The sequence below is a fragment of the Astatotilapia calliptera genome, chromosome 18 (assembly GCF_900246225.1).
Source record: "Astatotilapia calliptera chromosome 18, fAstCal1.2, whole genome shotgun sequence".
Classification (NCBI taxonomy): Eukaryota; Metazoa; Chordata; class Actinopteri; order Cichliformes; family Cichlidae; genus Astatotilapia; species Astatotilapia calliptera.
In genome coordinates this window covers 8,068,674-8,212,852 of record NC_039319.1, presented here as the reverse complement: position 1 = coordinate 8,212,852, position 144,179 = coordinate 8,068,674, and the positions used below count along the sequence as shown (strand labels likewise).

General features: G+C 39.5%; 7 protein-coding genes across 7 annotated transcripts in view; 2 read left to right on the top strand and 5 right to left on the bottom strand.

Moving 5' to 3' along the window:
- lig1 (ligase I, DNA, ATP-dependent) overlaps nt 1–63,027 on the bottom strand; it is a 63,361-nt gene extending 334 nt beyond the window's left edge. The window contains exons 1-26 of the mRNA XM_026148925.1: nt 62,830–63,027; nt 62,205–62,267; nt 58,976–59,156; nt 54,737–54,902; nt 53,028–53,165; nt 49,845–50,228; nt 49,584–49,692; nt 46,456–46,542; nt 44,954–45,010; nt 43,847–43,905; nt 41,602–41,715; nt 41,281–41,447; nt 40,813–40,889; nt 39,718–39,809; nt 37,321–37,420; nt 37,011–37,096; nt 36,020–36,135; nt 32,457–32,552; nt 26,654–26,764; nt 23,936–24,007; nt 20,509–20,653; nt 19,846–19,928; nt 17,880–18,032; nt 9,604–9,657; nt 3,834–3,977; nt 2,489–2,581 (exon numbers count right to left, since the gene is read on the bottom strand). Coding sequence (XP_026004710.1) covers nt 2,489–2,581; nt 3,834–3,977; nt 9,604–9,657; nt 17,880–18,032; nt 19,846–19,928; nt 20,509–20,653; nt 23,936–24,007; nt 26,654–26,764; nt 32,457–32,552; nt 36,020–36,135; nt 37,011–37,096; nt 37,321–37,420; nt 39,718–39,809; nt 40,813–40,889; nt 41,281–41,447; nt 41,602–41,715; nt 43,847–43,905; nt 44,954–45,010; nt 46,456–46,542; nt 49,584–49,692; nt 49,845–50,228; nt 53,028–53,165; nt 54,737–54,902; nt 58,976–59,156; nt 62,205–62,267; nt 62,830–62,846 — 2,964 coding nt within the window. The 5' untranslated portion in view covers nt 62,847–63,027. The remainder of the gene's footprint in view (nt 1–2,488; nt 2,582–3,833; nt 3,978–9,603; nt 9,658–17,879; nt 18,033–19,845; nt 19,929–20,508; nt 20,654–23,935; nt 24,008–26,653; nt 26,765–32,456; nt 32,553–36,019; nt 36,136–37,010; nt 37,097–37,320; nt 37,421–39,717; nt 39,810–40,812; nt 40,890–41,280; nt 41,448–41,601; nt 41,716–43,846; nt 43,906–44,953; nt 45,011–46,455; nt 46,543–49,583; nt 49,693–49,844; nt 50,229–53,027; nt 53,166–54,736; nt 54,903–58,975; nt 59,157–62,204; nt 62,268–62,829) is intronic.
- A 1,959-nt stretch (nt 63,028–64,986) lies between these two features.
- LOC113010763 (uncharacterized) lies at nt 64,987–72,188 on the bottom strand. Its single transcript, XM_026149970.1, has 5 exons — nt 72,107–72,188; nt 69,277–69,508; nt 68,681–68,822; nt 67,766–67,856; nt 64,987–65,598 (listed from the first exon to the last, which is right to left on the bottom strand). The coding sequence occupies exons 1-5, from the start codon at nt 72,186–72,188 to the stop codon at nt 65,318–65,320; spliced, it is 828 nt and encodes a 275-aa protein (XP_026005755.1). The 3' UTR covers nt 64,987–65,317.
- A 14,642-nt stretch (nt 72,189–86,830) lies between these two features.
- pip4p1a (phosphatidylinositol-4,5-bisphosphate 4-phosphatase 1a) lies at nt 86,831–113,922 on the bottom strand. The gene is made up of 7 exons (XM_026149887.1): nt 113,634–113,922; nt 112,558–112,751; nt 103,944–104,050; nt 101,439–101,544; nt 95,036–95,088; nt 92,974–93,064; nt 86,831–89,640 (listed from the first exon to the last, which is right to left on the bottom strand). Exons 1-7 carry the CDS (start codon nt 113,749–113,751, stop codon nt 89,497–89,499), a joined length of 813 nt encoding a protein of 270 aa, XP_026005672.1. The 5' UTR covers nt 113,752–113,922; the 3' UTR covers nt 86,831–89,496.
- Nucleotides 113,923–115,019: 1,097 nt separating this feature from the next.
- On the bottom strand, nt 115,020–118,421 carry dnaaf6 (dynein axonemal assembly factor 6). Its single transcript, XM_026149113.1, has 7 exons — nt 118,359–118,421; nt 118,131–118,258; nt 117,705–117,771; nt 117,506–117,611; nt 117,194–117,290; nt 115,579–115,664; nt 115,020–115,338 (listed from the first exon to the last, which is right to left on the bottom strand). Exons 2-7 carry the CDS (start codon nt 118,224–118,226, stop codon nt 115,209–115,211), a joined length of 582 nt encoding a protein of 193 aa, XP_026004898.1. The 5' UTR covers nt 118,227–118,258; nt 118,359–118,421; the 3' UTR covers nt 115,020–115,208.
- A 1,055-nt stretch (nt 118,422–119,476) lies between these two features.
- Nucleotides 119,477–120,405, top strand: LOC113010175 (MICOS complex subunit MIC26-like). The gene has a single exon (XM_026149112.1). The coding sequence runs from the start codon at nt 119,541–119,543 to the stop codon at nt 120,186–120,188; it is 648 nt and encodes a 215-aa protein (XP_026004897.1). The 5' UTR covers nt 119,477–119,540; the 3' UTR covers nt 120,189–120,405.
- Nucleotides 120,406–121,530: 1,125 nt separating this feature from the next.
- Nucleotides 121,531–124,989, bottom strand: eif3f (eukaryotic translation initiation factor 3, subunit F). Its single transcript, XM_026149111.1, has 8 exons — nt 124,827–124,989; nt 124,353–124,423; nt 123,385–123,464; nt 123,163–123,300; nt 122,979–123,070; nt 122,677–122,813; nt 122,407–122,520; nt 121,531–121,803 (listed from the first exon to the last, which is right to left on the bottom strand). Exons 1-8 carry the CDS (start codon nt 124,936–124,938, stop codon nt 121,726–121,728), a joined length of 822 nt encoding a protein of 273 aa, XP_026004896.1. The 5' UTR covers nt 124,939–124,989; the 3' UTR covers nt 121,531–121,725.
- On the top strand, nt 124,976–143,414 carry kcnj9 (potassium inwardly rectifying channel subfamily J member 9). Its single transcript, XM_026149110.1, has 10 exons — nt 124,976–125,045; nt 125,347–125,928; nt 126,058–126,173; nt 126,764–127,201; nt 128,329–128,542; nt 131,711–131,912; nt 133,568–133,760; nt 134,006–134,203; nt 136,339–136,469; nt 142,111–143,414. Exons 4-10 carry the CDS (start codon nt 126,904–126,906, stop codon nt 142,375–142,377), a joined length of 1,503 nt encoding a protein of 500 aa, XP_026004895.1. The 5' UTR covers nt 124,976–125,045; nt 125,347–125,928; nt 126,058–126,173; nt 126,764–126,903; the 3' UTR covers nt 142,378–143,414.
- The last annotated feature ends 765 nt before the right edge of the window (nt 143,415–144,179 follow it).

The window sequence follows — 144,179 nt, the reverse complement described above, 5'->3', positions numbered from 1 at the left end:
GAGAAGCTAAAAATATCAGTTTGATTATTCATATGCTGGGCTTTGATGTTGGTGACTCCCAGCTGCTGAGTGCGAGACGGGGGCTGCGCTCACTTGGGCTCATCGGAGTTCGGGGGCGAGGGAGGAGGAAGGCGGGGCAATGAATAATGCGCGAACAGCAGGCCCACCCAGAATCAGCAGTATCAGTACCAGTACAGCAGGGTGGCACAGTGAGGATGGAAAACAATGAAACATCACATTATTTCTCCTCCGCAGGATCAAGGTAAAGCTTTGATTCTCAGCCCAAAAGTGGTTGCATCCAACATGTTCTGGCTGGTCTTCATGTTTTCTTAATTCCCTCCGACTCGAATGAGGTTAAGTTTTATTTAAACCGTGCGCTACGTCAGGCAACGTGAACCGATGTGCTGTGCTAATGAGCGTGTGTGCATCTTAACTGATGAAAACTGACAGAAGCATCATTTTAATGCGGCTGATGTTCTGACTTGACTCCCTGCCGTAAACGCCTATATCTACACTCTATAAGTAACAGATGGGCATTGATTCAACTCAGTGAATATTAACATTTTATTGTAGTTCAGTCTTTAGAAATGCTACACAAGTTTGGGCGCAGGTGGTGTTACACTACAATGAACCTGGCATGGATTTTCCCGGCGTTTCAGAGCTGGTGCATCTAAGGCGATGCATGATGCAAGAAATCATGTCGTAAAATGTTTAGCAGGGAATCAAACTTTAAAAATCTCGTTTCATTTTGTTGACTTGTTAGAGTCAAACGGTTTTGAACGTAGGGGATCTCTTTATATCATGCCGTGAATCAGAAAACACGGTCAACAGGAGGAGGACATAAAAAATATCAATGTTGTTTTCAGGTAAAAGATGCTCTATAAGTCAGGCTATGAATGATACATGAAAGCAACCTTCAGAAAACAAAACTTTGAGAATACAGAAAGAAATAAACATGGAGACTTCAGTACGAGTTTCAGACATCATAAAGACATTCTGGTGCATGTTAACACAGAAGTGGAGACTTCTGGTTTCAGACACATAGGCCCAACAGACAAGGTAGTAAATTAAACAAAAAACACCTTCATGTCTATTTTGATCTTTTCTACGTCGACATTGTAATTGAAGAACAGCTGAAAGTCTGAAAAGTGCATGAAATCACATCTTTGGTAAGTATCTTACCCTAATGTTTAGGTTAATTGACAAGAATTGGACACTTTATTTTATTTTGTGCATTTCACATTTTAAGGGTTCATTATTAAGCTCATTTCCACCTCCATATTTTTAATACTTTGACTCCATTAAGAGTAACTTTGTTTTATTCACATTCAAACCCATATTTGTATTACTGGAAAACAAACAGAAAACAAATGCAAGAGTAGAAAAAAAACTGTCTAAAACACAGTTTTTAGAAAAGCACTTTAGAGCTTTAAGCTGATTACTTGTATATACACTGGCACTATATAAGAGGGATTACTGGTGGTGGTCAGAGGGCCCGGTGGCGCCAGTGTCCGGCAGCCTCGCCTCTGTCAGTGCGCCCCAGGGCAGCTGTGGCTACAATGTAGCTTGCCGTCACCAGTGTGTGAATGTGTGTGTGAATGGGTGAATGACTGAATGTAGTGTAAAGCGCTTTGGGGTCCTTAGGGACTGAGTAAAGCGCTATACAAATGCAGGCCATTTACCATTTATTTACCATTACAGAAGAAATATTTGGCAGTTTTAGCCCCAAGACATAAAATAGTTAAGTACAAGTTGCAGTATTTTATGGTAATATTCCAATATATATCAATATTTACCATTATTTCACTAATAGTACAATCTAGGAGAAAAACCAAAACATAAAAATATTTGTATGTACATGACATTTACTGTATAAAGTATACAGTCCATATACAGTCCTGTAACTCAGGTCAGCATAGTGATAAGAATTTTATATGCTCATGGGTCAGCAGTCAGGTCATTCAGAGGCAGGCAGCAAACCGCTGAAAGTTGATTTGTGTTCTGGCAAAACTTTCTGCGAGTTATGTCAAACATAAATCCACCATTAGACTAAAACAACACAATTAATGGTTTGCGCTGGTGAGCTTGGTGTTGTCTACTTAAATTAGTTTTTCTGAACTGTCCTGTAGTTTGTACAGTACAAATCATGGTTGCTGCCTCACAATATATTTCTCCGAAACCAACACTGCTTTAACTGACTGTAATACAGCTCTGTTCGACATGCAGCAGGAGACCATTACATAAACCAATTCCTGTATATAAAAAAAAGACTGTCCTTGGAGTGCTATTCACCCATGACATTTTACAGGACAGCTCTTGTGAAGCGACCGTAGTGATGATGATGCTTTTCTATACAACACGGTCAAACAAGCGTATGACTGAATTTTACTAGGCCACGATCTTCCTTCTTTGACCTCATGATCCTTCATATTTTCTAGTCCTATAAGAGATCTGACATGGAGGGGGGACCAGTACTGATCTAATGTACCTGAGCTGCGGCCGTGGCGTCCTCGGGCTTCTTGTCGTCTCTAATCCTAAGGAAGCGAGGGAACCTCAGAGAAATGCCCTTCTCTGGATCCACCTGAAGAAAAGCAGATCACAAGAATTATAATTAAATCCAGCAAACGACCTGTGATACTGAGTTATCATTTGTTGCTACTTCTAACATACCCCACGTACTGGATATTTTGTTGACTAACATGCACTGAAAGATATTCAAGCCCTGCTAGCTCAAGGTTTGGAAACATCAACTCTTTTTACTCCGGTTCCAAAAACCTCTTTGAATTATTTGCCTTGTTTAGTATTTTACTGGCTTTAGAAATTGTACTGTACATTTTCAACCAAGGCTGCTTGACAATGCAGATATAGTGAATGTGAAGGGTGTGTTCAAAAATTTTCAGACCTGTACTTACAGTTTATCAAATGTGAAAGGGTTTTTATGTAAATTTGGGGGGTGAAATGGAACGAATAAGTATACAACATTGACAATAATCTGACCTATCAATTCAATCTTTAAAGCTTTTCGTACAATTTGCAGTAAGTACAGGCTATTTTTTTGCTGTGCCTTGAAACTTTGGCTTTTAAAAAGTTGGGAAACTGGCTTAGACCACCATAACAGCACATGAATTAGCGAGGGTCCCAGCAAAGCATGATGACCATTCTGTTCATAAGTACCTGAGCTGTTCACATGAGCTGCTTGAGCTTCACGTACACAGAGTGGATGAACATCATTAGCAAATCCACATAGCACTTTTAGTTACATCAAATTGCACTGCTCTAATATCTCAGAAAGTATACACTCTTTTTCAAGCTACTGACTATCGCAGAAAGTTGTAGCCACATTATGTGTGAAGCCTCAGGGTAATCTTACAAATTACCTGTCAAAACCATCCTGGGGATCACGGTATTAAAAGAACTGATACTGCTAATCCTCTTTTTGGTTACTCATCCAAACATCTGATATTCAACTGTTTAAAAAATACGATGTATAGAGAGAACGAACGCAACACCTGGCAAATTTCACACCAGATTTTTTTTAATTAATGGTAGCGTTTTATCCATCCCACTGTTGTTTTACTTTGCCTGCTGTTAAAACGGGAGCTATATTCTGGCAAACCTTTTTTATTTGCGCTGAGGGACTCTGCATCTAACATGCAGCCAAACCACGGGTAATAAACAAGTATCTGTTCTATTAAAACCGGACGCTTTTACAACATTTTTAATAACTCAATTAAGAGGCACTAATTATGACTTTTCACTGTAGGCAACAGAGCATAACAGGCAGAATTTATCAGTGGAAACACATGGAGGGCGGATTAAGACACTGAACTGACCATTCCCATTGCAGCTTTGTAGACCGGAGACAGTGAGAGGTCAGCGCACTTCACCTCCCAAACCTGCACAGCATCCAGCCACACGTCGGGCTCGGCTGATTGGTCAACGCGGTAGTAAGCACGGGGCTTGGGCAGGATGTGCTCCTAGAGAACATAAAATGAAAAATTAATGATTAAATCACTAAATTATCCAACTTAAGAATAAAACTTTAGATAAATGTTAGAAATATGTACCCAGAATTAATGGTGACTTCTTCAAAAGAACTCAAATTTGTTCTTCTTACAGTACAATTATATAAACGTTTCAAACTCAAAACTCTTCAGATATGGACAGCTTGTGCAGGGCACTCGGTCACACATAAAATGTCGTGATTGGAATCCAAGTTGGATGAAATAACATTTTTACTTTTAGCACAGCATAAACTGAATGCATGTAGTCACATAATCAGACAGGCACTACCAGATTACTTTTAGCATCTGACTTTTTAACGCCACTCAGTACCAAGCCAGTTTGCATAAGACAATTTATATGCCCTCAGTTTGTGCATATACACCGAGTTAACTGGATTAGAGGTCAGTTAGTTCAGGTTTATTACATCCCTGCAGCATCAGACGGCAACAAAATCCATCAATAGAGCAGCGTCCACACAGGAAGAGACTAGCAGCAATAAGGCAACCAGCAAAGGAATGTCAATGTACTTCAGCAACATTTTGCAACAACTGTTACCAACAGGTGCTCAGTTGACCTTAAATGACAATATGAGTCCAGCAGTTGCATGAACTTATGCACAGGGCTGTCTAGAAAGGGAGCATTGGGTGGCACTGGCTGTTGTTTAAAAACAGCATAGAGTTCAATACGAGGTATATTCAAAAAGTCCTGGCTTTACACATAAATGTTTGCTTAGAGTTTTAGGTGCATAGTGGGATTTAAGGAAGCATCTAAAATGGCCCAAATAGCTGACCTTAAAAAGGAGTTTGGGCAAATTCAAGTCTGGTAAGTTTCTATTCGTGCCAATATTCTCCTTTCCATGTTTAAATATAGTAAGCAGCAACTCTTCTTATTAAAGCAGCTGTTGAAATATAGCAGCCATGACAATAAAACTTTGACCTCATGCATTGTTTGTCAACTGATATACTGTTAAAATCTCCTTCAGAGTACTTTATCCCACGCATGCACCCAATGCCGTGGGTGTCTGAAGGAAAGCATGAAAAAAGTGACTCATGCCGAAATGAAAGACTGCCATCATTTGAACAGACTGATGAAGCCAGCAGTGTTATGTATCCCACATCTGAAAACAACTAGAGTGTACGTACAGTGTACATGCAAATATGCACAGTGTAAAAATAGGCAATGCATGTACAGAGAACCTGGTAAAAAAGACAGTGATGGAGCGCTTCTGGTTGCCCTGCTGAATTGTGCCATGTCTCAAAAACCACATCCCAAGAGGCAGACACAGTCTGAGCACTCCCATATTTCTTGGTGGGGGCAACATGATTTCAAAGACACATTATCACACACCTACACGACAGATTTCATTTAGAAGCAGCCTGATATACTGCACTTTTTTTCTCCTTATTTTAAACTCGATATTTACCTCGCAGGCTTCACCGCCAAACTGTTTCTGTTCCCGCGAGGCGACCGAGAAAAATAAAAAGAGCCAACTTCTGCAATATTTAATAGTACCATTTTAACTTTGACACGAGCAATCATTCTGTCAGCGTAGGTGTCAGTCTTTTACAAAATGATACCCATCTTGTTTTGGCGTGAAACAGCCATTTCAGCGAATGTGCCTCTGAAACGGTTTAATGTTAACGAGACTGCTGCAGTGTCCACAGAACTGGGTCATAGTTAAATAATTCTGGGGGAAAGAAAGCTCCAGCTGTAGCGGTGCTGTTTCCCCGCACACATTATTTATACTGTGGGCATTCAAGTGACACTCCAATACAGAGTGAATTACAATGCATGAGCTGGTAGGCGTGTAGAGTCTTATAAAATATTGAGTTCTGTCGGAGCTCAAACCTGTGGCCTTTCAGTTATACTTGGGGATACACAGATACAGCTATATAATAGATAGAGTTATTATTGTAATCATTAGATGGGTCAAGTATTAGGTGGAGTTAATAAAACTGTAATATTGCAATTTTACACGCCTTCCAGAGCATCATAATTACACATCACACAAGCCTAAAAAGGTGTGTGAGCTATTTCAGTTACATGCAATTATTCATGTTGATTTAAATGTATTTACACCACCGAGGACCAAGTGAAGAACTCATCTTCGGGGCATGTAAAGTGACTTATTTAAGGTGGAGTGGCAATTATATAATCAAGTACAGTTGTTACTGCTGGGAAAACTGTGCAGTTTGTGCCTGCTGTGGAACATTTTGGCTTATATGATGTGAAACGGTAAGTTGAAAAAAAATAAAAGAAGTTCTACTTAAAAACATTTTAAGCACATGATCAGCAATGACGAGCAGAAGCTGCATTTAGGTATCAACTCTGTTCCAGGCTTATAATGTGAAATGTGTGATCAGAATACTAATAATAACATTTTATCAGTTCACTGAATGAGAAACTGAAATTCAATTGATGATTTCCAACTTTTGAAATGCTATATTTTAGTTATATATTTTAAACCGTATTTGTCCCTTGGTTGTACCTGAATCTATAACACATTGCTTCCACCAGAAGGTGACAATAAGGCATCAAAAGTCATTTTCCAAGTATTATTAAACAAGAAAAACACAAAGAATGCGTGATATTAATAATGATAAAAAAAAAGAGTGCTACAGGAATGTTTTTTGCAGGCCATCCTGTGAGTTAGGACTCCACCCTATGCCAGAATCACACTATCCATGAATATACTTTTAACTTGTTAAAAAAACCTGTCACATCATGATAATGACATAAAATGATAAAGTGACGCAACACACAACGATGACAACAAAGTCCAGGCATGTCTGAGAGCGAGAGCAGTGTCATTTTAGTACTTAAAAAGGGAGTTTCTTCAATGACATCCAATATAACATGATAACGCAATATGCAAGAAAAATGTTGCTGCTAACAATGGGAACAGTGAACTTGTTTCACCACTTGAGGCAAAAACACCACCGACTACTACAAGGCTACGAAGGCAGGTAAAGCGAAATAAGAGCAGTGACACAAAAGTAAACATTCACTCACCTGAGCATCGCTTGAGCACTCACTCCTTGCACTCTATATGGCAAGAAGAGCCAATGGTGGATGGAAATTACTAATGCGGTTACACAGCGGTAACGCAGGACTTTAAGCAACTGGTTAAACAGCTCAAATAAACCCAAGTTAAAACACCCTGGGTAAAAATTATTTTTAGATTTATACTTTATTATGTGATCATATTGTGCAGGCTCCTGTGGAATTACAAGGTTAAGTTGCTTTTCCGGTTAAACTGTGTTAAGCAGTTGCATTGTTCTTTTTTTTTTTTTTTTTTTTACTTAAAACTTCTGGAGAAAACACTGTCGAGACTACAATTGTACTTACAGTTGACTTATGCCATGTCAGTGGATATAAGGCTGTCTCACTGCTACATTAATGCTGTGAACGCTACACTTCAAATTAGGTAGTCCGTCATCAATGACAGTAACTCAATGGAAAAGGAGGATGGAAAATGCCCTTCATTTTGTTTGCACATAAAAGCTGCTGCCTGCGAGCTAAGATCACCAAAGAAATGTTAAATTCTTTCCTCTCTATTGTCATAAATATGGTTTTTGCAAATTTTCAAAATCTCATGATATAATTGGGCTTTACTGCCCACTACCATTTTGGATTAATGTAGAAAATATGTAGAAAATAAAAGTTCATGGTACTTACGTAGTTTGTTCCTCACAAATTGACACCACTTCTATGATTTTTGAAGCCTAAATGTAATTTTCAGTTAATAATAAGCTACGAACAACTGAATGTGAGTGTCACCACTGCTTAGCTGCTTTGTTCAGATCAATGACACCAAAGTTCTGGAGTCTCATTTAGCCATTTGTTACAAAATGCATCTTTCCTTCAAAAGTGCCAACTCATTCCCAAATCATTTCTGGGAGAGTTTATTTGAATGTCAAATTGTACTTTTGCTTAAAATCTATAACGAACGTGATTCTGCATCAGGCCCCCAAAACTCCACTATCAGTCAGCCTCTAACGTCTACTAACCTTAATCATTTTCAAGCATCAGAATAAAGATTAGACTGAAAAATGGGGGGAGCAGCTCCCGGTGTTACAGCACAGCAACTCGCCACCCAGGGGATTGTGAACCGAGCCAATCGTCTCCCCGTCTCGAGTCCCTTCGGCTTGCAGCACTGCTGCAACTAAAGCAACACGGCCACACCACTGGCCTTCCTTAATTCACCATCCATCACTTTCATTACAAAGCAGCACAGTGCAGGCTCTATTGGTCTCACAAAGAAAAAAAAGAAAAGAAAAAAGGTTACACCACCTTCTAAATCACTGCTTCACTGTAGTGATTCTACACTGTGCAGCAGTTTGTTACACCAAATTCAACCCCTTAATCTCTAAAAGAGATGTTTTAAAAAACCCCACGGTGTTCACCAGGTTTGCTCAGTCTGTATTAAATAACGATTACGTTGTTTTATAAATAGATGACTGTATTTTAAAAACCCCGTCTCTTTTATTCCTGTAAAAGAAGTAATAAATTTAGCTGATAAAGCCAGCAGAATACAAAAATGAATTCACACTCTCGTAACGGCTATCATTTTCAGAGAGCAGTTGTCAAGTTTCTTCAAATGCTTCTGCTGCTCTGCTGCTCTGGAGCAAACCTCTTCAAATATAAATTGAAAAAGAAATTCATTAACCAGCTTCAGAGCACGCCAACACAGTTTCACTAAACACATTTTATTTCATTGGTAAAACAGAAGTGATTCCTGGTGCCAGCCCAGCATTTCCTAAACACACCAAATGAACACCTCTGAAAGGCATGTGCAACTTATTTTAGGTAAGATGTAACACGTGTATAAGCCTAGAGGGTAGAAAACATCTGTAATCCCTGAGCTTATTCCTGTTACTTTTCTCCTTTTGGATAATTAAAGGTATCCTCGAGGTGCTGTTTACAAAATGAAGTTGTAACTTAGGAGTTTATCTGCACACTGGTCCTATTATTTTGATACTAAAATCTTGGTTCATATCTGAAGAGACTGAATGAACAGAGAATATAATCTATGAATGTATAGTTGTGGAATTTCACGGCTTCAACCCCCCAAATACCTCATTGTGGTTTTGATCTAAAATTCACTGCGTCTGTGTTTATGTTACCATCAAGTAAGTACTTATCAAACAATGAATTCAAGTAATCCTAAAGCTGAAGCTTCAGATGTCTTTACACAGTACTGTCATCTGTTATCTCTGAATGAAGTCTGTTAGATGGGATATATATATATACTTCGTATGGTCTCCTCAGGCACACAGCTCTGGCTTTGAGTGGAGAAGCCGGCCATTCAAACCTTATGTTTGCGAGGGACAGTCTATCAGAGCAAAGCTAGCTTCAAGGAAGCACTAAAAAAGCCAATTTGAAAAGACTGTACCAAGGCCCAGTATAAGACAAATAAAGATTGTTTTGAAATCACACAAAGCTAATCTTGTTGAGTCTACAGTTAAATATTTGGCTCCTGTACATTTGCGATTTAAAAAAGAGGAAGAAAGAAAAAAAAATCAAGACATCAATGTAAGGAAACAACAGTGTGGCTGTTTAAAGAGTAAGTGCAACAGCCTTGCTGTGACACTTTACCTTTAAGAACTTGTAATGCTGCTCCAGATCTTCATCCTTGAAGCCTGTCCCGATCTGGAAGAGACGAAAGGAGATAAGAGGCACGCACACATCTATATACACACACACACACACACACACACACACACACACACACACACACACACACACACACACACTCCGTCTTAGATGTGTGTGAGGCAGCAGACATTTGGCAGCACGCTGCAAAACAGAGAACAGCAAGAAAATCCCTCCCTACACCACGAGCATCTTGTCTGCCTACTTCACATTAAGCAACATGTCACCTCTCAAAAGACCTGAGCCTGCTGAGGCACAAGAATCACCCAATGAATAAGGGGGGAGGAAAACAGGCTGGTGTGTCATGCAAATATAGGATTTCCCAGCTTACAGATCTGCATGTATTCTGCAGATCTCCATGATAGGCTTCACTGTGTGTTTTATAGCATTCAAGAAGATTTGGAGGTTAATCCAAGCATGTGTTCATGCATTTGTTATCTGTGCTGGCCAAGTCTTCTACCAAGCCGACTGCAATGTATTTTTAAGAGCACCTGTTCCACATGAAGTAGAGGTAAGCTAATTACTGTACAACTAGTCTGTTTTGTGGATAATCAGAGTCTCCCAGCAGCTTAATCCAATCAATACAAGGGTTTGTGCGCAAGTTAACAAAAGCAAACAGCAATGCTCACAAACATTCACATTTTTTAACACAACAACAACAACGAAGCAAAATTAATTATTATATTTTGGTAGTTCTGGGCTGAGCTTCCTTTTCTTGATGACCACAGCCAGGTCCACATGTTTGATTTGCCCGATTGTTATGCTGGATGCCCTTCCTGTCACAGCCACAGAGGGATTTGTTTGTTAGATAAATATTTAAACCACTACATTATGCAAACACTCTTAATTTGATGATTTAATTCTTGGTTTTATAACTCAAAACACAGGGAGATCACTGTGAGCTTCATTGCAAGCCCACTGACTCACTATGTTGCAAATTTAAAAAATATATTTAATTAAAACATGACAAAAACCAAAGAAGATTAAAAAAATATCTTGACTTAGGTGGAAATGAAGTACATGAGCAGCAACATGGACAAGCACTTAGCACGGTCACAGCAAGAAAATTCCTGATTCAAACGACTGCTTGGGAATGCCCCATCCAATTGAGGGGAGTATGGAGCGCTCACTGTGGCTGAATGGGTTCCCTGTGGTTTCCTCCCACAAAGCCATGCTTGGAAAGTTAATATATCTTATGTGACCATCTGTGAGAATGTGGGTACATGTGGTTGTATCCACATTTGCCCTGTGATGGACTGAATAGCTCAGAGTTAATAGATGGAAATCTATGGGTTTTATTTAGTTTTCGCCTTGCCAAACATGCCCGAGGAGGCATCGGTTCATTGAGACCGACTGTATGTCAAATGCTTTTACAAAATGTTTGTATTTTTAATACATGGTCTAAATCCTGCCCCTGACAACTAGCCCTAATATTACTTTTAGTAACAAACAAACACTGAAACTAATAAAAATGGATCCAAAACTAAACATTGACAGCTGTGCGTCAATGTCCTCGTCTCTTGCACGCTCTGAATTCCTATTTTCTTTCTCCCGTATGTGGGAATTTTGCGTTTGTGAGGTGTGTGTTTTCAATTTCTTCATGGTGGAGAAAAGGTTGTGTGGCTCAGGTCCTATTTGTTTGGCAGCACTTTTCTTTTCCAATACGCTTTCTTATTTTTCTATTTTGACGAAAACCTCTCAGCTTGCTGCTCTGAGTCATTCCTGCCTGCCTAATATCAAGCTCCTGCCAAAGACTGCAAACTGTAAATACACTTCTAAGGTATTTTAATGGGCTCACAGAGACAGACTCAACAAACAATCATTTAATGAGATGCGTGTTGACATAACTACCAGTATTTGTTAGAAAAACCTAGCAGATTAAAGGCTACATTAATAAACTGTCGACATAAAGTGGAGAAGACTGATATTTAGATCTTGTTTTCCTCAATACTACAGTATTTCAGTACTGGTCATTAACAAATTACCACTGAGTCAGTCTTAACTGTGTATAAGTGCTGGTTTCTCATTGTGCACAATTTACTTTACAAGCACTTGTTTTAATCATTTAAATGACTGTAAATAGCTAAATGTATCTCTCAGCTGTCACCTTCCATTTCATTAGTGTCCCTTTTCTTCTCTGTGACAGCAGCCTGTGTGAACTGTGTGTCCACAGCAGCAGCACTGCTCCCAAATCTGCTGCTCACTCAAGGACACTTCACAGGACATACAGGTGAAATTACATTTGGGAGATGGAAATGTGGTTTAGATTCTGCTTTCGGCTACAGAGAGGGTTACTGAAGTGTACAATGTCAAAGACAAAACATTTATTCCTTTGTTGTTTAGCTGACACTGGAGAGCAAAAGGAAGATGAGTGCAGCACACAGGAGAAGTGGATGCTGCAGTCACATGGCACACACTGACAACTGCAGAAAAGATTAACGGCGTGTTTCCATGTGCTCACTCATCTCGTACACATGTGAAAAAGTATGTACACTCCAACTTTACTGAACATAGCTGTCCACGTGAGACGTTTAGACAGGAAACATGATCTGAAGTATTTTTTTTCTTTCATTGTACAAAAACAACTGCAGGAGTTGAGTGCTGCTCAAACTGAAATGCAAGTTCAACACGTTACATGACTTTCAGACCCATCTAATAATACGTTTCAATTAAGCCCAAACATTCAAAGCGAACTATCAGCTTAGCCTAGAGTTGGATGTCTCGAGACCGATGCCCTCTTGGTTTAGGCGGTCTTGACTACAAGTCTAGCTTAACCACAGTTAAAGTTGGTCATCTTAAACAACAAAAAGCCTTTGAAAGCTAAATGCCCTTTAAAGAAGTTGCAAATGAGTGGAAAAAGAAATCAGGAAAAATGTTAAGACTGTTTTACAGTTAGACACTTCGCTTAGAGCCGTGGGAAGGGCCTTGAAGGTGGGGGTGCTGTAGTGTGTTACAAAGGTTATCAGTCCTGCAAAACACCCAAAACTGAACTGAACCGCTCAGAACAGCCGAGAAAAAATACAGTGGCTTGCACACAACAGAACACTAAGTAAACTGCACACGACGGACACACACATCAGTCATACTATGAGGTTTGTTAAGACGAAGCAGTGAAGACATACAATAAAACTATTTGTGCACTGCTGACCAAAACCTATCAAAATATGGAGCCAAATTTATAAGTACCCTTTTGGTAACAAAGGCAGAACTGTGAAATTACTGCTTGATTACAATGTTAAACTGCACAGCGGCAGCTCATAAGCCAAAGTCTGACCTTCATCTGGGTGCAGGTTATAATACTCTAAATGTGACTTGGTGCTCAGAAGTTTAGGCAATAAATGTCGATGAGGACATTTAGCTAGTGAGAGGTACTGGCTGATAGCTAATTTTGAAAAATGCACCACTTCTAGGGATGTCCAGTAACGTCATTTAACCATGATGCTTTTATAAGGGGGAAACAAAAGGTACTTTTGTTTATTTTATTTTATTTATTTTACCCCCAGTTTTCCTTTTGCAATTGGAGGTGCTGCACCACTGGCAATACCCCCACTTCTCTTGGCGTTGGTTAGGCTGATATCAATGCATTTGTTCACCAAAGACAGTTAAATGAGTAATTTGATTGATTTGGTACTTTCCTTCTGAAGTGGAGCCTAAAAATAAGTCAACAATGCAGCTATATGTGATCTAATGTGTCCTTGAGGCAAGAATAGTGCCACTGAGTTGTGAAAATTCTCATGGTGACCTAAAAAATTTAAGACAGTTTAATAATCTTTAGGCCTTTTGATTACTTGTTAAAGTCATTTTAAGACTTTCTAAAGACCCTGTAAACACAGGTGACCTAAAGTAATGCCTGACTGCCTCAGTCAACTGAAGGGCCTCCTCTGTAAACATGGTTTAAATGACGCCCTTCGTCTTTGAGAACTTTTGCTGAAATTTACTGTTAATGAAAAAAAGGCATCTGTCCAGAAAACATTGGCTTTGTTAAGCCTTTACGTCTGTGAGAGTGTCAGCAACACTTACATCTTTCTTTCCCATGTTTTATGTGTCAACATGAATAAAAATGGAAAATGAATGACACTGCCTACAAAGTCCAAAATGTTTCCAAGCCTGATATATAACAAGTAGCCCAATAAGTGCCAAAACATCAGTCAGTCAGCTTGCAACTTAGTTATACAGTTTTTGGCTCTGGCTTTTGAAGACTGTCCCCGTGTATTTTTTAAAAATATTTTTAAAGTTACTGTGCATGGAGGAGGTGATGCTCCAACATGACTTTAGAAAAGCACAAAGTGTAACTGCCAAGTTGCATGTCAGAGAATTTAGTCAGTACAGCACATATTGTATGGGACATCACGCCCCGCCTACACATATACCCCATGTCATCACAGTCATCCCTCAGTTCTTATCCTCGTCATCTCGCTAAAAACATTTCTACTGAGTTGGGATAACTATCTACTCCTAGTTATCTCTGTTGTCTGACTGCTTTAAGTTAGTTTAACTAACCCTGTTGGTGTTAGCTTCCACCGCACAGTTGGTGTGTAGTTTGCCCGCAAGGCGCCAATTTAGAGTCTTCCTGTGCAGTGCTTTGCTTTGCGTTTTGGTATGGATGCTAAACAGAAGCAAGGAAAGCAGAAATCTACTGTTCGCTCCTGTCCTCTGAGACGCTGTTTCTCTATGCACAACAGTGATCATCACGGTCACTATGGACGATACATGGAGCCGTCCCTGGCTGCTTATCTGGCCCTGCCCCACGACCATGGTGCCGGTGGCCCTGCAACACTGCTGTCTAAGCACAACAGATTCTCCGCGTCACAGCTGGATTCATCGAGCTCATGCTTTGCGTATCTAGCCAGAGGTAGAGCTCTGTGTAAACAGAGGCTGTCCCACTGGATTACAGAAGCTCTCTCACCGGCATACAGCACCAAGGGTCTCGCTTCGCCCCAGGGTATAGGAGCTCATTCCACCAGGGCAAACTCCTAGGCTCTTTTTAAAGCTGTAACTGTAGGTGATATTTGTGCTGCAGCTAGTTGGGCATCACCGCACACTTTTGTTTGGTTTTATCGTTTGTACATTACAGCTCATGTTGTCCTTAAGATGCTGGTGCTCCAACTCCAGTTCAGTAGCTGCTCTGCAGGGCATGTATATATGTCCCATACTATATGTGTTGTACGGAGTGAATCAGCTGAAAGGGAACAGACAGTTACTTTTGTATCTTCTGTTCCCTGAAGGAGAGGAACGAGGTCCAACACAAGGTTCCTCCGCCCCGCAGCTTGGCTTGGTGAAGAGCAGCTATTGAACTGAGGGATGATTGACGAGAGGGGCTATACGAACGCATGTCATCACAGGTCAAAGGTGTGAATACAGGTTTCTTCAGCCAGGACACACAAGGGCATGATGTGTGTGTGTTGTACCTGTCCTTCTGAGAAGAGAAGCTATAGATGTAATTGTTTGTTCTTCACATAAATGAGCTCAAATAAAACGGGGGCAAGTGCAATACACAGTTGGAGATTTTATCTGATCTGAAATTAGCCAAACTCTGGACAAGTGAGAGTAAGAGTTGGGAGGATTAAAACATATGAGCAAGACTGGACGCTGCAGGCCAAGCTGACAGGATAGTTGTAAACCTGTCACCTCTGTGGCTCATTCAGCATTTTTGACATTTGGATCTTTGAACTGGAAAACTAAAACAAGGAATTACTGACAATGTACTGAAAAATTCTCCTAAAAATGAAGGATTTTCAAGCATCCATCCATCCATCCATCCATCCATCCATCCATCCATTCGCTTCCACTTATCCTTTTCAGGGTCGCGGGGGGCGCTGGAGCCTATCCCAGCTGTCATAGGGCGAAAGGCGGGGTACACCCTGGACAGGTCGCCAGTCTGTCGCAGGGCTAACACACAGGGACAGACAACCATTCACACTCACATTCACTCGCACATTCACACCTAGTGACAATTTGGATTAATCAATTAACCTATCCCCACAAGCTGCATGTCTTTGGACGGTGGGAGGAAGCCGGAGTACCCGGAGAGAACCCACGCAAACACGGGGAGAACATGAAAACATTTTCAAGCACTACAAATAAAATCAACACGAGCAAAAGAAAAGATAGAAAAATCAATGAAGAGCTAAAAACCAGACTTCTTCTACAATTTTCACTCCATCTTTTGTTATCCACAGCTTGGGAAATAATTATTTCACCCACTGCCGAATTTGGAACTGTTCAATTTACAAAGAAATGAATGGTCTTTAATTTTTATGGTAGTTTCATTTCAATAAATAGAGAGACCACCAACCAAAAATCTAGAAAATGAAACCCATTACATAAAAGTTATAAATTGATTTGCACATCACTGACTCAAATAAGCATTTGATTCCCAAACTAAACAGTACTTTTTGGAAAAAACCTTGTTGGAAAGCACAGCGAGGAAGCTGTTTCTTGCAGTTAGTCAGTGGGTTTACACACATCTGTGGAGGGATTTTGGCCCTTTCTTCTTTATAGAAAGTCTATAAATGTTTTAGGCTTCTTGGCTGTCGCTTGGCAAATAAAAGCCTCAGCTCTGTCCACAGATTCTCTATAGGATTGAGGTTTGCAGAGGTCACTCCATGACTTTAATGTGCTTCTTCTTCCTTTGCTGCCTTAGCAATATGTTAAGCGATATGCCGGTCATTGTTACACAACCCATTAAAGTGTTCTGGGTAAAGTAAAGATGTTCTCAGCCAAGATTTTCATGGCTCCGTCCAGTACCCTTATCAGAAAAACAGCCCCAAAGCATAACATTTCCACCTCCGTGCCTGTCTGTGAGGACAATCTTCATACTCAGGACCGTACTCACCATTTCTCTTCTTCCAAATACGGCAGAGTTTGATTTTGGTTTCATCTGACCACAGCACTTCCTCCCTCGCCTTCTCTGAATCAATTAGATTTTCACTGGCAAACACCAAGTACTAAATCATGTTTTGCTTGGGGACAAAATACCTATTTTACTCACTGACATGCAAATCAATTTATAACCTTTACGTGTTTTTTTTCTGGATTTTTGGTTGATGTTCTCGCCCCATTAAAATGAAACAACTACAAACATCACAAACTGTTCATTTCTTTTTAAGTGAGCAAACTTACAAATTTAGCAGTGGATCAAACAATTATTTCCCCCACTGTACATCTGCCTGGCTGTACTTACTCAGGATAGTGACCTCAAATATGAACTCCATTTACAGATGAAAAAGCTTGAAAAAGAGAAAACTACCAGCATTGCCCGAAAAGTTAACGTGGCTCTTTAACGGTCGCTTTAACCTCCATCGGCTCCACTGGAGCATCTCATGGGCCAAAAGCGTAAACGCTGCGGTTGTACCAATGAGCTCCCAGGTGTGAATGTGTGTAAGTAGATGTTGTAGAAAGAGTGTGTGTGTGTTCGCTGCTCTCTAAATCCCTTTTCTCCGGATAAAGACATAAAAGTTATAGAGACGAAAAAAAAAATGGAGATGAAAGGTTTTAGGAGGACAGAGGAGAGGCTGAATTTATGCTCTGTGCTGGAGTGATACTCTGACTTGTTCACACTGTCATTATCTCACACACGTACAAATACACACACTGAAGTGGTCACGCATGTTCCAATATATGCTTACACCTTATTCCAAGATGCATCCAGTCACACCTCCACACTTGTGGACACAACGATTTTCCTCTAACTCGGATTTGAGGGGAAGCACGACAGTTCAAAGCACGAAACAGACTCAAAAACACAGCTCCCACACACAAGAGGCAAAAGCAGCACACATACACACAGAAAAACCTTCGCACTTAATTAACACTCCACACTCTAGAGCACCTTAATACAAAGATGTGAAATATGCATTGCACAGAAGACAAACAATAAAATATGTCAAAATTAATTATCTTTAAGCAGAAAATTAGCTGCACTATTAAAGACCTTTTCTCACTATCCTCCCACACATCACACGTTTACATGCATCAAAAGCCACAGGTCAAAATTTAATTACACTGATTAACATTTTGAGTTGAAGGACTCAACAGCTGCCTGGAAATGTTGACACACTTGTTCTGGATGAAAATATTAAAATAGTGTCTCTGGAGACGTTTAATGTGGAACACCAGGAATGCAAGGCCATTCAAAGATGTTTATAGAGCGAAGATATTCCTTACAGGATGCCTATGTTTTTTTTTACATAGACATAAGACAAAAAACACACACACACCTTGCAGACGGACTGGAACTCTTCATTTTCTTCATCGTAACAAGCCAGCAGGAAGCCCCCATAGGTGCCTGTCCTTTTTCCTTTCCCCAGATAGGCCCCAATCACACACAGGTCCACTGTGTCTCCAACTCCCTCCAAGTAGTCCTTCTTCAACTGGGGGAGGATAACAGCAAGCGAGAAATACATTCATGTATAAATCACCCCAGGTTTTGGTCATTGTTCAACACAGGCAAATAAAATGTGCGACTTTAAATGTCTGCAATTTAAAAATATATATATTATAGTGTATGAACCGTCACAGTTTTTGAATGCTGCGTGAATTAGTTGAAAACCTGATAGTTTAAAAATGTCCTCCAGAAATTCAAACTCAGTTAGGATGAAACCGTTTTAAACAACAGTGTAATCAACTTTGGTGTGCAAAAAAAACCCCCCAAATTCAAAATCTGTTACACTTATCTGTGTTTATATTTCTGAGCAGAAACCTGAGAAAAAAAAATGTCTGTAATTAGAATACCAGGTACGGATAAAAAAAATCCTAGACTTTGATGCTGAAAATCGAAAACGTTATTTCGACTCGGCAGATATTCCCTTCAAGGCTGTCTCATCGTGCACCTCTGCACACCTTTGGTGTTAAAGGCATTTTGAGATCACCCTCTTTCAGTCCCGTTCCCTCCTCTTGTTCTTGCGCTTCTATGACGTATACTGGAACTTCTCCAGTGTGAAAAAATGGCGCTCGTTAAACTTGACCATCATTTTGGAGAAAAGGAAGTCTCAAATAGGTCTCAAGAAGGCAAATCTGGTGAGCGAAGGCTGTCTAGGTATGCTGAGTGCTTACAGATGCTGCTGCAAAGTTCATGTTTCTGATTAATCTTTTCACTTGAACAGAGCTAGGCATTGAAAATCTCACCATTAGAGATGAAGTCACAGTCCACATCCATGTGAATATCAAACTTATAAATCAGTGACATAGTAATTCATTTTCCTCATTAGCACCTCATGGAATTGGTCATTATTGGTATTAGTATAATAGTAAAAGTATAATTAGTAATATTAAGGTCTCAACCAACATGATCACCTCATCTATGATCATGCTCATCTCCATCTGTATGCAACATGTGCTAATAAATAATTTGGCATTTCTGTAAGTTTGTTGAATATGAAAAATCCAACAGAATCAAGCTATGTTAGCTTTATTAAATATTGTTAAAAAGATCAGGAGTAAGAATTTGGTAAAAGTGTAAATCGTGTGCATGAAGGTTATGTGAGGAAAGTGCCTGTAAAATGGCAAAAGTGATCTTGAGCACAGCTTGGACTCATTAGAAGATAATTGTTTTTGGATGAAGACCAATTAGGTGATCATTGTGTTTCCAGTTTAAGCAGCGATTCTTTTGAATTATAGAAAGACAGATGATGGCTGCTTCACGATGGCATAAGCAAATAAACAAAACAAAAATAAACAGCAAATATCAAATCAGCAAGCTTCTGATTGTACTCTACATCTGACATATTACCTGTGGGCTTGAAAAACTGCAGATTCCTCAAGTGGAAACCTTTAAAAATTGCTTGGGTTGTAGCCAGAGTCTTAGCTCTCATCGCCATTACTGATCCAACGACTGAAAGTCATGTCAGTTTGACAAAGAAGTTGTGAAAGTTGTTTGTTTTGGGCTTGTCTGCGGTTCAGGGTAAGAACGGGACTTCCGGGGAGTGCAAGATAAGATGACCTTGAAGGCTTTACCTTTAAATCAAGTACGATTTGGCATTTTACTTGGCAAATGTTGGGGCTTTCCAAGCATACCATGAAGCAAATAATGGTCTTTCTATAGTCACTCTATATATGTGTGTTTGTGTCATAACTTTATGATAGGGTAAGTGCACATCCACGTTGTTAGGCAGTGTGTGTGTAACGTGAATGTAAATGATTAATGGGTAACAAAACTGAAGCGCATGACCACACATAAACACACACCTTGAGCCAATTATGAGAGCGCTTGGCAATTTCATAGGTGGCATCCTTCTCTAGAGTCTTCACCATGAGGCCCTCGCAGGAGTCTAAACACACAAACAGATTAATACTCCAACTCACGAGTCCTGCTACGCAGAAAGGAAATTAAGAGATTATCTTTCAGATACATAAAAGGTCTTTGTTTTCTTTTGAAATACACAAAACAAAAGCAGGTTGAGGACACAAAGACAGCCAGTGGACAAGGACACTGGCGTATAACTCAAAGAGACGCACGGGAAACACAGCTCTATGTGCTTCCTCATAAACAGAGCCAGACAGACACAACGCAAGAAAATTCAATTACACAACTAACAAGTCCTGTCTCTCTTATGCAAACACACAACACAACAAACACACACGGCAAACAAAGGGACGGCATGCAGGGAAAGGACGACTACTACACACAAAGCCCTCGCACAAAATCACAAATGAAATGAATCTCTCGCACAGCACACCCACACACACACAAAAAGGTTCAAGATGCACAGGGACAGCAGGCGAGGAAAAAAAGTACACAGTCGGTGCACACACAAAAAAGTTATGAGACACAAAGAGACAGCAGGAAGGAAAACAAGTAAGAAAGCCTGTCTCCATCTAACCGGCACGCATACGCACACACACACACACCTCGGACAGATTGCTCCAGGAACTCGGCGATGGTGTCGGTGTTGTCGGAGTCGATGGATCGGGCAAACACAAACTCTCCCTCCACCTCTGAGAAGCTTTCTCTCAGTAGAGCCCGACGCCGACACAATGGCTGTCGCACCAGGGACTAAACACAACACACACAGAAACACATACACAATTACAAATGGCAAAACTGTATCATTACAACCATTTTCTCTCTATAGCTCGGAGCCTTGCGATGACAAGGATGAAATGCCATCTCAACCATCTACCCACTCATACACAAACACACAGTCTCAGAGTATACTCACAGACACACAGCCACGGCAGCTTTGGGCACACATACAAACACCCACACGTATACATGTGCACGCACAGCCACACACACGAGCAGCTTTAAATCTGCAGAACATGCAGTCATATGCACGATTTATACCCTTACTCGAAATGTATGCAGATAATGAGGCCGAAGCAGCCTGCAACGTTCTGCAATTACACCTTTGGTGATTGTTCTATGCTACAGTATTGACTTTCTTTTGCACTTACATATATATACTTTTCCACAATCAATGGCGATTGAAGCTTGTACGAGATAAACAGAGGCTTACTGCAATTTTTCCTCAACCTGTAAGGGAACTGGAGGGCCGCTGCCAGCGGGCTGCGGGAGGGGAAAATGTGGAGTGAAGTTGAACAACTATATTTTGTCGGGGGGAATTTCACTGATACTGAACTTTTATTTTAATTCATTTGACTGACAAAAAAACCCAAAAAACTGTGAGGTGACAGGTGTGAGCTTTATTTGAAAATCACTGCTTTTACTGAAATTACTGCAACTCGGAAAACAGAACCGTCTACGCACAGATTGGTGGAGCGCTGAAAACAAGGAAATGTCATACTGGCAGACCAAAAGGCTGCTGCTTTTGCATTAACAAAATAATTACAGCCTATTACATTTTACATTTTGTTTTACAAAAGTTGGTTCACAACATTTCTAGGTAGAGACACGTAACGAGTTTGGTGCAAGCTACGCTACGGCACAGCCAACCTTTCGTTCCACACGTTCTTTGTGAGGATGATTCTAACCATCTACTAGAGTTTAATTTATCCGTTAAAAATAACTGAAAAGGCCACATATTCTCCTAAATATCACAAGTCAGCCAACACTTGGCTAAAGCAGCAAAGCACCCACATACAGCATTGACAAGAGGACAATACATTAAAGGTCAACAGATGCAGGTTTCATCAATTAATGATGACACTGCAAGGTTTTTTTTTTTATGCTTCATTTTATTCAGCTTAGTCGCAGCACTGAAATGCTGCTGCAATTTCTGTCTGACCAGAAACCCCAAAAGCTTGTGGGAAGCTAATACCCTTAGGAGTTCAGATTTTGACTGGAATTACATTTTTTTAAACATCTTCACATTATGTCTACTTTTGACTTTTTGATTATAATTGAGGTAAATTTTACATCTATATTGTCATTTGACATGTGTCAATTGCCTGTAGTTGGCAGCACATGGATTTATACACTCTGACAGTAGCTTGGCACAACAGCTAGGCAATGCCAATCCTTAATGATGCTCTTGTCTTTATACATGTCATTGCTCTGAAATAGGACTTTGGCATATTGTCACATGGTGACATGCATTAATACAAAGCTGAAGTGTGCTATGGCATAGAGGTTGTTGGACATGCACCTGGTATTTTGCAAGAATATATAGCAGTATATAGCAGCGAGCACGAGGGGGGAGAAGACTTTAAAGGGCCAAGTTTGGTGCTACATTCACTATCATTTCATCATGTACACCAGGGGTTCTCAAACTTTTTCTAGCATGCCCAATTTCAGAAGGTGAAAGAAGTTCTAGCCCTCCAACATTCTTGAATTTTACTTAAATGCAAGTCAACACAATTCATCAGCAAATCGTAGATTATTACAGTTATTTTTTTTTTTACTTTTCAAATTTTAAGTGCCATGCCTGCAGTGCCCCACAGGGTTGTAAATGTTTTAATGTTTTACAGTAAGAGTGAACATACCCATCTGTAAATAAACAACATATTAATTCATATCCATTATTGCGAGAAGTTCTAGCCTAGTTGTCAACAGCTCCTTGACCTCTGCCAATCTGCCATATCTACAAAATTATCTACATTTATCTAAAGAGAGAATTTCTGTGACTCTTTACAAAGTTTATTTTTTTCCCCCCATTCTCTGTGCCGTTCTTCTGTCTCCTTTCTGCACAAGAGTTATGGAGGCTGTGTTGCCAGTGATAAATTGAAGTTTGGGAAGTATTTTGTGTTCAAACTCAGGAGGACTTGTGTCACTACATGGAATCAAGACCTATTTATAAAAAGAGCAAGTTCAAATCCACCAAAGGAGAGAAATCTCAAAGGATAATGAGACAGATGAAGCTGGACTTGAACTAGTAGTTTGCTGTACAGCTGCCAGCCAGTGCTCATAGAAAGCTTTGTATGAGTCATACAAATCCGTTTACCCCAGTGCGTTAAAACCACAAATTTATTTATTTTCCCTCCTTTTATATTCTTGCCTTAAAAATATGAACCCAACAAAATGAGCATATGCAGTGTATGTGTAATATTAGGTCCCTAAAGTAGATAAATAATTTAAAAAATAGCACCAAGGACATGACCTTGGTGTCCTGTGTGGTGGCGACTGCTGACTAATAGCTCTTGCTGGTTGGTCAGGCCTTAGCAGGGGAGGTAGCTGGTGTGAATAGCATTAAAAAACCCTCCCAGGACAACAACAGTGTTAGCAATGACAAGGACTATAGGGCAAAGGCAATTGGATGTTTCCAATTAATCGAGGAGAGAGATAAAGAAAAAAGAAATTAATAAATAAAGGGCAACAGCCATAAAGAAGACAAAGTATGCATATACAGAGAAAAAAATAATTCATCACATTTGCATAAATGCCATATTAGGAGGAAGTAGCAATGAAATGGCACAACTTAAGAAGACAGTATTGGTCTTTTAATTACATAATTTTGTTTCTGTCCACTTGGGAAAACTCACATGGCACCGGAAGATGGAAACAGTAATTAGGATTTTCTTTAGCAGTCTTAAGAAATGTGCTTAAAAACTAAGCTTTATTTGGATAGAAACATATACTCTATCCCACACTCAGTCACAGTTACCACCCACAACACATACACTCTCAGACAGACAGACACACACCTACCCACACACACGCACACACACCCCGTCGGAATTACAATGAGCATTACAATCATTATGTAGTTACGGCCTCCAGAAGCAGCATCATTGGCATTCAGGGACGACGCTGGCAACTTGGCGGGCGACGAGCACGCGGGTACTCACAAACAATAAACACGCGCAGCGGTTTAAAGAAAGAAAACAGGAGTGTTTTAAGAGATCTCTGGGAAACATTTTCATCATCACTAGGCCTTACCTCGCCATTGAGGTAGAGGAGGTCAAAGGCGTACACACACACTTGGACTTTGATCTCTGATGCATCCACATCCTGCAGGGAGACATCAACACACATGGATACATTTTAATATTTTTCCCTTTGACAAAAATATGCAAATAGACGCATCTTATTCACAAATCGCTACAACCAACCTTGGGACTTGTTACAAAGAGCTCTTTGATTTCTCTCCCCGTTCGTGTTGAAAGTTAACCACCCAGCCTTCCCGTCTTCCTCTTAACAGCGTCACACCTCCCTGTTGTGTTCGCCCTCTCTCAGCTTATTACTTCCTGCTCCTCTGCTCACTTCACTCACCTCTTCTGCTTCTCCTTCTCCCACTCTCACCTTTCTAGAACCTCATCCTGTTTATTCCACTCCTTCTTTACCCCTGCTGGTTTCTACTTTCCCAACTCGACCTTATTACTGGGTTTCCAGCACACCCCTGATGGAACCCAAGGAATGTTGAATTCCGGGGATAAGGCTCCACAAGCGATTTACAAATCCATTACTCTGTCTGTGAACCCATTCTTTATTAGATACTAGCTTGTTTCAAACTAGTGATGTATGAAATCAGGTTGCATCATTAAAATTTAAAAGGGTACTCCTGTGCAGTTTTTGACCACTAGTAGCACAATAAAGCAACTTTCCAGAGGAGATTTCAGGAGCATTTGTTTGCATGCAATCACAGCAATACACATTCTTAACTCCTGATTTCAAACAATCCCAGTTTTCTGCGATGGCAGTGACATGACAAGAAGTGCAATGTGGCACAGACTGACTCAGATGGCTACCATTAATGAATCTGCCAGTTGTGGACCTGTGAGGTGTCGGCTTCTGAGACTACAGACTCTTCCTCAGTTGTGCATTATGGTCTCCCAGTTCTCCTTCTATTCTGGTTAGACTGTGCGAATTTGAGAAGGGAGCAGTACCCATGGCAGCATGAAATCTTCAGGTTTTTGGCAGGCTTAAAACAAAATCACTGACCACTTTTATAAAAATATTCTTTTTTTGGACTGTAATTGAACCCACAGAGGCTGATGCACAACAGAAACGGTTTCAGCTGTGCTACCATACTTAGAAAAGGCTGATCAGTCAGCGTTGATAAAGATAATAAACTTCGCTTAACTAACAACTGGAACTCCACTGGGACTCAACTGATGGCTTCTGATAACAAGCCACAGTTTGCCTATTTGGGATACTTCATTAATAGTCATTATGTATTTCAGATGAATATAACCTTTCCAAGTAAATATTCTTAAGTCATCTCAAAATAAGGTTAAAAAGTTTAAAAACCACTGTTCAAATGTGTTTATATACGTGAAAAGAAAACATCAATACCACAGCTGATCATAAAGGCATCTGATTATTTTAAGTATGAAACACTCTTCAAACAAACTTTGCCTCCTAAGTTTATTCTCAAGCCAACTACTGTTGTTTTAAACAGATCATCATGATCATTAACATCAGTGTACTGAAAGCCTACTTGCCCACGTGGCCTAAATTACCCCCTCCAAGCCTAAGCATGGTGATTTTAAAGATTTATGGGGTTTTTTAAGGCATAGACTACAACAACTAACTATGTAACCCATCAACCTACCAATTTATGTCAGTACTAAAGTACAAACTGACACTAAATTAAATCTGTGCCAAATTCCAACTGCAACTAACTTTCATCCATCTGTCACCAACATACAAGAAGCTCATGATGAAATACATACTCAGCTTCATCAACATTTCCTTCAGGTAATTATTAGTTAGATAGATAAAATAGTCAGATTAGATAATTTTGTAAAGTGTGACTTGCAGGTTCAGTTCTCCAAACTTCTGTGAGTGATCTGATAAGGACTGGATGGAAGAATTAAACAGCAACGACTAAAAAAATAAAAATAAAAAAATTACAAAAAAAAAACACCGCAATCTTTAAACCTGAAGGATTTTTCTCTCTTTAATTCTTCTTTTCACACCCTCATTACTTTCCTCTCTGCTCATTAATAATGTTTAATTAGTGCATATCTGGTTTCATCTCCTCAGCAGAAATATTTCATTCAGGAAGCGTGCTAGTGGTATTGAAGCAGTTGAGATGTTACAGAATGCCAGAAGGGCAAAACAATCAGTATGTGCATCAAACCGTCATTACAAATAATCATAGTTTCATGGTGGCAGTAACAGTATCAAAAAAAGAAAAGAAAAAGAAAAAGTCATCAAGATAATCATTTTCAGCAATTTCCATCACCATGTTCTCTGTATTTTCCTCCTCATTTCTCTTTTCCTAATTTACAAGGATGGCATCATGCATACAAAGAGAAAGTAAAGAGAGCAGTTTCACTCTAATGTGATTGGTGTAGTGGAAAGAGGCCGTTAGTCTGATCAAAACTGAATAAACACCTTGCTGACATTTGCAATCTCAGCCACCACCACCACCCTTCTCGATCCATTTGACTCTTCCTTCTCCTACTTATCAGTCTCCCCCTCGTTCTGTCTGCTTTTCCTCCGTCCATCACCCTCAGTCTGCCGGATCATTTCACACTATTATCTCGCTCTACTCTACCTTCAAGTCTTTATCTCTGTCTTGTTTTCTCTCTTCAACCTTTTCACTCCTCCTCCTTTCTCCTCTCATTATCTCCTACTCTCTGCCTTTATGACACCACAGCCATTTTATTTCCCTTTCTTCTTCCCTATTACATCCCGCTCTGTCCATACCTTTCTCTTACGGGTGGTGAGGACCTGGAAGGGCTGGATCTGTTTCTTCTCGTGATCCCAGGCCACCGCCTCAGAGTCCAGGACACAAGATACAACAGAGTCCTTCTTCACCTGCGTGAAAAACCATGACAGAGCAACAAAGAAAAATAGATAAACAAAAAGATAAAAGATTGCGCTCAAGAGTGAGATGAGAAAGATGAGAAAGATTTTTTATAGATGAAGGGGGGAAAAAAGCCAGACTGCATATAGGCAACATCTGCTGTAGCAAACAGAAGACTGCTGGATTTACTTCAATGAGACTTTCAATCTTCTGACAAACTCAGAGATTCAAACTCTGTTCATGTCTTTGAAAAGCGCCAAGTTGAGTCTCATACAGAGGCAATCATACCGAAGACATGTTCAGGTCGTTTCAGGACCCGCAGCTGCCCCCAATTTGTTGCCAAATGCTTTGGAAGACAGCACATTAGCATTTTTTATGCCCTACATGTATTGCTATCTTGAGCAGTCATGTCTTATAACTGAAGTCTCTTCTTTTCAGACAGTTTCCAAACTGTTAAGCACGTCCCCTCTTTTGGTGGGACGCCCACGTCTGGTCAAAAGTTTCACCAGAAACATTCTGCAGTTTGTTGTTTATCATTTATGCATTAACTAAAGGCTTTGGCAGCTGATAGTTATTTCCCTGTGCAGGAAGACACTGATAGGGTTTAAGCTGCGGATAAACCGTCTAGCTCATGGGCAGATTATATTGACCATCACAGCCGAATCCCAAGATCAAACTGAGCAAACTGAGCGGCTGCTAATTAGCTGAGCCACCAAATCGTGTGTGAGGCTTTAATCCCTCACTTCCTGGTCAATTTGGGAACCTGTAGGATACCTCGAAATGTCTACATTTCTAATCTGAATCAGACTGGGAACTTATTAGCGAAGGAAATCTGAAAGGTAATCAGACACCTAATCAAAGCTAAGCGTAACAGACACTTTAGAGGTAACAGCTTGTTTGCAAACAGTCTGAAATATCAAACACAATCAGTTCTCCTCATAAGGTTATTAGGCTAAGTAATGAATTAATTACTAATTAATGCATCTGTATTAATATTAATGTATTAATATTAATTCATAATTTGAAACTTTAAGGCTCTGTGGTAGCCTGGGGAAAATTGGTTTTCCCTTATTAAAATGCAAAATAATGCAGCAAGGTGCTGTAAAATCTAATCAAACCATCTTCTCCATGCAGGCAACCTGAGTTAGTTTGAAGTTTAACTCAGTGTGCTCACCAAGTGTGTTGGCACACACAAACACACTGCCACGAAATCATAATGTCAAGATAGGCAATGTAAATGATTATCTAAGCATTTTCTTTAATTAACTGTCTGCCACATTAATGATCAGTAATCAATTTCTGAGACAAAAACTTCACATAACCAACATGAGCCATTTTCAAACCGCAAGAAATTCAGCATCTTAAATTATGAACCATTAACTTCACAAACCCATAAAAAGGAAAATTACTTCAAAAGATAGAAAGGCAATCTCATCTCTCAAATCTATCTCGAGGCATCCAAATAATCAAGCAAAGACGCCAAAATCTAACACTATGTCTGTTTCCTCTTGCAATTTAGGAGGTAATAATGGTGAGAAAGAAAGGTGACAGAGAAGGAGAAAAAGTCTGAAAATAATCCATGAAATGCTGGTAAGGGGAGTGCAAAGAGAACAAGGCGAAGGAAGAGGAGCAAGGGAGGAAGGAACCAAAAAAAAAAGTTAAAGAAAATGTTTTAAAAGTAAGGGAGAAAAAAATGGTGCGAAAGAAATTGTGAGAAGGGAGACAGGGATGAGAAGAAACCGAAGGCAAAAACAAAAAAGGTGAGAGAAGGCACCAGTCAGGATCGTCGGCAGGCGATGAAGAGAGAGCGAGAGCAAATACGTAAGAAGTGTAGAGGGAGTGAGAGGAGAAGGGTATAAGTGGCAGAGAGGCAGACCAGAAAGGTGAAATTGCAGACAGGTAGTATCAAAGCTTAAAAAAAGATGAGAGGAAGAGAGGCTGAATAAGACAAGAGTGGAGAAAGAGAGGTGGGGGGAAAAAAGAAGAGAGCGAGCTAGGAGTAGTGAAGAATTGAACAAGTATCATCAAGACGTAATGAAGAAGAAAGGCGGGGAATGATTAGACAGGCAGACATGAGGGAAGTGGACGGAGAGAGCAATAAGGTGAGTGTGAGAGACAAAGATCCGTGTAGCTTTTAAAGTTATTAAAAAAAAGGGAGGAAAATATCAGAAAGATGAAAGTCGGTGTGAGGGAAAGTTAGAGTGCAGATGTTATGAGAGAAGATGGGATACAGAGGTTAGATTGACTGAGGTGAGATATGAGCTATCATTTGAGTCATGTTGGCAAAAAGCTACTGTCCAGCAGGATGAGGAAAGAGATTTTACTTTCCTCCCATGTGGCAGAGTTTATGTGAACAAAATCTTAAAATCTAAAATCTTAAAACTAAACAAGGTCAAATAACTTTAATCTTATTTTGAAAAAAATCTTATTTTAAATAACAGAATTAATCCCTAAAGCTCTTTCACAGCAGTCTGCTAGCTTTTCTTTTTGGATTTTTTAGACTTTTTATAGATCTTTTTCATAGCTGACAATATAACATGTCAAAACAGGAAAACCACATAATAATATAATATATAATCGATAACATTAACGGTGGTTTTATGCCACTTAGATGAGCTGGGTCCGGGGTTTGTTACTGTACACCGACTGGAAAGGCTTCCTCGACTACTTAATGGACCAGAGCAGCCGTTAATGTTAGTTCCACCTAAGCGTTTCCTGCTTGATGAGTCAAACTGTCTGAAGTGAAAAGGGTCTCCTAGAAAACTGACAGTAAGGAGATATAAGGGAATGAAAGAGGAGAAAGATAGGAACATCATGCAAATGCTTCTCAGCCAGCTTTCAACCATTTGAATAGGGATGAAGTTAATCAGTTGTGACTTAAACCCACAAAGACGTGAGAGTTCCCCGTCGTTGGAAAGCATTGAATGTGAAAGAGGATATCAAGAAGTTATGTAAAGCAAGTTAGTGTAAATTAAGTGGTCTTAAGTGAAACATATAATACAAATATTGTTATTGTTTAACCCTTTACACCCCACAAGTTTCCTGTGTCCCAAGTTAGAACTACCTGTCAGTAAGTATAAGCACATCGACAATTTATCAACTGTTGGCAGACGCAGCCAGTGGGGAGACCCAAACAGACGTGGAGAAGATCTGTCGAGAGCAAAGTGAAGGCCGTCGGAATGACGTGGACCCAGCTAAAGAGAGCAGCCCAGAACAGAGTCCGTTGGCGTGGTGTTGTTGCAGACCTATGCTCCCCCAGGAGTCAACAGGAAAACTGATTTGGCAGACGCAGCCAACAGTCGATGGGAAAGAAGTATTGTAGAGATGAGAATCGAGAACTAGGAAACTGGTTCCAATCTGTCCAGTTCATCAAGCTCATATGCCTCCAAACTTGCTATTTCATTTAAACCAGAATTTTACATGGTTGTCTGAAGGCTGCACAAAGCTGAGCAATGTTGTCCAACTTGTGGAAGTGGAGGTTATGCACACCAGCTGTTTTCCTACACTGTGTTCAGACCAAAGACTGTGGAGGGTAAAGGCACTGTGACATCAGCCATTGGTTTTGGCTCAACATTCTCAAAACCTTAACTTTAGCATCGTACATGCTACATTTCTGGAGTCAGAAGCTGTATCCTGGGACCAGATGGGGACACCAGCCAGATATGTTAGCGAGCTTTTACCATGAAGTGCAGAAATGCAATGCAGACAAACATGTCTGCTTGTTAGACCTATGGAACAAACTACTAAGGAATTTGACTCCAGAAGCACAAACTTCTTCAATATTGTGGACAACAAAGCAAGTCATACTATTAGTCAGACAAACCACTGAAAATGTTTTAAGAAGCATAAACAGCATGAACGTAATGGAGATGGTCAAACTCAGTTACTCAAATGAGCTTAATTGAAGCTGAGCAACAATTTTATTACCCCACCGTATCAACTTCAAAAATACTAATGGCTGCTGGTGTTGACCCTCAGGCTCCTAGTAAATGCATCTATGATAGAAATGTGAAAAGCCTAAAAGTTTTTCTGAAAAGTTGCCCTCTGACCATGAAATTGAGGTCGAGGTCGCTGCGATTTGGGTAGATGGAACTATTGTATCAATTTTAAAATCCAACGTCACCTCATTCTTGAGTAATCATGATAACAAACTTGGGTGTCCACACCACCCACGAGGTGGAGTGATGATGAAATTCAGCCTTCTGTGGCTGAAGGGTTAAACACCTCTTTAGGTCCAGTTTTTTCTCCTCTAGAGAAAACAAATTTGGATTCTATCAGCAAAATAATAAAGAATAAGATATTATCATTGATAAATGTTATAAATATCTTCTTATAGATAAAATGTAGAAGTGAAACTAAACTCAAGCAGCACAGATTTAGTCGGTGATGAACTCAGAGAGGCATTTAAAAACAAAACACAGCCGCACATAAAGAGCCAATCAGTTTAACACAAGACACTGATTAGATTTGGGGGGGTGCTTATTCCCTGATGATATGTTCACAGGTTGGAACAATTAACGGCTGACTGTACTGACGTCCGGAGGGAACATGACCTCTGTGAACCATCATGAGTCATACACTGGAAAATTAGTTGCATGTTTGACCTGCAACTGCAACCTTCAGGTCTGCATCTTCGCATTCTCCCCTTGAAGTCAACAAAATACGTCTAGGATCTAATTAATGACAACCTTGACACCACAAAATACCTTGCAACATGAGGAAACAAAGTGTGAACTCTACAAAAGGTCAAGTCTGACCTGCAAACTAAAATACTTAAACTGAAATTTACCAAAATTATGACATGATGTGATTCTTTTGCTTTTTTTGCTACCGGTGTTGTGTTGCCATTTTTTTTCCTGAATTTGTTGTGAGAAACACCACCTGTTTCCACTAACAAGCTCTAGTAATTAATAACATCTTAATAAATTCTTGCACAGGAACCCATTAGAAATATTACACATCTATTCTGAGAATTCATCTGATTCGATAATCTGCTCTAATTAGCACAGACCAGATGGGAATTTATTTTAATGTCAATGACGTTTCAATAATAGCTGTGCATCCAACAAAAGGCTTGAAAACAAAATAAATGAGAGCAGAGTGCAAACTGATGTAGATTCATTTGGTACTTGACTGCAGTTCCTTACTACAGCAGAAAAACACACTCGGCAGGCACTGAAGCAGTGAGCACGCTCAGATAACCTCAGGCCAAGTGCCAAAGTTTCAGGTAGTGGTGCTCTTTTTCTCACTCCCCACTCAAGCAGATCCTCACTAATTTGGCAAGCCTTCCCACGGCTGAAATTTAAAGGTAAAACTGCAACAATGTGTGTTTTTGACATCTATTAGAGAGATGACAAGCTGGTTAAAATTCCCATCCTGAGTGGACAACTCAGTAGACTTAAAACAAAAAAAGAAATCTAATGGCCAGCAGCAGCTCTCGATGAGTGCAGGGAGAGTAAGGACAGGAAAGAACAAATAAACTGAACAGGGGTTTCCAACTGTGACAAATCTAAGGCAGAAAGGAGAAGTATGCACATGGAAACGAGACAGATGAGAGATAGGCGAGAAGAAGAACCAAAGTGACGAGGCAGTGAGCAGGATAAATGTGTTCAGCTGTTATCCGCTACGCTGTAAAAGGCCTCATTTGACAATCACACTCTCCTCTCTCCCAAAGGGCTGAGCTGCGGTGTCGAAGTGTTTTACCTTGGGAATGCGGGAGATGATATCTGGGTATTTGCTGGTGTTGTCTTCCTGGTTGCGGCTGAATATTCGAACCTCGCCACCCTCCAAAATGTGAATCTGTAGAGGAAAACAAAAAAAGTCGCAATAAAATAGATAAACACAAAACAGCATGATTTATGTGTTGGTTAAAACATGTAAAATTACAACAACAACAACAAAAAGAGACTTGATGTTGCATTCAGATACAGATGGATCGACTTGTAAAGAATTCATGGACCTCAAGGAGGAAGAACAACAGCTATTGTTATTAACAACTAACCACAGGAGATGCATGTGTAGGTGGAATTCATTACCGGCTCTTATTATGCCAAGATAACAGTATAATAGTTGAAGTGTCAGATAGGACAAACGTATTCGGGCAAATATAAAAGCATAACTTATGTTGTTTAACAGGATATTTAAAGGAAAACATTCAGTCTACACATGAGGTGCCTGCTACATTTATCCTTCTTTATGCAGAAGATACATTTAAAATCTCTTGTGCGAAAGTGTTCTGACTGGGACAGGCAGCTCACTAAATACACAAAGATAGACACGATAGCATTCACAGTCAGATTTTACCGATTCCAAATCATTTAAAATTACCTTCAATTCATTTAGTAAGACCAGCTCACCAAGCTTTAGTTGATATTACTTAAAATTCAAATGCTCCTTTTGCCCAATTAAGTGGGAGCTTTGGGGACAGAATGAAGAAATAAGTCCTGGGAATGAAGAGAGCAACTGCCCACACAGTAAGATTATGAAATCATGCAAGCATTATCAATACATACATGCACACAGGATGGATTCCTGACCAATTAGCACCAGTTTTCTGTCAATCTATTCCGGTAATCGGCTCAGTCTTCCAGACTAATGACTATCTTTATGTAAATATGTATTCTGAAGGAACATACAGCTGACAACATTTATGGTCACTCAGAGGAGAAGGTTTTTCCTACCTAGTGTAGGGGTGATCATTAAACTGAGGCTTCAACAATTAGTCTCCCAATTATTTTCTAGATTAATGGATTAACTGTCAGGTCACCGAAATGACCAAATGAGCAAGTAAATGGCAGAAAATCACAAGACAGCTACGCTGACACATAATGTGTTTCAGCAGTCCATCTCATGCAACAGGATAAACACCTTAGCTTAATCAATCCAGCTGTCTACATATGCAACATAATGGCTTGTGTTTTACTTTTACTATTGTGCTGTGCTTCATATACAAAACTACAGTAATTGTCTATTAGGCTCTTAATTCTTCCAATACACGGGTTATCTGCAGTTCACCGCATAATGTGCATAAACACATCTTATGTGGAAAATGTTAGCAGCTGCTCCTCTGCTAATGCAAGACAGTCTAGTTTGATTCAAGTGTCACGTAAAACAAAGAAAAAAAGATGATGCAGAGGAAATATATTAAGTTGTAGCTTTATATTTATATTTTACTGATTCAGTTCAAAATATTCTTCATTTATTTTATCCTTTGTTTAGGTGCAGCCGCTCAGTTAATCCAGCGTATGAAACAAGCCGTTTTAGCTCGTCTCCCTTTAAGCCAGCTTTCTTCTGGGGCTCCTGTACTCTCAGCTATAGCTGTGTGCCTGATATGAGATGTAGGGAGATCCACTAACATCAAACAGAGTCAAAAGTAGACTAAACTGTTTGAGATAGAGCATTTAGAAGAATCTGAAGCCTGGCTTTAGGCTCACAGGGATTACTTGTGCATACACTGAGCTCATTATTTGAAAATATGTCCATGTTTAACATGAAAATCTACCAGTGTAACAGTATGCATATTTCAGAAAATAAGGAAAAGCCTAATAGTTCCCCTTTAAGAAACTAATGCTACATTCCATTTGAAGTACAAAGTCATAAATTCTGACTTCCCAGTCAGACCTTTTAGCTGGAACGCTGGGTAAAGTTGGCCTTGAGGTGGCAGTAGCGTGCATAAACATGGAGTAAAACTGTAGAACATTTCATCTGTACTAGTACCGCTTTGTATTTGTGACTAAATAAGCCATACACAGAGTACAGACCAGGCTGTATCCATGAGTATACTGCTGCTGTGTTGTTAAACACGCCAAATAAAGATAAATAAAAAGCCTTTGTGTTGTACTGCTGGGCGACAGCTGAATGCCTCTAACATCCTAGGGAGCAAAACACTGCCTGTTTTTCCGACTGGTACTAGTACCAAGGGAAATGAACCACAGTGGGTTTACCATTTCAGCTGGAAAATCTGTTCTGGTAATAAACTTATTTTCACTGCATTTGCCAATCAGCTAACTGAGTTAGTCGAGTGACAGACAAGATCTTAACGCAGGTGAGAGACAAAGACTGATGCTCCTTATATCTTGAAGTTTCCCATACTGTGTCGAGTGCAATGACGACAAATAAGCCATTGTCTGTCTGTCTGTCACTCACTCACTCACTCACACACTCACACACTCACACACACACACACACACACTGACATTATGAGCTTTAGATAAATTTAGGGATTCAAACTCAAACTGATATTTCACAAACTAATTGAAACTGTTGCTCATTAATACTCAGAGATATGAACATTAGCACAACAACTGTCCACGTTTTTGCCCTCGTGACGTCTCTTCTATTCAGCTCATTTCTTTTCTAACCATTACCATGTGTTTAACCCCCAATTTTCAAATTAACTACCTAGGATATCTGCAGATTTTGTCTATTTTTTAACCTTCAGACAGGGACATCTAATTATTTTGCTCATTTACAGTTTTTTTTTTTCTTCAGCTGTCATACAGAGCAAAGCTGACTTTCTGTTGGCTGCGATATCTGACCACACAATCATTTGCATACACACAAACACACTCACACACACACAGAAGGTTGAGTAGTGAATCGTGAGTCCCCCTGCTGGCCGTTTAAGGTAAAGTCCACTGCAGTGAGGCCAGAGAGAAGAGGACGTCATACGGCTTGCTCGCCGGCTCGCTCCCTCTTCGCATCCAGTTCCTCTGTTTCTGTTTCTCCCTCTTGCTCTTCATCTTTCTTCTTCTCAATTCAACTCAGTTCAAAGGCACTTTATTGGCATGACTGTCCAAAATTAACAATACAGCTGGAGGGGTTTACATTACAATCTCTCTCTTGCTGCGTTTCTGTACGTCTCCCTCGAAATTTCCACATACCCTCTTTTCTCTCCTGTTGTGGTTTGGACTCCCTTTTTCTCTGATCTCTCTTGTCTTCTCTGTCTCTACCTTCTTGCCTCATGTCTCTTCATCTCCCCCCTTCCACCACCTCCTCCCCTCTAGCCCACAGTGGCAGAAGTAGCTCACTCTACCCACAGGCCCAAGGTATAAGCAGCACTACTATTTATCTTAAAAGAATAGGCACAGGCACACGTATACACACTGTCAAGTGAACAGGCAGTGAGAGTCACAGAACAGCAATACTTCATACTCAAAAGAACACAGCCAAAAGCTATATGCATGCAAAATTCAGCAGGCATATGTCTGGTGCCAAATACAAGAAAAACAAACAGTTGCACTCTGTCACTTTGCACAAACACAGACCTGTGCACGCTCCCCGTCGTATTTGTACTCGCAGGTGAACGCTGCCTCGTCAAACTTCTTCATCACTTCGCCAACACCCTTAGTTGGGTGAGCCAACATGGGTCTCAGTGGTACACCTGGAAGAAAAAGGGTGAATAGTGGGAGAACTGGAGTAAGTAAACGGCTAAAAAACAGCTTAAAAACAACCAGACGAAGACTATTCTTTCTGGTTCTTGTGTAGAGAAAGACTAACACTAGGAGGGCTAGTGCTAACAGAGCTTCTGGTTCCAAGAATCTCGTATCCTTTTGCAACAAAACATTTAAATAAAATAAACCAAGAAAATGTGAAACTGGCTTCAACAACACATTCCCACATGACACATCAGCATCACACCCACAACTGTTTCTGTGACAAAACCACAGTCGAAATTAGTTTGTTTGTACTCCCATTTGGCCTCAATATTAACGTTCTGACTCACATTCCCTTGGGCTGTGCTGCTAAGTTAAGCTTCAAAAGCAGCAGACATAGCATGATATAATGAAAATATACCAAACAAATTCCTTTAATTGCAGCTTACAGAGCAAGAAGCCCAATATGAAAGTACTGCAACATTTTGTCCAAATTGGCTGGTGTTATGCAAACACTCACCAGCTCCTTTAACTATCTCACATTTCAGAACAAAACAGGCCCCTGAAGAACAATTATTTACCTGCCAAAATAGCGGCTAGATTGCTCTAACTGACCAACAACGGCCAATTTAGTTTCCCAATTTAGTATCGTTCAGATGGTGGCTTGTATTAATTTCCTACGTTGGTGCCAAGTCTCCTTATCACAAATAGCCTGACAAGAGTATAATTGGGACCTAATCCTTAGTTTAGGGTATCTTCTATCTTTCTGTGATAAATGACTTAACTAAAATAACTGACTCACCTCCACTGAATTGATCAATAAACACACACCAATCACTGCTTTGGATCTTACAACCTTTCTGCCTCTTGACTGGTTGCTTACCTGGAGTGAGCTTGCAGTGATTGGGCAGCTGGTCTATGCCCTCTTTTAGCAAAACGGGGATCAGAACATCGTAATTGGGCATCTCGCTGTATGGGAGAGAGCAGGGCAGCGAGTTAGACATGAGACAGGGTGATTGGAAAGAATCCCCCACCTCACCTCCCAAAAAAAGAGAAGAAAAAAATCAATATGTTCAAAAAAGGAATGTGAGGGAGAATGAGGGACGGGACTTAAAGGGGGCGATGAGGCATTGTGGTGGTGCCGAGGAGAGAGTGCAAATTGAAACAAGGGTGTTTGTTGAGGCTTCAGTTACCAGTAAGTCTGTTTGAGAATGAGGCTCTTCTCTTCAATCCACGCCCGCCTGCTCTCAGCACTCATTCCCTTCCCTGCGTCGATCACAGTGGGAGGAAAACCTATAAGGAAAGAGGGGGGGGGGAAAATGCATTTCAAACAGATCTTTGCAAGTGTTTGAACATTTGTATGACCTAACATTTGTTGGATGAGAGTTCAGAAGCACTTCAAAGGCCAGGAAATATACAAGACTTGCAGCAATTACTTGAGTATTGCTGCACTTCACTTTTATTCATTTATTTATTTATTTAGCTCAACAATGAACAGTGAAGACTGGATTTAATTCCCACTGTGAAGTCCAAATTAATTATATTGTTTCCCAGTATAACATTAATAATTATGATACATTTAAACTATGACTGAATAATAATTTATTAAGTTAAATTATTCATCACCATGAGCCTCTTCAGCCCAAACAAATAATTTGCTCTGAGTTGACCTGCCTGATTAAATAATGGCTAAATAAATAAATAAAAATGTTAAGAAAAACATTTCCAGACCAGGCCACAGATCAATGCAAATTTCCCCTATGAGCCTCTGGTCTAATTGACTCTTATTAAAGCACGCCTCCAGTCGTGACTAAGCAACTCATTTTAATAAGTCTAGTGTTAGTAAGAGCGCTGAAAGTAGGTGGTAAAGTGAGGCTGTCAAAACTTTCTTCGTAAAGAGATGAATTTAGCAACAGATCAGGTCAGAAAACGTGTTAAATATTTCAAATCCATGGATGATGTACACTGCTCTTTCAAGCTGAAGCTGATCTATGACTGCTCTAATTCATGTGAAGAATATTTTAACGCTGATTTAATGACTAGCCTAAAAATAAAGCACATGATTACTTGCTCTAACACTCCACCTCCTCCTCCATCGTTGTCACCTCCAAGTTAGGATTCAGATTCAACTTTTACAAAGAATAATTGGATCATACCACCAGAAATCTAATTATTTTAACCATTTCAAGTATGCAAAGTTCACCGTGTGAGAAAATATATGAATTTGAAATATACATTGATCTGAAGTTCGCATGAGACTCAAACAATCAGAACTAAGCCCTTTTGCAAATTCCCAAAACTACCGGGCTAAAAGTTGGAATTGTGTACATCAGTGGCTTTAAGAAGCTACCACAACAAAAATATCAAATGATTTGCAGATTCAACCCCCAGAATCCGCCTGCCGTGATCTTCTTCCCACTAAAATCACTCAAGTTCTGCTGCATAATGCTATTTAACGACTGGTTCCCAAATCTGCCGAAATGTTGGCTGGTTCTTGAAAGGGACGGGAGAAATGGCTCAACAACAGCTTATCGTTGGTGGAAACATGTACTTGATCACAGTGTAAGACACATCTACCAATTTGATTGTGTTTTGATCCATCCATAATCTCCTCCTCCACCTCCCAATCTGTGTTTTGTTTTGTTTTTTCAGTGCAGAGAAGTTTATTATGAACTATGCCTAAAGCTTTCAAAATGCAAGTAAGGCACAGAGGGATGACATACTTCATATCTTATTCTTTCCCCCCCCCTAGTTTAGTAGCAATGCAACAACTCCCGAATCATTTGCTGCACAAACTGAAAAGCCTGCAGCTTGATACTGAACAATCTGACAAGGACTGGCAATCGGGATTCTATTAGCCCCAACAGTGTGGCACAGTAAACTCGTTTGGTTTCGCAAATCAAGTAGAAATCATTTCAATATTTAGTCCTTTCACTGTTAACCTCCCTTCTCTCCTTTTCTTGAGTTTGGTGTAACGCAAAGAGTGATGATTTACATCAGAAGGTACTCGGCTATGTAACAAATTCGTTTATAAATTAAACCAACCAGTTAACCAAAGCTCTGTACACATCATAGGGCAAGAAACCTCTGAATATATGTGCAACAGAGCAAGAAAAAATAGGATTTGAAAAACTCATATGACAAATTAGTAAAATTAAATAAAATTAAAATTTAATGCCAAATATTAGCATAACCCAGAACGAAAGTGAAACATGGATGTCTTTAAATTTTTATTAAGTGTCAATAGAAGGAAGTAAGGGAAGGACAGAGGGAGGGAAGGCACTGAATTGTAAAATGTCAGAGTATGCAAGCGATTTCAAGCCACCACCACACTGACTGTAAAACAGCTGGATTCAGGTGAGATGCAGAGACGGAGTAAAAGAAGTTCTGATTTTGAAAAGTCTGTACAAGATTTGGCAGCCACTTAAACCAAAAGTTCACTAGGAAAGGATCTTTTCATGGTGAGTGCTCACAGGAGGAATGATTGAAACAGAAAAAAAGCTTTCTTTCTTCTTCTTTCATATACTTATGGAAACCTGGCTGTTTAAAAAAAAACAAAACAAAAAAAAGAACTTTTCCTTTAAAATTACCTTGTCCAGGTGGGGTCAAGCAGACAGCTTGGCTCAGTGCAGAGAGCACACTTTGCTCAGCAAGACCAATCCTCAGCTTTCCAGCCAGAGACCTGTCCATCAGAACCAAAAGTTCAACAGCAGTCAGAAGACACATCTATTTGCACCAAGTCAAGTCAGTTATTTGTACCTAGCTACCTTGAACAACACCTGCAAGCAGAGATTGAAAATAAAACATAATAATAAAATATAAAGGATGCAGCCTTGACTTGAGTTTTTTCCCCTTTTTCTATTTTAACCAGACCTCAGGAGTTAGCAGTGAACCTGACTGAGAAAGCCAGGCGTAATGCAAACTTAATTATTTCAAATTATCAAAAAAAAAAAAAAGGCAGTTACAATTTTGTCTATTCACCTGGATCAAGAAACGCGTTGGTCAACAAACTCCACCTAGAAGAATCTTTCTGTAGGTGACCCAGTGGCAGGTTTCTCACCCGGTTGGCTTTTGGCAGCACACCACTAAGAGGTCACTTGATAGCCTACTCACCTTTGCCCTAACTGTGCTATCAAGTCCTCCCACCCCTACTCCTCTTTTTACTGTCTGCACATAAAGACATTGCAAGATGGAAGTTCCCAAGCCCCCATTTATTTTTCCTATGTGCATTATATTCAGTTATAACACTAAAGGATGTAATGTTAAAGGAAAATTCTTCTTTATGAATAATCAAGTTAAATAATCCAAGATTTCACTTAATAATAACACTAATGGACGTTGATTGTGATGTTTTTTTGCCATAATCATACAGTCACACTCTGCTTTACTGTAGACAGGATCTAGTGATTGAGAGAGAATTAGGGCAATATTGCTAAAAGCTCCTTTTTGCAACCATTAGAAAGAATGCAGGTCTAAAAGATTTCTGCTTCTGCAGTATTTTTCAGACTCCAAGGCTACATTCATCTTTTATATACATGGCTAAACACTTCCAACGTATATACAGAGGGTTATGGAGTTATTATGCATTTCTGCGTCTATAAATGTGCAGACGCCCATGTATGCCTGTGGTCACACGTGCAGCCAAGGCTGTGTGTGCATGTGTGTGAGAGAGAGTCTTATTTTACCTGACTATGTAGCGGGCCTCTGAAAAGCGGCATGCCACAAAGAGGCCTTTGATGATGTCGATTTTCTTATTCATGGCCTGAGGCAGGCGGGAGGAAATTGAGATTCACAGAAGAAGAGCGAGAAGAGACAGAATGCAAAAAGACTGAGGTCACCAGCGAGTACAAACTCCATGTTCAATACAGAGGAAAAAAATAAAAATAAAAAATGACCCAGCAGCAACCATGAAGGGAAAAGCAACTAATTGTACAAGAGAATCAAGGCAGGTAACAACTTATTCAAATGGTGGAAAATTAACCTTGCCCCTCTGAAGCAGACAAATAAACTATTAATTTCTTGTTCGATACGTCACATTAACATTTCCTTTCCTTTTTCCCGTCCATGACCTCAATACTGAGAGGCAAATAGAGCGAAAACAATATTTTCCCAAGACTGCTCTCCTCTAATGAAAATGTTATTCTGTGGCTCACCGAGTTCCCACTCATGCTGGCAATTTCCTTCAATTTCCTGAACACGCCCCCTGCTGTCAGACTGGCCGGCTGAAACATCATGCGCTGGTTGCTACGGGAGCTCTCGGCCACTAGGCCCAAATCTCCTTTCTCCTGTGCCTCTGCTTTGACTTTGTCCAATTGTCGCCCTGGAAACAAGAGTGAAACGGTAAATAGCAGCAGCCTCGCTGGCTGATGAGCTTCAGAGAAGGGTGGCATCAGCAGTTAGGCTGGGAATGCACAAGCAAGTGTTTGGGTGCAGCAGAGTGCTTCCACATGTTCGTGTGTGTGTGCGCTTATTACCAGTGGCTTGAGCAACAGCTTTCATCAGCACCGTCTCACCAACACCAAGCTCCATCCCTAGATAGGCAGGACCGAGTTGGTTCAGACACAGATACACGCAGCAGAGCAGGTCATCTAGGAAGGAGAACACATATGAAGGCTTTATTATACTCCAAACACAGCAGCGTACACACACACACACACACCTCCAGACAAGTCTGCAAAGAAAAGCACATACACACAAATAAAAACAGATACCACCAAAAACGGCACAGTAAACCCACATACAGACACACAAACTCAGGCACATGGATAGACACACTCAAGCAGCGACTCAAATACACAACCACACTCTGAGACAACAGCAGGCGGCACAAGTGTGGGCACTCAAAACTCTTGACGCACAAATGAACATCCACAAAATCACATTCAAATACATACAGACAGGCAACACAAGACTAAGGGGTTTCCACCAGAAAAGTTGTTGACTGTGGCAGCTTTGGCTTCAACCAGCAATCTTTCCTTCCTCCCCAGAGTCCCCTGTTCTGGGTGCTGGCTGGATTTGTTATAAAAATGTAGCAGGTATCTTTTATTTTTTAAGGATTGGCAAGTATGACAAATTCCCTGGATGGAGTTTCCACCAACTACTGGCATGACTAGACTGGATGTAGAATTTCTTGTGGTTCATTTATCGGGCATCAAACTTGGTAGAATTGCAGCTGAAAGTTTTTAGTAATATTAGCATCACTGATATGTGTAAGTGTTTTGCTTTTTTTTAAATTCTCTTATTTACAGTGTACATTATGTGGCAGAAAATCTGTCAATATTAAGAGTTTTTTAAGTCATTCTTGACAGAACAAGCCAAAGTTCTCTGAAATGTGTTTCGCCCACAAAGGCCAAAAGTCATGAATTTTTTAATATCTTTGTGGCTTTTACTGATTTAATTTGGCAAAAAAAGGATAAAATTTCCAGGTAGAAGTTTAAAACAACAGCTTAGGGCTTACGGGGTTAATATAGTGCACTCCACCAGTTGTAACCCTACTTTTCTGGGACAGACAACAGCAGAGCTACATACTGCAGATCTAGCTCTACACACACATAATGGATGAGAGAAAAGAGAGAGAGATGCTTTCAGGCTACACCACTGAATCACATTTAACAGGTTTTTTTCAGCATACAGGAATTTCTTGTTTACCAAATGGTCAAAAATAAAAGGAAAGTGCAGAGACTCACTGCTTTTACTTTATGTAATCATAAAGGCTCATTCATAGCCAAAAAAACCCTGGCATACAAGTATGACTAATTACGCCTACCATAACCACTAATGGCTCAGTCACACTAAAGTAAAAATATCTATGTATCTATCTATTCATATTTCTATATCTATCTATATTTCTCTCTCTCTATTTATCTATGAATCTCTCTTTTGCAGTTTAAATTTAACCAATTCCTAATAGTTGCAGTGACTAACTTCTAGCAAACCACTTTCAATTGCAATTGCTTGCCTGGTCAGAGGCCACCTGTTTCCAAACAACTGTAGTCCGACACAGACTGACGGCAATCGCTCACAGACAAACTGGTAAATGTTTGCAAATAACTGCGATCCCAATTTATAAATGCAGATAAATTGCCAATATATTCCAATGAATCTGAGCTTGTGCCAGTCAGCCCAACTCCTTCAGTAAGGAGCTTGACTCAACTGGTTGCCAACTAGTTGTACGCTGGTTATATCCCTACATTCTTAAAGCATCTCTATGTGGTGAGGAATTTCTGAATTTTTGTTTTAAATTTCTGAGGCTCTGGGTGGACTCTAAATATAAATTTCTTTGTACACAGACAGCAACAAATTTGTGATTTTCACCAACCTACAGCATTCAATTGCTAGTGTCATAAAAAGATTGCATGTAATCGCAAACTTTTCCCCATCTGAGCTCATTGAATTGTTTCTATTTGGACAAAAGCAGTCAGCATAACAGTAGGCTAATTAGCTACCTCAGCTCATTTAATGCCTGCAGCTTTTGTATTGCTGTATGACTGTATTGCTGAGGCCTGACACAAACACTATTATATACACAATGAAACACAGGCAGAACAACACACACAAACACCATCAGATTCCCACATTCTCATACACACATCGGCCAACGTCCTCCCACTTTTGTGTGCAAACTGGCGTCAACATCATCTCCTTGATAGAGCGGCTGGCAGCCAGCTGCCTGTATAGCTACATCAGGATGCATTATGGCAGAGATAAAATAGCATTTACCTGGGGAGAGCAGCAGCACAGAGCGAAACAGGTTTGACAGTGTCTCGATGTTTCTCAGCCTAGGAAATGACAACAGGATTGCTGTTAGACAGGGAAGACGAGTTAAACGAATTTTAAGGCCATCCCGTAAATACTGGTAGGTGGGAAATGAGATTAGTCTGCAGGTTTTAATCGGAAATAGGGGCTTGGGAGGCAGATGAAGAGTTCACTTATGAAACACTATACATCAGTTTCAGATAATAATATGTCATTCAATATCCTTCAAAGATAAAAATGTTTTCAACTAGCAAGATACAAAGGTTACAAACCATTATTTAAAATGTAGGATTTCTAAAAATAACATGAAATTTCTTGTTGGGGTTTTTTTTGTTTTAGCTGGTTTACACCAACCCAGGTTTACAAAACAAAAGATGGAAACTAAGGTGGGGAAACGTAGACTTATATTCTGTCAGGTATAGTTACAATACTGGCTTTCATATTAAACGCAACCACCCCTCTGAGCAGCCTGACGTCTAAAAACTGAGACTGTTTTTACCCCACTCTTGTATGACGGCCAATATGCTCACATCAGGCATGAGCACATAAGCTGCTAACCTGCTGTTCAAACCTTCTGTTTACAAGAATCCGCCAATTAAAAGAAACGAGGCTTAAATGAAGGGTGGCCTTTAAGAGAGGGGCTAAAATGCTCGTTTTAGACAGCGCAAACTGAGGAGCAGCACCGCAGCTCGTTATGAGGCAAATAAGAATTATTTTAACTACTTTAGTAAAACATAAGAATAAAAATATGCAGCTGGAAGTGAGCATAATAACTCCACATTACAATATATTTGAGCAATCCTAGAAGGTGACCCATTTTAAAAATTCTTCATGTTCCCAACACAACCAGTGAATTATTCAAATTTTTTCACTTTTCCTGACTGGCAAGCACTTAACTAATTTAGTTCCAGAAATTCCCAGCAGGAAACCTGAATGGTATTTTTATGAAAAAAAAGAGAAACTCTGCAATACGTGTGTGTGCTTTGAAAGACTTGCAATCATTTTCTTACTAATGATGTTCAACTCATTCTGGCATTTAAAAGAAAAATGTCCCCCATTGGGAGGTCTTACCTGCCAGAGTCCTCTTCAATCCTCTCAAAGGTGCGAGCCACTGCCAAGTAGGGCACTCTGGAGAGTGATGAACACGTAGTTAGCAGGCAAAGCATCAACACGGACAGATTTTCACACTCGCGGCGCTGAGCTGACTCGGCTATTCAGAGCGACTAGCAATTAATGCAACAGTAGAATAAGCTTTGATTCAAGGTTATCAAAAACCGCACAAAAATGACAGCAAGGAGGGCGAAGGTGACAACGGCATGTGGAGAAAAGTGTGTCGTTACAATTAGTTTGACAGAGAAATATGGTGGGAAGTGCAATTTAAAAAATATATATATATATAATTTTATCTTTATAATTTTTTGCATATATTCTGGATATAAAGCTACTATATCCTAATGTGTTTTTAATCCTTACTGCGAAGCTCTGACACTCAAACTGTTTATTCAATTTCAGAAAAGAACACAATTTAATTCAGAGGCTGATATTTAGCTTTAAGAAGCAGCAGACTTCACCTGCGCACGGCTTAAAGCAGGTTAAAACAATCTGTACAGGAGTCGATCCGAGAATAAGCCGAGCACATAAGCAGCATGCCTTACAGCGTGACCTTGATATAAAATTCCATGATTTCCCTGTGATTACCCATTACTAAGTCAGAGCACTTCCCTGGCCTGAAGGTTTTCATTCCTTAAGTTTTTTCCCCTTATAAATAACTCGCAGATCTTCACAAAAAAACAAACAGGCTGGTGTTCGCTTCAGTTTGGCTCAGAGGGAAGAAGGGAGAAAAAAAACAACAACCCCACCAACAGTGTGATGACTCTAATCGCTGTTGAGTGAAAACGTTGCATCCCAAATCTTGCCTGTTTAGTGAGTAGATTAGCTTTGTCTTTTATTTGACAGCCAGAAGTGGAGAGTAAAAGCAAATAATCAGCAGAGAAAGAGACAGGTGGACGTTCGACTATAGTTCCTGTCCACATTGCACTCCCAAGCTTTATTATTACCCTGCTTGGCATAATTCATGATAATCAATCTCAGGGCATCTTTTTAAATAGGTCTAGGCACATAGGCAGGCTGTGATTTCTGTATTTACTTTAGGATTACACAAATTCTCCAGTAAAGGGAAAAAATAGGCAGCTGCCTAGTTAAAATAACGGCTGTTTTTCCCAATGATCCTTCACATAAAATTCTCATAATTTCTGCCTTATGCAAAGCTAGTTGATCATCCCACATGCTCCCCTCCTCCTTCTGTCTTTCTTCTTTATATTTTACTGTCTGATGTCCAAGCGACTGGATTTGGTGGGTGGATAGAGAGGCTATCCACCCTGTGAAGAAATTATATTATTTTGGAGACATCTGGAAACAGGGAAAAGCAGTATACAGAAGCAGTGATAAAATATGTCTGAGAGGTGCCAGTAACTGATGCACGCTGGAAACAGTTAAAGATGCATATGAATTTCAATCAAGACATTCAATCAGAGAATTTGGGTTCCTATTTTTGCAGCAGATAGGTGACTTACTTCTGGCCCTGTTTCCAACAAGCGTTGTCCACGGGATGATAGTTTGGTCTCGATGGATCATAGTTTGTTTGTCCTGAGGTTGCCTCACTGAGGAAATAACACAAATTTTAAAAGATAAAATGAAAGAGCACATTTGTGTCCAACTAAATGACGGCAACAGCTGTTGCAGTCACTGGTGCCAACTCAGATTCCTTTGTAGGCAGAGAGTCACGCACACAATTATCATAACAATGAAACACTTTAAAAATGTGAAGAATATTTTGGAAGATATTCTAGTAGTTTTTCTGGTTAGCTCACAAAGAAAGAAGCTGAACTATCCGAACTGAACGTGCAAGTAGATATTTAAAAAACCCAGAAAAAGTTCTGCATATTAAATAGAAAAGTGTTTCCATTGTCAGCAGTTATTGCTTCCAAAAACCAAACTACTGGGATGGTTTACAAGTTTAAACCGTCTCTCTTTTACTGCAGTAACATACAAGATGTTGAGTTTCTTTTCCTCAAACAAAATATCATTGTCTGAATTCATTACACAGAGATAAACTAACGCTGTGAACTTTCTTTTGTGTGCAATACCTGTCATTCCCAGAGTGTCACACACAAGGTAGTGATAAAAAAATAAATAGTTAGGAAGATGAAAAATGCATTCCCTGCTTTCCACAGCCAAAAATAGTTTGGATCTTGAATAGTTAACATGACCTCAAAATGACAAGCTGGCTTATTTACATGTGGTAAATGCATTGCTTTCTGTAAGGGAGACTGAATAATTGCAAAAGCAATCATAATAAAGAGAAACCGATTGGTTTCCAGCAGCAGGGAGTGCATGCCTGAGCTGAGAATACAACAATCATCATATACGGTGTTTGCTCATTGTAGGTGGTGCAGGAAAAGGAGAAATTAGCACAACTGTAAAAGTTGTAAATAATAGCAGTATGGAGCAGCCTAATGACTCTCACACCGAGCTGAAATGAAACAAAGGCAAATAAATTAAACTAACGCCTGTGTTGGTCCTGTTGTCATGTATTATTACACTATACAAGATAGCGGTTTGGTAAATATGTATCTTGGGTATGTTTATTTGTCACATTTCATTTCACAAAAATAAGAAAACAATGTTCCAGTCTCGCCTGATGCTGTTTTACACATAAAGAAAGATTTCTGCTCTCTTAACTCCTGACAGTGCTTATTATTCAACACTGACACTGGATCAGAAATCAGAATGGGCAGATCCCAAAATCAAAGGCATCGGTATTGAGTCAGAAATGTAAAAGGCTGCTTTGAGTCCACCTTACTGACTGCTCACCAGCTTTATGGGCTTTGGTAAGGACGCATGGAGTATTGCTGGCTAATAAATCACATTCTTTGTAGGATAGAATAGAATAGCCCTTTATTGTCATTGTACATGTACAATGAAATTATGGGTGCTCCACACCAGGTATAAAATATAAATAGTAAGACAGCAGTAATAAATAAACAGGTGAAATATATATAGAATCACAAGGAATATATAGAAACAAGAGGAATAGACAGAAAATAAGAGAAAGGCAGTCACTGGAGAACAGTTATAGTTCTGGTAATGGAACATCAGGAAGAAATTACGTTAAATAATGCAGAGCACACACTGCATTAGGAACCCCATTTAAGCCCAGTCTCAATGATGAGTTTTGCTTCTCTTTTGCACTGTGTATCACTGTCTGTTTACATGAAGGAGGGGCACACACACACACACACACGTCGCAGCTGACTAACAGACTCTGGACTACAGTTTATTTGCGATGATGATGATAGTGTTCGTTATCCGTGTGTGCAACAAAATCTGCTCCCCTCTTCACCCCCAACACTTGTGTGCTCTACACTGAAGAGCTCTGCATAATTATAGTTGAGACCAAGTAGCTGCAACCAGCCAGGCCCTCCTCCTCTTCACAGCGAGCGAGTCTCTTTAAATCAGGAAGGAAGAGGAAAGAGGACAGCAGAACCTGATGACACAGCCCGTTTAATATTGACGAGGTGGTGCACTCCTAAGCATGTTTTTCAACTGTAGACTAAAAGGTACAACTGTAGTGTAATGAAACAACAGTGCTGGTATTAATATTCACTAGCAAATTTATATAAGTCAGCATTTCACAGACTGAAAATGGCTCAACACGACAGCAACTGTTTTAAATAATTGGGACTACTTAGATAAAACATTTATACGTATTTAAAGAAAAAGCTTGATAACGCCCACTCATCAACGCCTCCTGAGCCTTGAATAGAAATCTGTAGAATAGAAAGCGTACTCATTTATAAATATACACTGACAGATTTTAATCTATTTTGCTAATCCTATTACTCTTTTTATTTGTTTGTTATTTTTAGGACTAGAATAATCACCCAGTCAATCGCTGTTTTCCTTTTTTTTCCTCTCGCGTAATTGACACTTAATCATCAGGAACATTCCTAAACAAAACAAGCACATCGCTGTAGTGATGAGTGCAAGAGATAACCTTGGTTTCATTCACTTTTTAAGGTATCAATGTCATATACTATTGGATTTTTCGCATTTACTGCAGATCCCTATTAGTTAACGCCAACAAAATGTAATGACAGCATCATTTCACCTGTTTTGGCTACAAGTCTTGATAGAGACTGCTCAAAAGCAGACAGTATTTCTCATCCACCCACCCAGCTGTGCCTTCACAGCCATCTTTTCTCTACATTTATTCTTTCAAAGCTCAAAGTAACCATGCATTTTACTATATCTTTACAAAACTGATAAAGGAACTGAATTCAGTGTTTCTTTGCAGTGTGAGTGCCTAGTTTGAATCAATAAAATATAACCTCTCTGGCAGCAACCATCAATCAACATAATAAAATGATTAGGTAGTCACTGAAGAATATAATGGAAATAATTCTCAGTAGCTGCTCTCCGTCTGCTCTTCTACACCTTGTCACTAAATTTTGATCCTTCTTCTTTTCCCCACATGCACGTACAGTTTACACTTTAGTAAGAAGGGGTCAGGGGTGAAGCTCAGCTGAACAGGCCAACATCTGGATAAGTTTAGTGTTCCAGCAAGATAACAAACAGGCAAGCAAGGTGGCAGGCTTATCAAGCCTGAGCTATCTGTAACCTCCTGTTGCGACTGTCTTACCCTTTCGTGTCTTTACTCTCCTCCTCTGACCTCTTCCTCTCTGGACTCGTCTTTTTTTCCCCCTCATTCTTCTCCGGCTTCTCCGTCTTCACTGCTGCTTTTCTGGGAGCTATTGAAGGAAATAAATAAAAGACAAGGTGAGGGTGATGCAGGGGTTGAAGTGGAGACTTATTTTACCTTGTTCTCCAAACTGATAAAAGCACAGTACATTCACATGCTGTTTTTTTATGCAAGCAAAGAACTATGCAAATTCCTTCTCACCAAAGAAACTGCTGATGGGGGCTTTCCTGGTCGGCTCCTTATCTTTCTGCTCTTTTGCTTCTTTCTGCCTTTTCACCGTTTGACTTTTCGGGCTCTCTTCTGTGCCTCGCGTGTCCTTTTCAACCACCTCCGTTTTGGCTACGGCAGGCCCTTTCTCATCATCATCATCTGTCTTCGGCTTTGCTTCATTTTTCTTTTCCGCCTCCTCAGCTTTCTCCTCCTTCTCATCAGGGCTCTTTTTCTCCACCTGCTCCTCTTTTTCTACAGTTTCTTCCTCTTTGCTCTTGTTCTCCACCTCCTCGTCCCCTGGGTTGTTAGCCTCGGTCGCTGCCTTTTCCCCCCTTTCTTCCTTTGTGTCCTCCTCCATGGGTTCATCTGCGTTACCTACACAGGGGCAAGACAGAAAGGGAGTGGAGTCATTGAAGAGAAAAATGCCAGCAGGTTTACTGAGGGCAACCCAGTTTTTTTGTGAGCCCATGTTTGAAGACGTAAGAGCCTCTTTCAGTAAATGCCGCAGGTTTTATTTCTGAGGTTTCATTTTCACCTGAAGAAGGCAGCTAAGAGAAATTACTATTGACAAACTTGTAGCACCGACTCCCAGCAGTCAGAGCTGGGGTCATGATACTGGCTGGGTAAGGAGGGCGGCATGAAACTTTAATTTTCTCATTCAAACGTTAAAGTAAGTGGTGGAATGGACCGCTAAACCCAGTAGTCACAGCTGGTACTTTACTAGACAACTTTAGAAAGAGAAGGAGAGCCATTTCCCTGTCTGTGGAAAAAAAAGAGTGGGGGGGGCACCAGGCTGAGCTGCTGTCAATTTGGTTTTGTTTTTTCCCCCAAACACACTAAAGTGGTTTTCAAACACACTTCAGCTTTAACCTTGTTTAGCTCTTTCTCAATTGTCCAATACGAGCCTTTAACCTGCCATTTCCCAGATTTAAACTGCATGTGATGTGTGACTGACCACATGTGGATTCACGCTGAGAAAGTACAAGATGCTCTACCTATGCAGCAACCTAACCTAGACCAAATAGAGTATTTGCAGTAGTGAGAACACATGTGGAATGAACCGCTCTGAGACTGTTTCTAACCTTTTAGCTCTGGTGATGTGATTGGTTCAGTTTGTTTGCTCGTGTGTTAGGAGGACTACTCAAAAAGGTAACGGACAGACTCACTTAAAAATCTTGTGAGAAGCTGGATTTAGCACATCTAAGGATTAATTAGATCTGAACTCAGGGCCATTTAGAAGGACTGCTTATAATTGTGAGACAGGGCAAAACTGGACATTGCATCGTGTTTGAATAGCCTTCATCTTCTCAAGAAAATATCACAGACTAATATCAATTTATGCACGTTTTGGAGTGAATTTTCAGCCCTGGTGGAGGCTGCTACACTCTTGGGCTGCTCCATTTTCTTCATAATTCTGCCTTTATTGAGCGTCTGTGTCAAAACTTAGACAAACCGATTAAACAAAGCCAAACAGGCTCCGTGGATGGTGAATTTCTCAGTTTGCATCTCACAGATGGTAAAAATGAACTTTGCTTTATCACAGTGCAGAGCTCCTACAGTTGCAGTAACAGACTGAAATCATTACCCTTTATCCTCAATCCTTTGAATCTCAGGCTGTTTTTGTTGCCTTTCTCTCCATTTGCACTTCACTATAACAGTAGATTAGGACTGTCAAACATAAGGCTCAGGGGCCAGAATCGGCCCACCGAATAAGGAAAGGTAAAGGAGGGCATAATTTTTTTATTTTTAATTATATTTTCAAAAGTTTTTCAACTTTTATTTTTTTATTGATAAAGACTTCCCTCATGGTCATTCGTAATACATCTCTGTAATACAGTAAAGTAATAAATTAACAATTAAATGGCAACAAGTTCCTTTTTTTCATCATCTAAAAAAAAACATACATTTCTATAGTAAAGTCACTACGCAGTTGAACAAAAAGGACATTTTCTGTAAATTAACAAAAAGTTTCTGTTTTATAATCACGGGACAGTCTGGACAATGAGCTACCAAAACATTTTCTGTCATTTGAAATATTAATTTCTTACATAATCTTCTTAATTTCTTATTTATTTGAATCCAAAGAGATGTGCTGACAGATTTCTTTCATATGCTTCATAAGCATTTCTCAAAACTGAGACATACAGTTGAAATTGCACTTCTTTTTGTTATACTGAGATATCTCAGGGATTAAATGTGTAGTTAAACTACAACTAGTGGAGCTGTAAAATGAGTTTAACATGCTCGCAGTAGTCTGTACATAAAAGATGAACATATACGCTCCTATGTAATCCAGTTTTAGCACGAAGGCTGTTTCACTATTTTTCTTTAGCCCTTTATTTGCAGAAGAGAATTGAGCATTAAGTTATGAACTAACATTAGCTGGCCCGGATAGAAGTGGACATCCATAAACTGTGTGGGATCCTGTGGGGTGTGACTCGCTTTTGTCCTCAACCACAAGTCAAAACTAAAGGAAATACACTTCTGCATTGTTTGAGATTATCTGTCAGTATCAGAAATTGTCACTTCGTCACTGTACCAGAATTCTCTGAACAACATACATCTATAGGACTACAACTAGACATTACTTTGTTTGATTCAATAGGCTACATTTTTTTTGTTTTCCTCCACTCATCGTTAAGCTCAGAGAAAAAGGCCATGATGAAACAAAACACATGCCACAATTTACCAGAGCCCTGTGACAGCAGAGACAGCAATGAAAATGTTCAATCTTTCACTTCAAATCTTTCAAATTCATGATTCAATAAAGAGGAAACACTTATTTGCGGAGCTGGAACTGAAAAGTGCTTGCCTGGTGATTAATATCTAATTAATTATCCAAGTTGTTGCTCTTTATTATTGCAACCCAATCGGCCATAAAATTTCTGGAAACAAATGGCTGGATGAGACCATGTACAGCAGGAAAATAAGCTGTTTGGTAGTGTGACACTGCTAAACAAAAAGTATTGTTTATGTGTTTAGTCAGGATGCAATTGAGAGTTTCCAAAACTGCATTTTAGTAATGATAATGTGCGAGTTTGTTAATATAGCATGCTGATTTTTTTCTCCCTTATAGCCGATGTGTCTGTGCAACTTCCCCTCCCACGTGGACTTTCCAAACCTGTACAGGAGCCAAACTTGGTTATCAGACTCGCAGCAGAAGCGAAAGCATACCTTCACCGCTGGCACTGGTCTCCACACGTGGCCGTTTGTTTTGCTGACCCTGCTCCTCCTTGACCTCTGCCTCTTCTTTCTGACTGTCACTGCCACTCCCACTCTCGTTGAGCTTCCTCTTAGGGAACATCTTCCTTGCTGCACATATCAGGACAGACATTACATTAAAAGAACATGATTTAAAAAAAGAAAGGAAAAAAAAGTGGGAGGCATCCCAGCTGAAATCATGCCGGGATCAAACAGTAAGAGAATAAGGAGATGAAAACAGGACGAGTCTGCTCTCTTGCTGCAGATGTAGGGCAAGAAGAAGAAGGAGAAAAAAAAGGGAGAGAGAATCATAGATACATACTTTGCTAATGAAAACACTAATTCCATCCTGAAGAATATTATGCAGCACAGCAGCTTACGGTCCCAGTGTAAATTACCCTGCAATTTTATGCAGCAGTGGTGCTCGAGGGCAATTTCAGTTTTGGTAACACATCCGCCTCTGTTTTGGCCCTTGTTAGAGGTTCTAGCACAGGTAGCAGTGCTGATGTTTTTCTTCTGGATATTATAATGAAAGCATTAACCCAGGACATTAAGAATGCAATTTCTGGTCGAATTAGGGAGTTACTTTAATGTGATGTTTTCTCCAGCAGTGATGGTGGCGGGGCTCTTATTGTGGCAACGCACCACTGGTGAAAGCAAACACTGCAGTCATCAAAGACAAAGAGAACGGGACGATGAGAAGAGAACGAGACACTTTTACTGCTGCAAAAACTAGGATGAAGGAAACAAAGTGGGAGAGGAGGTGCTTCTCAAATGAAGACAAAGCTGGAATGCTAGAAAACTCTAAGCAGCTTAAATTCTCTGTTCAAACTCCAACGTATCTGGTGTTATATGGGAAAGACAGCAACGACAAAGAGTCATGTAAAAAAAATAAATAACTAGGCCATTCTGTTTCATTTTAAATGCAGATATTTACACATCATCTGATTAAGAATTTACAAACAAGAAACAGCAGCTCTCTTTCAGTTTTATCTTGCAGATGTGAAACATTCAAGCTGCTGTGTACCAACTGCGGCTATAAAATAATGATCACTACATATGTTTATGCTGTTTTTTTTTAAAAAAGCCCAAAGTTTCTAAAGCTTGCAAACCCAAGAAAGCACCCAAATAAACACTGACAATCAGCTGCAATAATAGGACGACATGCTCTGCTGGTTCGATTAACTCCCAGTCAGCACAAACGATGCACTGCTAAGACAACATAGCAGTAATAATATTATTATCACAGTGCAAAGACGTGCAGAAAAATAATGATATAGGCTCCAGGAGGGTGTACTCATGGTGCAGCAGATGATGATTAATGATAGCGCAATCACGGTCTAGTCTTGTGGTTGTCAATCTAAGGCAGTCCAGAGTGTGGAAAGACAAATGAAAGAAAAGGGTGAAAAATGAACTTCGCCGCTTCTGGTGAACAAACTTCTTATGCATTCAGTTCGAGATAAATTTCCTGTTTTCTCCCTCATTGTGAAATAATGAGTATTTGGAGCCATTAGGCGCCTGCTAACAAGTAATCAAATAAAACAGCTCGAGGCAGGAAAGCTATTAATCCTCTGCTGGTGTCAAAGTTCAAAATGGTGCAAGATTGGAAAACGAGCTGAAAAGCACAATTCTGAAACAGCTTAATTAAGACAAAGTTAATAAAAATCTGTTCAGATGCTGACCAGTCTTGCGTTTGACGATCCCAGTGGGGGAGACGGAATTGGGAGTGCTGGGGGTCCCCGGTGAAGCAGAGGTGGCTGGAGTGGCAGGGGTGGTCGGGGTTACAGGCGTGGCTGGGGTCGATGGTGGAGACAGGGGGGTGGGAACGGCTTTAAACGCATCATCCTTCTGAAAGACACAAGCACGAGTGATGGTAAGCATTATGACAAGAGGCGGCATGAACAACAGCTTGAACAGGCAAAATGACTGCAGATCATGGTTTGTTTGCATGGCCGCCATCACCCACAGATATTACTGAAAATGAAAAGGAAGTGACAGCAACAATTGTCCAGCTGTCTGCAACAATATCATTTGGATCGCTGTGGATTGTTTGTGTGGCTCATCCAAAATGTGGCCTGTTCTGCTGAGGAATACGAGTACTGTGTATTATTTAGTTTTTTATTGCTGAAATTGTTTATTGAATGTGAAATAAAGTAATTTGATGAAGACATGCAGTTTCTAATTTTTGAACTACGTTTTGGCAACCAATAACCTATGCTTTAAAAGTATCCTTAAATCCTTCAAGATTTTTTAGGACCCATCTTAGGACTTTTGTAAATCTTTATGATGAAGAATATTTTGACCTAGTAGCTCATAAAAATTAACACAGGTGCTCATTTAGACATGAAGCCAACATGTTTAGAAGGCACCAGACTTATGGTAAGAAGTGAATCTCTAAAAGGGGTTTAAACACCACTGTGATAATGGAAGGCATGGCTTGAGAATTAGAAGTTTTAGAAGTAAAAATGGTTATTCTGATCCAAGACAGGCTCTAAGGGCTCCAAATCAAGACTAGAGTGAAGGTTTGCAAGAGGGCAGCATGGACCGCTGTGGAAACTGGATCAGCTGAATCCAAAGCACGATCAGGCCGAGGAAAAGTGAGCGCACTGAGAGAAGATCAATACGAAAGGCTTTGTTCTCTGAGAAACAGAGAAGCAAAGTCACAGATAACAGAATTAGCTAAATAAAGAACACAAGACTCCCTCCAGCAACAGTCCTGTCAAGAGAAGGCCGTCTAGCAATAGTCTCAGAGGATGGAAGGGTCTCTAAATCACATCTTGTAGGGGGAAACAAGGTGAAATGGTTGGGGTAGGTTAAGAAAGAAAAAAAAACAAACAAACACAGTGAAAGATCGACCTCCCCCCTCCTCTCAAAAAAAAAAAAAAAGTACTGATGAATCTATGGCAGTAACATTAAAGTTTATTGATTGATTGATTTTTCTGAAAATCGACAGTGCCCCTTATAATCCTTTATGTGCCTTATGTATGAGTTCTGGTTGTGTTTACTGACCTCGAAACGATTTTATGTGGTACACGGCGAAAATCTGTCAAATGTTTTAGTACGACTTTGCTAAGCTACGAACCCGCACTGCTTGATGGATTGTCGGAGCATTACGGCTATCGTAGGCAGGCGCCTCGCGGAGTGATACGTACTGTGCTTCGACATAATATTACCGTATTGTGTGTGTATAACCTCTCTTTAAGTTTTGTGGATATTATACATGGTTATGCTGAGGATATGTCGGCCAATTTCCACTGGAAATGCCTTTTGGTTAAACTGTCAGCAAGGAATTTGCACTGTTACGTTTTTATATAACTTTAACACACATAAAAAACAGCTGCTTGTTTAAGTGAAAATACATTGATGGGGTTTTTTGCACTAATAAAGTTGTGGAGTTGTAAAGTATTTTGTCTAGTGTCAATTATATCGTCAGTTATGTCGTTATCGCAAATTTTCAAATGTATATCGTGATAAAATATTTTTGGTCATATTGCCCTGCTCTACCTAATACCTTCGTCTATATAGGGTACATTACATTCAAACAAACTCTATGAAATGAGGTGAACCAAGGTGAATAGATACCAGGTAAAGCTGACAGAGGAAATCAGAGTTTGCAGCAATTTAAACAGATGAAAAACTTCAGTGAAAATTTTGCTTCATGCTGTCACAAAGCACCCATCAGCGGGGATTCTCCTCACAACACTGACAATCAAAAATAGAGAACAAGCTTACTGATGCTATTTGAGGGCAGCTGTAGCTGTATGGTTCAGTTTCACTTTGATATAGCGCAAAGGAACAAAGAGAGGTTGGAGAAAAGTGAGAGAAATGTATTTACAGCTCTCATTTGAACTCCTCCTCATCCTGTTGGCTTCAATAGCATTATCCTTTAGTCTCAATGCTAATGGTTTAACTTCAGAGTCCCATTTACTTTGCAGGTCCAGTCACTTGACTTTCTATTGCCTCAGATGGCCCTTTATGCATGACGTTTTCTGTGCACTTTTTTGTCAACGCACCACTCCTGACTTGACAATAAGGTCCTTGTGAAATGGTGATAGCGAGGCTGAGGTAATCAGTTTTATGGATTAAGTGCTGCTGTCATTAAAGATAAGAGAAAGGCAAATACTATAGTTACTGACATTAATGAAATACATGGAGATTTCTGTTGAGATTCAAATTTTCCACTCCTTATTTTATGGAAATGTTCTGTATTACATTCAAAGGAGAGATATGTTTTATAAATATAATTATAGCACAGACGGTGAAAACGAAAGCTAAGAGCAAGAGATAAAAGCAAACCTGATCAATACTGAACATCAATTCGTTTGACAACAGCAAAAAAAATAATAATAATAATTACATGAATAAATACTGTCTAATCATTATAAGTAACAATGGTACTGGAGATATGCTTTAAAACTAGTTTACATCACGGAGGAGGGAATTTTTAAGTCTGGAGATGGACTGACTGAATTGGTCTCCCACCAACTTCCCTCAGAATAAAAACTCAAAAATAGAAGTCTTAAAAAGGAGTTGGAACGTTAGCAAAGAAATCAATACAAACAGATAAAAGCAAACCTGATCAATATTGAACATTAACCAGTCTGAACAGTTAAAAAGTCATAAACACGTGAATAACAGTGTTTAATTTCACATAACAATCACATTAAAATAAAAATCATTTGTTAAACTATTTTCATCCCCTTTCCCCAGCTGAAGGTTCCCTTCTTTATAAAGACACCAGCAGCTCACTGAATTGGTCACATCTCCCACCAACTGGCCTCAACAACATAAAAAAAATATAATAATAGTTGGAAAGAGCGAAGAAGTCAAAACAGAAAGCCAAGAGCAACACAAACAGCCAGCTTCTGCCACAGCAAGGGGTAGCTGTAGAAAGGCAAACCGGATCATTATTAAGCATCGACCATCAAGAGCTGGAACAGCAAAAACTACATTTAAATCAAGCAAACTAATGATGTTAAACATCTGGATTCAAATAAAACCATATCACTACAAATTAAGAAGGAAAGGTGGCGTTGACATGAAGGGTTTCCTGAGAAAACATGCTGTTTCTCCAACATTGCAGGCTATTTCTAATGTTCATGTACCCTAACAATAAGTAGTTCAATACCATACTGCACAGTGCAGAAAATGTATTATTTACCAAGTTATTATCAAGCAAACAAACAATTTGGCATCACAAGATTACTTAAGGTATTTTGACACTTCATTTACCATTTTATAGACTAATAACAAATCAGATTATTAATTACTGATGAAAGTGATCTTTAGTCGCTGCCCTGCATTTATCTGCGGGGGAGCTGCTCCACTGCCAAGAGTGCAAGAGTGGATATATTAGTACCTTGTCACAAAAAATTAATAATTACACCCATATGAAAGGGATGTGAGGTGAGGGCAGCCTGACAAACATCATGTATCATCATAATCACTTCCCTCAATCAACAAATAGTGAATAATTGCTAACATACAACAAACAAAATAAACAGGCTGGTTAAGTGAAGTGTTTATCAAACAACAGGTGGCTGAAAGACAGCCAAAGCTGATAATCAGGTCTTTTCATTACATGGCTTATTGACAAATGTATTCAACATTGTGATTCACCATACAATTACTAGGCTTTTGTGTAGCATTGTTTTTCCCCATAACCAAACCAACAATAGGCACTGATATGCCTACAGGAGCCCTAAGAGACTTCATTACACTCGTTCAGCATTTGATGGGTAACACACTGTTTAGTGTTTCTACAAAGCATGCCTGCTTTTTTCTTTAGCACCATGACATCCCATCAATCTGTCAGTCTTTTATTGGTGAAAACGTCACTCACAAATTGCAGCTGATGTGTTGAATGCAACAGATTAAATGAACTCTGACGTCCCAGTTATAAAACCACATGTCGCTTTTACCTTTTCTGTTTTACCAGGAGCTTCTTTGTCTCCTTGTCCCTTGCTGGGAACTTGTTCTTTAACGACTGGCGCCTCGTCATCATCGCTGTCCAGGATTTGACGGCAGCGTTTCACAACCTTCTTGATGGGCGACTCTGCTTCCTGAACACCGTTCTGCACCTTCAGTGGACTCTTGACAGGCCTGGAGATAAACCACAGAAACACACAACAGATATCACAAATTTTAAATAAAGCACTAAAGGGGACCTATTGGGCTTATTTCCATCTCAATACTTTTTATTCTGTGCTTTTACTTGAGTAGCTTTGCATGATTCACAGGTCAACATATTATATAGCCTATTATTTATAAATAATGAATCTACATTAACACGGCCGGTTTTTTTAATCAAAATAAATTTTATATTAAACGGTGCATGCCCTGCTCTACTGTCACTGTAATCCACTGTTAGGTGGTTGCCAGGCAACCTGCATAGCATCATGATATAATATGTATTGTGATAAATCAGATGTCACCATCACAGAATTAAAATGATGCTTTTATAAAGTGTTATAGATCAATTAAGCATTTTTGGTGGGTGGTTGCCAGACATCACGATGACAACATAGGATATGATATAGATGGAAACCTTTAGGGTCCTAAGATGCATCTGTGTACGAAGTCTGGATACTTAACTACTGCTTGTGTAGAAAGAATTCACAAACAAACAGAAAGAGACTTTATTTATTATAGTTAGAGATAATCTATATGCATAAAATAATCAGCAACTAAAACTTTAAAATTAATAAAGACTCTGCTGCTGGAATAACTGCTTCCAAGAGAGAGGGGACCAGCTGTGCGAGAGAAGCTGTGCAAACAGCTTGTTTGATGACTTTTATTTACATTTTAATGTGAAAACACTGAAAAAAACAAACAAAGAAAAATAAGTATTCGTCATTCAGGGTTTATTTTAGTCAGTGTGCTTTACAGCTGAACGCTGGACATGCCATCACTGACCCAAACAGGCCAGCATGTCTATATATATCTATATATCTTCTTTTTTTTTTTTTTTTTTTGGGGGGGGGGGGGGGGGGGTGTGCAGTATAGCACCAATTGGGTCATTGGTTACACTCGACCCCGTTTGTTTAGCTTCACCTGGACCTTGGAGCTCATCATCTGTCTGAAACAAGCTGTTTCAGGTCTCCCACTCCTTTTACATTTATTTATATATTTTTAAAGGTAAACTTTGCAATGAGCTTCTGCAAAGTTTAACTAAAGCTGTGACCACCAGGGGGCAGTATTTTTTGCTAACTTGTGTATTGTTTACAGATATGTGAAACTGTGATACTTCTTTTTTAAGCTACACTAATTTCCTCAACAGACTTGGTCTTTTGCTATGCTAAAAAACAAGCACTAATAACCTGCCTGACTGCTAAAGATACACTGAATACACAAACCTTTACAGAGTATTAGATAAAAGTACAGTGCAGCCCTTGTTCAACTTGAGCTAAAATATCTTCTCTCTGTAGATATTTAGGACATAAAGCCATTGTTTCTTCATATAATATTGACAAATTCATTTAAACTTGTTAAGTTTTAAACTGTTTTAAACTCGCAATATTTAAAAAGGCCACCTTTAGGAGACTTGATCGCCCATCACAAACAGAAGGCTTAAAGAGCCGGTTTACAGGAACTACTTACATGAACGCTGACTTTATTATTCAAAACTCTAATTGTATTTGATATAAACAGCCACCATTTTAACAGTATATTAATAACAGAAAACAAGGAAAAGCATAAAAGAACACTTTAAGGTTAATTCATGTGGTAATGTTGACCCACAAGGTGCGATATTAGGCATTTTTACAGGATCAAGTCAACAGTAAAATCTGTCATAAAAAGAAAACCTATAAAATCAAAGTAAGACTCGTAAAAAGAGGTCAAAGCAATGATGAGGCGATCATTACAGAAAGGAAAGTCAATTAAAGTGAGTTTTAAGACGTACTTAAAAGATTAAAGAGTCTAGAGATAATGAACATTTTATCACCAAAGCAGCTCGGAGATGAGAAACTGAAGTTCTCGTCTCTTCATCTTTTGATAGGAACAACTGGACACAACGTTTCACTCAGCAGCGAAGATAACTGCACATACGCCACGCGTGGGTGGGCTTTCAACACAAAAATATGTTTGAAAATGGTATCAGTATGCGCCGTATCAGCCACCTCGCTTTATGCTTCTGCCTGAATACAAATGCAGGTATTTTAACTGTATTATAGGCAGTAAAAATCTCCATCCTTCTGATAATATGACAGTTTTATTATGTGGTTTATTCCTTAAAATAGCCCTGTTTGTCCAAGTATAAGGAAATTTGCAGCCCAATTAAAAGTTTTAAGGGTTCAAAATTGGCCTTGATGCAGTGACTATGTTACGAATGAGTACATTAAACTCCACTAAAACAAAAGCCAACTCTTCTAAGTTCAGGCTATGTAACTATTATGAAAACAAGACATCTGAGACAATAACTATTAATAAAAAACACTAACAGTTATTACTTTTGCTCTGCAGTCCTTTTCCCAGTACAAGTGCCAGAAATAGGTGTGCATTTGCACCTCTATTAAAAATCAAAGACACTCAGCTGTGGCTTGAATTAAGATGAGAAACAAAGAGAAATCGGTGTAAATAACCACAGTAAAACTAACGAACAAAAGTCTAATTAGAAAAGATATACAAAAGGGTTTTTCTGAAGGTTTAACAAAAATGTATAATGTTTAAACAGTCGAGGTTTTACAGCAGCAGCCGCCAATGCAGAAGTTTTAACTGACTGCACCGTGATCACGTTATGCAAAGTCTGAATCTTCATTCTTTGAATAAGATGGGACTTTTTGGGCCAAGCAATTACTATGTAAGGTAAACCTGAGGTTTTAAACTGATCTATCCTCACAGAAGTAGCACGAGCATGTTCAAAGCTTAAAGAAAACAAAGAGGTGCAGGATTTTCATACATATACATCAAAGCTGACACCAGGATCATGATTTTTAACTCTTTTGTTTCCAGGTTTTAGGCTTTAGTTAAATAAGGTAACACCTACTCTTTGCCTGAACTATATACAGACCAGGCATGCTTACATGTGGAGTCAAACTATAATTTGTGTCTAGATTAATTCAATTGATCTGAGAGATTTAAAACACCCCAGTGTCAAAGCTAAATTAACAGTGATTCCAGGCAGCAGACTCTAGATAAGTCTTAACTCACTTTTTCACAGGCTCCTCTGCAGCTTTCTTCTGAATGTCCTTGCTCTTGGGCTGAAAGAAGGATCTGTAAAAAGACCACACAAGCATTCACTGGCTTGATACATGTTTATACCAACACGTGTCTGTATTTAGTGCATTAAAGTGTAATAAAAATCGGTAATAAGACCGCACTTTTACAATAATACAGAAAAAGGTTTGCCTGTTAATTAGAAACTTGCTGAATCACAGATTACCATCTTTGCTATCTAGTGTTAGAGCAATGTGGCTCCACTGATCACAGCCTCTATAAGGCAGGAAAATAACCTGCCTTTAAAGATCATTTATACTTATATAGCTATGATATCGTCTGTGTCTGTGCTGGAGATAAAACTACCCTATTTTCCAAACAAGTGACGCAGATAAAAACATGCTAAAGCTAGCTTACAGGTAGTCCGATTAACACCGAAACGGACATGTTTTTGTTTTTTTGTTTTTAGTGTAACCCCCTGTAAGTCACACATAACCCCCCGCCCGCCCGCCTGATCACCACTCATTACACAGCTAACTCTTCTAGTGCACAGACACAAGCATCGTCAAGCTAGCGCTAATTTCCACCAAGCTAACTGCAAACTTTGGCTTGCACTTACGCGATGCTCCGCTGCATGTTGTTTTTAAACTCTTCCTTCACCTGATACCCGGTTAAAACAAACGTTTAAATCGCAGCAAAACTCCAACATTCACACACACGAAAACACCAACTCCCGCGCTGCAGAGGGGCAAAATAATAACTTGGAATATTCGGCGCCAAAAGTTGTATCTCAGCCAAAGATTGTCAGAGGAGAAGATGACTCGCTACGGGAGCCCAAAGCGAGCGGTTTCCGCTCGGTACGCATGCGCACTCACGTACTTGGTTTACCCAAAGAAAAATATATTTTTACTGTAGCTACACAACATGTATTGAATAAAACTACTCTGTTGCTACTAATAAGATGTGACTGTGCTTAGTCAAAGCTTCTACGCTACTGTTAAGATAGTATACAACTCACTATGGAATGGACAAGATGAGTAAAATATAACAAAGCTAATGGTTTGCTATGTTCATGCAGGTATATAAAAAATAGTACTTTAAATTTTTTGTCAGACTTCTCTTGCAATGGCTGCATGTTTCCCGATGCAATCTGTATTAAATGGTACCTGAATTTAATTCCTGGTGTTTTTCAGTCTTCCCAGCAAGTACACATCAGAGGCCATGACTCATAATGAGGAGGAGAACATTTTGAAAAGCTAAAACACTTTTAAAGTCTGCAATTTACACTGCCAAAATGGTGCCAAGCAAGCTAAAAAGGCATGAGGGAACCAGGGTCAGTCTGATAAGGAGGTGAATGCCAGTTATATAAACTGGTAGAGCAACGCAGAGTAAAGGGGGCTTGATCTGACAGCAGAACCAGCAGAGATAGAGGCTATTTTTTTAGTGACATGAATATGAGCCTTGACATTTTGCCTCGACCTTTGGTGGATCTTGGGTAAAAAAGGTTTGAAAACCTACAGTCATTCCAAACCAGGGGTGTCGACCCCTCTTTAAAGATAGTATGAGCCCTCTGTATGGGGATCTGCACAGCCTTTTTAATCTCATTTCTGCAGATATTCAGAAAATATTTCTCAACTTATTACAATCCGTAATATTCAAAAGTAAAGCTTGGCTTTTATTGAAGGGCCAGAGTGTCCTGATGGTTAATGTGTCACCAAATTAACCACAAAGTTACAAGTGGACTACCACAAGTAAAAGAAATACACATAAAACTGTGAGAAAGTGGTGGAAAGTGAATGTCAAACAGCTTTCCCCAATTTTTGTCAGTCATTTTCTTTGTCATTTTTGAGTTTTACATGAAGAGTAGCTCAAAAAGTGATGTGATATTTGAGATATATAAAAAATGAGTTCATTCACACTGGACAAACCCATCGAGTGTGTCGTAATCTCCAACTACAAGACGCGCCAAGCAAAGACAGTACTCAGAGAATGTGCCATTTGTCAAATGCTTTCCACTGAAAGCCAAATAATAGACAAAACAGCATCTTAAAATTACAGTTAAGAAGAGTTTTAAAGGTTACAGGGCTAAAAGAGAACAAAAATGGCCCGAGTGTGTCTAAGCTTCTTTTTATTGTCATTGCAAGCTTTAGAAAGGGAACATCTCATCCAGCAGTTTTATGCCAAGCAGGCCAGATCAGTAATAGCACCATACCCATCCTTTAACATAAAGAAGTACAAGTGAATGCTCCAAGAAAAAAAATAACACATATAATAAACAAATGAATATATCTTGAAAAACAACACCTTAACTTAAATGCAACAAAATATAAGCAAAAAGTGACAAAATGCTTCAAATGTAGATTCCTCTGAAGGCTCCATAATGTTGCTTTAGAGCAATATTAACAACACCCCTTAAAAAATCTACAACTTAATATCAGGAAAAATAAATAGTAGCTCAAATATAACGCGTACTATCTTTACTGATCAGAGTGGCACCTCTGCTGTTTTACATCTCTCCGCTTAGGCGCTCTCCCGGGAAAATGGGGTGTAGTGAAAGGTTCAGTTGTCAAGGACGCTACTGCCCCCTGTTGTGTCGGGGTGGTAACTGCAACAACACCGGCTCCTGGAAATGACACTGCAAAGACTACACGAAAGCCCCCGTTTCAAGAGGATTTTCCCTGGGCCTGTTTGAATGCATCATTTATGGAGCTCGTATTATTTTCATGAAGCCTGGAGCAGGGGGCTGGTGAAATGCTAGACAAACAGCTAAATAATGCAAGCTGAGTGCACTGCTTTATTTACCCAAACACAAGTGTCATGTAGTTAATTGTTTACAAGTGCATTTCCCCTACTGTGGCGTGAAGTGCTGACAGAAGAAAAGCAGGATTCATAAATATTTCTATGCAAAATAAAAAATAAAAAAATGAAGAAGAAGAAGACAACATGGTCCAACTAAATAAATAGCCCACAAAGTCTGTGCATTTTAAACCACAGGTAGTGAATAATAAACTATTGTACAACAAGCTCAAACAACACACAAAAAAGCTTGTGTTTGAGAGATTTGAGGAGGGAAAGCAGTCCATCTGTTGCAGCTTGTTTTCTCTTTGTCACTCTAACCGTCTCCCTGCTGCCTTCTCCTCATCTCGAAGTTGGGTCTGCTTCGCTCCCTCATACAGGCTCCGACTGACGTAATGGTTCACATCCCACCCTGCGGGGCTCTTGTGCAGCCAGCGAGCGTTCAGGCTCAATTCCCCCAGCTCCCTCAGGTTGACTCCTGGCCGTGCAGGGGTGGAGATGACGGGGAAAGGGCCGTGGAGAGCCCGAGGCACGGGGAGCGGTTCAGGAAGGCAGCACGGGAGCAGGAAGGGGTGAGGCAGAGGCTGAGTCGCTGTCAGGAATCAGAGTGAGAGTCAAATCAATCAGAAAAGTAACCCCTGAGACACATGCAGAGCTCAAACACATAGTGATTTATTAATACCACTACTCTGATGCATTGAACGGGCTTTAAAGCCATTCAGGGGGAACCTAAAACTGGTTCTAAGTATTTAAACTAACTGTTTAAAGTGAATATTTTAAGTCTATAATAGATCAAACACAAAGAAGAACAGCAATCTTGAGTCTAAATCTTCATTAAAAATGTCAAATTATGAGCTATTTACTGATATTACAGTAAAACCGTAAGTTTCTGGATTTTTTTTTATTTTTATTTTTTTTGGGGGGGGGGGGGATGACGACATGTAAATGAACATTAAATTAACATCTTTCCCACATAAATTCAATCTTCTAGGAAACGTGCAGTATTAAAACTTCCAAGGTGCAAAGTACAGAGCATTTTTTAGCATTTACTTTCTTTCATGCGTGTTCAAGCTGAATGAATTTATTCACTCTGGAGGAAAAGTCTTCAAGGTCAGGATCGAACTCCTTCCTTGCATTATTTTCCATCACGTCACCCTGTTTCACCTTGAAATACATTAAATTACAGAAGAGGCAAGCCATCAAAATGACGTCTCATTGGAAATTGAACTAAATGCAGCTGAAGGAGTTTAAAAATCTGCAGTTTACAGCAACTGAATAGTGAGTTGTGTAATGTGAAAGTGAGTGAATATGAGGACAGTGGAAAGGCAAGGTAATGTCAGTCCAGCTAAAACTACAATTACAGCTTTCTTGATTACAATCAAGTGGAGAATTCTCAGTAAAGTCCATGAAACCTACGGTAGCAATCAACTGATCCTTTCGATGAGTGTGTCTGGGTCTCGAAAGCCTTTATTAGACTTCATTGAATCACATACAATTTTACCATTAAACACACCATCCTTCTCCTGCACTAGAGGAAAGAATAATTACAAAATAGTTATGAATATATAAGAACAAGAACATCAAATGTGTATTAATCCAGAGGTAGAAGTAGTCCCGAGTCAACTGAATTACATTATGTGGACAAAAGTACTGGCCTTCCTGCACATGATATGCTACGAAGCTCCCAGTGCACAGCTTTTGTACTGATGTTAATAAGAGAAGTGCTACAGTTATTGGGACAGCAGAGAGTTGATGAATTTTACACGTCTCATTAGTAGCTCCACAGAGCATTAGTTTGCACGTTCGCCTAGCAAATGTGTGCCTTTCAGGAGTCAAGCTACAGTGTTTTGGAGACAGGGTGATGCACGAATAAAGACTAAACAAAATGAAGCCATAAATTATTTTCTCAAAGTCAGTGAAGGAGAAAAAGAAACGAGCTCACACGATAACATTTATTTGTTTCTTTGCAAAAGGGTGTTTTAAAAAGGTCAAGATGACTGTTAAGGAAGGCGTGAAGGTTAGGGGCTCCAAAAAGTACCACTTTTTATTTTCGGCTCATACAGGTTAAAAAAGTTCAGTGTCATCCACAGTGTTATATCATCAAAGAGGTCCAAGAAGACCTTCAAGGGGGTTGTGGTTTACATTTCAAGGAGCAGATATGTTTGGGAATCATCTGCACAGCTGTGAAATTAAGTTCCATATTTTTTGAAAATTGATCCTAGCAGCAGCATAGAGAGTGAAATAAGTACTGGACTGGGAATGGACCCTTGGGGGATCCCACCTGTGAGGGAAGGTGATGATAGATAAATAAAAAAAACACCCAGCCTGCCTGTTAAATATGATTTAAACCATTCAAAAACAGCCTCTTTAACGCCCACACCATGATCCAAGGTTACCACTAAGGTCTAAATAAAAGATGATTAAAGACTTTTCAAAGTATTCTCTCACAGATTGCAATTTGGGACTCTTTGAGAGCCAGATTTCTCATATTATGTGTCTGTAATCACTTGGTGCCTCCAGTGGTATATTATTAGGTTGACACATTTGCTTTGTGAGTGAAAAGTTGCTGGTTAAATTTCAGCCAGCGACACAAATTCCCTTTGGGATTGTATTAGTAAGGGCATCCGGTGTAAAAACTCTGCCATATCAACCATGCAGAGCTACCCGCTGTAATGACCCCTTGTGGCAAGGGAGCAGTGAAAGACAGCTTTTTATGTCTTCATCTGTGTTAGCTGGACTCTGTAGACCTCGTGCCTTACCTCTGTCCATCACTGACCCTGCTCTTCCACAGAGAGGAAGGCCACTGTCAGCAGCGAGATGAGGGAATAGAAGAGAGCCGCTCTGGACGAGCTGGAGGGATGGAGGTATATGAAGAATGAGATGGAAGGATGGTTGAAATGCAAAGAGTGCAGACAGACAGAGAGTGCACAAAACATCAAGAACACCAGGTGAAGATTAATTTATTTTTAATGTACGGAGGATCAAAGCACCTGGAGCTGAAAGGAAAAAGGGACTTCAGATGATGAAGACATTAATCAAGTTAATTGAAGTATGGTGTTCCTGATATTTTGCACACATATCTGAAAAACTTAATTAGAATATATGACATTAAGAGTTTAATTCCAAAACAGGACTTTTTTTTAAATAGACTCTGCTCATGCAGCGCTTTTCTACCTCAGCAGACAAAGCGCCTCCCTACTAATCCCCACTCCTACAAAATGTATCAAATAATTAAACAAGGTCTGGTGCTTTTTTTAAAGGCTAGCAGGTAACCTAAGCCCTTGCGCTGCCCATGAACATGATATAACTTTAACACACTGACTCCCTTCTACTTTAGAGGACCAGTCAATTGCTTGGTTTTACATTAAATGATAAAATTTCACTAATGATTTTTATTCAAGTCAGCCAAACTCATATTAAATGATAAAGTTGAGGCAATTGTTTCTATTAGAGCTGGTTCATTTTTTATATATCAAATAAGGTAATTATTTTCTTTCAAAGTGCTGAGGAATGAAACTCTTCCTAAAGGACTCATTTTTTGGAAAACTGGCCAAATGACAGGTTCTATTCCACTCCACTGTATTTATAGTGTTATATAAAGTGTAAAATAACCCAGAAGCCAGTTTTCCACACAACAAAGTCCTTTAAGATGAAGTGAAGACGTGATGAATGACCTGATGGCTCGGTGCTGGTGGTGCTGGTGGTGCTGGCGGTGGGTATCCCGGATAGTTGACGAGGATGAGTTTACTGAAGTTGAACTTGTAGGTGAATCGTTTCCCTTTGGTCTTGTGCAGGATGCGTTTGTTGTAGTAGTATCTGGAAGTAAAATGTTTTCTCTGTCAAGACTACACTCTGAAGTGTGTGTCTAAGGTACGCTTTGCTGTTCCTGTAGGGCACTTTAGATTTCTTTGCTGCTTTCCAGGTGGCATGATTTGCATCTGTGGGCATTTTAGATTTGAAAATTTAATTTGACAACATGTGTTGGCGAGGAGCCTGAGGAGGAAGCTGCACGGAGAGAAAGGATTACTCATATTCACAGTTAAATATATATATATATATATGTATGTATATATATATATAGTCTGTTTGTATAACTTTTTTTATTTCAGTCTTTTTTTCTTCATTACAGGGAAAATTCAAATAAACTTAAATAAATTTCAGGAAAGTCAAAATCAAATTAAATGAGAAAATATGTATATTATAACATTACTTGTCTTAAATTCATTTTAAATCTTAAGTTTTCAGAATATGTTGATGCTAATTTACCCACCTGAGGGCCCGGCTGAGCTTGTCGTAGTTCATGTGCGGTTTGCCCTTCCTCTCGCCCCACAGCCTGGCCAACATCTCAGGGTCCCTAATGACAAACTCGCCCCACTCCCCTCCCCAGCCGATGGCCCCGCCCTCGCCTCGGCCAAGTAGCTCGAGGAGGAAGTGCCAAAGCTGGATCTGTCGGGAGCCGGGCGACCACGTGGGTTTGTAGGCCCAGTCAGGAAACAGCACTGCTGGAGAAGCAATTAGGAAACAAGGAAAGTCAGCAATCTAAAATTCAGTGGTGTGTGTTTGAGTCCCCATTAAGGTTGCTCATTCATTTTTCTCAGGAAGCTATATCACACTTTGATTTGCTGGGTTAATATCTTGCATTATTGGTTAAAGTTAGGTGAGAAGTAAGCAAACATGAGCTGTAAACTGTATATAAATGATGGGACGAGCTGAGCATTTAATTGACCATTATGATTTTATTTTTTAGAAGTCAGATGTTTTTCTAAACTAAGACATGGACGCGATCACCGGGCATGCATACTCTTAAATCATGCTCAGGTTTCTTGCCTAATTCCTCCATATGGGACCATAATTAGAAAAAAATAAACTGACATCAGATTTTATTAAATAAAACTTCAACCAGCATTTGAGACCATAAACTCACCAGGAATGTGTTTTTATAAATCAAGTTAAAAAAAAGGTTTTTATTTTTTGTTTCTCTACCGACTGAATACAATGAATGTATTTTTTCAACCACACACGTCGCCCCCTGTTGGCCATTACAAAGACTGCAAGTTTAATGCCAAATACACTATCATAATAACACATTACTGGTAAGTGGACTTTATCCAGTTAGATTCAGTGAGTGTGGCTGTTTCTTGTACTACCTTGAAAAAGACAGAAGACGTAATTATTGGAATGATTAATTATGAATATTTGTTATTTGATTCATATCTAGAAGGTAATGTGTCTCATGTTTTGTTCAGATTGGGGATTTTTTTTATTCTTTTAATCTTTGTGACAAGCTCAAAACTGCTATTAATGTAACAGAATAAAAACGCCACTGCATACGTTACATTACATGCTAATACGCTAATTTGCCATAAATCACCTCTCTGTCAGAGTTAAACAAACATATATGAAGTTTGCTGTGTGGAAGTTGTTGTTGTTTTTTGCTGAAACAAAAATTGCTGCACATCATGAAAAGAAGCTCCTAATATAACATCTTATTATCACCATATCAGATCGTGACTCCAATAGGCTTTGGTTTCTTTTTCTTTATTCCACAATGATTGTACGGATTTTTGCAAATGGGATTTTGGTCGTAGAGGAGTTTAACTGAATCTCTGTTTCATCCAGACATGTCATAAAAAAACACAGGCACAAACAATGAATATTTCTCATCATTTGTTTTGGTGGTCGTGAAGCTTTGTTGTTCTGTGAGCACAAACTAATAACTCTGCGACTATGAGAAAATAATTTCAAGCTTATTCAAGCTCAGCTCATTATTTTGGGTTCAGAAATATGCTCATCTGTTACAGAGGTTTCTTACTGCAAGCTGGTTATCTGTAAATTCTTCCACAAGGAAATAGATTGTCCTTGGATCTGTCTGAAGCTTTGCTATTTGAGACAAGACTGTAAACTTCAACAAAATTAATAAGGTGACGTGAATACATTAAAGCATAGATGGTTGTGTGTCTGTCTGTGTTAGCCCTGTGATAGACTGGCAGCCTATCCATGGTGTAAACTGCCTATCATCCTCTGGCAGCTGGGAAAGGCTCCATGACCCTGAACTTGATAGAAAGTGGAAGGATAAGATAAGATAAGATAAGATAAGATAAGATAAGATAAGATAAGATAAGATAAGATAAGATAAGATAAGAGAACCTTTATTAGTCCCACACGTGGGAAATTTGTTTTGTCCCAGCAGGAGTGGACAGTGCAAAAGTTATGAGGCAAAAATTAGAATACAATAAGAATAAATACAGTACACAACTGTACAGAATAGAATAAAATAAAATACTATATACAGTAGAATAAAATAAAATAAATATACAATAAGATAAAAATAGAATACAAATACAAATACTATATACATGCATGAATTGCTGTGTCTAACTTGTTGGCTGATAAAAAATGTCCCATTTACCAAATATGTTCGTAACTGATAATACGTAATATAGTTTATAAGCTGGTAAAAACTGAAGTGTTAAAAGTTAAGACCAAGTTTTTTGGGGGGGAGTTAGAAAATGGATTACTAGATGATCAAGTTGTAACATATTTTAATTTAACTGAGCAAATAAACTCTAAAATAACAGCTCTGATGTGTCACCTCTCTGGTGGGGATGGAGCTAGCGCTTGTGGCCAAGAAATGCCAGCTAGATATAGTCGGTCTTGCCTCAATGCACAGCCTGGGCTTTGGAGCCTGTAGAGGGGCTGGACTCCATACTACTCTAGAGTTGCTCCTGTTGAGAGGCAGCGAGCAGTGTTGGGTATGCTTAGTTATCAGTTCAGTATCTTGAGGATTGTTGGACTTCTTCGATTAACCTCAGCTTGTCTATAATAAGCATCATGGCTGAGGTTAAGAGTGTTCTTTGCAGGTGGCATGAGGACTGTAGGCCAATCATAATTTTAGATCTGTGGTTTCAGGTTTTGAACACTTGGGTGAAGAACAGCAGAGTTGTGAACTGAACTCCAGCTTGCAGTGAGTTGAATCAAATAGTGGGGGAGAATGCTGAACAGGCTTACTGTTCCATCTATTAACCAGAAGGTTAATAGATGTTCAGTAGCAATCTGAGGGACTCTGAGGACATAAAGTCCAAATGGATCATGTTCTGCACCTCCATTGTTGAGGTGGCTGTATGGAGTTGTGGCCTCAAAGTGCTTGGCTAGGAAGTAATCCCAGAACCAGATGTTGGACATTGGAGATGAAGAGAGAGCCGTCAAGCTGAAGAAGAAGTCCTACTGAGCATGATTAGCCTTTGGGACTCAGGAGGCAGTTGACAGGTACTGACCAACCAGTGCAGCTCTGGCAGTAGCCAAAAACTTGCATGTGGGAAGATTTTGGTGAAACCATGGAGAAAGACTTTCAGTCTTGATGCAATTCTGGGAAACTGTCAGGTGACTCAGGAGGAGGAAACAGTTTCCTGTTTACACTGTATACAGCAGGAGGTAGCCAGGCAGAGGAAAGAATATTTTGAGGATCTCCTCAATACTATTGAAAAGCTTTCTGTAGTGGAAGCAGAGTCTGGTAATGAGGGAGAGGATTTGCCCATCACTGAAGATGAGGTCACAGACCATCTCTCTGTCCTCTTGTGAGTAGGCTAGTATCTTCTTCACTTTATTTACTTCTAGTCAACTAGTCAGACTCCCTATTGGCTCCACTGTTTTGTTCTTAATCTTCCTTGAAAAGAATGTTTACTGGTATCAAAATCAGCTTCTCTGCTTAACTAGAATAATGTCCTAAAAGATCCCCGAGTAAGTAAACTGATGGTGGAAATAAAACTGACAGATGTTCACGCTGGTATGCTCATGGACATTATAGCTTCAGTTTTAACTTAAGTACAGACTAAATATTAATATCGAAGGTCAAAATGGAGCAGCTTGTATCAGTTGCTGATTGGTCAAGGCGGCATCAAGACTGCACGACTTGCTGGCGCTGACATGATGACATATCATTCCTTTGTTTCTCGCAGTTTTATCTATTTTTATCACGCATCCGAATAAGATCTGCACCGAATGAATACATAATAACTCTTACATAAATATGAACGCTATCCCACACAAATGTCTACCCACACATATGTAAATAACTGAGATGAACGCACACCGACACACACGGTCTTACTTCTGCTCCAATAAGGTGAGGAAAGGTGACCGACTGAGGAGCTGCAGCTGCACTGCATCTGTTACAAAATACAAACAGATAAAACTCGTCAGTGTCTTCACTGGACTGATGGGTGAGAAACGAGAAGAAAATAAAAAATATTAATTACCTCTCATCTGGTGTGAAATTAGCCATCACAACAAAGCACAAATGCAGCTGATTGCAGCAACTTATTCTTTCACCATCACCCACAAATTAAATCAATGGCAAAGCCAATCTCCCAATTGTATATTAGATCAATATAAGTAAATGAATATAATGTGTATGTATGCCCTGACAGTTTATAATGTGCCTGGAATTGCATTTGACTCAATAGCTGGTTTTACAGTGGCTTAAATGTGTGAAAGCACCATTTTTACCTGCAGACATTGTTTAATACTCTATATTTTTCTATAATTTCATCCTATAAACACACACACACATCACTCGCCCACAGACACAATGACCTTCCCAGGCGATTCACAGCAGCAGAGACACCCACCATCTTCCCTGCAAGGCTGAAAACTCATCTCTTCAAGAAGTACTTCACATAACCCTCTTCCCCCAACTGAATGATGCCTCCTCTGCTATAAGCCCTCTTCCATCGGCTGTAATATCCTCTTATCTTGGAGCAACAAAAAAAAAAAAAAAAAAACGATGTCTGCCTTCAGCTCTTATTTTATTTCCTTCTCCCATGCAGCACTGCTCTCACACATGATCACTGCAGGGTCACAGGGACATTATCAGGAAACCGCAGGAGACGAGCCAAAGTCGTTTCACTTGTTAAGGCCGATGATTAGACAAAAACAAGCTCCAAGTTGTTCCGCTTCAAGATTGAAAAACAAACTAAAACATGGGATCAAAAGAGGACTGCAGATGAATTAGAGTTAATTTAGTTTAGCTTTCTGTGCAATTTTATGCAGACTTTGGCTCTCATATTTAAATTTCCCCCCTTTTTATTGGTTGTTTTGGTGGTTAACTACAATTTTTTACTCCATAAGAGCACCAAGTGCCTAAAATGCAACTCTAACTCCACCATAAATCTAATGGTAACTAGTTGAAATCATTATTTCAGAGAAGCACAACATTTTCACAGGGTTTTTTTTTTAAGTAGGTGAATTTAAGGTCAAAATTTAACTAATCATTAAAAAATTATTTTGTTTACAAAGAGCAGCCTAATTCAGAAGCTCCCGTGCAAGTGTAATCATAATGCAATTGGTCCTGTTACCTTGATTGGAGCCAAAGTGGAAAACTCTTCGTTAAGATGAGTAACAATGATCAGTTTGTCTGCCGGCCCACTTCCAATCTGGGAGGACTGAAGGATGGATGGACCGAATCTTAAACCCTCTATCTCATCTCACCCCCTAACCGCACACAGACACACACTCCCACCTCCCCCTTCCCTCCTACAACATTACTCCCTCCTTCCCCCAGCCCCAGAATTAGGAAGACTGGGGCATGACAAAAAGATGTTGATTACACTGATGGTGAATGAAGAAAACCCTCCCAAAACATGAAACCATCACTCATTAATGAGTTAGAAATGCAACTTTGATTAGCTGCTGATAGATCATCATCGAACAGTTATTTTTTAACTATATTAACATGTTAATTTGTGTAAAAACAAATAGGGGCAAATGATTGTTATAATTTGCCAGAGCCGTTAAGTGCACCTTTAAATTCCACAAAAAGAAATCATTCAAATTTCCAAGGGAAGTCATATATGGACCACAATGTGTTATTTAGCTAAACTTTATACATATATATATATATATATATATATATATATATATATATATATATATATATATATATATATATATATATATATATATATATTAGATGATTATATGTGAGAGTGGGTCGGAACTAAAAAGCACGAGAAAATAAGGTGTTAGGAAATAGGTGAAGGTACTTTTCTTCTGTGTCATGACTGGAGCATATTAAAGTGAGCTGAGGAGAGAGATATGATTGAGCAGACTGAAGGTGACAGAAGGTTTTTTTTTCCTCGCTGAATCAAATAGGTGATGAACTCAATACCGGAGCCACACTTTAGTCAACGAGAGCCGCTTTTCACTTGACAGGAGTGACTTTGGCCAAGGTCAACAGGCTGTTCAATACTCTGCCGCACAGGCACAGGAGGCCGGTGTAGAGGTGGAGGTAGCGGTGACACATTTTGCTCAAGCTAATGTCCTGCTATTGGTCCCACAGGCCTCGAGCACTTATCGCACTTCTGTGAAGGTGAGGGGGCATTCCTACAGCATGCAACACTAGACAAATAAATAAAACGACTTAAAATGGTTTAGAAGATGTATTACCGTAAATTCTAAATACTTTGATGATTCTAATCAGTTTTTTTACTTCAATTTTTTTAATAACAATACATCCATTTCAAATAACTTTTATAATTGGAAGAATTCAAATAATTTTACAGAACAAAACTTTTTTTTTTTTTTACCAAGCAAGTGAAACACTGTGCTTGAAAGTCGCAAAACCTTTAAAGCAAAGATGTAAGGTACAGATGATAAGTCATTTTGACTTATTTTTTAATATTAATTCCATTTTTGTTCCCTTTCTTTTAACTTCAAAAAGGAAAATTACATGCTTTTTATAACTGAAACCTTCCTTTTAGTTTCTTCCGTGCTTGTGTTTACGCATCATTAAGGAGAACATTTTGACAGATCGGTAAATCTTGAAATATCAGTTCTGTTTTCGCATGTGTTTGTTAAATATGAAGTTATAGCTATGAAGCTATAACTGGAAACAGTTGAAAGCAGTGTAGATCTGCTCATAGGTAAGTCTAAGGGTAAACCCGCAAATCTTTACAAAAAAAAAATGACAAGTTTTGTGTTGACAGGACACGTATGTACAGAATTACATTTTAACCAGACGCTATTATCAGCTTGTTGCCTAGCAACTTCGCAGTAACAAGTGTATAGAACTAGGATAGCTTTTTTTATGCTAATACACAATTTATGCTAGTGAACGGCAGTAGCTAAGTATAGAAGATTTCTACTTGTTTCTTAATCAGGTAATTATGCTAATGGAGTATTGGAAAGATTGTATATTGATATCAGCTTCTTTTCAAGACAATCACACACACAGACAGCATCCAAATCTATATTTTGCCAAGTCTGTGAGAACTGGGTTACGACTTAATCCTACATTACTTAACCCGAACAAAATGTTGTGCTGCTGCATTTGTTGGTGGATTAGCTGTGATTTAGTGTTCCCTATACAGCAGGAGAAAAGACATAAAGAGAAGCTCCCAGCAACAATCTGCTTAGGCTTGTGATGCACATACATCCCTATACAGTCCCCCATCCCTTGCACAAAACACAAACACACACACACACACACACACACACACACACACACACACACACACACACACACACACACACACACACACACACACACACACACACAGTCCCACCCGCATACACTTATCGTCCCTTAGATGTGATAGCTGACACCGGAGGCTTTTAATTCCAGTGTAAATACAAATACTCTCCCAGACAGCTATCAATTATGCATAGCACTAATTGAGTTGAATGTTGTGCTTTTAGCAGCCTGAGGACCCCGGGTCACATGCAGAGCTTGAAACCAAACACACATAGATAATTGCACATATACGAGAACCCATTCAGTTCCTTTTCCTTCAATTCAACCTTAAAAAACAGAAGTGAGATGACATTTTTTTAGCCTATTACAACAGACTACATACTAGTTTACTACTTTAAGCTGGCTTTGGAAATGTTTTGGCCATTATATTTTACTATGAGCAATAGCCGGTGCAAACATTGCACTTAAGCTACATTACGATATAAAAATGTCTGTATTTGGAGGGAGAAACAATGAGGATTTGACATTCAGTGTCCTTCACAGTGCTGCAAATCTAAAATGAAATCTAAATATGTGGAAAATGATCAGATAGACTCCTGAACACTGATATTAGCCATAAGTCTCATGTTATAAAATACACAAAACTAAAGTTTGGTGAGCATGATGAGTGAGGTCACTCTGACAGAGCAGAGTGAGTAACTTCTCAAATGCTTTAAAAGATTATGGTATGGTTCCATACAGGAAAAAAATCTACAGTGACTTTAATCACAACATGTGATCTTTTAACCTTTAACCTTAACCAAAGTACTTTTGTTACAAAAGCAAAAGCACATGATCCAATCTCATGTTTGCACACTCTCCATCAACCCCAACCACCTCTTCCTGGCTTTAAATTTATTAAAATATATTTCCTAATCAAGCCAGGCTTTTCTTTTTACATTTCTTTGAAGGTAATAATAGAGTTGCACATAAACTTATTTCTAGGACATCTGGTTTGATCTCACATGAGATGTAAAACAGGCCCCAAGGGGTTTGACAAAAGTAAAGACTGGTTCATCCATGGTGCAAAAAGAACAGCCCCAAAAAAGACTTTATTGGAAAATGACTCATTATTTTTTGTTTTTATTTCATCTAATATTAAATTCTTTTTTAATTTTCCTAAAGGACAAGTTTTTTGCTTGAATGATGCGAGCAGAGCTTTTTGATTTAATATTTGTCTAAGCATGTTTTACTCGGTTTGAATAAAAGGTTTTGATTTCCTCCATATTTAAAGTACATTAATCCAACTTTGGATAGTTAAGAGCGAAACAACTTTTGTGCAACAGATACATTTAAAGTAGCTAAAGGCTCGCTTTTAATTAGATCTAAGCTGTTGTCAAAGTCTGTCTTTTTATGAATCCAGAAATTGCTTTTAAGGTCTTAAAAAAGTAATTTCACTTTCTTCCTGTGAGATGAAAAGCTCAACACTTCTTTCATGTTGGTGCAATAGATATGCAGCTAATGTTAAAAAATACTCCTACCATCACCTCTAAGGCTCACTAATTAACACACACACACACACACACACACACACACACACACACACACACACACACACACACACTGATACACACACTCACACTGATACACACACGCACAGAAAGGAATATAAAAATTACATTTTGGTGATGTGATGTTTCCTAGCGACCAACAGTCACTTTGAGTTTCGGAATCTTGTTAGTGGGGTTGCCGGGCAACAAGGCCAAATAAAATTCTAAGGAATTAAAATACAGCACTCAGCCTGAAACTACATATCGTCATTTTAATATTTCTACAAGATGTAATATGTTAATGAGCTTTAGATGTGCCGGCTGGTAGTATTATTATTATTATTATTAAAGTGCAGCACAGGATGAGATAATAGGGGACATGCCATTGTTCATTTTGTGCTTCATATTTCCCAGAAAAGTATAATTAGTTAAATTAAGAAAATGGAAATTACATGCAGTAAACTATGATTTGAAGGGACCAACCTGGGGACAGTTGCCGTTCCTACACTAATTTAAATTTAACAAAATGCACTGCAAGCTACATTTAGTTTCTTCTGCTTATCCAATTTGGTGGATGGGGTGTTTGGGTCACAGGTCGCCAATCTGTTGCAGGGCTAACACATAGAGTCAGTTTAGAATCACCAATTAACCTGACCCAATGGAGTGTGGGAGGAAGCTGGAGTACTGGGAGAGAACCCACACAGTCACAGGGAAAACATCCAAACTCCACACAGAAAGGCCTTGAAGCCAGGACCTTCTCGCTGTGAAGTGAAACTGCTGTAACACTGTTCTTGGTTTGAAACAAACTTTGTGATTAGTTTAAATATTGTTTGCTCAATCAAAAAAAAATTGGGTTACTAAAAAAATTATATTTCATTATCTATTACGCCTAGCTGTCTTGATTCATTATTGAGTTGCTCTTTCTGTAAAATGTAACAGCTGAAACTGACACCATGAACATGAACATCAAACTGATGCCTTCACTTTGCTGTTTTTGTGTGATCTACAACTTAAAACCCCTTCAAAAAATAATTAAAGGAACAACTGGGGCTATCATACTTAAGCAAATAACTACTGAATGGTTACATTTGATAGAAAAGTCAATATAATTATATTTGCTCTTAAATCTGAAACGTTTTTGAAACCTTGTGGGATTAAAGTCCCTTTTAAACAATCAAAGGCACTTTAAAGACAAAGTTAAAAGATCTCTGGATCTTTTAACTTTGTTAGAGAAGCTTTATGTATGATTCACAAAAAAAGACCATCCTTTTTCATCTCAAACTGGTTGAAAGGTGTATTGTGAGGGTCAAATTTGTTTCTTTTTTTAACTCTTAAACTGCCTTATGATACCACGAGGCATGGTGTAAATAACCCCACTTTTCAAAAATACTCAACTTCAGAGCAGTCCTAACAAAGACAGCTGATAGACAGTAAAAAAAAAATCCTGCTGTTAGTAGTGGATTTAAACAGACACTTTGGAGACACACATAAACACACAAACACACAACAAAGGAAGTGGCCTCATAGTGAGTATAAAAGCTGACAGTTTGGAAATTGAGCCTTCGGACTGATGGGACTGCAGCACCCAGAAGCAGATGACAGAAAGAGAACTGAGGCTTGCAGCACTGTCTGGGGAATATTACAGTAAAGATGCAATATAAACACAGAGCTATGTGAGGAAAACCCCCTTCTCTGCCTCGCTTACTCTCTAGTGTTTCTGTGCCAGATATTAGCCCAGTCTATCACCAAGAGGAACTGTGCAGGGGGATAAAAAAAACAAACAAATATAATGAAGGACTTCTGCCAGGGTATAATAAGACTTCACATTCCCTGAGGAGCAATTTAGGTAGTGGCGCACAAAAATGGGTCCTGAGACGGGAATTTGCTTTCCACCAAGATTGTCATCCTTGTTGTTTTTTTCCCCCTGCTCTCTTCTACTTGAGCAAGCTGCATTATCTCCTCTGTGTGTGTGTGTTTGCGTGTGGACAGAGGATGAGGAGGATGAGGAGGATGAGAGAACGGGGGGTGGGGGGGGGGGGGGGGGTTAAGTCTGGATTTGATCCCTGCTAAAAGGACTGTTTGTTTTACAGCTGACGACCCCAGAGTTTAATCTGGTGCTTAGCTGCCTGCTCAATCTCTCCTTCTCCTTCATCTCCCTGCATCCTCTCATCCTCACTGCCTCCCTCTCTCTCTCCCTCGCTTTCCCCTTCGTCTCTCTCATTCTCACTCATTCAATCGTATCATCCTCTCACAGAGAGTTACCCCCCTCTCCCTCCTCCCCACACTGAAACCTCTCCATCCATCCTCCTCCTTCCGTCCTCCATCCCTTGTCATCTCCTTATTTCGCTCCTCTTTCTTTGTAGTGCCAGGAGCGCTTGTTCGCGATTTACATTTAACTGGATCCATCAGGTTGTGTGTTAGGCGTAAAATTAAGCTAGTGTTACATCATGCGGTACAGTGTGTCCGTGCGTGTATGTGTGTGTGGGAGTATGTAGAGCTGGAGTGCAGTGAAGGTTTGAGTCCCTGAAATGTCTCAGAGTTCCTGTTTGTGTGGGCTTCTAGACGTGCGTGTGTGTGTTTGTGTGAACTGTGTGTGAGTGAGGGCAGGAGGACAATAGTGAGAGTGTATGTTAAACAGGATGATGGTATTGCAGCAGATGAGGGTCATGCTCCAAGTCTTAAGGGTCAAATCCTGTTAGAAGTAAGAGGGATCAAGGCTTTAGCGAGGCACTGCCTTTTTTCTTAACTGCTGCAATATTCACTGAGAGTGTGCAAGAGAAGCTCTGTGAGTGTGTGTGATACATCCTGTGTGTGTGTGTTTGTGTGTGTGTGTGTGTCTGTGGAATAACACATAACCTCTTAAATAAAGCAGGAGATAAGGTGGCGGAAGAAAATTGTGCAGGAAAGGTGAAAAAATCTTCAGGAAACAAAGACGGCATCACTTAGATTTCCCTTTTTTTATTCTTTCCCTGAAGCAAGCAGTCTCAAAGTGTGGCCCGCAGGCCAGTGTTGGCCTGTGGTAATAATTTATAAGGCCTGCGAGTGTGTCAGTCATCCTGGTGCCTCCTCTGAGGTCTAAATCGTCGTCGGTGATGGTCCAACCCCTAATCTGAACTCCGGGCAAACTCTTCTGTTTTTACTAAGTTGTTCTCCCAAGTCTTGCCGATCAGGGAACAAAAAAGAAAATAATAATTTTAACTGACAAACATCAAAAACTATTTACATTTTTCCTAAGTTATGTCCATTGTGCCTTTCTACAGGGTTACCATTTAAACCTCATAGGCTTAAACCTTTATCACCCAAGCGTCATACAGGCCGCCTGGATTTATTTGTAATCATTGCTGTAAAATTACAAAAAACTGTTTTCATCTTTCAGGAACCATTTGAAAAATCCACCCTGATGATGATTAAACATCTCAAAACCGACCCAAAAAAGGACAACTAACACAAAACCCCCAAACCTTCGTTACACAGGAAGCTCACCCGCATTTTGAAGCAGAAAGCAGAAAACTTGGCACAGTAGAGACTAACTGAGCAGTGACTACTAAATCGATCACAGGCCTGATGGGAAATAAGGGCGATCACTCATGGACCTGAAGGAGAGCTCGAGGAGAAATGAATCTCATCTTGGGTGCACTTCACACAAACAGCGAGAATGGACTTTCAGTTTGAAAGCAGAGACTTTGATAAACGTTATAAATAATAATAATAATGATAATAGTAATCCAAGCCAAGACCCAGGCGTACAGGTGCCAAATATCAGCCCTTGATACATCAGCAACAGATATTGAAGAACAAGAGGACTTTATGGATGTGACAACAAATGTAAAAATCACTGTGATCATTGTGTGCAGCTCTGGAAGCTTTCTGCTATTTTAATCTTTAATAATAAGAAAAATGAAGCATGGATTTGTAATTATTTTGTTTAATGTATATGCTGGCTCCGTTAATTGGCACTCAGTCCTTAAAGCTTTGAGATCGCATTTGTCTCTGTTTGACTGTATTTAATTTAATTTATGCATCAATATGTCTCAGCTTTAAGCCCTCGCTTGCATTGTCTCCCATCAGTTATGTGTTATGTGTAAGCGCAAACAATGTGTGAGCGCAGGCAGTGCATTATTTCATTATGTTTGCCTTGTTGGAAGACAGAAATCAATCAGTCATCACCAGACTTCTTGTTTTCCTGGCTGTACCAATCAAATATTCCTCATGCATCATTTCACATACATCAAAACAAAACCTGAACCCTTGACCCTTGCAGTAAGGTGATCTGGTGGCTCTGTTGAAAGCGTTTTGCTGGCGTGGAGCGGGCTCACTTATCGCCTTAAAAGAAAGAGTCACTGCAACTGAGTGGAAAGCTGATCGTCTTTATCCTGCCAAGACATGTCTGTCACGAGGGTTTTGACACATTGGCACACCATCGATGTCATCACGGCACATTAGGGAATCTCTCTTGGAAGAATGGAGCAGAGTTCTAGTGTCTTAAAGAAACAATTTCAAGCTGTTTGATGGTAATCAGGGCTCACCTCCTTACTAAGACGCTCTGCGCTTGTATGTTATATTGTTTTGAAAATGTAAATATTCAGTATTAATATATAGTACTTTAGGTGGAAAATGTTAAAACTGCTTTATTTGATAAAGATAAAGACTTGGATCAGTTTTGAACTGTGCACTGATTACTCCTGACTTCGCTGAGATTTTAACCTGCAAGTGACCTCAGCATACTTCTGCTACTACTTCTCCAGCAACCTTTCATATTTGTTTCATTTGTCCAATAATTTGAGTCATTTAAGGGCCTGAAAATATATAAATGTTTTTCTTATTTTGTGTGTGCAAGTGTTTAATTTTATTGTTGATTTATTGTAATGTTTACAATATCTTATAGCTAACAAAAGCTACGCCTTTAGGAATTTCATTTCCAAAGCGAGGCTATAATTGCCTCAATTAATTGTGATGAGTGAGTTAAGTCTTTTTTTTACACAAACATGATTGAAAACAATAATTATATTATCATATTAATCATCCTGGTTGAAGCAGCCATCAAAAGATGGGTACACTGTGGTCATGAAGGGAGTAAACAGCAATACTCAGGTGGGCAGTGGGGTTTAAATGATGCTCAGTTGGTAGTGAGGTCCTCAAAGTGTTGCAAGAAACTATCCCCACACTGTTACACCACCACCCTGAACCGTTGCTACAGGGCGGGTTGAATCCCTGTGTTCATGTTGTTTGAGCCAAATTCTGACCGTGCCATCCAAGTGTCACAGCAGAAATTGAGACTGAACTGTAGTTTCCTGTTTTTAGCTGGCAGGAGTTTTCAGTCTTCTGCTGCTTTAGCTCATCTGTTTCAAGATTTCGCATCTTGTCCATTCAGAGATGCTCCTCTGCTTACCTCGGGTGTAATGAGCAGTTACCGGAGTTACTATTGCCTTCCTACCAGCTCATAGTCTGGCCATTCTCAACTGTCCTCTGACATCACCTGAAGAACCGACGCTTGATGGATATCCTCTCTTTTTCGGACCATTCTCTGTAAACTCTAGAAATGGTTGTGCAGGAAATTTCCAGTAGATCAGCAGTTTCTGAAATACTCTGACCATCTCGTCTGATGTAAACAACCACTTAAATTACTTTCCTTCCTCATTATGATGCTCAGTTTGAACTTCAGCAGTTCGTCTACATTCCTGAACTCACCAAGCTGCTGCCATGTGACTGTCTGATTAGACACTTGTATCAACAAGTAATTCAGCAGGTCTACTTAATAAAGTGGTTGGTGAATGTAAAACACAAATAGTGGCATTAAAACACACTGTGTGTAATAGCATAACGTGGGTCATAAAAGACCCCAATCTGTCATTGTGTTTGTTAAAATAGCTTGGTCCCCCGAGGCTACAATGTTGAATTACAGTGGTATGATTTTGCCTTTTTTCCCCACACCCTGAAGACACATTAAGTGTTTAAAAATATTCTTCAAATGAAAACAGTTCAATTAGCCAGAATGCCATTAGTACTTTGACACATGCTCTAATTATTAGGCTGCCGTTGCTCTTCGTTGCGGATTCTCTCTGAATGTTGGCCCAAAATAAAAGCAGCTCTGTCAAATGTGCACGATGCACATTGAATATACAGAATTAATTCCATTGCTCCATTTTAAAACAATCCCACCATGCTAATATAAAATAAGTGTCTTTTTCCCTTCTTTTTTTCCCCTAATACTGGATTAGCCAAATAACAGTGCCTTTCATACATTGGTGGCTGTACAAGGCAAACTGATTTGAGTGCAGTGCTGACCCTCATAATCCGAAAGTAGAACAAATACGATGATTTACAGCTTTGCATTCTCTGTCCTGTTATTTCATTGTTTTTTAGTCCCAAATCATCAAAGCTGTCACTGAAGCACCTCACAAGGGAAAACTGTCAAGATGGCAACGACTGAACAAAAGTGAAGAACAGAGACTGTAAAGCTCTCCGAGGAGGCAGAGCGGTATAATTTCATGAATGAAAAATTAAGTCAATACAATTACAATAAAATGGCCCTGGAGCACTTTTGAGTAGGAGTGCGTATTTATGTGAGACAACGGCTCAGTTGTTGTGTTACAGAATAAAAGTTGGCTAAAGCCTGAAAACCAGGAGGTTATGAGTGCAATTGTCTTCTTCACTGCTTTTTTTTTTTTTTGTCTACTCCCCTCCAGCCTCCGTGGTTCATGCGGCCCTCTGGGGAGCTGTGGTTTCTGAAAGGTTTTTCAGTGTCCTTAATCTCTCCATCTCTTTGTGTCCAGGCAAAAAATATATCCGCATGAAACTCGAGAAGCCGACAGGGGCCAAGTTGTGTGAGAAAATGATGAGCTTCTTTCCAGCATTTTGTAAGAATTAAAAAAAAAAAAGTAAGAGAGAAGAAGATAAAACTAATTTGGCTTCAGCACAAAGCTTTTAATTAGTGATTCTAAAACGGGAGACCTTTAGATTCAGCAAAAAGAGGAATGCTTTGATTTCACTCTTTTTAATAACTAGGAATGATCCTAATTAAAAGAAAGGATGACAGTTTTAATCACGGGTTTCTGCTTCCATCATTATCCCAGAACCCAAACAGTACATAAATACAAATATCTCGTGTACGTGCAAAGGTGAATAGTGTACGTCGGTGATTCTAAACAAACCCCAGACCACCAATTATTTCACTAACTGCAAGGGTTTTTTTTTTTTTACACTAGAAGAGCAAGACATCCAGACGTGTTAATTATCCCGTGGCTAGACACTACCTGGACCTACATATTAGCAGCACATCCACGTTACAAGCCTTTGGAATTAAGCATTTTCCTCTTTCCAGAAGAAGAAGTGAAGATTTAACCAAAGGGGAGCTGGATTTATAAATTAAAGGCCACTAAATATCTTGGCTTAAATGAGGACTTTATTTTTCTGAATAAATTTTGCTGCTTATAGAATTTTAATTGAAATAAGATGAATACTCTGGGCCAAATGGATGCCATTTTCCGATATCTTATATCTCAACACCCTTTTAGTCTCTTACATACAAAAGTATAATACATTCACTTGGCCAAGCATAAATAAATGAATAAATAAATAACAAACTGCTGTTTTTCTGAATTAACAAGCTATCTTAAAATTCCCAAAGAGCCTCTATCGACTCGAAAGCTTGATTTCATGAGCAGTAAGCCCTCCTCCCACTCCTGCTTAGTTTAATGCACTTTTATTTGGTTTAGGCTTGAAAAATGTGCAGATACTGGCATCGCTGTATCCTGAGTCATCACACAGCCAGTCTGAATGATCCTGGAGAAACACTGCAGTGTCCAGTAAATAAACAGTCTGTATCAGCACTATGTGTAATGCTTGAAAATGCCAGTATATCCCAGTGTTTCAAATCTAAACAGAAATAAAAGTGTGTTGGGTGCAAGGGGAGCTTATTGCTCTAGAAATCAAGTTTGCCTCTACGGCAAGATACGAGAAGCAGTACTGTGCATTCGGAAAATCTAATAAAAATACAATAAAATTATAGAGGAAACTGTAGTTCTAACCAGTTTTAGTCACGGCTTTGATGGGCATGTTTATGAACATGTGGGATGTCTACGTGACTGTGAGTCGAATGCCTTCGCAAAGTGTTGTGTTTGTACTGCGACGCTGCTTCTAAACTTTTGAAATTCTGCCCCTGACAAATACAGCTCAATTATAATATTGATGATAAAAATGTAAAGATAAAAACAAGTAAAAGCTGAACTAAAACTAAACATTTTAACCCTTTAAATTGTGAATCATGACACAATTGCCAGAAAATTGAACTGTCTTGAAACTGGAGTGTTGATCTACAGCTGGCATTTTTGATGCAATTTCTTGCTCATAGCTTGTCTGTGAAGGTTCTCAGTCATCCAGGTCATCGTAGTCAAAGGAGCTTGCAAAGAAAAGAGTCTGGACTTCTTTAAGTCCAGACTCTTTTCTTTGCAAGCTTTGCAAGTGTGATGCAACATTAATGGAAGCAGATAAGGCTACGTCCCATCTGAGGCAGCTTCTTTTGAATTATGCCGTTGATGGCTCAGAGTTGAGACACGTTCATTTTTCCCAGCAGATATTATAAAAGCACTAATCCGTTTTTACAAACATGACCATGGCATGAAAATAAAACCATTGTAAATGTTATTCCAAAGAGAGCGCCTTGAAGTTCTTTGATTTTTTTAAGCTATAAACGGTTTGATTATTCCAGGAAGCACGAGCAGTGAAATCCTCTTTTCAAAACCCCAGATCTGTTTGGAAGACATGAGCAGAGAATAAAGGCATTCGAAAATTTTATGTTGGTAGATAAAAAGATCTCACATCTCCAGTTTTGTACATCATCATGTCTTTATTCGAGTGTAAACAAACTCCGAAAAGAGCATCAGCCAGGTTCTTGATTATTGGCGTTAACATGATTAATTTGTTTTGCAGTCGTGGGTAAAACACAGTCACTCCACTGCAAAAAAGGGTCCTTTAAACAAGTCATCTTGCACCGCCTTCGATTATCTCATTTCTTTTTGTTTCCAACAGTCTTAAAAATTAATGCACCGACCATAACTTTAAACAGGCAGATCGTTCTTTAAAAGAAAGAAAAAAACAAACAGAAATAAAACAAAAACAACAACAAATGCCCTCGGAGCAAGAAAATGAAATCACCTTCCTCCACACCCCACATCGTTCACAATAAATAAGACTGTAAAACTGTAAAAAGCTGAAATGTTAAGTTGATCCTAGTTTGCAGTGCGTATAATAAATAACATGATGCATCCATATTGACCTCAGTTCAGTCTAGCAGGGTAACTTTATCTCTTCATTCTTGCTGTATGCAGTGTTTCTTACTTCCGGCTAAGGTGCTGAGAGTGTGTGTGTGTGTGTGTGTGTGTAAGAGTAAGAGAGAGAGAGAAATGCCATCGCTCAGGAATGTGATTCAGTGTTGTTTTGTTGGTATGTTAATAGTTATGTTTTGAACACGAACGTGTGTCCAGAGGCTCATTAGGTTAGTAGTTGATCACAAAAAAAAATAAATTTAAAAATCATTAAATATGTAACAATTCAAGGAGCTGCAAAAATAACCCTCTCAAACAGAACAATTAAAAGTTGAGCAGCGATCACAGCAGTAGTGTTAAGCTCAGAGTGCAACAGAATCCGTTTAATCACTTCCATCATACAACAAATATATTTACAATCAAAAAACAAAACATAAATCATTAAAGAATTATTACCACATTCAGATTCAGAACCACAGACGAGTTACGGACTAGCACTGTGTGAGAATGTATTCATAGTGTGTGTTTGTGTTACTGACCTATTCTGACCTTTCCACGTAACATCTCCCGCTGGCCTTAATGTGGAAACTTCACCAGTAGCAGCCTCCGTCTTCAGTGACCAAAAAAGCGACGTGTGTACTGTTAAGTGATCCTGAACTGTCCCAAAACACAAAAAGAGCAAAGCGACGTGGTTTTTTTAATGTTGAAATAAGGTGACTTATGTGAAACTTGATGCATTCGGACGCAGATCTTGAAGTGGTAAGGGTTTCTACCCTCAGCTGTGAAACTCTCATGTCCTGTATTTTTGCAGAATAAGCCCAGATTTCAGCACTTTAAAAAAAACAAAAAAAACAAACATCCTGTCCCTGTGGTTCAACAACTAAACACACGTCTAAAAGAAACTCCACATATACTCTAAGGGTTTTGCAGATGCAACAAGGCAGATATCAGTATTCTAAAAGTCAGTACCCATTTGTGGTTTATTTGTTTTGGTATTCTGTACTTCAGAGAGCCACGCTGTACAAAATGCACCATGAGCAAACCGCACGCACGTATCTTTTGGAAACGGGAATAAGTGGGGAGGAAGGATTCTGTCGAGCTCTGCTGTTAATGTTATTTTGACTGCAGAGAAGTTGGTGCAAACCTGTTGGCTGGATTTTGGCTCCAAGAAAAAAAGAAGCTTTCAAATGCGGTTACATTCTTGTCGGACCACAACTTTCACGCGTGTCACTTCTTTCCCGGCTGAAAAAAACAAACCGCGGTGTGGAGGAAATCTGTCTCCAGGTCTGGCTTTGAAGACGGAGGCTGGTTTGCCTTTGACAAACTGCTTTCTGAGCTGGTGCAACTCTAAAAGAGCATCCTGCTTTTGTTGTGTGATGGTATGCATTAATGTGGCTGTGTATGTATGTTTGTGTGTGTGCGTGCGTGCGTACGTGCGAGTGTTGAATCCTTCTATCACACCTCCTTTTAAGGCTTTCAAGCTGCTTTGGATCAAAGTCAGTCCCAGGGGATAATTCAGCATAAACACAGAGTTCAGAAACATCATAGCCTACCTTCACACGCTGCTGAATTCAATTTTTCAGACACTTTTCAACACCTACTTGATCTTTTAGATTCACAAAAGGAGGCTGATGTCCCTCCAGCCGCCTATCTTCTTACTGGCATCAATTTGTTAGCTTCATCTGACTTTTGTTTTTCAGTTTAAAAGGAAATGTTAAATGCTGAAATACTCAACCTAATGACAAATTAGGATTAGAAAGGGCAAGTACCCCCTGCCACCCAAAAAACTAAAGGCGGCCCGATAATCACATCTAAGACTTAACTTTAAGCCCTCGTCTTAGAAGTCACAAGTGCAGCAGGTGCGCTGCAGACGAAAAACAGCGCAGGGGTAAAGAGCAAAAAAAACTGTGTTAAAAAAAAAAGTTAAAATGAGCCCCACACTGGCCACGAGATTAGAACAGATAAACAGTACATTAGGCTATACGCGTCATCATAATTACCGATAGATATATATAGCAGTCGCAGCCGCCACCATCCAGTTTTGGAAACACGTTGGACTAAAAGGGAAAGGGACAGGAGGAGGAGAACTGTTTCTTTCTGTAGTAGGGATTTAAATAAATATCGTGTTTTGTTTCGTTTTTCTTCATTAAAGCCAACTTTCCTCCGGCCAGGCGGTTTGGAAAGAGAGATACGGCAGATGATGGAGAGGTGTTGGTGGTGGTGGGGCTTTATGTGAAGTTCTGCAGGGGCTGGCTGACCCTCATGCAGGCCCAGTAGAAGGCCCGAGCCAGGGTGACGAGAACCAGGAGCAGCAGCACGGCCCACGAGGCGTAGATTCCCTTGTAGGTCTGAGCCTTCACCCACGTTCCAGCCTGCAGAGAAACAACAAGCAGAGGGAGCATTCAGGCATCCATCTGCTCCCCACAAAGCCCTTTCAAGAGGGACATGTAAGCAGTGGCAGAGCCAGGCATTTTTTATAAGGCTGGAGAAGCTTGTTTATTTATTTAGATTTTTAGGTGGAAAATGCAGGTATGACGGCCATGCAGAAAAACAAAAGGATGAGAAGAAGCCAATTTTATATAAATCCTAAAATAAAAACAAAAACATGTGGAACAGTCACTCCTATTATTATTGGTGATTAAACACAAAAGATATTTATAATGCACTGTTAAAATGTGTCCATGTGGGAACAAGTGTGGCTCCACAACAAAAAAGTCCTGCTAAAAAAACTGAAGTTACTGACTGTAACTCCAGTTCTGGGATTACGTGCGACCCAGACGGAATTTTGGATGGCCAGAAAACGCCGATCAACCTAAATGTAAGGGAACGAAGGAGCCTAGTCTGCAGGTACGTTTGAATAGGTTTCCTGCATTTATCCTCAGATCAGTTTTGTTGCTGTAATCTGCACAAGTTTGAAGTAATCTCCGCCACGACTTTGCAGAGATTATCATGTCCAATAATCCTTACATAAATCTGCCAATAGGTTGATGAAAAACAACAACAACAAAACAAACCTGGAAACTGCTCTGTGTTTATACACCACTACTGTGTTTAATCATCAGCAATTATTATTATTATTGGCTCTTGGGTTGTTGTTTTTTTACTTACTAATATTGTAGTATTTTTATCTTCCAATATAAAGCACTTTGGTAGGACTGTTATTTTGAATCGATGGTATAAAAACGAAACTACACCGAAATGCAATAAATTGGACTGGATTACTGAGACTTTACAAGATTACTCCTTTAAATCAATAACATTTATTTTAACCTTAAGAAATGTCTTTAAAAGTGGATTTTCTTGAACTCTGAGTATAAATCAAACAAAAAGCAAAACAAAAATACCTACGTTTTAAAAGTCTCTCGAGTTATGCCTGAATTATGATACTACATTAAACTGCATCACAGTCCGGTGTAACAGGTCTTTTTCATACTATATTCATTAGCACAAGGAAGCTGCTTTCAAATAAAATATAATGGGCCTGTAACTGATAATTATGATAATGGAATAGATAGTAGTCTGTCAGTGTAGACGTGTGCCACTTTTCTTGTTTCCATAGCTCTGAAAATGTGTGCACACATCACAGTCTGTTCTCAAGCTTCCTCGCTACCCTGCGTTTCCATAAAAGCAGCTGCTCAAGATTTACTGTCTGTAAGACCAAGATAGACAGCTTTAGTTTTACTCGTGATGGCAGAGTGATGCAGACACACCAGTGGACAAGGACAAATGTAAACAAGCAGGTCGCCCACTGCAGCGAGTACTCAGCAAAGTAGTATAGACTGGGCTTTAGATTAGGTTAGACTGTGTAGTCTGTCTTGCAAGGGAAACCGCCATTCAACAAGGGAAGATGAAGAGAAGAGGGTGACTTTACAGATGTGTAAAGAAAAGAACTGCGCTGGATTTATAAACTAAGAAAAATATCATACATTTAAATGAAATTTCAAGGCAGCCCAAACTAAAATGATCAGATTTTCAGCTTTTAAACTGACTTGGCAGCAACACAATTTCTCCTCTCAAGGACAGAAAAACAAAGACCAGTTAACATTTAGCCCCATATCCACACTTAGTGATTAATTCACCAGCACCACACTAATGCAGTGACAGGTTTTTTTCCCACAATTTTTCAAGCAGAAGCTAATATTCAATACGTAGGAGTGACTGAGAGATAAGAGAGAAAACAGCTTTGCCATCAAGTATTAAGTGTGCAGCTGCTCAGAAGAAAATTATTTAATGAAGATGGCAAAAGTGACTTTGAGAAAACCCACAGGGATTTTCTGGGAGTACGGAAATATAAATTCCCTTTTCAAAGTCAAAACACTCAAGCAAAATTCACATGGGTATTAAAAGAAGCAGGAAAAGAAAAAGGATTTAGAGGCGTTTCTGTTGTCAAGAATATCTAAACTTAATATTACCATCTATAATACACTATTATGCTTCCAAATGTTCAGGGCCAGAAGCAGAAATCCAAAAAAGCTCGATAAAAATAGAAATCATGAGGTAATCTTAACTGTTCAAGCAGGCCAAAAGACATCAATATGCTTTCAAGCTTCATCTTTCTTCTTCTATAAACGATGTGTGAACGTTTAATCATTCATGTCGTTCTCAAGGGGGTTTTTACAGTTTAACAGGCAACTCTCAAGACAAAATCCAGGATGTCAAAGCCGTCACAGAGTTGAATCTTAACTTCTTTTTTCCCTTTAACTATTCTGTTTAAAACTCATAATTAAAATTCAGCCTGGAAAGTCAGCTTGATCGGTTACTTGTCTCTGGTTCTTGCTGTTAAAAGGTTATTGACGCAAAACACCCCTAAAGATTAAACTGTCAAAACTTGCTGCTCATGCACCACTCATATAATTAAAAACACCTTTTCATAAAACACAACCTCATTCCACGTCGTGACATTTATTGCCACAACACCAGCATTACGCAATGCTTTCAATGCAGCACATTTAATGTTTGGATTACGGTTCTTAAAGCTGCCAGGCATGCAACCCTCTTATGCTCAGCCTCTTTTGATGCTCATCTTACGCCCTCTGCTGTTCAGAAAGCAGAATGTCCTGACCATTTAGCCCTTCTGTGCATCACTGTTAGACTTTTACATCCCTCATTTACTCTAGACTCTCTAAAACAGCTGTTATCTCCTTTATTATTCTGATAATATTCCACTGCAGCATCTATTTACAATCACTTAAATGCAGGCAACAACAGAAATTCTAAAAAGCACCGTGAGCTCTGATTATGGATTTTTGCACACGTCAAACTGAGAGAACAAGAAGCGACGAGGCAAAGCAGGAGATCAGAACTCAGCACAAATGTTCTGTTTTGTTATTCTGTGGGTGTTGAAGGCAGCGTCGCAGCCTGACACAGCTTACAGTTAAAGCAGGTTGTGTTTGTGCTTTTTCTCAATGACAAATAGAGGCCTGTCACACCGTGTCTGCAGAGCAGCCGCGAGGCGCCAACCTTCCATGTTAAACAAGCGACGACAAAAGAAAAGATAGCAATCATGTTGCTTCTCCCTGCTACCTTTGTTTTATCTATAATTGTGGACTTTTCGCTTCATAAAACAAAACAGGAAGGACATGAGAACCATTTTCTAAAAAGATAAATGCCCGGCAGACAGCTATTCATAATCTCTTTTTTAATACTGAACAACAGCTCCTTGACTCATGTGGGTGTCAGACTGGCGTTGGGCGGCGTGTGCTCACCATCAATCCGGCGGTTGAAATGCTGAATAGCAAGCAGAGTAGAAAACACCACAAGCTCCGCCTCCGTGGATACCTCTGACCAATTGAAGACCTGTAGAGGAGAGATAGAAATTAATATTGCTTATTTAAATGCAGCAAAAAACCCTGCAGGTTTATGTATTTTTCTGTTCAGACTCATAGTGTGAGAAGTTCAGCCATTAACTATATCAAGTGCTTCCTGTCTTTTCCTTACTCATAACTGCTGTCCTCTTTATTTTAATATCTCCAGTTTTTCCCCAAGGAACTCCAGTAATTTGCATGACCCTTAAACTTATTAGGAATAATATCTGCATCAGTACCGTTTTGTGTTTATCTAAAACTACCCAAGTTGCCACAATGTCCAGCCTCTCAGTAAAACTCTACATACACAACCCACAGAGTGCATACAATTTTACTTAGAATACAATTGCACTTAAGCCCTCCTTACTGTGAAGGAACAGGGGAAAAAAGACTTTTAAACATACCAAATAAATGGTAGTTAGAGCCACATGTGCCACATGAAACAGGGAGTTTCAGACCTCGATGAAGTAACAAAGATATTCACCGATTCCAGCTTTTTATAAACAAAATGTTAGAAACACAAACAACGCCTCTTTCCTGCCATATTGAATTAGGAAGGTAGGACAGTGAAATTAATTTTCCATCTCTGAGCTGGCCAAATAACACCAGGCTGTCTGTGCAGCTGGCTGCGTGACCAGTGTGCAGAGATACTACAGTAATATTCAATATTACTTAACTCACACATCACTGACCTCCCTTTGAGTTTATTTACTTAAGAAAATGCACTTTTGTGAAAACATGCAGATGTTCAAACCTAATGTTGGCAGGTTTGTACAACTAGTGTGTTCACCCTCACAAATAGACTGCATGCAGTACACTACAAGTACCCAGATTATGCAAAATGTAGAACACTTGTCACCCTCCATGGCTGCCATCGTGCCCAAGCGGCAGACTGGGAGGGGCCACTGAATAATTTTCAGCCAGTAGGTTGGCATTAAAATTACATGTGTTTGCTGTTTATGTGTGTTAAAATTTTCCTCAGTATTAAAGGATTTAGTATTGGGCGTGTGGACAGTGCCTCAACAAGTTATGAATGCATGCAAACTGTGGCTGCTAGAGCAACAACCTTGGATCATTTGCCATGTTTGGTTTGAGACAACGCTGCTACCTTTGTCACATTCAGGTTTTCCAGTCAGGTTCAACAGCGTGACAGCAAGCAGCGTGAACAATATCACCCCGAAACTGGAGCAGCTAAATATAATTCAGCCATCATTAACTGTGTGTGTTGGTTTTTTGGGTTTGTTTTTTTCCACCAGAATATTTCCTTTTGTGTCACATTATAAAAACAATTACAATAACTACTTTTGGTAGCTTCATTTTAGTTTGCATTTCTACATTCTTCATTTTTAACCTGCAGAAACGCACCTGTCCAGACTGAATGGAGGTTCTGTAGATGCTTTTGTGTTGACAAACTACAGTCTTGTGACTAAATCTGTTCACAAAAACTGCACCTGCACACCTGTGCACTGCAAGACAGCTGACATACTGGCACGTCTCTTCAGTACCAGAACAAAAGGCAGCTATTTGCTTTGTATATCCGTTCTGATTATTCAGTTTCTTTTTTTTTAAACGTATAATCAATAACATGTATTTAACTGCATCCTATATTATTTCAAATTTATCATGCAATTGCAATAGATACTAGCATCCTGCATCCATTTCTCACCATGTTAAGAAGCTCATGCAGACAGTGATGCAGTAATCTGTAACCTGAGGTACTAAACATATATGGACATACAATGTGACAGATCAGAAGCCTCATGACATTTAACACTAATTGAGGTCTGTGAGGAAACGGGAAGTAAGAGATTTAATTAAAGTGTCCCTGAAGTCACTGCTTATTACCTTTTTGTTACTGTGTCTGAGTAAAACCTTACAGCTTAATGCCAAACGGTGTAAAAGAAAAAACTGCGTACGGTGAGAGGAGAGTGGTGTAATGGATGATTTGCTTATAGCTACTTACACTTTCCTGCAGTGTGGGCACCTGGCCAGCGTCCGATCTGTGAACTCTGTCCACTGAAATTACAAAGAGAAAGATGTGAGCTTCGGCTTCAGCTAAAAACGTTTGCCAACTTAGCAGTTATGGTGGCGACACACTTACACTCACATTAATTCTCTTTTTGACCTCTAACAGACAAACTAGTGATTCTGCTTCTGTTAGGTTTATAATGAAACAGGCACAAAAGTTTGCCTTTGACTTCACTCAGAAAAATAAAAATAAACGTAGCACCAGGTAAAAATTAAATAAGTATAGCTGTGCAGCAGATTGATAAGCAAATGTGAGCAGGTGTTGGAGAGAAGTCCTATACAGTTTGTTTATAAAGTGCTAACAGCAGATAGATTTGTTTTTTCCCCCCCCCCCATCCATTTGGGCTGGTCAGAAGATTTTTATCATCAGGACAGGATACTGAAGGGAGTGAGAAAGTGTAAAGGGCCTGCAACTGAAACACTGCAGTAAAATAACACTCTTCCAAATAATCAAAATTCAAATACAATGATGTCTTCCAATGACTATCAGCATAAATTATCCAGATGAAAACACGATGTTTCTGCATTCTTTTTGTGGCCGACATTTTTTGTCTTTTCTTTAGCGCGTCTCTCCAAACTCAGTCTGAGGTGAGTTTATCCAGGATGACAGGAAGAACAACTTTGATTAAAATCAGAAATAAAATTTTTCTTTAAAGTTAAAAGAAGGCATTGTGTTTTATCAGGACTTCAATACTGAGCAAAATAAACCTGATTAGGATCGCTGCTATAATTGAGCAGCCCCAGGGTAACTTTCTTTTTGTTTTTTAAATAAATGTTGAGTTTTCCTGGCTCAAAATTGGCTTTTGGCACACACAGGTGAGTCAAAGTCAGTTTTAATTGACTTTACAGAGGTCTGACCATTAGACATTTTACCAAAATTTTAAGCTTGAGTAATGAAACCCTCCTTCTACAGAAAAAAAAAAAAGTTTTTATACAAAGCATAAAAAACATGCAAATGTAATGTAAATGAAGAGGACTTTCTTTCTTCTGACAGGAACATTTGTCGTTAACGTCTCTCAATCATATGGATATCAGCTGCAAGGAGCAAAGAACTCCTCGTCTCTCTTCAAGTCACATCAATCATAAACGCCACATAAGGCTCTGCTGGGGTGTGAAGAGCTCAGATATATGTTAATGTAACGTCATGTTAATTTATCAATAGTGCTTGGACAAAACAAAATGCTCCTGATGTAACAGTGCACCCAGCTCATTTAAAGTAAAAATGAGCTTTACCTGACAATGTAATGTGGGAATTTGACACTTGAATTCAACAAACGTGTGATGTTTCAAAAGGAAAGTTAACATGTTAAATAATGAAAAAATAATCAGGATTATAATTTTTGCTACAATCGTGCTCCTCTACATGCAGATTAATTGTCTTTAAAGTCCTGCAATTTCCTTCTTGCAGAGAAATATGTAACTTTCAGTCACATAAAGTAATAAATGAGAACATAAAAATTAGGCTTGGTTCATAAATCATTGCTTTAATTCCAATAACATGTTAAATCAGGGCTAGACAACTTTCTTTTTCTTCCCCCCCCACAGGGAGGTACAATGATAAAGTGCGAGAAGGACCACTATTTATGTTAAACTTGATGAATTTTGGTAGGCAGAAAAAAAGGCCCTTTTTTCTAAAACCAAGAATTTCCTATTACAAAGACATGAAACAACATCTCCTCCTTTAGGCTGCTCCCCCTAGCGTATGATCTGCCACTTAAGATACTGCACAATCCCAATATTCTACAGAACATATTAAACGTTTAAGCTGAGAAATTATATTATTTCACAAAAGTTTTTGCTCTTTCTAAACTCAATGGTAGCAACTTGTCTCAGAAAAGTTGGGTTGGGGCAACAAAAGCCTGGAAAAGTAAGTGGTACTACAAGGAAACAGCTGGAGAAACATTTTGTTACTAATCAGGTTAATTGGCAACAAGTCAGTAACATGATTAGGTATAAAAGGAGCATTAGAGGGGCAGTTTCTCAAAAGCCAAGGTGGTTAGAGGTTCAGTAATCTATGGGGAAAAAATACCTCTAAAACTTGTGGAAAAATTTCAGAATAATAATCTTCAATGTCAAATTGTGAAGACTTTGAATATCTCATCACCTGAAGTGCATAAAGCCATCAGAGTTTCATCAGAAATCTCTGTGTGCAAGAGTCAAGGCTGAAAATCAATATTGAACGTCTATGATCTTCTGGCCCTCGGGCATGATTCTGTCACGAAAATCCCTGCATGGGCTCGGGAACACCTCAAGGAATCATCGTCTGTGAAGACAGTTCACTGTGCCATCCACTAATGCAGGTTAAAGCTCCATCATGCAAAGAAGCTGTATGAGAACATGATCCAGAAACACCACCAGCTTCTCTGGACCAACGCTCATTTAAAATGAACTGAGGCAAAGTGGAAAACTGTTGTGTGGTCACACGAATCAAAGTTTTTAAGTGTTTATGAAAAACATGGATGTGAGATCCTGGACTAAAGAGCAGAGGAACCATGTGCCTTTTTATCAGCACTGTTTCCTAAAGCCAGCATTTCTGATGACATGGGGATGCATCAGTTCTTACACATCTGGAAAGACATGTATATGTATTTACAGGCGTTAGAAAACGAGGGAATCCTACTCAGCAGAAAATATGGATGGACCTGTCACAACAGTTTGACACGTGTTGCTGTCATCAAATTCAAAATGACCTTATTATGTTCTTGAAATGGTACATTTCCTCAGTTTAAACATGTTCTATTGTGAATAGAACATGGATTCATATGAAATTTGTTTGCTCCCAAGTAATTCACTTCAACACCCATTAACCAAATACTTCCTGTTAATTTTTTTCCCTTTAGTAGTTTCCCTTTAATGTCTAGGGCCAGACTCATATGGTTCACAGGCTAAATGTGGCTATTGAGCCCTTTGTTGCCCATGTGTGCAATAGATTATTTTGATATAAGGTAATATTTTGCTTTTTATGTCAGGTACAAGTTATGAACTAGTCTTGAAGGCCTTTTTTTTTCTTTTTTCTAAATACACCTACTGATATTCAATCCAAATATCCAAATTCTTGGCAGCAGGTGCTGCTTGCTACACAAAAGCAAAATAAGAAAAATTGTTCTCTCTCACGACACAGACAGTTACTTTCTTCCCAACGTTGGGCCGTGATACATTTGTAAACCCTGCAGGGCAGAATTCACTGTGTGCATGCTGTACATTATTCTTGTCTTGAAAGAAACACTGAGAACATTATCACCAGGATCTGCAACAAAAGATTAACTGGAACGCCACCCAGGGCACAGATCTGAACTTTTTGTTCAGCCGCCCTGTCTTTAAGCATGTAGGAAAGGTCCAGCTGAATGCTAAACGCCCAGCACCATCCATCTCACCTCGGAGGTGGGTATAGTCAGAGAAATCGAGAACGGCGGTGTATTCTATTCTTCTCCCAGTATACCCACCTCCTCTCATCCACCATATATCTAAACCATCCTACCTGTCCCACTGATTGTTAAAAGAGCAGCAAGAAGAATTTCCCTTCCTCTCTTTAGCAGAAAATGACCATAATATATCAGCAGAGAGCTGATAGGGTTATTGATCTGTACCAATAATTCAACATATACTTGGCGTAGTGCTTTTTGGATGTTCAATAATTCACTCACTACAGTACATTTCACAACAAAAACCTTGCAGGGCTACTCAAACTGTTACAGGTTTGTAGCTTTGGCTGCAGACGATAAAAGCGTCACCCGAAAGACAGTGTTTTATTCAGCTGTTCTGCATAGTAACACATCCTTTCTGCAAAAATGTGTTTTAATGGCTCTGGACCTTCCTTAGTGACAGGACTTTCATTGGTCATCTACAGTATTTTTAAGAAAAATACAGTAAATAGAGGTTATGACTTTAGCACAGTTAATAACACCATGCAGAAATATTACATTGATACTATGAATGAATGAATATTCTGAGTTACAGGCCCAATTTACTCTACCAACTAAAATGTGTATCTCATAATATTGATGCTCAGAGTTGGTAATAAAAAAAATATCTTTTTGTCAGACTTGGAGTGGGAGTAAAATTGATTTGATTGCAGTTTTTAGTAGAGATTAAATATATTTTTCAGCCTTAAATTTAAATTTCAGCACTCCCCTCTGAACCTTGAGCTCCTGTAACTGTAAAAATACTCCCAGTATTAAGTAAAATTTTGCATGATTTTGTTAGATATGCTAAAGTTATTGTACAAAAAAAACAAAAAACAAACTCAAACAGCTGAATCTGAGGGGAAACTTTTTTTAAGATTCAGCTGATTTAATATGGAATATTAACCACACAAATTGTACTGATGTTTCAACTCCTACACGCTGCTTCAGAGGTTAATATTTATAATCAATAGATTTTTAATATTTTTAAAGGGGATCTGGTGTGCTTATTTCTAGTTCCATAGTTATATATTAGTGAACTCTCCAGATTAAATATGCATGACTAATAGTACAAAATAATCTTTTGTTTCTCTAACAATGTCTGAAACAAGCTGTTCCTCTCCCTTTTCCTTGCAAACAGAAGGTTGAAGGTGGAGCGAAGAGCTCAGGATAGCAGAGCCAACAGCAGAAAAAAACGGTCTGAAACTGAATATTCAGATGAGTCTGAAGACTGATCTGTTGACTTGTACAAACCCTGACATCATTATTTAAAACTATGATCAGCCGCCACTGTAATATAAGCCTGGAATTAAGAAAAGCAAAACATGTTTCTTTTAACTACAGCAAATATTAATGACACCCTAATAATTTGATTTTAGGAATTACACATCTTAAAACCCACAGCACTGTATGCACACAGCAGATGAACAGAAAACCCAACAAAAATCTATTGATTAGTTTTTGGGACTTGAACCATTACCTCACCAAACTGCCAGGTTATGGTCTCTCTGAACTGCTTCGTAAGATGTATTGTTGTTCCAAATGGCTACACAGGAAGATGAAGTCAAAGGCTGGCCATCACAGCGAAGGGAAAGGCGTGATATCTTTTTAAAAACAGTGATAAGGGTGTCAGCTTCAGGGAGACACTGACAGGGCTGTATTGAGTTGTACGTATTAAATGTGCCACAAATAAAAATAATGAAAAAAGGAAAAGTAGAAAGAGGAATACACTGCTGTTTAGAGATAAGAGGAAAGCATGTGTGTGGTGGGGGTATGACAGTATCTGACCAAGTGACACAGAGTTCAGACAGACCATAAATCCTGCTTAAGTGTGTCACGCGAGGACACCTTGGAGAGCATGGCCAGTTCGATTCACTGACTCTATAATTTTCACAGCTGAGCTCAGACTGATCTCGCATGTACTGGTTTTATATTTCTTTGCACAAAGGATTAGATTTCCCTTTCAATCCTAATCCAAACTACTTATTGAAATAGTAGTATAACATTTTAAGAAATTAGTGAGGTTTAGTTAAAGAAGAAAAGATCAAGCCCTTCTCAAAAAGGAGTCATCTTGGCACCAACTTCAGGCTGTTAGTTTGTGGTAATACAACTATATATTACTGGACATCTTACTGGACACTAAGGAGTGCCAATACATCTTTCTCTGGCACGTATACTAGAGACTCGAACAAAATTCAGGATAATTCGTGTCGTCTTTCATATAGAAAACCTAAATAAAAACCTGTAACTACAGAAATCTACCACTGCACAGCTGAAGGTGAACCTCTACTGAGCTTAGGCGCCAGTAAAAGAAGGCTGTGTTCCTTTAATGTTTCTAATATAAGTGTGCCTTCATACATAGATGTGCTTTCATATACATCTATGTATGAAGGCACACTGTGGTTTTACAGGTGGTTAAACCTCTTCTAAGGTTGGACCTGTGACATAGATTAACCTTGTCTATTTAGTCAAGCTCTCCATTGAATTAAAATAAAGGTCTAAGCTTAATTCAGGTCTTGAAGATACTGGGAGATGGGCATCGTTACCTTGAACCTTAAGTCAACTTAAATAAGCCACAGCTGATTCGGCATTATACCTGACAGACACGTTTGAACCCACCATCATTTAAATCAGTAATTCTCAAACATTTTCTGGCATACACCATTTAAGGAGGTTTATTCCCACAACCCAGAGATTTTTAAATAAAAAAAAAGAAAAATTATTCAAGTTGACTTTTAAACCCTACCCATATATTAATTCGATTCTGCTTTACTTCCCTCACAGTTTGAGAACCACTGCTTTAATCTAAATGAGCAAATTCCCCAAAACCTTGAAGGCAGAGCTTTTTATGATTTGAAATCCTGTGGTTATTTCCCCTAAAGCTTCTCATTTATTCTAATTAAATAGATGTTTTTTAAAAAAGCAAAGAGCTGGTACCAGGAAGGTGTTGCTGCAGTGTCCACAGGAGACGCGGGCTCCAGCTGGCTGGGGATCAGGACTGGCCGGACCAGGGTGAACCGGGCCCAGATTTATTATCCTCTTACTGGAAGGAGACAGACAGACACACAACGTCAGCATTCGCACCAGAAGCGACTCGAGATATTATTCAGTGCAAGTGCTAGCTAATAATGCAAGCTGATGCTGGGAGCAGTCGTCTCAAGGGCTGACTGCAGCCTCATGAAATTCATCAGCATTCACTCCTCTCATTACTACACACACTGCTTTCCTACAATCAGCTTTCTCACATGGCTACAGTAGCTCAGAATCACTGATCAGGCCGCGGGGCTGAGATGTGTCTGGTTTAGTCAGCATGTCTGGTTTGAATGCAAAATAGTAATACTGGAGGTAAACTCTTAAAAGTAATTTACTGCAGGAAAAGTGGCCAAAGAGGAATGTGCATACACAACATATTTTATTACTACTTGAGGTTAATGGATGTCTTTTGCTAAACTGTAATACAATAAACTATGACATATGAACAGTTCATTCAGTACAATTCAGTTTTGTTTATTTATTATTCACAACCTTAATAATATAATATTAGAAACTCCAACAATCGAACAACTCCTACAAGGGAGCACTTGGCAACAGCGGGAAGGAAAAACTCTCTTTTAATAGGATGAAACTTCCAAGACTCAAGGAGGGGCAGCAATCCACTGCATCCGGTTGGGTAGTGAGAGAAAAAGTGCCAAGAAAGGCAGGACAAATGGCAAACTACAGCAGAGAGGGCCAGAGTTTAATAATTGTTCATGATTACATATAGCAGTGATATAAACACACTACTGTGAAAAGAGATGAATGAAGAAGATCCGCTCAATCTATCATAGGAAGACCCCCAGCAGCCTAACTAAGGGAGGATTCAGGGTCCAGTCCTAACTATAAGCTTTATCAGAAAGGAAAGTTTTAAGCCTAATCTTAACAGTAGAGAAAGTCTCTGTCTCCCAAACAGAAAACTGGGAGTTGTTTCCATAGTAGAGGGGAATGATAACCGAAGGCTCTGCCTCACATTCTACTTTTGAAAACTATAAGAGCCACAAGTAAGCCTGCAGTCTGAGAGCGAAGTGCTCCATTAGAATAATATTCAACAATGAGGTCTTTAGGATAAGATGGGGACTGAATATTTAAGACTGTGTATGTGAGGAGAAGAATTTTAGATTCTGGATTTAACAGGGAGCCAAACAGAATATGGTGGAAATAACAATCGCAAAATATTAATGTCAAATTGTGTTGTTTCTCCTGCTAATACATTTACATTTTGTATGCCATTGTTAAATATGCAACATATTCTCATTCTGATGAGGTCAGGTAGGATATTTACTCGTTGTTTAAAATGTATACAACAATCTCAAATGAAATTAATGGCTATAGAATTACTGATGTCAGAAATATTTGTCTTCAGCTGCCACGCCAGATAATGCAAGCCTTTTTATCCCTGAGCCTCACTTCATGATCTGCATTTACAACGACACATTAACTCTGAGTTTCACATCTTTATGACAACACATTTTGTAACAGTCAGTTGATGCTTGTTTACATAGCAGCATAAATCTAAAAATTAAAAAAGAAAAAAAAAACATCTAAAAATGTTGCTCTTGCACATTTTATGCCTTGGGCATAAACAGAAATCTTTTCTGTTACAAATTACACATGGCAGCTGCAACATAATGTTGAGACGACATGCAAAAGCTGTGCATCTCCAGTGACTGACATCAGCCATCTGCTTCTTACTATAACAGTCCCATACTATGAAAAAAGTCCCCTCTTTATGTGTTTAGGTAATTTCCTGTCAAGAGAGAACCAACTGGATCTGAACTTTCAGCAACCTTTAAAAAGAAAAAAATATAAAAGACATATCCCAAAAGTTACATTTTCATAAAACTAACTTTTCCAGTTAACTTTGCCCTTCTTTGTTCTGAAGAGGCTGCTGTGCTCATTATGCCCTCTGAGATTATAATATGAAGGAATTTGCTAAGTGTTCATTTGGTTGGTAGCTGCTCCGCAGGAATTCGGTGCATAATTAAAAGCAGATAGATGCTGAATGAATATTGTGATTTTTTTTCTTTGCTGCGAGGTTCAGAATAACAATTAAATCTCAACATAACCCCCACATCTCCAAATACACATTTAAGAAAAAAAAATACACATAATGCATCCACTGTATCATCCACACAGACACACCTCTCATAATTCTAATGACATGCAGAAGTGAAACTCACGATGCAGTTGTTCTAATTAGGCTGTTATTTCCTCATCCGGCTGGCTGAGCACTGCATGTAAACTGTGCTGGGAGCATAGCCTTAATTGAGGGACTGCTGCTCCCATTGCACCTTGTTTCCTCTGCTTCACTTCTCTCTCGCAGAGAGATGCAGTGTTATTGCAGTCTCACAGTGGCGTGCACACACACACACACACATTCACAGACATACACAAATAACTTCTCACCAATATGGTCGGGGACAGGCAATCCTCTGGGAAGTGACTTTGCAGATGAGCAGACAGTTGCAGGGGCATCGCACGTACTTCTTTCCTGCTGGGGCATTCTTAATGGGCTGCAGAGGGAGACAGAAACACACAGGAGGGAGAGATAAGACCGCAGAACAACACATTCGAATAGGAATAGATAACAAGCCAATTATTCATGATGGACGAGAATTAACCAATACTACACGAGGGAGGAGTATGCCAGAAGATATTGGCGTGAGTGTACAGAAGCTGCAGGTTAAGGAAGATAGTTGTGATTTATTATGGGAAACTGTTTAAAAGACTAATAAAGAGTGCAGTCAACAGACAACTAACCAAATGAACATCTATGGGAGATTTTGGACTGATGTTTAAAGCCTTGTCCACATATAAAAACAATTCAGGGTCTATCGCTTTGTACCTGGTTGTAAGTGGACATAGATGGCGGTGACTGTCATAGTAAAACCACTATACAGGTGGTGTAATAATCACATTTGAATTTCAATTACAATTTCAGCTTCTGCTGACAACTAAAACAAGATAAAGTTTTGCAATAATGGAGTTTGCTTTTGCTTGTGCCCCTCCATAAATGTTTAAATTCACTCTCTGCCAGACTGTGGCAGGTCTAGTTACGCTCAAGCTTATTTATTTAAAGCTATTCAGTAAGAAAAAAATAATTATTATTATTTTTTAATTTTTAAGGTTTAAAAAGTCTATATTTTTACCCCCCAAGCATGTAATCGTGTCAAATAACCACAATCTTTTTTGGGTGTTGTTGTTGTTCATCCATCTCTACAGTCTTGTACAACCTATAGAATATTTCTCAATGAATCAAGAAGTGCTGAAGTCCGTGCTGAAATCAGTTAACAGTGTTAAGGATGCACTGATATATTGGCTGACCATTAGCATCATCAGGCTTTGAGCTTGGATGACAACCACTGGCCAACAATGAAAGTGGGCAGTGTTTATTTGTTGTGTAAGGGCCAAAAGCACAAGCTATATAAACGATATTACTCAATTTCGATTCAGTTTTATTAATATCGCGCCAAATCACAACTTCTTTTAGCAACCTGAAGCGTTGCCCCCTGGTGGTCTGGTAAAAGAAGGCAGGCATAACATATTTCCCATTTACATTCACTTCATGTTCCTAGACGCCACATCATTTCCATACTTTAAACAGTCTATGGATATTCTGATAATAACAAAAGCAAAATCAACAGCTTTTCCAGTCAAGTTATTACTTGTAAGCAGGGAGGTGGGTTGCAACTAATTTTTTTGTTTCGTTTTTACCAGCCCAATGGTATGATGTAATGCACTTCTATTGCCAGATGGTGGTGCTAAAGTACCTAGAAGAACAAAAATGAACTGATATAATGCCTTTCTACTCCATTTAGCACTTAAAGCTAACTAGTCACCCAATCACACACGCACATATTCATAGAATGCTTTCTATCAATCTCACACACAAACATACCCACACACACTCCAATGGCTGTACTAGGGATCATTCGAAGTTCAGCATGCCCAAGGACACTTCAACATGCAGAGTGGAGGACTCAGAGATCGATCGACCTGTTCCAGTTGGTAGATGACCAACACTACCCCGTAAGCCAAAGCTGTGAGGAAAGGATGCTAATAATAATAAAGCGCATGTGGCGCAGTGAGATTAGGGACCGATTATTTTTTGAAGTCGTCAAATATCGGAGCGCAGCACACCATGACCCCATGTGCTGCTGCGTACACAGCAAATTAAAAAATAAAAATAAAACAGAATGCATGAAATGATTTTTGGTGGCTGTGGCAGGGCGTGGTCGGCGGTGCCGCTGCAGGGGAGGTGGACGCACCTGCAGGGCATCTGCCAGGTTAAAAGTGTGCTGGGTCCACTGTCGTTGTTGTTTTGTATGTTAGGCTGGCAGCTATAAAGCTGCAGCTGTGTTGTAACAGCAACTGAGTGATAAGTGTGAATAAAGATGCTGAAAAGCATGTTTGTGGAAATGTCATCGTCGGATCTGCCATGGTCCTCTCACAGTGGCCTTCATGTCTGCTCAAACAGCAATGTTTCATCAATTTCATAGCACACACTTGGAAAAAATAAAAATAAAACAGGGTCACTGCTTAACAGATGGGCAGCAGCCTGCTCAGCCTCCTAGTACTGAAGCCCAAGATGGTAAGTTTCAAAATAAGAGCAAGAGGGCTGTCAACTCGTCACTTGGGAGGAATAAAAAAAATAAATAAACAAATAAAAACAGAAAAATTCTAAAATGAGTTGCCAAATATATTTATTCAGCGATTAATATGCATAGGCAACCTGCCCAAGTGATGTTGGAAACACCACAATATTACACAACATCACCCAGAATGAAATAACATCCCGCGTGTCCATCGTGCTGCGTTCTCGCCACAGCGTCATTAAACCCCGGCTAACCAGATCAGAGTGTGCCTTGTTCGTTTCCAGATCCATTATCAATTCCGCTTACAATGCCCGGAGGAATGAAGTTCTTTTCTCCACTCAAGTGAAAACTAATATTAGGAGTGATCATTACACAGTGGATTAGCCAATTTTGTACAATTTTAAAGTTGCCGTGGTAAAATGATATTTCAGTCTTAATATTTATTTCCTACAAAAAAAAAAAAACGTAATTAAATTCTCACTGTTACAATGATCCGTTTCGGTATAAGAGATTAAAAAAGGGTGAAGTTCGTGTTCCAGTTTAACTGTGTAATATTACAGTCGCAGAGGTTTCTATCATTCAGCCCATAAGATAATCTATCAGTTAAGCAAAATAATGAGCAGTTACAGGAAATTAACCTTGACCACAGTCTAAATATTGTCTTCGGTGAGACAACAACTCATCCAACGCTGCATGTGACAACTCCATATATAATCATTTCTTCCGCTCTATGAGCTATATCGCTGCTCCCAAGAGACTGCATCATGATTATAACCATTAACTGCGATAATAAACATTTTTTTAAATGCAAATCTGAGGCTGTAAAATAACAATTAATACTGCTTGCAATTACTGTTCCTGATTGCCATCCCACGCCTGCTGTCAAATTAAAACAGGAATGAGCAAAATTGCACATCAAAATCTTACTAATTCATGAGTCTAATTAAGGATAATAAACATCCCGCAAATTACACATATTTACTTAAAACAAATAACCGCTGTCTGACATCATCCTCTGCATATCTTTTGGATTTGAGCCAACCCCTGATGTATGTAATAAAGCACGTTTGCACTCTCAGATCGACATCAGTGTAAATGTTTTGCATGTTTCATGAGGTGGTGGAAAACAGGATATCCTCACACCTCTGACATATTTCTGCATATCTGCATATGTCGCCTCCATCTGTAAATTCCTCATTATGCCCATTGGTACATCTGGACACACTTCATATTTCTTCTTCCATGCGCACACAGATTAGCATGACTAGTGAAGCACACTTGTGGAGCCCCATCAACCTGTGAATCTGGCAGCGATAACTGTACAAATTACACAGGGTGTTACCATCAGCACGACTGTCAAATTGACCCAATCATTGGGATCTTCTTCCACGGTCAAACCCGCGAGTTAAACTTGGTAATTAAAGTTGCAGCTGAGCATCTGTTTACTGCACACCTGACCAATCTTTAGCTGGTGGTAGCAAATGAAGAACTTCACTATATTATTGCCAAATTATTTGCGATACCTGTGTAATTACAACATTAGAATAATTAGACCGGCTTCTAAACAATGTCAAGCTTCGTTTAGAGCTATTAGTATTGTTTGCTGAGCCTTTCACAATGTTTGATTGTGTACCTCACCTCTATTTTCCCATCAGCATTCACTCCAAACAAGGCTGGAAACTAGAGCTCAACTATTATGGGTCATTTGAGGCCTCTGATGATTGCTGGAAGTAAAAATGATTGAGATTCATCAGCCATACTCTTCGTGTTTATACATTTTAGAGATGTTCCCGGCAACTAATTTACCAATTGTTTATTTTTGTAAAAAGTAATCACCTAGAATCTTACAGCCAAGTGTGTGTATTTAATAGCCATTTGTAGTCAGATTGTTCAATAATCATGCTGTTTAATTGACAGGTGTCGCTATATAACAGCACACAACACACAATATCAGATTAGCTAGCAGAGTTTGGTTAATATTAAAGGCGCCACATGCATGCATTAAATAAGAGAGTGAAAAGGCAATCTGTGTGGGCTTGTGGGGGAGGGTATCATAAGATTTTAAAACCAACAGGTAACTGCTATTGTGCACGATTAAAATAAGAATAATTATTTTAACCAACTAAATATCTGCTGATGACTAGCTAGGGCGGCAACTGTTAAACGACTAGTTGTGCATCTCCATAATACACACGCATACACATGTAGAAGGTTAAGTGATGAGGTTGCTGTTAATCAACACTCCAGCAATGCAATTCCCAAGCCAGTTTCCAACTTGTCATTAAGACACCACTAAAATCTGCTGTGAGCAAAAGAAGGTGACCAGGTGTCTTCCAGCATTTTTAATTGTTGTCCCACCATTCCATATACTGGGACTACGTCCAACGTTTTTGAGTTTTTCTTATTTACTAAAGTCAACAATGAAGAGCAGACATTTACTCTAAAGCCTGCCTTTCATCCAAAGCGGTCCTCATGGGTCAAGGGCAGCTTTTGTTACTTATGCTATGCTCAACAGGGAAAATTTTATGTCAAGAGAATATGATGCAATGGACCACAAATAAAGGGAAATGCAAAAGTAAAGAGTGGAAAAATTACTTGAAGAGGATGAAGCTAGTAAAAAGCTTTTCCTATGTTTCTTCTTCTACATTACAAAAACATTGTGGTTTAAAAAAATGATATCCCAGTCTATGCAGTCCTACTGAAGTTCAGTTATGATTAGCAGAGGGAACAGCAGCTGAAATAACAGTTAAAACTTTTAAAAGTTATTGTACATAACTAGAGAGAGAGCTGTGAACGTTTTATTTATCATTAATCCCTCTATAATCGGTCCGTTTTTATTTTTAGCAACAGTATTGGTAATATGTATTATAAACAGTGGTGTTGCAATGCGCTCTGCTAAACAAACTGTAATGAAACCACTTATGATCAACTCCAAACCTCTTTTTTTGCCCCTTACATTCAGTTTAAAAGTTTGTCATACAGGATAACATATACACTGATAGCAATAGACTGATCGGCCGTCTAGGCAATTATTATCCCAATGGGCTCTATGAGACACTGGGCCTGCTGTGGAGGGCCACATGAATAAGTGGAACTCAATTCAATGTCGATTTTATTTATTTATTTATTTTTTAAATGGATGCGGCCCTGCTCTACTGGAACTAAGTGCTAATCAATAAATTATTTCTAATAATTTGCTAAATTTATGAGTATTAGAGACATATATCCTATAAACACCTACTGGATTGCTAATGTGAAACTGTACAAATCTGCAAGCAAGTCTCATCATGATTTGATTTTTCTTATTTCTTTTATTTTTGCCCCTTCATCTCCACAGTCATTTAGCCTTTGACCTAGAAATCAATCTCACTGTGTCATCCCGGATGACTCAATCCCTAACATGCAACTGCAGGACATAGAAGAAAGAAGAGGAGGCTTGACATAGGTAGCTATAACTGAAGATGTAGAGCTATATCGCATGCCAAAGTATATTTAACTTGCAATATATTAAACAGCTGTGACACACAACTTGAATAGCAGGGGTTACTTTCTGGTATTTCTGTTATTCACCAATGTTGTATGTGAAAAATAAAACAAAGATAAGTGAAACATTTACATTCTTGTCATGGTGCAATGACTTATTTGACAGCTGAGATGACACATTTGAAACAAAAAACATAAAAATATGCATAGCGGATTTCAGCTGAGTCATGTGATACTTAGCTGAATACCCCCTATAATATAACATTTTGAAAGTGAGGATGTCACACGTTGTTTAAATGCTTTTTGCCTGACTTGCCCCTTCCTCCCCTCCTCGTATCGGACATCTTTCTCTGAGAGGCACCAAAGGAACCACTATACCCACTACATTGGTCACCTTGCATGCCACCAGTGGCTTAATAACAGTCACATCCATTTATGCTCATCATTATAGTACAGGTACCTGTTGCATTATTCACCTGAACAACAGGTGTTGCCACTCAGACAACACCTCCACATCAGTGCTGGTACAAGAGCAGAAATTCCAGTGTTTGGGGTTTTTTTGTGAATCTGACATTGCCATTTTATCATTAAAACGGCAATGTCATATGTTGCCGTTCGCCAGACACCGGACAGCAGGTATAATGGGACCCTAACACTTGAAGAGAGGAAGCGAGGAGAGAAATGAGTTCAAATGAGATTGCACTCTCCTGCCCAAAACAATCAAATTAAGTTTAGGACAAACTAGTTTGCACCAGATGAGCCCTGGAAAAGCAACTGTGTTTTCAAACCCTGAGACTACTCAGCTGATTTCCTGCAAATCTAACTTGACGCGTGGCGATTGGGAAACAAACAAACAAAAAAAAAAAAGTATGATGTAATTTATAAATGTTTAATGGTGTGTGATTGCTATGCACAGTAGGCTGAAAAGTGTTTCATTACAGTATTTTCACAAGGATTATAGGAACCATTAGTGACCTCACAGCAAACTCTGGGGATTATCCAGAGTAATGAGGATGTTGATTCTGGAAAAAAAAATGCTTTTAAATTTTTTGATGGCTCTGAGCAAAAAAGGGGACGATTACATCCACCTTATATTAACATAAAGGGTGACAACACCAAATTTGGCAATGTGGTCACAACACATGTTTTGTAATTGTAGCTGGGCAGTATATCGCTTTATTTTAAAGACCGCAACATTATTTACATTTTGTCTTGCCCTATCTATCTATCTATCTATATATATATACACATACACATATATACATACACATATATACATACATACACATATATACACATGTGTGTGTTAGTCTGTACATTAAATGCATGGAACATATTGATAGGTTACCTATATTAAATGTATATAAACATACTTCTGACAGAAACATAAACTATTTATAACACTAACAGTTTACAAACTTATACAGCTGAACAGCATTCTGGGTAATGTTAGCCAGCCAGGTAGCATAACAGTCTATTAACAGCGGGGAGGAGCTCTGTTAATATATTCAAGACTGATGGAGGATGAAGGACTGTGTTTACAGTATTTCAGTTTAAAAAGTTAAAATATGAATTTTGCCTTGATTTCTGAACCTGATTGTTTCTGTGCTGGATTTTCACTCAGGGTACGACTCAAACAGCCTCCAGACATATCTATAGTCATGTGATTCTAGGATCTCATGTTACTAAAGACCAGCAGGGGTTATTCCTGGAGACATAAATAATAACTCTAAATGGAGATTCCTTCACAGCTCTTCTGTAGAAACATTAATGCTAAAGACCCATGTGCTGATTTTGTTTAGAAACAGCTGAAAAAATAAAGCGGGATTACTGCTCTCATGCCCCTCTGAAAGTCTCTTTGGCCTTGCAGTAGTGGTGCATGAGTCTTTTGGGTGTCACGTGGGCTTAAATGCTAACCGTTTACATCTCACAAGATATGGATATAGGAATGTTTGACTAGTGAAGGTCGGAACTGTCACAACTGTGTTATAACAAATGAACTGAAAAGCAGAACAGACACCCTGCTGAAGACTGGCATTATATCCCTGTGTTGTACATTTAACGTTTGTTAACAGAGCTTAAGAGCGGATTATTTACCGTTTTGGTCGTGTGGTTTCATTTTAATTATGTTTTCTTTCTTTTTAAGTGTTTTATACTTTATATACTCCTGGAGGAGAATGGGCCACTGTAAGCCTATATAAAGGCTCAGTTACACCAATATATTAATAATACTACAACTACAACTTCTAATAATACAGAGATGTACTATTGAACCTCTATAATCTTAAAAATACCACAAAACAAAAATTTTGCTCATACCTTCCCTACATCACACATTGGTTTGCGCATTAACATACTGGAGGCTCTGGTGTGAAGGTGCTCAGTACCTAAAGATACTGCACACACAGTAGCTCCTTGTAAGTCACAAGGTATTTACGCTCTACTCATAATACTCAAAACGTTTTTCTAATTTTACAAAATGAACCTCACGTTATACTAAATAAGACGTGTTCTTTTCTATGTTCTTCTGTTGTCCTAAATCTTTTTTATGTGTTAAAACAGTTTATAGTAACAATTCAATTACAAACAGCTAGATGCTGGGCTAGTACAGGAATAGTTGTAATTTGTGCTAAAAAAACAAACAAAAAAAAAACATAAAACAAACAAAACAAAATACAATCCCTCATTTTCAGAACCAAAAATGGGGGGGGAAAAGCCAACTTAATTCATGTTGAAATTGTTTGATTCATACTGGGGTTCACCTTTTTCCATCTGGACAAAGGTCTATGGTCGCAAAATGTAAAACAAATATCTTTGTTTCTGCAGCCATCATTCAGATCAACAAATTGTATCTTCTATTCCTTTGAGCTGACATAATGTAACCTGAAGTAGCCAACGGGCTTTACACCTGGGTCTACAGATTCCTCTGGAAACCAACCTACCGTAGCTTCATTGCAAACCCCACACTTCACCACGTGCTGGTGAATCTTGCCCTCCACAGAGATGAGGCTCTGACACACCCTGCAGCTGATAACAGGGGCACTGCCACTCTCTGGTGAGGTGAGAGGGGAATAGGGCGGAGGGTCCTCCCCTAGGAGCACCGATGGCTGCGTGGGGCTGGGGAATGGAGGGAAACCTGAAGGCAAGGGGAAAAATACAACAGTAGTAAGGACTAGTGAAGGGACACAGTCATAAGAGTTGTGCAGTGAGCTGGAAAAAGCCTCAATTCCCATGACAAATACCCTGTTATGATAAACAAGATAATAAGATTTGGTCTGGAGTTCAGCAGAAAGGAGCTTTAGAAGAAAAACACTCCTGGAATGCTGAGCGGGCTGAGCTTTAACAAATGAGGCTGGGTATTTGTGAAAGACATTTGTGAAAGGTATTTGTGAAAGCCATTTACTCACAGTGTGTGAGTAAATGGCTCAGTTCCATCTAGAAGTCATATGCAGCATGCAGCCCATGTTTCTCAGTTGATCTATTCAGGCACATTTGTCCCTTTCTAGGTGAACGATCATTGGTCGTCGCTCTCCTTTGCAGAATCCCTCGGCAGCCTCCATAATGGCTTTCTCACATGCCAATCAAATCAGGTGTTTCTCGTATGCTAGCTAGCTTAGAGAAACAGTTATCTAGCTTGTGAAGAAAATCGGCTCTCTTAAACTGCCAAATTATATGCACTAATTTGTGTTAAACCCGTAAATGAAATATAATTTGATAATAACGTTACCGAGCTGCATGACTGAGGCTTTGCGGATGGTTTGCCGGTGCTAAGCAGCGCTAGCTGTCAAGCTAGGTTAGCCAGTGAGCACAGCGTTGATTCCCTCCTGTGCTTTCTTCCATTATTTTAAAACTATCGGTTTTATTCAAACAGTAAATGCTTTGTAGCTTTACACCACATACTGACCAAACACAATCACACTAGGGTGACCCCTTCTTGTTGTGATGGCTGAGCTAGAAGAAGAGGCTAATAAAAGCTAAGCTAACTGAGGGTGGAGGAGAGAGCACCATGGATACTCACTCGGTGGTTTGTTGGGCACACCGTACGGTCCCGCACCGGGGGACAACCCGCCGTTACCGCTGCCGAGAGCACCATCGCCCAGATCTGATAATAACGGGGACCTCTCGCCGTCCGCCATACCGAGAGCGAGGCGTGGGGATTAGGGGGGGAGAAAGCGGAGAGAGATTGCAGACCGATACGGTGTTGTATTGTTGTGTCGGAAATGCAGGCGTCACATGATCACACCACCACCACTACGACCGCTGCTGCGGTAACGATGCCCGGGGGTGTGGCACTGCTCACCGGGGGGTGCTACGAGTTGCGAATGTAGGAAAGTTACATTGGAATTATTTGTGAATTATTTACCCCCAGTATTCGATGCACCAGTATAACAAACGCAGGTAGCTAGTTTTTCTCTCCAGTCATCAATGGAAAATTACTAAAATACTCTACTTAGATACTTTTCTTTGATCATGGTAAAAATTAAACAGTCCTTCAGACACTTGACTTGAAATGAGGAGAATGAATGAACAATTAATAGTTAAAGTTTAAGCCTGCATGATGAAAACTGTCTATGTGTCTTTCTATATAAGTTGTTATTAGCAGTAATATTACTTGCAGTAATATTAGAAATAGTAGTGGTGGCGCTGGTAGTAGTAGTATGATTGATTGTTTCCAAAACGAGAACAAGTATAAAGATGATAAGAGTTAGTATGTAATTCAGTAAATGCAGCATCTCCATTAAGTTTTGTGTGAATATAAAAGTATTTTTTTAAAATGAAGGCTGAGCAATTTTCTTGTATATCATCTTCAGGCAGCACTGAGCTCTGGGTACTCCTGTATGGAGTTTGCATGTTCAAAACTCTCCCCACAGCCCAAAGACATTAATGAGGAAAGATTGACTGGTAATTCTAAATTCTCCTAGGTGGGACTGTGACCGTGAATCTTTTTTCGGTCACTATATATTAGCCCTGCTGGGATAGGCTCCAGTCCAGTGAAAAGTTGTATAAAATGGCTTCAAAAGACCCGAATTCAAAGATTAATTAAGCTGTGTACCAAATTAAGATGTGTACACCATGAAAGTCAGTAATAACAGCTACATTAAGTTGTTGTACTGCAATATACACTATGAATGGTAAATGTTATGCAGATAAAAGATTGTTTAAAAATAGACAGTTCCAGGTATCATGTTCAGTGTTCCTCAAAATAAGGGTTTCCCCAACCTTACACACAGTACGCTTGCATAATGGTGAGCAAAGGCTGAATACATCTGTACATATTGTATGTTTTTTGTTTATTTTTATCAAATTTGCAAAAAAATTTAAAGTAAATTTTTTCATGTTGTCATTGTAGGGTATTGGGTGTAGAAATTTGAAGTGAAAAATGAAAATAATCCATTTTGGAGTCAAGTATTTATTAGAAATCCACAATTTAACAGTCATAGAGGCTGTGATGGCACAAGCAATAGCTTAAACTCACAAAATTCATGAAGAAATTCATAGCAGAGTTTTTGCTGATTATTTTCCAATTCCTTTCTGGTTTTAATGCTTAATGTGTCAGTTTGTATAATGTTATTTGCTGCTAAATCATCCTTTTTCATTGCATATTGATGAAGTCCATAGGACGCTTCATTAGTAGAGTCACCTCCAGTTCCTCCCTCTCACTGAAGAACTGGGCCTTGCTCTCATTTTTGTGGACCGGATCGGGGAGATGGAGCCCCAGTTTGCTGAAAACAGATGGAAAGGCAGGTTAAAAAAAAAAACAAGTAGCACTGAGGGGGGGATGATATATGTCTAACACTGAAAGACATTAAGAGTTGTGTGATAAAGCAATCAAAGCTCAGATCTTGGCATGCACCTCTGATTAAAAGGAAATATCTGAAACAGGGCGCTTCTGGCCTTAAATGTTGCCTCTAAGTCTTCAGGGAATTAAAAATGAAAGCAAACATTTTCAAAGGATCTCTTACTATTTCGGCGTCCGTAGATCAAGGAACTTTTCTTTCACATCCAGTACCACCTCTTTTGCTTTAGTGTCTGGTAGTTTGATTTTTACCTACAAGTGAGGGAAAAGTTAGCATTGTTATTATTCTACACTGTTCACATTAATATATATGTATCATTTTTATTTTAAAAACATTTCCCCTTTTTTATTCTTCAATTGTAATGCAAGATTAGATTTTTAAAAATACTTTCCTCCTTCCAGTATATGTGATGCTGGGTTTTTTAGATTGTTAGTTGTTTCCTACTTTGAATATTACTTCTACTTCTACTTCCACTTTTTAAAGGTTAACACACATTACATGTGAAACATCCCAGTTTGAGATCCTGAAACAGCTAGTGTACTACAGTGTTGATTTCAAAGCCGGATAAATGGTTGCATCATGAAGGGCATCCAGCATAAAATGTGTGCCAAATCAAATATGCGGATCTGCTGTGGAGATCCTTCCAGTAGGTGAAAGTACCTAAATAGCTGCTGTAATTATTGTGCCATATCGGTGATTATTCCAGAATCAAGCATCTTACTATGACCAATCTAAAAGAGTGAATGCACGTAATCTCAATATTTATAAGTGTTTTAACACAAACTATTTTAAATACACACTCCAAATATTATTTATTGGAAATCTTTTTACATATGTTTTAATGCATGCTCAATAATACAGGTGAGGAAATCCCAGAAAGTTGATTCTTTTCATTTGGATTTCAGTAGGAGAAACACTACATCACCCATCCAAGTGACTTTGTCAGTCTCAGCTAAATGCAGGTTTCCCCAACCTTACACACAGTATGCTTGCATAATGACTGAAACTAGCAGCATTGCTTAACAAAGAGCCAGAAGGTCTGTGGTTATGACAATGCGTGTTCTGATCATGAAAGCAATAGTGCTTTCTCTCATTATGCAACTGTATTGTTTATAAGTTTGGGGAAACCTGCTGTCAGCTGAGACTGAAGGAGTAACCCGGTGAAATGTTTCTCCCACTGAAATCTAGATGAACAAAATCAGCTTTATAAATCTATAAACAAGACTTTTGTTTAGATTTTGTTTAGAAGATTGGAAGTTAAAGACAATGAAAAAACACCCTGATCTATGATGTCTTCTTTGTAATTTGTTGCTGATCGAAGTATTGTAAGTCAGTTCATCTGTATTTTGGAGTGAAAATGATACAAACATACTAAAACACACAATTCCCTTAAATATACATAACATTTCATATTTACACAAAGTAACAGACAAAGGCAATCTTAGCAATTTGAGAACATTTTGAAGTATCTGTCAGAGATCAGGTGAACAGTAGAGGAAAGATAAACACTATTAGAAGCATTTAAATATTTTTTACATATATAGAGCCTGGTCACTATAGCGTTAACCTGTCTCACCTGTGCTCCTGAACATTTTTAGACTGTTCCTTTCTAAAGTCTAAAACTAACTACGTCTTCAACAGAATTATCTGAAGCCAGCCAACATTTAATAGGAGATTCATGCCTTGCTGCTCTTGATCACAACCTTGTGCATTTCATTTTAGTATCAAAAAAGTGCACTGAGTGAAGTGTTAAGAAATCTTGTGACACTTGGTAAGTTACCAGCATGGCTTCACAACACATGGAGGATGGATCCTTTCTGCTTAATCCCAAGAAGAGATCCTCTGTTCCTACACTCTGCTTCAGGATTATTTCATACCTGCACACAGAGGTTATAAATGAAGCAGACACACTAAAACCAAACACAACAAATATCACATTACCAGACATTAAAAGGAGATTAAACTCAGAAACAGACAGTGTTTGAGAAAGTATGAGGACTCTTTTGAACCTTTAAATATCCGCTTTTCATAATGTTTGATGCTTTTTTACATCCACTGTTGGTGTGTGTCTCTTTCTGCATTGCAGTCTTACTCAGGTTGTGGCCTTGGGTCAGTCAGATCATCATACTGTGAGCCTTCGGCCACTTCTTCTTCACACCAGATATCTTTGCTGTTCTTCTTCGTGTTTGCGGTTGACACTAATTAAACAGTCACATAAAGAGAGAAAGACAAATGCAGAAACAGTATGCTTGAATAAATACTTTTTTAGAGTGCTTATAATTGAAAAATACCTTGTTTTTCGTTTTTGGGTAGGGGGCCAATATGTCCGGGACCCAAACGTGCATATGCTTTCACATCCTGTGAACATAAACTAATATTAGTGTGGGGAGAGACTTGGCTTAATGGTTGCTGTAGTTGAAATACAATGATACATATTCTGTCCACTTCGTTTTACTCCATATTCTCCCATTGGTCCTCCCTGCCCACACCTGCAGACTAATAAACTTTACACCATTTTTCTAAATACCCTAAAATTTATATTTTTATTGAAAAATTATTTTTAAAGGTTCATTTTGCTAGTGTTGATTGATTATCCTTCCTATATACATAGGATTAAAATGTTGCTTTTTGAAAAATGTAAAGAGACTACAATTTCTGAGGAATATACTAAAGGCTAGTGTTAGCAGGGTTTTAACATGAACGCATGTAGATCTTACTTTACACTCATCTTCCTCTTCTTCATCCTGCTGACTGGACAACAAGGCAGACAGAGCCCGGAGGCTCTTTGCGGAAGATACCCCAAGACAATCCATTCAGAAAAAACTAATAAACAAAATAAAAAGCGCTGCGGACACAAACGAGGAGAAGAAAGCTGCTAAACTATAAGTAACTATGACAAAACAATTATTTTAATTGGTGCTAGTATACTAATTTTAGCAGCTCACGTTTGGATTGTTGACGCTTTCTGTTTCCCTGGAGACGCCAGGCTTTCCCGCTGCCATGGCAACCAGTGACGTCGAACAAATTACGTGGCCAGAGTCACGGTTACGCAGATCGCAGTGAGCTAAGAAGCCTTCCCAGGGAATTTCTAATATCACGATCTCCTCTTGCTCTCTTTTTTTTTTATTGCAGCTTTGAGAATAATGCATACTGTACTGTATACGAGAAAAACTAGGCACTGAGAAAACAAACAACAAAGAAACAAAGACTTATTTTAGCACAGAGTTGTATAAGAATGAACGACTGCTTCATTAATGTAATGTCCCACTGACTATTTAAATTTAACTGAAAGTTAATTCACGTAATGGTTTAAAATAGGTGTCATATTTATGCATGAATGGGTTAGCAAGATGGCTGCTGGGTGACTTTTATAGGAGGGTGTTACAGGCTAAATGCTTTATGCACTGTAAACAGCTTTGCTTTAGATTAGTCCGGCAAAAGTGCAGTCTAAATATCAGTGGTGTATCTAAGATTGTAAATAAAAGAAAGAATGACTATAAGTTGTTAAAACTGTTTAAAAAGAAAGTGATGTAAGTACTAATAATTTCATCCAATTTAGCCTACCTCAGGTAGCAGACCTTGCCTTAGCTTTGACTTTTACGTGGAATATTTGAGTATCATATTATGAGGGCAGTGGATCAGAACAGCAGATATCCCAGTTAAGCACAGAGGACTTTATTGTAGACTACTAAAATAAAGCAGCTTGCTTAAGTCCTCATTCTAACTTCCTATTTTAAAGTTGTCATTAAAAATATAGTTCTTACAGTGTATTTAGTTTACCCATACCTTCACAATCTACCTTTAACAAGTAGGTTATTCCTTTTTTGCAACTTTATTGATAACGAACCCATTCAAACATATGCATGACAGGCAGTCAATTTATGGTGAAACTTTTTTAAACTGCATATCTTTGGAGTTCCATATGAAGCACGGTTTGGAGATGTGGGCACAGACATCATTACTATCTGTAAAAGAAAGCCTTGTCCTCACTGATATACTTTATTCCTCCTGCCACTGTTGGCGCGCTTTCAAGCGTAGTAAAAGCGTTTGGGTGAGAATCAGAGAGGCGGGGCTATCTGCCTTGTCCCTCCGTGAATACCGTAGTGAATGCATGGCCCGCGGGGATCATGTTGAAGGTGACAGGTAGTGCCATGCCGGGAGCCCTGCGATTTTCACCGTTCACCGTGTTTGCTGCTGCCGGTGACGGCGAGAAGGAACCAGCGGTGGCTCCGTTAAACGTGGACGAACTGTCTCTGTACACCGCTCCCCCGGAGAAGTTTCAGTACGTGGAGCCTAAAGCCGGGCAGCTGGAGGAGCGAGTCGCCACCCTCAGGAAGTTATCGGAGCCGTACACTGCTTGGTGTCAGGTCACCTATGAGAAAATTAAACCCAAAGTTCAGGGGGTCTTCCAGTTTGGGAACGACGCATACGCCTATGTGAAGAACCCCCCGAAGGACTTCTACCCCCGGGCGGGAATCATCGGCTTTACCGGAGTCCTCGGGCTGGTTCTTGCCAGAGGTTCCAGGATTAAGAAACTCATCTACCCGACCACTCTCATGACCCTGAGCGCCTCTCTCTACTACCCGGAGCAAGCAGCGTCCATCGCAAAGTCAACCGGAGACTCCGTGTACGACTTGGCCGTGCAGAGCTACGCAGCGGCGGAGAAGATCCTAAACCCCCAGAGCAAAGCTGAGAAGGTCAATAAACCCGAAAAGAGCAGCGACTCCGAACCAAACAGTGACGACCCCGGCGTGACTGCAATAACCGAGCAGTAGCCAATCACACAGCAGCTTTATCCCGATACTGTAAACTGAGCGCTTTCTAGACAGTGTGACTTTTTCATGCCTACACTTTGCACTAAGCTTCACATGAAACTCAGGCCAGGCAAAGGGAAGGGGGGATTTGCAACTTGAATGACTCCCTTCCGATTTGAATGTGTATTTATGTAGAAATAAAGCAGTGTCTTACATTAAAGTTGCTTTACCGCCTTGATTCTGTGTCTTATAATGCCACATGCACAAACAAGATGGTCAGCACCAAAGAGAAGAAAACTAATTCAGGATTTTAATAATCAGTCGTTTATTTTAACAATTTTGTTCAATGGAGTGACAAAGACCAAAGTAGGCAAGTCACATTTGATCTGAAATTGTGTATTAGTTTCAAGTTTTATTTGTCATATACAGGAAACAATTATTATACTCACAGATTTTAAACATATTTTATAAAATAGGTTTTGCTAAAAAGTCATTATCCTACATAAACTCAAAACATTTGTAGTATTAAGTACTCATTAGACCCATTTGCATTATACTGCTCAGTAATGCTGGATATATCTCAGCTTTATATTTGAATGCTTTTAAAGTAAAAACTTCAAAGTCATTCTAAAGCTTTAAAGTAAATGGTATGGAGTAGAAATGGCTAAAAACACTGAGTGGAAGTAGAAAACAGCATGACCCAGAAGTACTTAGAAGCACTACTTAAAACGACATACACACCCACCATGACATCACCTACTAATTAGTAAAATCTCAGCTTTGAGTTGAGCAATTTTGCTATTGCCAGCTTAGCATTCTGAAACTGGATACGCCAAAACAACCAGTGGTTCAGTCTGAAATTAAGCCCATGCTCATTGGGTAGCAACTTGCAAATAAAATGTCATTAGCCAATGAGCATTTCCTGGAAAATCATAATTTCTGACTTAGTAAATTTAATGTTTTATGAAATATAACTTGAGCTCACAAATAATCAGTAAAATGTTGATGTTAAAAAGGACTGGAAGGCCGTTAACCTTATAATTCTATGTAAACCAAAGTCCTTTTACAGGCAGACGTTCCCACCGCCTGCTGACCTTCAGAAAGAATGAAAGCTTAAGGGGCCTCACACCCTTAAACTATGCTCATCTTTTACACCACAAATGAACTCTAGTCAAAATATATTGGTGGAGGGCCAATCAAATGTCATGGGTTGAACAGCCACCCCATGTCCCCCCTCTACATACGCCCATGATAAGATATAAGGTCAGTTGTCTCCTTAAAAATACATTATTACAGATCAAGAATCATGAAGCAGGTTGACAGCAGTAAATGCGAGGTGTCTAATAAGCAGAAAGGAAACGTGTTAGCAGTATGATCCTTCCTTTAATGTTCATTAGCTACTTGTGACAAACCAAGCAGCCTTAAATTTAATTACCATCTTACCACAGGGAATGAACACTTTGTGACTGTTTAACATCTTTATTTTCATATCAGCCAAAAAAAAAAAAAAAAAAAAAAGGTACAAAAATTAAATATGAATGACTTCAAAGAAACCCTCTCAGAGCAGCACCAGCTTCTCATTGAGAGCAATCTGTGCTTGGGTGAGGTTGGACAGGTAGGTCACCATCAACAGGTCCTGCAACAACAAAAGAGAGCATTTAGATTCACACTAAACTAAAGTGAAAGATTATAACAGCATAACAAGGAAACAAGATTAAAGGATGGCAAGTTTGGAAAGATAATGCCCAGATAAATGATGCAAAAATACTTCCATCTTCTAAAGCTTCTAATCCTGAAGTAAAACAGTATGATGCAAGTAGAGCCCAGAGACCATAAATAACCATAAAAACAGGAGGAGAGTTTAATTAAATGCCAAAAACAACTCAGAGCTCACCTAAAGCCTCTTATATAAGAGATATGACAATTCAGTTTACTCTTTTTAGAGCCAATGTGTTTATACGTGGAGAGAAATTAAGTACATTATTGCCACAACAATAAAATTTTCAGCTACTTCCTTGTCACAACAGGTCAGCACAGCGGGTTCGATTTGGCAGTTTATTGCCAGATGATCTTCCTGACGCTAGACTTGTGTCTCTACCACAATAATAAAAATGACAGTGTCTATTAAGCTAGTCTCTACTGCTATTTTTTAAGTGCCATTTGCCTGTCTGTTTAGATCAAATAGCAAAACAAAAACGGTAGTTGTCACTGATATAGTAACTTAAACATGAGCACTTACATTGATGTTGGAATTGAGCATGTTCTCAAAGTCCTCAGGTGAGATAGTGGGCACTTTGTTTACCAGATCCATCAGGAAACGGCCCACGCTGTTGTCTGCTGTCACCTTGCCAGACTGAAACAGAACAACATGAACTTCATAGCCATCATCAGCGCAAAACTTAATTACTGCTCAAATGTTCCCAGGTGACCAATATTAAGTTAAATTGGCAGGGATTTAATTAGAAAAGAAAAAAAAAAACCCAGGGGACAAGTTTGTCTTGATACTCACCAGCACATCCTCAATGTATGCCAGCACTGTGGTCAACATGTCCTGTACCCTGGCTGCAGCACCACCAACCTGAGATAGGTCAGAGGTCAGCCCCTTGGTACGACTGGGGGTCACACGTGTTCGCTGTAGCAGGTCCACTAAAGAACAAATAGAGAGTATAATATAAAGTTTTCTTTCCTTTCATATGCACCCCAGCGAGTTGTTTGAGACACTGGGATTTAATTATTTGGCATTTCACAGATACTTAGTCACGAAGCATTTGTTTTCAAACAGTCGCCTTCATTTATTCTTTGTATTCTTACCGCCTATCCTCTCAGTGTCATAGTACACATACTTGACAGACAGTGGGGTGAACATCACACCAACTGTCTTTCCTGGCACACCCATCTGCGCACTGTGTAGGAGACACACAAACACATTCAGAGAAGCACTTTCAGGCTGTAGATGATCACATAAACACAGGCGCTGACAGAAAGATCAGCCAACCTGACGTAGGCGCGGATGTTCATTTTGCCACTCTGCAGTGCCGTGTCCACGGTCAGGTGAATGGGATTAGAGGCCTCACGGCTGTAGTACTCGTGGATGAGCACTGAATGTTCTGTGATATCAAAGCCTGTGGCATACCTGTCAGAAAAGATGAACATCTGCTAAAGAATACTGTTTTTTCCACTTTTAACTTTAAATTGTTAATATGACCGACTGACGCACCATCCGATGATGACCTCTGTAGGTGAAACCCTCTTGTGAAGCTCATACATGTTCTTGGCAAACTCCATGTCCACAGCAACCTGTTGTCAAAAACAATGCATTTAAGCACAGCTATGTACACGGTCTCGTAAACATTTCTACAGAATCATCTTTCACTTGTGAAAGAATTCAGTGATAATTACATAACTGCACATTACCTGCACATGTGATGTGACAATAAAAGTGATTTGATTTTGATTTGATAATACATGTATTAGTCATAGCTACCCTGTAAGATATTTTGTAATTCACTGTCTCACAAAGCAGGATTAAACATAGTAGGTGGTATCAAAAACCTTAGAAACTAACGATTTAGCCTCCACCCCATACCTGATAGCATAACACCACCTATAGTTTTCTGAGGGGGGTTGTTTCTATTGTTTACTCAGCTACTCAAAAGTAGTGCTTTGCAACACTATTACACATATCAAAATGAAGTATCGCTACAGTGACCCAGATCATATCCAGAAAAGAACTTCTTGTAACAGGAAGAATCACAATCAGAATACTTTATTAATCCCCAAGGAAATCATGTAGCCTCAGTAGCCATTTAGAAAAACTACCAGGAATTTATTCAGCCTGGTATTTAGCAGCCATATCGAAATTAAAACCTTAATGGACATTTAAAAACCCAGACTCATCTAATTAAAGACACAAAAGCACAAACACACAAGTTTGATAAATTTTAGTTATCTTTTTCTTTGTTGATCCTCCTACGATTTTAATTCATGACTCTTTGAGTTTCGGATATTTCTAACTGAATAATGCGTTATTCTTTAGATTACTTGCTGAATGTCAGTTTCGTGTCTTGTTTATTACTCGATGGCCGATGTGGAATGGCTACTGTATTACTGGCCCTTTCCACTTGGCTTCAACATCAGCAATAAATAAAATTATGTTAGCTGCAAATAAAGAGTTTAGTAACATACCTCATCTTCAGATTCATTGTGAGGGACAGAGAAGCAGTTGGTCACCTCGATAGAGTGCTTGTCAATAGTACCTGAAAAAAGCAAATGTTTCAGTTCTTACATTATATTGTTGTAGCGACGAGCAGCTTCACTGTAAGTTAGCAAACAAGAGGATTCTCCATTAAATCGACAGTAATAAGCGCTAACATCAGCGATCTTTTCCTGTTGCTAAGCATCAAATGAGTGCAAACCCCACCAAAATGGAAAAAAGTCCAGGTGATTTGCTAACTTTTTAACTATATGAACAACTGAGTGGGCGGCCAGCTGTTACGAGTGATGCCGCTAGCTAACTAACAGTAGCTAATGCTAGTCAGCTGCTGAACTGAACCAGCATGTGTTAGCAGCTAAAGCTAAAAGCAGCTAACTATGCGGCAACTGGTTTCGTGCGAAATCGGTCCAAGCGGCGCAGGACAAACATATTGTCTTTTTACTTACCCAAAAGGGTTCCAATCACACGACTCGCTCCCTCATTTCTTCGCTCGTAAGAGTCGCAGATAGAAGCGAGAACGACGGGATGAATTTTCACAACTGGCCCGAACACCGACATCTTGGAAAAGGAGGGCAGACTACTGATCACACTGCATGAAGAGACCAACTGATTACCGGCGTCATGGACACATATACCGCCACCTTGAGGCTGGCGGATAAATAGCGGTTAGTGAGAATAATGCTAATTATGATCAAGTCATTGATATCATTGTGATACAATGTTGTAGGACTGTATCTTCCTCTATAAGCGGAATTTTTTAATTAGTGAATTATTCTAACAAGGAGTCTGGTATAATAATAGTAATAATAATGTTATTATGGAAAAGCCATAAAAAGGATTGCATCACAATCAGACCATATTTAAAATGACATATACAATGAGCATTATTACATCCAATCTGTATGTTTATGTTTCTGCATTTTTGCATTGTTACTGCATCACAAAGGCCTTTAATTTCCCCATCAGTGAACTCTGCAGATGCTGAGGGTCTGACCGAGAGGAGGGAGAGGACTGTCCCTTCTGTTGTGGAAATGAGAAGCGTCTGAGGCAAGCAGGCAAACAAGCAGGCAGGCTTGATAGGGGCTGGGCTGATGACAGCATCCTCTACCGCTCCACACCTGACCGACTCCATCAGATACACAGATGATGGAGCTCTCCGCGCTGCCGGGTTATTATCCTGTTGCCTCCATTTCGCACATCCACTGCCAGACACATGTTCTGAAAAAGCCTTATCGTTAATCAGAGTACTTGAACTGTTTTTTTCGGGTTTGTTTGGGTGTGTGTGTGTGTGTGTGTCTTTAGCTTGGGCTGCCCGCTTTTTATTTTTTGTGAATACTGAGCGGTCGGATCGAGGTGGTCTTTGTTTTCCAGGAAAAGCGAACAAGAGTGGACTGATTATGCTGCGTCGCTCGTAAATATCAGAAATGGGTGTAATTGAACCAAGGTTGCGAATCCTGGCTCGTTCTTGGACTCGATTTTCGCCGTTCTTATGGCAAAACATCTGCCCAATCTGGGTCTTACACATCTACAAGTTGGTGCACTGAGCAGGTAGGATTTTACTCGTTTATCTTTGGTCTGTGTGACATTAAAACCGTAGCTGAGCTGTTTGGTTCCTGTAGCCCTCTTGCCGGCTCACAGACACTCTTTAACAGAGGCTATTTCTGATCCATCCATCAGGCGTAGTGCGTCATCTTGACTGTCACCATCAGTCTCCTCTGGCGTCCAATCCGCCAGTTGTCCAAATGGACGCACATCATCCAAGGCTATAGAGGACTAGGACTCCATTTTACTGAGTAAATATTTCATCACGTCTCGTTATCCATGTATATATTTAACTCGGCTTCTTATATAGGACTTATGTAAGACTATTTCAACAGGCCTGCTGTATAAATCCAGCATATTTAAAATAGCACGAAGTGCACTTATACAACACACACGTCTGGGCCACACACACACTCCTAGCCCGAGGCTTTTTATGAAACATACAGACCAGTTAAAGTGGCTCTGATATGCATATGCCATGTCGTGCATCAGGAATAGGGGTCTTTCAGAGAACTAATTTATTCTACCATTGTGTCTAATTTCCAAGGACTTTCAAAGTTATCCATATTCAATCTGAAAATAAGGACTTATTCCTTTATTTTATTATTAAAAGACTTCAAATGAGACTTTGACAATAGTAATAAAAGCACAAAAAATGATACACATTTATTTATAGGTTTTTAGAATTTATTATAGCAACATCAGAGTTCAAGCACTCCTGTGAGGAGGTCTTGTTTCTTTAAAGAAATCATTTGACAGTGAATTATTGTGACAGTAAAACAGATAATCAATTCCATTGTTTCATTTGATCAGATCATTGTGTTCTTCTGCTTTATTCCAGGCTTCAGACAAGCAAACAAATGGTTCAGTCAATAGGTACTGGACAGACTCTGCCTTAGGGAGGATATCAATAACACATTAATACTCTTTACACGCTTACACACACACACACACAAACGCACGCACACACAGACGTAGACCATGGCTCTGGAGAACTCCATCTTCCCCTCCCGTCCGGACTCGCTCTCGCTCCCTGTGGAGGAGAAGGTGGAGAGCGAAGAAGTGGAGGTGGCCACGGAGGTCACAGCCTCCACGGGAGTCTTCAACGTATCGGAGGAGCTGGGCCACGTCGTCACCACAGAGACGACTTCTTCCCTTCCGAACTCGGCTCCGGTCAAGAGATCGTTTCAGTCCAAGCTGGCCGAGCGGGAAGCCAATGCTAATCAGCACAGGAAGAAGACACAGGGGACGGAGAAGGAGAGGGGACGGTTCGGGTGGGGTGAGTGACTCTCAAGATGACATCTTGTCCTTGATCCCCCTTCTGTTTGGAACAGTGCACTCACTATGTTCTTTAAATGTTGTGGCTTCTTTCTGGACCTGCAGTTCAACCAGACTGAAATGCATCACTATTAATCTATTTGTATCTGATAAAAATCTCGAGAGATTTAGAGATATTGACTTACTCCTGGATGAACATTTTCTCCATTCAGCCCTGCACCCTCTTCTCCTCCCCATCTGTCTCGCAGTAGTAGTAGTGAATCTTTTCTAATTTAGACCATACTGCAGAGCTTCACCCCTCAGCAATTTTGACAGTCTTGCTCATTAAGCTCTGCTCTGTTTGCTCCAATCTTTGCCGTACATCTTCATAGAATAAAAAGAAAGGAAGCCTAACTAGGGAACTAGGGAAATGTGCAATTTATATGACCCTTCGGTGTTTTAACTCCAACTTGTGATCAAGAATTGATGTCATCATCGCAAAGGACAAAAATCCTACAAAGCAGAGCCAGACTTTTTTTGCAGAAAAGGCAGATTTTGTTTTACCTTAAAATAAGTCTCCATAGCTTGAGTAGCATGCACAATGATTGATATTCATTGATTAAAGCGTATGTGATAGCGGTATAGTGTCATAATTTCAGTTCTGGCTTGGTGCATCCACAGTAAAAAGCCTATAAAACAAAACAAAACAAAACACAGATGAAGTCCAGTGTTATAGCTTTTCTTCTCCAAGCGTTTGATGATGTTGTCCCGTCGCACTTCATCTGCTCTGTTTTATTCACCTGTCATTTTTCATTTATGTTTTCCCTTCTTCACCAGTCTGACTTTCCTTTGAGCCACGCTGAATCTCCCTCAGTAGTTTTGTCCCTTGCTACCTCCCTGTGTTTATGCTCACGTCTCTCTAAGTGCCTTCATCCAATTCTCATCGTCTGACTGCAGTCAGAGTTGTAGCTTTAAAAACAAAACATTTCAGAAAGGGAGCCTCATGTTTTTGAAAGTGTTTAATGGAACAATAAAGAGTTGTCTTCAACGCTGTAAAGGATCAAAAGGCGATGGCACTTTTCCTCCCATTTGTTAGCCTCACAGATTTCTAATCGGGCCCCTTCTCTTCTGTCTCCACCCTTCCACCAGCCCGCACTCGCCGTAAGAGACAGCGCTACGTGGAGAAGAACGGTCGATGCAATGTGCAGCATGGTAACATGCGGGAGACTTACCGATACCTGACGGACATCTTCACCACTCTGGTGGACCTCAACTGGCGTTGCTCGCTCTTCGTCTTTGTCATGGCCTACGCTGTAACATGGCTCTTCTTCGGAGCCATCTGGTACCTCATCGCCTACTGCAGGTAAGATTTAAGATAAAGTCATGTGCACTAATGTATTTGGATCTCTTGCAGTGTGGGAAATCACCATTTGATCTCCCGCTGAATTTGTAAGTGTGCTACCTTGCAAAGAAATGAACAGTCTTTAATGACATGACACTCAGTGGAGAAACTCTTGTGGGCAAACACAGCAGTAAGATGTTTCTCATAGTTGGCCACCAGGTTTTCACTCATCTCTGGAGGGATTTTGTCCCACTGCTCTTTACAGAAACTCTCTAAATCATTTTGGCTTCTTGGCTGCTGCTTAACAACGCCAAGCTTCATCTGCCTTTAGAGATTTTCTATAGTTTGAAATTAGGAAACTGGCTAGGCCACTCCATGATCTTAATGTGCTTTTGCAGACACTAATTTGCTGCCTCTGTGGTATGTTTTGCGTCATTATCATGCAGGAAAACTCATCCATGACGCATCTTCAGTGTTCTGGCTGAGGGAAGGAGGTTCTTGTTCAAGATTTTATAGTACATAGCACCGTCCATTTGCCCCTTAATGCAGTGAAGTCATCCTGTACCCTTAGGAGAAAAACAGCCCCAAAGCATAATGCTTCCACCTCCATGCCTGACTGTGGGGATGGTGCACTTTTGGTCATACTTAGCATTTCTCTTTCTCCAAACATGACAAGTCGTGTTGATGACAAACAGCTTGATTTTAATATCATCTGACAACAGCAATTTCTCCCAAGATTTCTCTCAATAATTTAGATATTCACTGGCAAACTTAAGATGGGCTTGTACATGTGTGTTCTTGAGCAGGGAGACCTCGTGGTGTTGTAATGTTACCAGTGGTGCTTTTGGTCACTGTGCTCTCAACTGCCTTCATTAAGCTCCCTCCTTGTAGTTTTGTGTTGATGCACCACCTTTCATCCTCACCCCATGAGGCAAGATTGGTCTGATTGATCATTTTATATTTCTTTCATTTCTGAATATTCACACCAACAGTTTCCACCTTCTCCCCAACTTCTTGCTGGTCTTATAGTCCGTACCAGACATTATGCAGATCTACAATTTTGTCCCTGACAGCCTCTTTGTCTTGTGGTGGAGATGCCTGAATGGGAGAAATTGAGTTGAGATCAGGAGTATCTGTAATTGATTGATTGATTGCAATCTGTTCTACATGGGCACAGAGCCAATCTGTGGAGGCCACAATTCTGGTTAGTTGCAGAGGATCAAATATTTATTTCAATCAGTGACATACAAATGACTTTATAACTTTTGTTTGTTTTTCAGTTGTTATTCTGTCTCCATTACAATGAAATTACCATAAAGGTTAGAGACTGTTCATTTCTTTATAAGTGAGCAAACTTACAAAGTCAGCAGGGCATCAAATGATCATTTCCCACAGATTAAGTCCTGATCCATAGGATCCTATTCTGAATCCAAGTGATATCAGGAATATGGGACCTAATTTAAACTTTATCTTTTCATATGGTAGCAACACATTATGACCAAAAACAGGATTTTCCCTTGTCTGTGTGCTTTTTTCTGACAACAAATCCTCACATTAAAGTTTCTTGTTTTGGGAAATTGTCTTTTCATATCTAGAGTTCGAAAAAAAAAAAAAGACCATCTTTATGTTTATGTGATCCCATCCAGCAAAATCTTAGTTGGACAGAAATGTAAACAACACTGTATGTATGTAGCTAAAGAGTTGTTTTTGAGTTACTTGAAAAGACATATAATTTCACTAAAAAGTAAAAGAACATCTCTTCCTATTTGTCACCTCTGCAACCTCCTCAACAAGCAGATTCACAGCCAGACTCTTCTTGCTGTGCCACTGCCCTTTGCCCTTTGATGTAGAAATAAGTTTGGAGCGTTCAGAATTTCATACAAATGTTATTAACCGGAGTGGACATTGTGTTGCAACAATTGTGTCAATTTGCATTAAAAAAACAAAAATACATGTATTTTTGTTCTCTGGCTGTGATGTAGTGGTTTGCTTAACATTCACTTTGAAACAAAGGTTAATTCAATTGTAATCAAAGCCATTCAGAGCTCTTTTAGACCTGTAATCATCAGAAAATTTCAGAGAAAGCATAAACATGGATTTATGTTTGCAATTAATTTGAATTCAAGTCTATGTAATAACTCCAAAAATGCAGAATTTAACCATTTAAACAGAATTTTGCTCATAAATTTGGTGCTTTTCTTTAACGAGTGCAAAAATTGAAGCGATGTACTGTATAAGATGTACTGTGCTAATCAGGGAGCTTCAGTGGGGATGGCAGGGAAATTTATTTTAGCTCTTTTCTTGTTTGACAGCTTAGTGCTAAACTAAGCTGACTGCCTTCTGGGTGCGGCATCATATTTAGCAGACAGCTATGAGAACATTATTGATCTTTTCACCGTATTTCCCCCAAAGTCCAACCATTCTTTAAGTGAGCATTAGATTTTTACACATCTACCATAAAGGCCAAAATGAAGCTGCTTTCTCAGCCAAAAAAGCAGATGACAAAGCAGTATTAATATTACAGCGTATTTCATCATGATGTGCTGCCTCTTCATGAGCTGTGATTGCTGGATCTCTGCTCTAATTAACTAACGTATTCGTCTCATAAAAATTGTGACCCTTTTTTATATCAATTGCAGGCCATTCAGTTTTGTGCCAGAAAGCTGTCAGTGTTGCTGCAATCCCTTTGTCACCAGCACAGGTCAATAAAAGTCATAGATTATATAAATGACCTAACACCACTTTCGCTAATTAGCGCTCCCTCTCTGGCTGGAGCTGTGTTAATCGGGGACATTAGTGTGTGTAGTGTGTGTTAGAACAGAAATTCTGCGGACTCTTAGTGGCACAGGATTGAAAAAAACCCTCAAAAGATGCTGAGAGCAAGTTGCGCGTGATGATATATGATGAAAGTGGCGGGTTTCTGCAGCCTCGGCAAGAAGTGACAGCATAAATGTTGGCTTAAGCACCATGTTTAAATCTGATGAACAGGATTGCTCCTATTCATTACAGGAATTAGCTGCAAGGTGGTGGAAAATTTAAATGGAGAGATGAGTCGTCATCTATATATTTCTGCACCTCCAGTCTAAAAATATATATCTTCTCGCTCTCAGTCTATTTTTCCCTCTTGACACCCACTTTGTCACCTCCCGCCTTCCCTTTCTCACACATTCTGCTTCTCCTCTTCCCAAGGGGTGATCTCGACCATCTGGAGGATGAGACGTGGACGCCGTGCGTGAACAATGTCAATGGCTTCATCTCGGCTTTCCTCTTCTCCATTGAGACCGAGACCACGATTGGCTATGGTCACCGTGTCATCACCGACCAGTGTCCAGTGGGCACAATGCTGCTGCTGCTGCAGGCTATACTGGGATCAATGGTTAACGCCTTCATGGTGAGCAGCTTAACTGGTAAAAAACAGAGATGGGGAAATATTTAGAAATCCATCCATCCTTCTCTCGATTTCGTACCCCTTACCTGGGTTCAGTTTGCAGTCTAAGCAGACTTCTCTCACCCCAGGCACCTCTTGTAGCTCATCCAGGGGGAAAACGAGTTCCCGAGCCAGCTGATTCTTGCAGGATGACTGAAACGCACAAACCCCTCCACCACAATAACATGGCAATTCAAAGATATACGGAGGATATGATTATTCAGACTTTCAAACATTCACTTTCTGATAAATTATGTTTTTTTGTTATATTTGTTGGTTCTGTTTTGCCCCACTGTGTTTCTATTTTCTGCATTTTTCGCCCTCCATTCTGTGTCGCCCTGCCTCTGTCTTCATGTCCTGTCTTTCAGTTGCTCCTTCTTTTACTCTAAAGGTAAAGATGTCTAATTTTCCCATCGGTCTTCTGTGTAAATATGACTGTGTGTTTAAGATCGACTCCAGCTTTCCTGTGATCCTGTATCGGATAAGTGGTAAAGAATGGGATGGATGGATGCCCTTTGGACTTTGTGTTTTTTTTTTGGTCTTTGTAACATTACAAGTTTCCTTTTCAATATTTAAACCAGGTGCATGTCCTGCAATTGGGACCTCTCTTCCTATCTCCTATTAAGCATGAGTTTAAATTCATGCAGTGCCAAAGTGAATATTCTCAGTAATTTTGGGATATAAGAATCTTAAATAGACGCTTTCGTATTTAGAATGAATACTGCTGACATCTGTGATGGTTTGTTATCTGATTATGTATTAATGACGATGTAGACATGAGTGTAACATATGTAGCAAACAAGATTGTCAGATGTGTTTTAGCAAAGCAGGAAGTCAGATTAGAGAAACAAATGGAAACGAAAAATGAAAAACAGGCTTCGGAACTTCTGAGTCAGTGTTCAAATTCAGCTAACTCCTTTTGTGCCTGCAATTTCTGTTTGACCCGAGACTGTTTGCTTAAACGGAAGCTTCCTGTCAGCTCAGCTGAATCAAATAAAATAATGATACGCTGTTTTTTTTTAGCTTAGAGAGAAGATTGAATGCACAAATACAGTGGAGCCATAATGACGCAAATTATATGCAGATGGTATTCTTCCTAAAAAAAAGAATATTTACACAGAAAATGCCGATGAAGCTCAATTTTTTTTGCACGGTGTAAGCACTCTTTTGATGAGGATGAATTCACACTCCGACATCCAGGCTGAATCATGTTTATGCATGTTTGGGAGCTGGAAACATTCCAAATTAACAACTGATGTACACGTAGCGTGGGCTGTTTTACTATGCATATAAAAACAGTTGAGTGTGGGGTTAACTCAAGTGTCACTGATCTTTTTAGACAAGAGAAACTGGCAATAGCAAGCTCTTCTAAAAAATGATCAAGGTTAGTTTGTATTCAGCGGCCACAATGAATGTGTTCCAGATGTGCAGACTACACCGGAATTATTCAGCTCTTTAGCTGATGTGTTTGTTATAAACACCAAGACATATGTCTTGGTGTTTATATATTATGTTCCTTTCATAATAATCCTCTGCTTTTCTACTTTGTGCAAGGCTCCCTGTGGCTTTGACTTTTTAGCAGGGCCCATGTTTCACATTGTTCCTTCCTCTCTGTCCAGGTGGGCTGCATGTTTGTAAAGATCTCGCAGCCTAACAAACGAGCTGAGACGCTGGTGTTCTCCAAACACGCTGTTATCTCGCCGAGAGACGACAAGCTCTGCCTGATGTTCAGGGTGGGAGACCTTCGAAGTTCCCACATTGTGGGGGCCAACATCAGGGCCAAACTCATCAAGTCTAAGCAGACTCAGGAGGGTGAGACAGTTAATAATGAATCTTTCTTTTTCTTCCTTTGGTGACAAAAACTGTAACAACTACACCTATTGAAAAATCAAATGGCCCAGTATATAATAACAATAATAATAATAATAATAACATACTTGGCCATGTGAACCGCTCATTCTAAGATCTCTTTTGTGTCTTTCTAGTATTCTGTCATTTTAAACCTGAGCTTCCAGGTACAACCTCTCTCCTTGTCTCCACTTTATTGGCTCTTCCAGGTGAGTTCATCCCTCTGGATCAGACAGACATCAGTGTGGGCTTTGAGACGGGCGATGATCGTCTCTTCCTGGTCTCACCATTGGTGATTTCCCATGAGATTGACGCACGTTCACCCTTCTGGGACATGTCGCAGGCCCAGCTAGAGAAAGAAGACTTTGAGATTGTGGTCATTCTAGAAGGAATGGTGGAGGCCACTGGTGAGAAGGCAAACACCAAATTAAGAAACATCTGCGAGTTTAAATCTATTAATGTAACCCCTAAAAAAAGCATGTTTTATTTGTTGTCCTTGATTTTGAAATGAAGAGACTCCTCCTGTGGGCAGAAACCTTGCAAGCTTTGTAAATCACCCTTAAAACTAACCACAGCACTGAGCGCTATTTTGGGGATTGCACTCATACATTATTTTGTCCCGTTTATTAAATCTAGCCCCAGGTCCTATAATAAATCAGCAAGTAAATAGTAAATAAAGAAATCATCTGGTTTAGTAGTTTAGATTAAATTAAAACATTGAACAAAAAAAAATAAGGAGAAACTCATTTCCATGTATGCACAAGAAATGACAAAAACCTAGAAGTCACGGTCTAGCAATCTGCAGTCTGATGTTACCCCAACAGAAAGCAAACTGTTTAAAACTGGAGACTCATCTACCCTTGGGCAAATCACAGAGCCCTGCTGCGCTTACTCACTCTTGATAAATCATCAGTAAAAGTGGACCTATTATGCTATATATTTCCAGCGCCATATTTTTATTTTTAGCCTCTTCTAGAGTGGCTTTGCATGATTCACAGATTCCATCCATCTTCTTCCGCTTATTTAATTCATTGTCGTGAAGTGGATCCCAGTAGTTGCAGGGATTTAGAATGACCCGATCCAATTTAACCCGATCCATGTCTTTGGACTGTGGGAGGAAGCTGGAGTTCCCAAAGAGAATCCACACATACACAAGGAAACTGTACAACATGCAACCCTCCTTTAGCTAATTTCTTCCAATTGGCTGCCCCTTGGAAACAGATGGGAAAGGATTCCTATCCACTCACCCATCCATCCATCCATCCATCCATCCATCCATCCATCCATCCATCCATCCATCCATCCATCCAGTAAAATAAAAAAAACTATTTCGGACACTATTGGGACTTTATGCCAAAATATCAGAGCTGAGTCTGCTAGATGAATAACTGACGACTACTACTACTACTGCATTTTTGTCACAAATATAGAATACACTGAGCAAATTTTCTTAAACGAATAAATGCAAATATTTAGTGGCAGTTCCTACCTTGATTTGCTGCCATCTTTCCTCTCATCCTACTACGTTTTTAAAAAAAAAAACAGACAATGCATGATGGGATAGGTAACAAAATACTCATACTAAATACATAGCTGCTACACACTAAGTATTAAGTGAATACAGACAGAGTCTATATTAATCCCTCCTCCTTGATATCATACAAAGTTAAGAGAAAAAAAACAGTTTTAAAGAAAGTGTACGGAGCAGTCTGAACTTTTGGCTCATAGGGATTACTTGTAAAAATCCTGACTTTAACAGTATACAAGAAAAGAAATAAGGAAAAGCAAAACTAATCCTCTTGAAAAAACATATCATATCAATTTATAAAGCACTTTAAAAAAAAACAACAGGGATGAACAAAGTGCTAAACAATAGCACCAAATATAAAAGACAAATCGAGGCCACCAGGTAGATGATATAGAGACATAAAAGAGTTGTGGAAGTTAAACAATATAGGAGTACACTAAAGTATGTTTTACTTTCTCCTGCTAGTCTTAAGTGCATCTGGATTTATAGGATATTCATTCCCAAAGTAATTTGCACAAGCTGGGACGTTCCAAATATTATGTGCTTGTTTATCTTTTCTCCCTTATCCCTCTCTTATATTGCCTTACGTCAGATTCATTCTGAGAGGATGATATACTCTACTAGTTTCCTCACAGTTTAGCAAGAACTCAGTGTATCGAGGCTATTCAGGATGTGTATCTGTGAGGTAAAGGTGGCCTCTCCACCTACACCAAATATTGATTCCCTTAGTCAGAGCGCTATGTTACAAAGACTTAGCTGACAGTCATAACTCTGCTGCAGAGAACATCCTTACAACGACAGCTTGCCAGTGAAATTGTTTGTGACTAAATGGGTAAATGAATTATGTTTGTGTAAGAGTTCTTGGTGTGGTGCTTTTACTCTTCTGCTTTGCCATAGCCAGGCACAGCGAATCCAGTTAATATCAAATCATTTATCACACAGACCAGAACAAATGCCGTGAGGGAAAATGTGTATTATGAATCTCTATAGTCATCCATTTGTTTGTGCATGCAGGGATGACATGCCAGGCAAGGAGCTCGTATCTTGCAGAGGAGTTGTTGTGGGGTCACAGGTTCAGCCCAATGATGTCGCTGGCAGAGGGCTTCTTTGACGTCGACTATGGAGCCTTTCACCACACATTTGAGGTAATGTCTCTTGAAGAAGATGTGATGAGGGCAAGCTAATAAAGCACAGCATGATTTGTTGCACTCCCATGACACCTATCACAGGTGTCACTGGAAAAGAGAGGGGGTACACTCTGGGCAGCTCGCCAGTCTTTCGCAGAGTTATACAAAGGGGTGGACAAAGATTGATGCTTTGATTTACACCTAAAGCCAATGTAGAATCACCAGTTAACCTAACATGCACGTCTAGTAAAATCTTCTCTTATAAGTATGTGTACCTCATGAAGATGAAGTGCCTCAGGGTCTGTCTTAAAATATAATTTACTATTTAACAGAAAATCTCACCTCAATTTTCCTAATCATGATCAACAAGCAGATAGCCAAGGACTGCATGAATTTGTGTTTAAATTTACTCACAGAAATTTTAAAGTATTCCAAATATTCTTAGTGGCTATGTTGGTTTCCAAAAACATTTAATATGTGACATTTCTGTTAACAGTATAATTTATTTTAATTATTATTATTATTATTATTTTAATTTATTTTCTCTAGTTATGGAAGAAGGTTTGCTTGGCTATGACGGAAAACATCATAAGGTGAAGGAAAGAGAACAGTAGTGTTCAGAGAACCTGCTTCACTTTGAGTAAGGCACTTCAAAATGTCACAGTGGATGACTGTCCTTAGGACGGGCTACAAAGTACTCATTTGGCTTCATCTCGATGTTTTCTTCTTGTGTTATTATATACAGGCTCTATATGTGGACAAGCATGTGAAAGTTACCACTAAAATCCTAAGGCTAGAAATAATTTAAAATAAATGGTGAAGTTAAATTTTTGTATTTTCTCTTCCCTATTAAGAGATGTTCCACTTTATTCCTTTATTAAAGCTTTCTGCATAGCTGAAGTAAAAATAATTAACAATAAGCATCCGCACCAATCTGTCTGTCGATCTCCCGCCGCCCTCTCCTCTCACTTAATGAACAAAACTCCTTCACTTGGGGCAGTAACTCATCCCTGACCCAGAGTGGGCACTCCACCCTTTTCAGGCTGAAAACCATGGCCTCAGATTTGGAGGTGCTGATTCACACTCGGCTGTAAACTGCTCCGGTGCAAGCTGGAGGCTATCACTTGATGAAGCCGACAGAACCACATCCTCCGCAAAAAACAGAGACGAGATTCTGAGACCGCCCAAGTGGATGCATGCCGCCACTTGGCTATGCTTAGAAATTCTGTCCATAAAAATCATGAACAGAATTGATTCAACACCCACCAGGAACGAGTCTGACTTATTGCCAGCTATATGGACCAAGCTATTGCAACAGTTGTGTGAGGATGGAATGGCTTGTAGGGGTTGTTGGGCAAACTCCCCTGCACCCTCAAGTATCCTCGAGATGGTAAAGAGTCCAGGTCCAGTGATGAAAACCGCATTGCTCCTCCTGTATCTGAGGTTCAATTAACGGAAAGACTCTCCTTTTGAGCACCCTGGCATAGACTTTCCCCGGGAGGCTGAGGAATGTGATTCCACTATAGTTGGAGCACACTCTCCGGTCCCCGGTCATATTCATCATAGAGGCATGTCAACCAAGACAGCCCTACAACATCCAGAGCCTTCAGGAACTCTTGGCTAACCTCATCCACCCCAGGGGCTCTGCCATCAAGGAGTTGTTTAACTGCCTCAGTGATGGATCAATCATCCCCCTTGTCCCCAGACTCTGCTTCCTCTACGGAAGACGCTTCAGTGGGATTAAGAAGGTCCTCGAAGTATTCCTTCCACCGCCTGATAATATATTCAGCTGAAGTCAGCAGCGCTCCACCCACACTATTCATGGTGCAGGTAGAGCACCACTTTTGCCTCCTGAGTTGCCTGACGGTTTGCTAGAAACTCTTTGAGGCAGTCCAAAAGTCTTTTTCCATGGCCTCTCCAAACTCCTCCCACACCCAAGTTTTTGCTTTGGCCACTGCCTGAGCTGCGATCTATTTGGCCTATAGGTACTTACTGGCTGCCTCCGAAGGCCCATAGGCTAACCAAGCCTGTTAGGACTCCTTCTTTAACATGATCCATTTCGATCATGTCCCAAGTCAGGCCTGTTCCCAACCTGAAGGCCTAGGGAACAAACCCTCTCATCCACCAGGAAAAACTCCAACGTACAAGCAGCAAGCCTAGGGGATACTAAGATACCTACTCTAACCTGCCACCTCTCTCCACGGGCAACTCCAGACTGTGACAGAGTCTAGCCCCTTTCCAGAACTGATTCCAGAGCCCAAGCCGTGCGTTCAGGTGAGCCGACTATATCTAGCTGGTACCTCTCAACCTGAGAACTAGCTCAGGCTCCTTCCCCACCAGAGAGGTGATGTTCCATGTCCCAATCGCTAGACCCTGTAGCCAGGGATCGGTCCACCAGGGTCTCTGACCCTATGGCGCCTCCTGCAGGTGATGGACCTACAAGAGGGTAGGCACATGTCCCTTTTTTCAAACGCCCTGTGGGCTAAGTCCTGGCCACCAGGTAAAAGGTGAAGATCAGTAAAGGAACCTTCCTGAAACGAACATTAGAAATGCCATCTTGAGAACTCCTATTGGGATAAAGTAATGAAATGAACTGAAAATAAACAAAGGAAGCAAATGAACAGTACAGCTTGCGAGTAAAATAGCTACATAAATGTAAGGCTTCACTGTTAGTTCCTCAGAGTTTAAGAAAAAAGACAATTTTCTATAATTCATCATCTGAACTAAGCAACAATTCTTCTAGAAGCACCAAGATTATTATCTACTCTTTGTCTGTTATCCCTATTCCTGTCTCCACCTACACGTGTAACTGGCAGCTGAATTCTCACATTCTCTTGGGGTTGTTGAAAAGCATGCTGGGATGTGTAGGAACTCTGACTAAAGTATTTATTTCATGTTTATTTTTGTAGAGATGTGGACTGTACATTACATGGACATGTGTTACATACGTGGGCATTTGTAGCCTAATGCAATGAGTCTTTAAAAACATAAACAGAAATACTAACTGAAGTGAGCACTGAAGTGAGCAGACAAACACAGAAAATATGGTGAAGTTTGATTCATGTTCAAGTTTGCAGGTTTTTTTCTGCATAAAGGAACTTTGGAAAGATGTTTTTGCCAAAGCAAAATCACACAGATTGTCATAAGATTATAAGTTTTTAACTAGTTTTGTTATTTTGGATGAAATTTACTGAAAATAACAGACAATTTATATATCAAATGGTTTAAAATAGCCTGAGAAAACAGATGTCTTTAAAATAAAATAATGCAGTCAGAGTTGTAGAAGTGGATGAGGCAGATTACACTAAAAAGATTAGGAACTCGCATTTAAGCTGGCAGAACTGTCAGGCTGTACTTAGACACAGTAATACTTTGAGATAAATCCTAAGGTCTTCATGCTAATATGCCCAAAGTGACATGTTGATGTTTAGCATATTAACATGTTACTGACTGGCAGTAGACACAATGCATAGTTGAGTCTGATAGCAATGTCTTTAGTTTTGCAGATATGTGATTATGGAAAAGTAGATGGTGGTTTATGGTTGTGGTGGCGCTGACAGAGGGAAAATTGTAAGGATCCATTAAAGTAATTTGATATGAAGACAGTGAGACAATGATGAGGCGTGAGAGATGGGTTCATGGTGGGGGTGGGATCATGTCAGCTCGGCTCTGAGCCCCTTCTTGTTTGCAGTGGTGATGGACAGGCTGACAGATGAGTTCATGCCAGAGTCTCTATTCTGTTCACAGAAGAAGTTGTTATTTGTGGGGAGGCAGGCAGAAAGGTGAAGATACAAGGCGTAGAGGTAATGAAGGTAGATGAATTTAAATACCTAGGGGTCAACTATGCAAAGCAATGGACAAAGCACAAGAAAGATGAGGAAGAGAGTGCAGGCAGGGTGGAGTGGAATACGTGAAAGGGGAGGTTTTTATAAGGTGGTAGTGAGACCTGCTATACTGTATGGTTTGGAGACAGTGGGACTGACATAAAGACAGGAGGCCGAGGTGGAGGTGGCAGAGTTGAAGATGATAAGAGTTTCACTGGGTGTGACCAGGACGGCCAGGATTATAAATGAGAACATCAGAGGGACAGTTCAGGCTGAGCATTTTAGGAACAAAATAAGAGAGACAAGGTTGAGATGGGATATAGTGGACAAAGGAATTTGAAAATGCTCCTGCCAGGCAGGAGGAAAAGAGGAAGACCACACAGAAGATTAATGGATGTGGCGGATAAGGACAGATGAGAATATTAGGGATAAGGTGACCCCTAAAGAGATCAGTCAAAAGAAGAAAATAATTTTGTAATGGTTTTTATTTTGGTTAGTTATAGTTTTTCAAAAATAAAAGTTCTAAAGCCAGTCGACATTGTCTTCTCAAGCCATTGTGCTAAAACAAGTCCTGCAGTACTTGCTCTTGCCATTTTACCAACATTGTCTGTAATTCAATTACACAGTGATCATTGGATAATAAATACATTTTTAAAGTGTGCTTTCAAACTGCAATGAAAAAATATCTGTCTATTTATTTTATTTTATTTAATTTATTTAATTTATTTTTTTTTACCATTTTGCTAATGTATGCTGTTTGTTTTGTTAACTTTCCTTTTAATTATTTTATAAATTGAGTTAAGTTTTGCACATCCTGTTATTGCCTTTTCTAAAGCACTTTGCTATTCATGTCTGGGTAAAAGTTTAATATAAATAAATGTTTCCTGCTTGCTTGGTGGGATCCATTTCCAAACAAAATGTATGACAAATATTAAAAGCATAGTTAGATCAAAATAGAAACTTCAGAAACATAGGACACTGTTTGGGTGGTTGAAGGTGAGCGCTATCAAGTGGAAGTTGCTTAAAATTCTCTGCTGCTGCTTCTTTGATGTGTGAAATCAAAATACAGATGCTGTAAAGCAGCGTCTGGTGCTTTGATGTTCTTAAAGCCTATGGAAGATAAATGCACTGGCTCGTGTATAGCACTTTTCTACTGTACTTGAGCACTCAAAGCACTTTATATAAGATGTCTCATGTTTAGCCATTCACACAAGCACTTTTTCCTACATATAAGGGCCACCCCAAAAGCTAATATACTAAAACGGAAAATACTGAAATGGAACTATATGTGTTAACTCTAACTTATGGAATACATGACGGCAATTACAAAGTCAATTCAAATCAATTTTTATAGAACATGTTAACACAGTAGAAGTTAACCAACATGCTGCAGAGTAAACAATCGAGGCATCATTAAACCATTATAATAAATTTTAAATAAATCAAGCTAATTATCTGATGATATACTGTGACCTGAATCTAAACTGAAACTGAAAAGGTCAGCAAGGATTTTGGGTTCATTCGGATGATAGAGCAGGTCATCTGCTAATCAGTAGGTTGGTGGATCATCACTTCCTAGTTGCTCCAGTTTGCATGCCAAGTATCTTTGGGCAAGATACTAACCCGAAGTTGCTCTCTGAGGCATCAATCGGAGTATGACTGTGTGAAAAAGCATACCAAACAGTGCTAGTGTGAATGGGTAAATGAGGCAATTTGTGTAAAGTGCTTTCAGTGGTCAGAGTAGAAAAGTGCTATAAAAGAACCAGTCTATTCATTTTGGACTACACAAAAGTTAACAGAGAAATCCTCATCTTACTTTTCTGCTTCCTTCTAAGGTGGACACGCCATCCTGCTCAGCACGAGAGCTGTCATTAGCTGCAGCCAGACTTGATGCTCATCTCTACTGGTCCATCTCCAGCAGGCTGGATGAAGAGCCCACTCTGGCCAACCAAGCGGCCAAGCAGCCAGACAGCGGCTCGGCCAACAGCAAAGGAGGGGAGCCGACCTTCATTGTCGGGGAGATGACTGACATCCAGGAGCAATCAGGACTGGGCGAGCTGAATGGCAGCGTTGCCACCGACCAATCAGAATCCGAGGCCTAGAACAGAGAATGTTTGCAAAGACCTTCAGTATATCGCCATTACCATGCCACAGTTTCCAGACCTTTACTTTCAAGGCAACAAGTAGTTTCATTAGGCTCACTTCTGCAGTATACTCCATATCTTATGTTACCATCTGAAAGAGTTTATTTCTTGAAACTTTTGTCTTTTCTTTGTGCGTTCGTCTTTGTTAAAAGTGTACTGTATGTGTGCTATCTCCTTTCAGTTTGTTGTGTTAGCTCCAATCACCCTTGCCTATATCTACATTTAAATGACAATACTATGCTTTAGGTGGGGTCAACAGCAGTATATCCTGTGGACCGAAACAGAAACGTAATATGTCCTGTTGGGTAAAAGGATGGCTTCATGTGCAGAGTTAACTATATAGATTGTATACATTTAAATAGGTACAGTGCATAGATGCTTTATTTTCACATGCACTAACATCGACATGGTAGTAGCCTCACATTTGATTAGATGCAAGGATTGTTATGAGATTTAATGCACATCCATCAGGTGTTAACAGGGTGGGAAATTAACACCAGCACACAGCCGCTGGTACATCTGTCTGTTTGGCAACAAACCATCATGTGGTGCTAGAAAAATGTCTGAACACCTATTTGACCTGACAAAAGTGTAAAAGCATCTGTGAACATCGCAGCTAGCTTCCTGCCCAGAGATTAAGCACTATTTTCTCTTCAGAGGACACAAAATGTTAATGTTTGTTAAAACTACTGATAGAAATTTGCTGCACTCGACACATTACGGTGAGTAGGGTATGTAAAACCTTTAACGTAGAGACAGGTTAACACTCAAGCGTATTCGTGGCTTCGTTTCACATGCAGTGTGTGTACAACGAGGGTAAATGTATCTTTTGTCCCCTGCCAAGTAGAAACTTATAAAGCACAACAGTGTCCTGCTCAGTTCAGCCCAAACTCCTGCTTCTGCTGCTGTGTATATATGTGGTCATTTTTACTTGATGTTTTTAATATTTAAGATGAAACATCAATTAGAATGAATAAACTGCAGTATATTCCACAGGATCTGCATCTGTTTATGTTCTGACGAGAAGCTACATGAAATATGCAACATGAGGGTTCACAAGTTTTCGTGTTTGATAAGAAAACTGGTGTTCAGTCCTGAAAATTTGTTTAATCCTTTTTACTATTAAATTATGTAGTCTAACGATAATAGATAGGCTGAATATATCTTCTCAATTATGGTAAATACCATTCAAGGTTCCCATACTTTGCTTTTGCCATTATATACATCAGCAAATTTCAGTGGTGCAAATGGTACTTTCTAGCCTCATACACTTACCTGAAAATGAATTATACACAAAACATACCCCATTTGATAAAATATGATGAACTGTTAAACTATTAGCTCTATAAGCATTTTATTACGTACACCTTGCTAGTCCCAGGTTTAACCCCTTTCATCCATTGACATGACAGCACAACCCAGTTGCTGCAGATACGCCGACTGAACATCCACGATGCGTCCCAAAGGTGATCTACTGGATTGAGATCTGGCGACTGAGAAGGCCAGTGTACAGCGACCCTGTCGTGTTCACAAAACCAGTTTGAGCTTTGTAAGATGCTACGTTTTCCTGCTCGAATAGCCTTTAGAGGCTGTGGTCATAAAGGAACAGACGTGCTCAGCAAAAAGTCAGGTAGGCCATGGCATTTACTCCCGTACACCATTATACCACCAGAAGCCTGAACTGTGACACAAGGCAGGATCAATCCATGCTTTCATGTTCTTTACACCAAATTCTGACCCTACCATCTGAATGTCACAGC

Coding starts and splice junctions, on each gene's coding strand:
- LOC113010763 (XM_026149970.1), bottom strand. CDS start 72,188: ATGTCCAACATCTGGTTCTGGGATTACTTCCTAGCCAAGCACTTTGAG. Junction 68,823..69,276: donor AAGCTCAGCCGGGCCCTCAG/GTGGGTAAATTA, acceptor TTTTACTTCCAG/ATACTACTACAACAAACGCA. Junction 67,857..68,680: donor CACCAGCACCGAGCCATCAG/GTCATTCATCAC, acceptor CCATCCCTCCAG/CTCGTCCAGAGCGGCTCTCT.
- pip4p1a (XM_026149887.1), bottom strand. CDS start 113,751: ATGGCGGACGGCGAGAGGTCCCCGTTATTATCAGATCTGGGCGATGGT. Junction 104,051..112,557: donor GGGTTTGCAATGAAGCTACG/GTAGGTTGGTTT, acceptor CTCCCTCTGCAG/CCCATTAAGAATGCCCCAGC. Junction 93,065..95,035: donor TGCCCACACTGCAGGAAAGT/GTAAGTAGCTAT, acceptor TCTCCTCTACAG/GTCTTCAATTGGTCAGAGGT.
- dnaaf6 (XM_026149113.1), bottom strand. CDS start 118,226: ATGGATTGTCTTGGGGTATCTTCCGCAAAGAGCCTCCGGGCTCTGTCT. Junction 115,665..117,193: donor TGTGTTGTGAAGCCATGCTG/GTAACTTACCAA, acceptor CCTCACTTGTAG/GTAAAAATCAAACTACCAGA. Junction 115,339..115,578: donor GATCTACGGACGCCGAAATA/GTAAGAGATCCT, acceptor ATCTGTTTTCAG/CAAACTGGGGCTCCATCTCC.
- LOC113010175 (XM_026149112.1), top strand. CDS start 119,541: ATGTTGAAGGTGACAGGTAGTGCCATGCCGGGAGCCCTGCGATTTTCA.
- eif3f (XM_026149111.1), bottom strand. CDS start 124,938: ATGTCGGTGTTCGGGCCAGTTGTGAAAATTCATCCCGTCGTTCTCGCT. Junction 122,521..122,676: donor CATACATTGAGGATGTGCTG/GTGAGTATCAAG, acceptor GTTCTGTTTCAG/TCTGGCAAGGTGACAGCAGA. Junction 121,804..122,406: donor TGCTCAATTCCAACATCAAT/GTAAGTGCTCAT, acceptor TTGTTGTTGCAG/GACCTGTTGATGGTGACCTA.
- kcnj9 (XM_026149110.1), top strand. CDS start 126,904: ATGGCTCTGGAGAACTCCATCTTCCCCTCCCGTCCGGACTCGCTCTCG. Junction 131,913..133,567: donor CAATGGTTAACGCCTTCATG/GTGAGCAGCTTA, acceptor CTCTCTGTCCAG/GTGGGCTGCATGTTTGTAAA. Junction 136,470..142,110: donor CCTTTCACCACACATTTGAG/GTAATGTCTCTT, acceptor CTTCCTTCTAAG/GTGGACACGCCATCCTGCTC.